At 39.4% G+C, this 144179-nt stretch overlaps 1 protein-coding gene, 1 long non-coding RNA gene and 1 other non-coding gene across 3 annotated transcripts; 1 reads left to right on the top strand and 2 right to left on the bottom strand.

The window, feature by feature from the left end:
- Positions 1 to 20383: 20383 nt before the first annotated feature.
- Positions 20384 to 28241, bottom strand: LOC138833750 (uncharacterized). Its single transcript, XR_011373956.1, has 4 exons — positions 28134 to 28241; positions 24479 to 25379; positions 23110 to 23232; positions 20384 to 21282 (listed from the first exon to the last, which is right to left on the bottom strand). It is a non-coding gene; the product is annotated as an uncharacterized lncRNA (long non-coding RNA).
- A 9809-nt stretch (positions 28242 to 38050) lies between these two features.
- On the top strand, positions 38051 to 142397 carry Trim44 (tripartite motif containing 44). The gene is made up of 5 exons (XM_070032588.1): positions 38051 to 39027; positions 57991 to 58068; positions 87142 to 87381; positions 94380 to 94399; positions 137720 to 142397. Exons 1-5 carry the CDS (start codon positions 38359 to 38361, stop codon positions 137745 to 137747), a joined length of 1035 nt encoding a protein of 344 aa, XP_069888689.1. The 5' UTR covers positions 38051 to 38358; the 3' UTR covers positions 137748 to 142397.
- LOC138834234 (U6 spliceosomal RNA) lies at positions 92161 to 92267 on the bottom strand. Its single transcript, XR_011374011.1, has one exon. It is a non-coding gene; the product is annotated as a U6 spliceosomal RNA (small nuclear RNA).
- Positions 142398 to 144179: the final 1782 nt, after the last annotated feature.

Genomic DNA, 144179 nt, shown 5'->3' with positions numbered 1-144179 from the left:
GATAGAAGAAAGTGTGACAGGATCCTATACTGAGATGTTTGAAGCTCATTTAGAGGGAGATCAAAAAAAGATAAGTTGGCTTTCTGTCCAACTTTGAGTTTCAGGGATGTCTTGAAAACAAGGAGGAATTATAGGCTCACAGCTATAATCCTAGCTACTTAGAAGGCTGAGATCTGAGGATCATAGTTCAAAGCCAGACTGGGCAGGAAAATGCAGGATACTCTTGTCTCCAGTTAAGCACCAAAAAGCCAGAAGTTGAGTTGTGATTCAAGTGGAAGAACACCAGCCTTGAACATAAAGCCAGGCAAGAATGCAAGACTCTGAGTTCAAACCCTAGTACTGGGGCATGTGCATATGTGTGCACATGTGTGCACGTGTGTACACACACACACACACACACACAATGGAATTTTCATAGAAATTCCTCTAATAACCTGTGCTTCTCTGGAAACAACACTGCTGGGAGATGTCATCTCTACAGTTTGTCTTGGAAGGTTGAAGGAGCCCAATTTGTATTCTTTAAGGTTTGTTTTTTTTTTTTTTAAGAAGGGATGCTATTTGCTATGACATCCCTATTTGCTACGACATCCTCTTAAATATTAAGCATCCTTAGGTAGGGACATAGGGGAGGGTATAGTAGAAATGAATGAGGAAATTAGTTCTAGCAATAATATTATTACCTACTTTTTGCTGAATTTATACTAACCAACAAGGCTTTGTGTTAGGCATTTTGTAGTTATAAGCATTAGTATTGACTGAATATTTCTTTTATGGATATGGAACCCAAGCTGAGAAGTTAAGTCAACTGCCCAAATGGCAGTCTATGACCTGAAGACAGATCTCTCTAGTACCAAAGAACAAGTTATAATTCTCTCTTATATTTTTTATATTATATATTTGGTGTGTATTTCCCCCTCCTTTAATTTATATTAGTCTTTCTAATTGTTTTTTTTTTCTTTCCCAGATCTTTTCTTTGCTGCAGTGTCCTGATGTTTCATTATGAAGAGTTTATACATTTTGTTGGGTTTTTTTTCTTTTCTGTAGGAAAATGAGGTGGTATGATAGCCATCTAAGAATACCTTCTGTTTTTCAGTCTAGAAAATTCTTAGTCATTATTCTTAGTCATCTTTGGTTATTTTCTTTTTCTTAAGCTTTCTATTCCCTTCCTTCCTCCATAAATATGGTTAGACATATGTTAAGTAATCTTTCTATTCTTCAGTGCCCAGCCTCTCTCAAATATCTTATTTCTCTACCTCTTTGTGCTACTTTCTGGGTACTAAGTTCTGTCACCTAGTTGATAGATTATTTCTCCAAATGTCTAAGCTACTGTGTCATCTAACCTTGAACTTTGCTTTGTTTAGATTTGATGTCTTTGACATTTCTTTTTTTCCCCCCAAAGTCTTTTTCCAAGGCTTCTTGGTCCTTTATTGTATCTAATCATTTTCAAATGTTCATCTGATTATTCTGGAAGGTGATGTTCTAGAGTGGTCTAATACATTTACACATGTGCAATTGCCACACAAAATGTGGTACATTCAGTCAACTCTAAATTTCATATAGGCAATGAACATATTTTAGAACATTCATATTGCATTCAATATTCGGGATATACTTATATTAAAAATGATGCATTATTTACCTGAAATTCAGAGACATCTGGGTGTTATGCTGTGTTTTGTTTTCCTAAATATCAAGATCTAACCTGTGGAAGCTTTGTATTTTGCAATTTGGGATCATAAACTCATGCTCATGCAAGATTTCATCTGTAAGATTCTCATTTTGTTTAGATGGAACATACGTTTTTATTTCTTGTGTGAGGTAGTCCAGGGTTAAAGCCAAGAGGAGCTCACTCCTCTTTTATATTAATGCTTTTTTCTTAGAATTTGAAGTCCTAGCAGGTAATATAAATTTAAATAGTAAATAGGAGTAATCACAAAAGAGGATTCTTCCCAGAGACTTTAATTTTTTCCCAGCCGGAGTCTGGACTAAGAGAAGTAATAAGCAATCTACACTTACATCTTCTTTTCCTGGAGGGGAGCATTTTCTTTGAGGGTCTTGGCTGTATAGAGTCCTTAGAACGGTCTAAGTTTCCTTCCATCTGGGGTACATTAAACCTAATCTGTTTACTAAAACCAGGCATGCACACACACACACACACACACACGCACACACACACACACGGATAAGATGAGCAAGGCAGTCCCAGTTTTAGTTCACACCTATCATTCTGCTTTTGGTTCTTTCTTTATTTGGGGCCCTTGGGGATTCTGCTACATTTTTATGAGCTCAGCTATGCATTTAAAAAGATGTTTGTTATATTTTATAAAACATTTATAGGTGTTTTACAGAGGGAAAGGTTTTTAGGTCATGTTGTTTGCCTTATTGCTAGAAACAAAGTCCACCTGAGTGCCTTCTAAACCCCACTATGAAATCCTGCTTGCAATAAGCTGGCCCTTACTTGAGGATTAGATGTCCTATTTGGTTATTCGGAGATTTCCCCGCAGTGGAGACATTTACTTTAATAGGATTTGACCTGAGGTAATCCATGAACAAGTGACCCAGGAGTCAATAGCAAATTCTGTTCTGTTTGCCACCAGCAAGTTTTGAGATATAAGCCAGGGAAATGATTAAAAGGAAAGAAGAAAGGAAAAGGTTGGGAAGGAGAGGGGAGGGAAATGATTGTTTAAAAAAGAATCACATGCAGTTGAGTAGCAATTGAGCAGCCTTTGCCTCTGGGACATAAAGCCCTCCAGTTGACCTTCAGTCAGCATCAGAGCCCACAAAATGGAGCCACATTGTAGAGGAAAGAGCTCTCTCCTCTGCAGGTTACATTTAGGATTAAAGGAAGGTCAAGAAACTCCAGGGGAAAATTACTTTTCTTTAACAGTCAGCTCCCGGCCTCTGCCACGGCTCCCAGCTATGCAAAGTCCAGCCATCGCTACTTGATCTTTGGCCTCTTGACACTGAAGACCACACTACAACAGCCTTTAAAGAAAACAAAGTCTTTGCCATCATACATGGGATCTCAACCTTGCATGTCCAGAGGCAGCATATATTCAGTTTTTATCATTTAATGAGCCCATCTCTAGTGACCTATTATCCAAATCAAAAAGAAATTGCTAATGAAAGAAGAGATTAAACATCTTTGACTTCTCAAGGCATTGAGCTAGTGAAAGAACAGAAAGAGATCCAAAATTTGTTTTTTGTGTATCCAGCCCCTTTTCTTCTCTACCTGTTTGTAGTTGGGACTCATCTAAAGTTTCCCTGTGATACAATATTCATGACCCACCTTTCATGACACTGATACAGGAGGCTTGACTCAACGCCATAAAAAATTACTGTAATGATTCTGATTTAGCAACTCAGAAGTTGGTGTTCCATATGAAATCTCTGGTGGGATTTCAAGTGATTATTTTCAAGTGATTACTCATGGCTCAAGTATGTGCTACAAATATCAGTACAGTTGGCTCTGAGGCTATTGAAATACTTGCTGTACCGTTGATAAATGTCTACTTCCCTGAGTCACCAAAGAATCTCTTTGATATTACTAACCACTCCAGCCCCATTCTGAACAATCCCTCCACCCTACTGTCCCATGCAATTAACAGGTAAATCTGACAGCAGGAATCAGAACCTTGCATTAACACCAAAACCAGTTAAGTTCTGCTTTCTCTTATATGATTTGAATAACATCTACATAATATAAGTTATAATGGTACAAATTCATTAAAAAGGCAGGCTATCATCCCAAGCCCTATTTTTTTGGGGGGGGGATTGTGTGTGTGTGTGTGTGTGTGTGTGTGTGTGTGTGTGTGTGTGTGTGTGTGTGTGTTGGTATTAGGGCTTGAACTCAGAACCTTTGTCCCTTAGCTATTTTGTTCAAGGCTGGCACTCTGCCACTTGACAAAGAGCTCCATATAGACAAAGAGCTCCATATAGAGCTCTTTGGTGGTTAATTGGAGATTGAGAATCTTATGGACTTTCCTTCCCCAGGCTGGCTTTGAACTGTGATCCCCGGTTCTCAGCCCCCTAAACCCTATTTTTGTTACTGTTTTATGTATTGGGCAAACCAACAATGGCATACCTACCATCACCCTGATATTTCCTGGCTTCTTACTTTAGGTAGGGCACTGTGCTAGGTAGTAGGGACAAGTTAGTTAGCTTGAAAGACATTGTTTCTGATCTTCTGGAGTATGGAATCTAATAGAGGAGACAGACATTAAGCAAATCATTACCATCATAAAGGGAATGACAGGAAAATACATGGACTTATAAGAGTGTTAATAAGAGACAACCTCACATTGGAGGTTGAAGGATATGGCATTTAAACAAAGACCAGAGCATTGAGCAAAAGTCAGCCATCATAGAGAGGAAAGAGGGAGTGGAAAGCATTTCAATCAGAACAGCTTACATGTTTGAAAGCCTGCCAGAAGGAGCCTGCTGTTTAGAAATGAAAGAAATCCAGTATGACTGGAGAGTGGGGTCCAAAAGGGGAATGATAGGATTTAAGGTTGCACATGTAAGCAGGCACTTCCCAAGTACCTTACAAAGAGGGCAAGAGGAGACACAGCATGCTCATTCCTTAAGAAAGCACTAAAACCAAGTGCCCATGGCTCACACCTGTAGTCCTAACTACTCAGGAGGCTGAGATCTGAGGAATGTGGTTTGAAGCCAGCAAGTCCAGGAGACTCTTATCTCCAAATAACCAGCAAAAAGCCAGAGGTGGAGCTGTGATTCAAGTGACAGTGTTAGCCTTGAGCGAAAAGGCTCAGAGACAACATGCAAGCTCACAGTTCAAGCCCCAGGACTGACATTAAAAAAAAAAAAGTATTAAGGATAATGATAAAGGGCTGAGCTGTAGAAGAAATTTGAACCTCCCTGGGTTCAAATCTTGGCTCTTCCATTTTCTATTTTTTGTTTAATTTTATTGTTATTGTAAAGGTGATGCACAGAGGAGTTACAGTTACATAAGTCAGGCAATACACATATTTCTTTTTGAACAGTGTCATCTCTTCCCTCGTTTTCTCCCAGGTTTTCCCTTCCAACCCCCATCCCCCACAAGTTGTATGGTTCATTTTCAATATAATGTCTAATGAGTACTATTGCTGCATTTGTTCACCTTTTGTCCCACCATTTCTATGCTCCTCTTTACCCTCCCCCAAACAGATAAATTGACCTACAAGAGAAAAGGTACAGAAATCGAAAGCAGTGACAAAGGAGGGAAAAAAGCAAAATAACAACAACAACAAAAAAATCCTCTTGTTTCCATTTCTTGGATTTCATTTTGATAAACACCATTTTATATGATTGTATGCCATAGCCATTAAGCCTTTGTGATTCCCTCCTAAGAATATCCTGTGTGAATGTTTAGAGTCTTGTATAATTTATCATGTCCAAGTGTATTTTTTGTCTTATAGCATCTAGTGTGTTTACTTCTAGATTTATAGGTACTTTCTAGTTACAACAAATGTGGGAAATAATGCAACCTATGTTTCTTTGGGTCTGGCTTACTTCTCATATAATTTTTTCCAAGTCTTTCCATTTCCTTACTAATGGTACAATATCATTCTTTCTGATGGAAACATAGAATTCCATTGTGTATCTATAGTACATTTTCTTGCTCCATTCATCTGCTGAAGGGTTGATTTCATATCTTGGCTATGGTAAACAATGCTGCAATGAACATAGTTATGCTAATAGCTTTAGTGTGGCCTGGTGTGTTGTCTATTAGATAAATGGTCGAGTAGAATTGCTGGGTCATAGGGAAGCTCCATGTTTAATCTTTTGAGGAACCTCCATACTGCTTTCCAGAGTGGTTTAACAAGTTTACATTCCCACCAACAGTGTTGTAGTGTTCCTTTTGGCCACATGCCTGCCAGCATCTGTTGTTAGTTTTCTTGATTATCAGTATTCTAAGTGGGGTGAGGTGAAATCTCAATGTTGTTTTGATTTGCATTTCTTTTATGGCCAGAGATGCTGAAATTTCTTCATGTGTCAATTATTGGCCATTCTTACTTCTGAGAAGTCTCTTTTTAAGTCTTTAGTCCATCTATTAATTGGGTTGTTGTTTTTTTGCGGGTCTATTTGGGGAGGTTAACTTTTTGAGCTGTAAGTGTATTTTAGATATAAGGCTCTTATCTGATGCATAGCTAGTAAAAAAAAAAAAACTTTTTCCATTCTGTGTAATTTCTATTTATCTTTCTAGTTATATCCTTTTCCATGCAGAAACTCTTCAGTTTGATGCAATTCCAACAACATTGTTCAATGAGAAAGTAACCCACAAATTCATATAGAATAATAAAGACCCCAAATAGCAAAAACAGTCCTTAGTAGGAAGAACAGTGTTAGGGGAATATCAATACCAAACTTCATACTTCATTACAAAGCCATAGTAATAAAAGCATCTTGGTACTAACACAAGAATAGGCCTAAGGACCAATGGAACAGAATGGAAGAACCAGAAATAAATCCACAGACCTATAGCCACCCAACATTTGATAAAGTAGTCAAAAACACAGGCTGGAAGAAAGACAACCTCTTCAATAATGTAGCAGAATTGGCTACATACACGCAGAAAACCGAAGCTAGATCCTTATATATCATCCTGCACCAGAATCAATTCTAAATGGATCAAAGGCCTCAATGTGAGGCCCAATACCATGAAAAGATCATAGGAAGGGGGAGGGGAAAGACTAAGGCTCCTAGGCACAGGTCAAAAATTTCTAACTAAAGATCTAGAATCACAACAAATCAAATAAAGACTGGATAAATGGGATTGGCTCTTCCATTTTCCATCTCTGGGACATTGTGCATGTTATTTATGCTCTCTATCAGTTTACTTATCTGAAAACAGGGATAATAATAAAACCTACATTTTAAAAATCAACATATACAAAGCAGTTAGAATAGGATCTAGCACGTAGGAAGAACACAGTAAATATTAGGAGATGATCACAACAGCATAAGACACACTAAGTGGCTTGTTTCCACCTATGTTCACCCAGTGAAAAGCTGGTTCTATGATACAACATTCTGTGTTTAATAATCCCCTTTAAAGCTGAGCACCAGTGACTTATACTTGTAATCCTTGTTATTCAAGAGGCTAAGATCTGAGGATCATGGTTTGAAGCCAGCCAGGGCTGACAATTCTGAGAAACTTTTACCCCTAATTAACCAGCAAAAAAAGCCAGAAGTGGAGATGTGTTTCAAGTGATGGCCTACTAGCCTTGAGCGGAAAAAAAGCTAAGCAAGAGTGCAAGGCCCTGAGTTCAAACCCCAGTTCCAACACAACATAATAATGATAAGAAGGAGGAGGAGGAGGAGGAGGAGGAGGAGGAGGAGGAGGAGGAGGAGGAGGAGAAGGAAGCACCAACCTTATGTCCACTATTCCCACATCAGTTGTCAAGAGAATCTTACTTGTTGATCCCTCCATCCATGATCCCTTCTGTCAAATATAGATTTCATGTCTTTGATTCTATATGATTCTTCACTATAGCAGTCTCTTAATGGATTTCTCAAAAGATGCCTGAGACAAGCAAAGGTCAGATAAGTTGATATTAGGCGAAATGAACGCCAAGATAAGGACTCAAATGTTTTTTCTTTCTTGCTATTCTTTCTAACATACTTAAAGATATTTCTTTGTTGCTTTGAATGTTCCTCCCCCACAGTATAACCCCTGTTTTTACTGTATTTGATATTGGTATAATTTGTGGAGGGGAAGGGAAAAAACAAATTGTTTAACTAGGAATACAGGTGGACCCATTGCAATAATGAGATGTATAAGGGGTTATGTCAAAAAACGAACTTTACAACTTTTTCAGGGGAGGGGAAGATGGGGGGAGGGGGAGATGGGAAGGGATAGGAAGGGGAAACAAAGGAGGAGGCAACAATGCTTGATAAGATTTGTACTCATGGGCTGGGAAGGTGGCTCAGTGGTAGAGTGCTTGCCTTGCATACCTGAGGCCCTGGGTTCGATTCCTCAGCACCACATAAGCAAAAAGAAAAAAGCCGGAAGTGGTGCTGTGGCTCAAGTGGTAGAGCACTAGCCTTGAGCTGAAGAGCTGAGGGACAGCGCCCAGGCCCAGAGTTCAGGCCCCATGACCGGACCCCCCCGCCAAAAAAAAAAAGATTTGTACTCATTACCTTGCCCATGTAATGTACAGTATTTTCACAAAAAGAAGGAAAGAAGGAAAGAAAGAAAGAAAGAAAGAAAGAAAGAAAGAAAGGCCACAGAAAATGTCGGATCAGTGTGATCAGATCAACAGAGCTGTTAAACATGAGATAAAACAAACAATGAACGCGAGAAGTTAAAACCACCCAAACTGCTCACTATGTAGACTAGAAGGAAAAAGAAACAAACTAGAAAAGGCATTCCCAGGCCAGCAGTGCTTCTGACAGATTTACAAAAGACTTTCCTTGTGCTTAGTTGATGCCTGGAGAAATGTGCAGGGGTCTGGGAGGAAACAAATTGTCCTATGATGCCATCCTAAGATTATAGATCCCTGGGGATTCTGCAAGCTGTCATCAAAGCTGTCCTTGAATTAATCACCCTGGGTGGGAATAGGATAAATTGGAGGTGAAAAGGGCCAATTAAGTCCTTAAGACTTTCCCCAGAGAATGCCACAGGGAGATCACTCTATGAAGCGCACTCCCATGCACTCATAAACTTGGGGATTATTCAAACAAAAAGCCTGGCATCCTCCCTAGAGGTCATTCTTTCCTGCAATGGGAACACAATATATTTCCCACTGTGGAGACCAAGAAAGCAGAGCAAACATTTGTTTATCCCTTCAAGAACATCTGGTTTGTCTTGGGAGTTTACCCAGTTGTGGGTTATTCTGTTGCGTCCTGAATCCAATTACTTCTTTATCATAACGTAGTTGTAAACTAACCTGTGTCAGCTGGATGCACCTTCTTAACAGTTTGTTTCTTGAATCGTTATTTCAACAGAGAAGACAGATGTGGGAGCAAGGAGGTCCCTACTACCAAAGTTTCTGCAGCTGCCTGGGACCTGTCAGTGGTTTCAAGCCACTTACCGCAAACTTCCTTCCAGGCCTGTGAGTGCTTCTATTTCCTGCTATTAAATTCCCATTTTGCTTATGAGTGCCAGATTTTGTTTTTGTTGCTACAATGAAAGACCCTTCACCAAAAGAACGCCTTCAAAGAGTAGGAGGAGTGAAAGTGCTGTCTGGAAAGATGGTTCCACGATGATAGACATTTTTATCTAATGCAATCATCTTCACTGGGCAAAAAGTACAGTGCCAGGAGTGAAGTTGTCTCTGCTTCTCCCCACTTGCTGGGTGAGGGTAGCAGCCTTTGGCCTAGTCAGGAGCTCTGTGTTTACCTCTCTTCTCCTAAGGCAAGCTAAATGATGCTACAAATTCTCTTGCACAAAGCCATGTGTTAGTGAATGTTCAGCAATTGGCATTTGTGGTAGGGAGAGGTGAAAGGGCCTAGTTTGTAATGTTTTCCAATTTCCCTGGTGTAAGCACTCCGACTGTGGCTCCTTTCAAGTTATTAGTATGCAGCCACAGAAGGCAAAGTTGAGAAGGGATGCACATGACCAGCTCCTCTGAGCCATAAGAGCTAGCTGCCATACACCATTACCTCTTCTCCTCTACCTGGGCAAATGCACAGGGAAGACTGGCTAGGAGTAATGACTAACTCTTTTTTTTTTTTTTTTTTAGATTTTTCACCTTGTGCCAAGTATTAGCTCATCTAATTTAATCATGACCTTTGTGGAAAGATAGAATTCTTGCCCCTGTTCTACAGATCAGGATATAAGAAGCATGAAGAAAATAAGAAATTATTCAAAATATGAAGGCGTGGAAGTTGAGGTGTTCTGATTTGATCCTTAGTAATTGATTTCAGGGGTGACTCACTTCATCGTGACCTTATGTTGATAGATAGAATCAAATTATGAAAGAATCTGCCTTCTAGAATGTGGAAGGTGATGTGGGACTCAAATATCCTGGCAGAAATGATAGCAATATTGTCCCCAGGAAAACTTAACATGAATATATTCTATTTGAGTGTACATTTTATTTTCTGCATGTACATTCTAGTTATATCTCATCTAACATCAAAAGAATAGAAGGTAGTTTAGAACAATAAAGTACCTGCTATATAACATTTCAAGTATCTTTTTAAGAGAAGGCCTACCTATGTAGCCTGGGCTGGCCCCAAACTTTAATCCTCTTCCCTCAGGCTCCCAAATGCTAGGATGATAGGTATGTGTCACCATGCATGGTTTACATTGCATCTCATCCTTAGTTTAGAGGTAGGAATTGGTCTTTGCATTTTACATATCAGTAACTAAAGCTTATTAAAAGTCAGCCTAAACTGGGCCCTGGTGGCTCACCTCTGTAATCCTACCGACTCAGGAAGCTGAGATCTAAGGACCCAGGTTGAAAACAGCCTAGACAGGAAAGTCTGTAAAACTCTTATCTCCAGTTAACCAACAGAAAACCGGATGTGACACTAGAGTGGTAGAGCACTAGCTTTGAGGGAAAAAGCTCAGGGACAGTGCCCAGGCCCTGAGTTCAAGCTCCACAACTGAACAACAACAACAAAGTTAACCTACCAAAACTCATATAACCAGTAAGTAACCAAAGGAAGGCATGTTTAATTTTTTTTCATTTAATTTATGGCAAATCAGGCACAAAAGAGGCAAATAAATTAGGCTGGAATTGTAGTACTTACCTAGCCTGTTATATGGCCTTGGATTCTATAATCAAAACAAGAGAAAGGAAGGAAGGAAGGGAGGAAGGAAGGAAGGAAGGAAGGAAGGAAGGAAGGGAGGGAGGGAGGGAGGGAGGGAGGGAGGGAGGGAGGGAGGGAAAAGGAAGGAAGGAAGTAAAAAGGAAGAAAGAAAAAAGAAAGAAAGAAAAAGAAAGAAAGAGAGAGAGAGAAAGCAGGGAAGGAGGAGGAGAGAGGGTTAAGTAATTTTAGCTTGCTCTCGTGTGATACAATTATTCAGTGCTCATGCAAACCCTCATTCATCTACTGCCATAGTGAATGCTGCCCAGTGACTTCTTATGAAAGCTGGTTTCCTGATACCACAGCCAAAAGTGATTTTCTTAGAATTCCTTGACTGGACAATTCAGAAAGGTGTCTCTGCTAAGGGACTATCAAAGAGCCCACTGCAATTGTGCAGCTCAAAGGACTTTGAACAAGCCTCCTGACATTAACGGATGATCCCCAACATTAACACCTTTCTCTGAACAGCTAAGAGAAGCAACAGGTTAAAAGTAACATCAAAAGCATGCCTTTGGTTTCCAGATAGTGGTTATTTCTGATCTTCTGCAACTTCCCTCTGGGAACAGGTCTGGATTGGGTGATGTATATCACCAGAGTTCAGGCTTCTCCTTGTCTGCAACGCTAGACCCAGCTTTTGCCAGATATATTCTCGACCCAACCTGACTGCCTTGACAGGTATGATATGGATGAGTCGCTCTCCTTATTGGTGATAATGAGACTTTTCAGTGTCTGTCAGTTAGGGGAACAATTGATGTGAGCAAGTGACTGGCAGCTTCTAGGCTAACTTACTGTTCAGATTCAGGGCTGTTGAAACAGCAAGCACTTTGAGAGCTTCCATGAGGCTGGGTCTAGAAGGGTTAACACACCTCAAATGTGCCTGCCTTCACTCTGCCAGCAGAGCGAGGGAGGAGGTGGGCTGGGGGTGGGATCCGTGTCACAGGCAGACACATATCCATAGCAAAATAGTGGAGAAGCGCTTTAAACCCTCTTGCTCCCTGTTCTGGCTTGCATACTAATATCTTTGGGATTTCTTCCCCTGCTCTGGCAATCTGTCATGTGGAACTGAGGAGGAGAGGCAGGTGTCAGAGAGCCTAAATGACTAAGTAGCATACTCTAGATTTTACAGCACTGCCTTGTAGATTCTTGACCTAATCAGCAGAGTGAGGGAAGGGCAGTTCCATAGGAGTGCTAAAGAAATCCCCCACAGGGTAGCTCCCCATATTTTAATATGCTAAAATGTACATACCAAAGGCATGCAGCCTCAAAAAGTTAAACCTAAACAAATATAGAATTACCATATGATCAGCGATCCTCCATTTAGATCTATACCCCCAAAGCAGCGAGAGCAGGAAGTAGAACAGCAGTTTGCACACCAATGTTCATGGCAGCATTCTTCACAACTCGCATTCACGTAATTATTCACATTCACCTAAATGCTCACAGAACCAAATACCTTAGATACATGTAGATAACACAGAAGGCTTTCTACCTTAAGAAGGAGCTCTCTGTCTCTGTCTCCCTCTATATCTCTGTGTCTCTGTCTCTGTGAATCTCTCTCTCTTCTCTGTGGGATTAAACTCAGGGCCTTGAGCTTGCTAGACAGGCATTCTACTTCTTTAGCCTCTCTCCCTGCACTTTTTGCTTCAGTCATTTTTCTGATAGGGTCTCACATTTTCATCTGAGGCTTACCTGGACTGTGATTTTCTTTGTACTTTCTGATGAAAGCACGCACTACCATCCTCCATGCCATTTATTGGTTGAGATGGGTTCCGAGCCTCCTCTTGCCCTCAAATCTCTATGCCTTCTTTATTAGCTGGGATTACAGGCATGTCCCACTGGGCCTGGCCAAGAAGGAGTGAATTTCTGACACATACTACTATGAAGGTGAATCTTCTTGACATGATACTAAGTAAAATAAGCTAGACACAAAAAGACAAATATAGGTTCATTGTGCCTATCCAGTCCTTTTGATAGGGCTTGGGACCAACAATAATTCTGGAATATTTGCATAGACATAATGATAGATCGTGGGGGTAGGGCTGAAATCTAAAAGTAAAATTCCTTTATGTATCATATAAACTTATAGTTTGGATGTAATTTTATTCAAAATTTTGTGATTTTTGAGCATGATATGAAGTTCTTTAGTGTGGACTTTTTTTTTTTGTCAGTCATGGGGCTTGAACCCTGGGCCAGGGCATTGTCCCTTAGCTCTTCAGCTCAAGGCGAGCGCTCTACCACTTGAGCCACGGTGCCACTTCTGGTTTTCTGGAGATAAGAGTCTTACAAACTTTCCTGCCCGGGCTGGCTTTGAACCTCGATCCTCAGATCTTAGCCTCCTGAGTAGCTAGGATTACAGGGGTGAGCCAGCGGCACCCAGCTGGTGTGGATTTTACTTGTGCCATCATGCTGGGACTCCAAAGATTTCAGATTTCAGATCATTTTGGATTAGAAATATTCAGCCCATATGTGTCATCCCACTTATGTGAGGTACCTAGAGTAGTCAGATTCATCAAGACAGAAAATAGGATAGCTGTTTCTGGGGGGTGTGAAGGAGGGAGTAGAGAGTTATTATTTAATGCATACAGAGTTTCAGTTTGGGATGATGAAAAAGTTCTAGAGACTGATGTTTGGTGATGATTGCACAACAGAGTGAGTTCATTTAATGCCACCACAGTGTGCACTTAAAAATGGTTTCAGTAGTAAAGTTTATGTTCTGTATATTTTGCTACAATATAAAAATACCTAGCAGAGAGTATGTAGTGTTTTCATTCCTGCAAAGCATGAGTCAAGTGAAAGGCAGCATTGGCATTCATTGTCCTAACCTACAATGTGGTCGACAGTTGTTAGCTAAATGTGCATATGTATTTTGCTTTATTCTGGTGTGTGTGTGTGTATGTGTTTGTGTGTGTGCGTGTGTGTGTACTAGGACTTGAACTCAGGCCCTTGAGCTCAGCTTTCACCTTCATGGCTGAGGCTCTACCACATGAGCCAAACTTTACTTCAGCTTTTTGCTAATTAACTGGAGATAAGAATTGCACAGATTTGAGTGCCTCGGCTCCCTTCAAGCTGAGATCCTCAGATCTCAGCCTCTTGAGTGACTAGAATTATGGATGTGAGCCACTGTCTCTTAATGTAGGGTTCATCAGTTTTCTTTTGACTGAGGAGGAGAGGTAAAGTAATCCAAGTTCAGAGAGGTAAAGTAAGTTGGCCAAGTTCTACCAGAGGAAAGAGAAAAGATTTAAATCTTTATCCTTTTGTTATCAAATGCTGTACCATTTACATGCACCTAAATGCCAACAACTGTGTCACTTTTTCATGGTGTTCATATGCCAGACAATCAGGTAAAGTCAAGTTGACCTGACCCTGAAACATAGGAAATGCAGGCTCAGAAATACGCTAAAATTCATTAAGAGAAGTCAAACTCATAACTCACAGGACTAAAATATACAGTCTACTCCAATAATAGCTAAATGTAGAAAATTTACATAGTGAAGTGAGGTGTTGGTTAGCTTATAGAAACGAATCACAGGAGTCAAAGCATTCTGTTGTAATCAAGGGAGTCAAGTCCTGACTGCATTGGCCACAACCACAGGCCACTGGTTATTTTTCTAAACCCTATAGGAATAACTTGTTTATCCCTAGCTAAGTCTCTCTCTCTTTCTCTCTTTCTCCTCTCTCTCTTTCCCCCCTCTCGTTGTGTGTGTGTGTGTGTGTGTGTGTGTGTGTGTGTGTGTGTGTGTGTGTGTGCATGTGCGTGTACTCGCATACCAGTATTAGGGTTTGAACTAACTCCAGGCCTCTTGTTTGGTTTTATTGCTCATGGCTGATATTCTACCATTTGAGCCATACCTTCCCTTATGGCTTTTTGCTCATTAATTAGAGATAAGAGTCTTGAGGATTCGTCTGCCTGGGGTGGCTTCAAACAGTGATCCGTAGATCTCAGCCTCCTGAGTGGCTAGGATTATAAGTGTGAGCCACAGTGCCCAGCAGATTTGAAGGCCTTGAGAATATATAGTCTCAGATACAGGACTGAGCCATAATATTTATATTAGCATATACATTACTGTCTAAGCCAAGTAGTTCAATATAGCATTTAAAATTGAGGGCTCTGGGGATCTTCCCTCCTGGGTACAAATACTGGTGCCATTATTAACTGACTAAATGACCTTAGACAAGTTCCTTTACTTTTCTGTGCCTCAGTTTCTTCTTGTGTGATAAGGAGATAATAATAGTATATAACTTCCTTTATTATTATGAAGTTAAGTGCACTAATAAGAAAAACTACTCAGCATGATGCCTGCCTTAAAGAAAAACATATGTGTACATTAGTTATTCTTGTTAATTTCTTTGAATGCAGCTCATTACCCTAAATTCCAATGATGTGGGAAAGATATAGAACCCCTTATCTTTAGAATTCCACCCACTACTATCTCAGGAGAGGGGGTAAAGGGGATTGAGAGGTGAGGAAAGGTGGCTTTGAACTAAGTATTAGCATCACACATTCTCCTCTGGTACCAATTACTGTGATAAATTGGAGGTGACAAGTTATTTTATGACATAAATGCAAATCAGTATTCACTTCACTGTTATTTTCCAAAGCCCTGGCACTTTAATGGTCCCCATAAGTTTGCCTCACTTGCAGCAAGTATCGGTATGTTCACAGTCAGCTGGAGAATTTATTTTTAGGTGGGGAGTGCAATGAACTGAGCCCACCGGCTGACTTAGAAAAATGATCACATTCCCATCCACAAATTATTCACAAAAGCTAGTTAGCATTTCAGCCTTTGTTGGCGAAATAACACAATAAATAGAGATGTGTCAAAGGGGCTCATTTCCACCTGCCAGATTTGACTCTCTAAGTAGTAGGCATTCATTCACACATTTGTAGTTGTGTATATGTTTATGTGTGTCCATTAGATAAACAAAAAACTATCCCTTACTGTAAAGTGCCTTGCAAGTGACAAGGAGTCAAGACCTTCCACTCTTCAGCCAAATGCTGCTTAGAGAGAAGAGTATGGTTCCCTATCTGTTGCACCAATCAAGCTGTCACCATGTACCTGCAACTCTCATGGGTGACTTCAACTTGAAAGGAGAGAGCATATTATTTGTTTACTTTACACCATTGAAGTTAATTTCTTGTCCTGACTGTTTCCACAGGCTTGTCATCCCTTCTCTTTTGATGTTGAAAAGTAAAGAAAATAAAAATACATTAAAAAAAAAGAGTGAGAGGCATCAGTTGTCACTAGAAACGGGGCTCTATATACCCACCTGCTGCTCTTGTACATGTTGGCATTAATAGACACTGGGAGCTGTTAAAAACACTGCCTAATTAATTTAAAATATAACTTCAGAGAGACAACCCCTAATTGTTAAAAAGCACTTTCATTAGGGCATAAAGATTGAGTCATTAAGAGACATAATAAGGTTCAAAGCCAGCCCATGAGATTCTTTCTATTTTGGGGGATTTTATTTATTTTTTAATGTTTATTTATTGTTATTGTAAAGGTGATATACAGAAGGGTTTCAGTTACATAAGTCAGGTAAACAGTACATTTCATTTTGGAGAATGTTACCCCTTCCCTTGCTCTCTCTCAGTTTTTTTCTATCATCCCCACCTACAAGTTATATAGTTAATTTTCAACATAGTGTCTTGTGAGTATCACTGCTGCATTTGTCCCACTATTTCTGTGCCCCTTACCTTCCCAAAGACAGATAAATTAACAAACAAGATAAAAGGAAAAGAAAACAAAAACACTCTTATTTCCATTTCTTGGAGTTCAGTTTGATAATTACTATTTTATATGATCAGATGCAAATAGCTATTATGCCTTTGTGATCCTCTCTTAAGAATATCCTCCTTTGGTCTCACTCTGTGTGAGACCTATATAATAGATCATGAGATTTTTTTTTTTTTTTTGGTGGGTCATGGGGCCTGAACTCTGGACCTCGGCACTGTCCCTCAGCTCTTCAGCTCAAGGCTAGCGCTCTACCACTTGAGCCACAGCACCACTTCTGGCTTTTTCTGCTTATGTGGTGCTAAGGAATTGAACCCAGGGCTTCCTGCATGCAAGGTAAGCACTCTACCACTGAGCCACCTTCCCAGTCCTATCATGAGATTCTTATCTGCAATTAACCACCAAAACAAAACAAAACAAACCAGAAATAGAATTATGGCTGAAGTGGTAGAGTGTTAGCCTAGAATGAAAAAGCTAAGGGATAGTGCCCAAGCCCTGAGTTCAAGCCCCAGTACTGGCATCAGAGACAGAGACAGAGACAGACAGAGAAAAACACAAAGAGAGACAGACAGACAGACAGAGATAGAGAGACAGACAGACAGAGACAGAGAGAGCAAAGAGAGAAAGAGAGGAAACTGGGCAAATAGAAGCACAATCACCAATGTCACCTTTCCTCTATTGAGTTTGTTTTCATTAACAAAATATTTAGAGAGCCAGGTGTCAGTGGCACACACCTGTAATCTTAGCTACTCAGGAGGCTGAGATCTGAAGATTGTGGTTCAAAGCCAGCCCAGGTAGGAAAGTCTTATCTCCAATTAACCAATTATTATGTTCATTCATTCTCATTGTGCTGTAGTATTCCAGCGTATGTTTATTACTTGTACCCTTTTGGCTACTGTGAATATAGAGACCTTATGATGAATATTACAACACCTGTCTTTTCTGAAGTTATTACACATTCATGTTGGGTATAGCCCAATCAGAGGAATAGACCATGTATCCAGCTTTAGTAACTATTATCTAGCTTTTAAGTGTCTGGCACACAAGAGGCTACCTTACTTTCGTCTTTCAGAGATCACAACAGCATTGCTCAAGAACCTCTTCCAAAAAGCTTCTGGATACAATTTCAGCCCAGGAAATATTCTATGGAGAAGAAACTGACTGGAGCAGGCATATGCTCTCCAGGCAGAAGAAAGAGTTTGGACTCCAATTAACCACCAGAAAACCAGACGTGGCACTGTGGCTCAAGTGGTAAAGTGGTCGTCTTGAGCTGAAGAACTGAGGGACAGCACCTAGGACCAAAGTTCAAGCCCATGACTGAACAAAAAAAAAATTAGGGAGTGCCAGGCACCTCAATCCTGCCAGTGAGAAAGTAAAAGAAAGATCTTATATTCTAAAGACAGGTGGCTTGTTTTTAAAAATATTTCTGCTTCATTCTTAGAATTGCTGCTCATATATGTGAGAGTAGTGTGTGGTACACGCACACACCACATTCAACTTTGCATTCTGAGACATAATCAACCTGCAAGGGCAGGAATGCTGAGAGGAACAGGCAATGAGAAACATTTCTATTCATACCACAGAACAAGGAGATTTTCTATCAACACCTTTCCTTAAGTACATTGCATTAGGCATTCCATCTGACAAGTTGCCACTTGGAGAGGTAGAATTACCCTCTTCCTCCACCACCCTCCAACTTGAAACCTAATATTGCTTCACATCAAATATTTAATTCTCCTTTGTTTGAAATGAAATGGTATGTAAAACATGTGTTGCCATGGCTGCAAAAATCCAATGGTGAATATAGAGGCTGCTGTAGCCATTGCCTTTGGGTCTGTCCAGGAAAAGCAAAGGAAGAAGGAAACTTGCAGTAGAAAGTTTTTCCAACATGACTGAACAGTAGTATGGTCACTAGCTCCAAACTTTTTCTTCTGCCTGAAGAGCATATGCCTGCTCCAGTCAGTTTCTTCTCCACAGAATATTTCCTGAAAACATATCCAGAAGCTTTTTGGAAGAGGTTCTTGAGCAATGCTGTTATGATCTCTGAAAGATGAAAGTAAGGTAGCCTCTTGTGTGCCAGACACTTAAAAGCTAGATAATAGTTAGTAAAGCTGGATATATGGTATGTTCCTCTGGTAGGGCTATACCCAACATAAATGTGTGATAGCTTCACAAAAGACAGGTGCTGTAGTGTTCATCATGGCTTTCTATTCATAGTAGCCAAAAGAGTCCAAATAATAAACATATGCTGGAATACTACAGTACAATGAGAATGAATGAACAATAATGATCGAACATGAATGAGTCAGTCTTTGTTTTCCCTACTGGATTCTGATGGAGCAGAATAATATAAACACCACCACCCCCCCACACACACAGACACACAGACACACAGACACACACACACACACACACACAGACACACAGACACACACACACACACACACACACACACACTCAGAGTTCTACCATTTTGGGGGCTTAAGGTCTAGACCATTAATAGCATCAACTGAACTGTAAAAACCTCTAGTTCTTCCTCTGACTTGCCACAACACCAGTGATTGTGGCTCTCTGGGCTCCACACCAGCAGATCCATCTTTGCTCCCAGTTCTCTCACTTGTCTCTCTCTGCACAGACCCTAAGGTCTCACATCAGCTTTCCCATCACTTTTGGGGCCCTCTTGCTTCCAATCACCTGACGTTAATGAGCCTGTTTCTTATTCAGGGAAGCATTTTCTAGTCTCCCACAAGACATTAGATCCCTGCCAGACACAGTCTTGTTGCATCCTCCATTGCTCTTGTCCAGTTATTATTTCCAATGCCCCACTCCCATTGGACTAGAAACTGCCCAAGGCCCAAAGAGCATATCCTAAGTCCAAGCAGGTAGCATCTCACCTAGGACATGGCAAGTGCTCCAAAAAATTTGTTCACTGAGCACTGTTGGCTCACAGTTATATTCCTACCTACTCCTGAGGCTGAGATCTGAGGACTGCAGCTCAAAGCTAACCTGGGCAGGAAAGTCTGAGAGACTCTCCAGTTAATCACCAAAAATAAAAATAAAAAATAAAAAAATACAGAAGTAAAACAGCGGCTAAGTGGTAAACAGTAACCTGAGCACAAAAGCTCAGGGACAGAGATCAAGCCCTAGGACTAGCACCAAAAAATAAAAATTGTTAGATAATTAGTATTTAAAGTCTCTTTTTATGAGTAAGTATTTACCTTAAAACAAATAGATTCAGTTTTAGGACAGATAGAACTGAAGGAGATTGAAAAGGAGAATTAATCTATGTAGAATCAATCTATATCTGTAAATGGTGTATAGTGTCAAGCACTTTGTCTACACTGTTACCATTTAATCCTTGCAAAAACAAGAGAGGTGATATTAAGCTTTTTCATTTTTCAAATGGAGTAACTGAGGCTCAGAGAAGGGTAAATTGCTCCAAGTCTCAATTCTTCATCTTCTTTTTCATCAATAATTGTCCACAATGTCATATGTCCCTCACACAGCTGACCAGAATGTCTCAGAAATAGCAAGCTAATTTCCATAATAATTGTGGTGAGGTTGTTTTGAAAGTGTCTTGATATTCTATTTTGTCATGTTAGGAGTGACAGGCTTATATTTCTACATCTCTTAGCTATGGTGGCTTAGTCTTGACCTCTAACCTTCCCAACTCTTTGAAATTGCTCCATTTCTTTCCCATCAAAGCCAGCCAGCCCTGGTTCAGTTAGGTGGCCCCACAACAATTTCCTTCCAAATCCTTTTTTTTTCTCAAGCTGCATTGAAATTACTGATTCTCTGAGAGGCTCCTTATCCAGCCAAGAGCCTGGCCTGCTAGCAAAAAGCACATGGATATTTAGCCACTTAAGAGCATGGATTCTGGAGTTAAAATAAGGGTTTAAATCATGGCTCCACCACTGTAAACAGGTGAGTTACCTTTTTTTGCTCATTTCTCCATCTGTAAAATGCAAATAAAAATATCATCTACTTTCTGGGATTGTTCCAAGAATAAAATAATACAAGAAATAGACTATGTACTGTAGAGCAGCACCTGGCCCATTGTAAATGCTTGACAGATGTGAGCAAGCATCATTAGCAATGCTTCAGAGAAACACAACATAAGCAAGCTTTATGCCCTGTCCACACTGCAACCCAAGATTCCTCCTCCCTTTGTTTTGTTTATGTTTTTCCAAACAGACTGCCAGCTAAGTACCCCTCGGCTGTTTAGCAGTGAATTCAAGAAAGCTTATCTCCTAGAGAGAAGAAGAAAATACCCCAGCGGGTGAGCTGCTGATGTCAGTCCTGTATCTGCAGAAGGTTTGCTTTCCCCAAGCAGCATGACCCTCTTTTCTCATCACTCACCCAGTGTTCCTGTGGCAGAAAAATTCATTCCCCTTTCTAACTGAATCACAGCTTTAATAAAGCTATTGTATTTGACCACAGGCTTAGGAAACAGTAATATAACATAATAAGAGAAGATCATTAAAGTTCTATAAAGCGAGCAAGCATTCAGCTTCTTCATTTCCAGTGTCCCCAAGCCTTAGATAAGGGATAAACATTTTTTAATCAAAATCTAAATAACAGTAAATCTCACTTTTCATTTCATTTCAAGTATTTTCCCAGTTAAGTGTGTGTGTATTCTAATTTCCGGTATAGATCAGATAAACTATAGAAGTTGGAGGTTGGGGAACGGGTAGTTTCAGGATACTTTTCTGACTGTAGTTCCAGTACATGTTTCTGGTTAGGTTGTCAAAGAAGTGAGCCAAGAATGATTAACATTCTGGAGACGAATCTGTGAAAAGAATAAGAACAAATAAGTACTGGGAGGTAAAAAGAACTTTGGGGAGGCAGATATCTGGATAAGTAGCTCAGAAATGCTGAGAGCAACACAGACATTAATTATATGATCCAAAGAACTATGGTCTAGGGGAAAAAAAAGAAAAGTTTTAAAGGAAAATAGAGCCTTCCTTTTCTCCTTCCTTTTCCTGTTTTTGCTTGAAATGGTGATTAAGGGCACAAGGACCAAAAAAATCCAAGAAGAGACTCCAAGTGTTATGTCTGCCATTTGCTGACTGTGTAGTTGAACAACTAGTGACATTTCTGTGAGTTTTAATTGCATTGTCTATAAATAGTAATGACAAAAATCTAATTATTCATAAGGGGGAAAAAATCAAAAAATACATTGAATATACTTAGCAGTGCCCAGTGTGTAATAAATGGCATAGCTCATTGTTAAAACTTGTGGAGATACTTCATGCTGTATTTTGGACAATAAAGAAGATTCCAAAGAAATTGATCAGCTGGGTGTTTGTGGCTCATGTTTATAATCCTAGCTACTCAGAAGTCTGAGATCTGAAGATTGAGGCTCAAAACCAGCCTCAGCAGAAAAAGCATGTGCGACTCTTACCACCAAAAAAAAAAAAAAAGCTGGAAGTAGAACTGTGGCTCAAGTAGTAGAGCACTTGAAATAAAAAGTCAAGGGAACAGAGCCTAGCTCCTGAGTTCAAAGTTTAAGTCCCAGGACTGGCACACACAAAAGAAATAGGCTTGAGCCGGGCGCTGGTGGCTCACGCCTGTAATCCTAGCTACTCAGGAGGCTGAGATCTGAGGATCGAGGTTCAAAGCCAGCCCGGGCAGGAGAGACCGTGAGACTCCTATCTCCAATAAACCACCAGAAAACCAGAAGTGGTGCTGTAGCTCAAGTGGTAGAGCGCTCGCCTTGAGCTGAAGAGCTGAGGGACAGCGCCCAGGCCCAGAGTTCAAGCCCCACAGCCGACAAAAAAAAAAAAAAAAAAAAGAAATAGGCTTGAACTAAGTCAACTTACTTGAGACATTTTAAAACTATTGGGGCTAAAGTATAAGAAAACCCAATCATCTAAGGAGGCCTAGAAGTACACCAGAAAACAGGATTTTCACATCTCATCATCAAAGAAAAAAATTTTACACTATTTTATGGACTCTAAGATATATCATTTTCCACATTTAGACATATCTAAGATCAGGAAGTCTTACAATATCTTACATTTTTCCTTTCTTGGTGCTATATAGAATGCTGGTGTCTATTCTACTGGATTGCATCTAAGATTCAGTGAAATAATAGCATTAAGCATTAAGTTTGTCAGTGCACTGTTCCAAGTAAATGAGCCCAAACATTTCTCATCCCTGAATAATTTATAATGTGCAGCAGACAATATAAAAAGAACAGTGAAACAACTAAGTCAACACTGTCCAGACATAGTGTGGATTTGTGGTTATTTGTTGGCAAAATATTAAATTTAATTAGTTAATTAAAAATTCCATTTCACCACTTACGGTATAAACATTTCCAACTTATTTAATTTTCATAAACCTTATTTCTTCCTAATGACACCTCTTGGAATATTATGTTAAGAATAGAAGGCATCACAGCATATGATTAGGAAGAGCCCGCCGTGGCTCTTATTTTGGAACATAGAAGATGAGACTTCCATCCTACGTATTCCTTTATCATAGTCCTATTTCTAAAACTGACATCTCTGTCCTCCCTGAACTGCTCACACAGAGGAGCCAAACCATTCTAACCTCAAAACATTCATTGTAGACAGTGTTTTAGTTAGTTTGGGCTACTATAATAAATTACCAGATTGGGTGGATGACAACAGACATTTTATTGAGTTCTGGAGCCTGGGAAATCCAAGATCAAGGCACCGGCAGGCCTGGTACTTGCTGAGAACTTACTTCCTAATTGGTAGACGGCTTCCTTCTTGTGTGTTCACATGGAAAAGAAGAAACAAACTCCTGAGTCTCTTTTCTTATATGACCACTAATCCTGTTATTGAGGGTTCCACCTTTTGTGACCCAATTACCTCCCAAAGTTTCTACCTTCTAATATCATCATATTAACAGTAAAATTTTTGACATGAGTTTTCTTTGTTAGGGGGCACCAACATTCAGTCCCCCAGCACTATTTAGAGTTGGAAATAGCTACTGCATTAGCTTTTGTTCCAATTAACTACCTAAATGCCACTGCTACCTTCTTCTTTATGGTCTGTGTCCCACATCTACTACAGTGCTGTTTTGACTTGTATTTTCTAACTGTCCCAGATAAAGTACATGCTCTTCACCACATATGAATTCATTGAGTCCTGGCTCCACAGAACACATATTTTATAAGCTCCATGAGGGTAGGGTGAGGACTGCTGCACTCGTGGCTGAGATCACAATGGTAGTTATAAGATGGAGTTGAGGTGCTCAGCAGGTGCACTGGACTGAAGTCAGGATGTCAATGAGGCTACATTCTTTTTGAAAGCTCCAGGGGAGAATTTGCTTCCTTGCCATTCTTTAACTCATAGTCTCCATCCTCCAAGCCAAAAGGGCAGATTTGAATCCTTCTTATATGGAATCACTCTCCTCTGCTTCCTTCTCCCATTTTAAACAATTCTTGTAATAACATTGAATCCAGTGGATAATCTAGAATAATCTTCCTATTATAGGGTCAACTGATTAGTAACTTTAATTCCATCTCCAACCTTAATTCCCCTTTGCCCTGTAATATAGCATACCCACAGTTCTGAGGATTGGAATGTGGATATATTTTGCAGGGCCATTAGTCTGCCAATCATACTAAGTTTTTATATGGATAATATCAAGCATTTGTAAGAGACTAATATGTGTCAGACCCTTTGCTGGCTAAGCACTTTGCATCCATTCTATGCTTTTATCTATACAGTAACCCAATGAAGCAGGAGCCATTACAGCTCTAATGACACATATGCCAAAGCTAAAAGAACTCAGAGGTTTAACAGACCTGCCCAAGGTCAATGATCTAATAATTGGCAGAATTGGGATTTGAACCTAGGACCATTCCCAAGGCCTCTTAATGACTAGTCTACATAATGATAGGTGTCATGTGGATGAACTTGAATAAGGAGCATAGATTCTAAAGAAAACTTTCAAAGAGTAGTTTGAAATCAAATTGGCTGTTTACTGGATGATTTTATAATACATACCTTCACAAGTTCAGCTGTGATTATTTTCTTGCAAGTAACAGAAAGTCTCATGAGGACAGCTGATTCCAAAAAAATAAGGTAGGCCAAGTAAACTAAACAATGCAGAATTCGAATTTCAGGCATCATTGGATTCAGTAGTCAACAATATTATCAGGCTTGTCTTCTTTCCTTCTTTCTTTCTTTCGTTCTTTCTTTCTTTCTTCCTTTTTTTTCTTTCTTTCTTTTTCTTTCTTTTTTTGAGTTCTCCTTCCTCTGAGTTGACTCTTCAAGTAAAAAAGATGGCAGCAAAATAATCACAGAAGTAAGAACTGCTATCTTCTCTCAGCTTTTAGGTCTAGCAGGAAAATGCAATTAAAAAGTGAATGCCCTTTTCCTAGGAAAATCATATTGCCTCTCATTGACTCTGCCACAATTTCTGCCCCATCTTTGAAATAATCACTGTGCTCAGATGAATGCATGTGATGATTCCTAGCACTGGATTATACATTCTTTCCTGGTATCAGTTTGCATTAGTAGAACCACAAAGACTCTGAGGAGAGGGAGAGAGATGCTTTTGATTGCAGGTAACACATTTGCTAATATACAAATTTATTATCTCTCATGATAGAAAGCCCAGAGTTTTGGCAGTTCTAACCTGAGTATATCTGAAGTTTAGGCATGTCAGTGGTCTGGTTGTGCCTCTGTGTTCCCGTAGGCTTACCCCCACATGATCACATAATGGCTTCCACAGCTTTTTCTACACAGCAAGATCCTAAAGAAGGAAGGAAGGGGAGTGGCTTTCTTCTCACATGTTCCTTTCTTTTGTTCAGGAAAGAAAATATTTCTTCCAGACACTCCCCAGGAGACTTGCCTTGATGCTTCATTAGCAGAGCTCTTCATACGTGCACCTCAAAAGCAATTACTGGAAAAAAAAAAACACAGGATGAGAATCTCATGATGGATGGTGCCCAGGGCTAAGAACATGAAGATCTAAATAATTGGACAAATCAGAGATGACATTTGTAAAAATGAATGGGGGTTAGAGGTGGCAGTGGGGTTGTCAACAGCTGAGTCTGGAGGGAAATTGGGAGTTTGGTTTCCAGGAACAGGCTGGGAGGATAATGGTTATCTATTGGACAAGGATGTCTATTGGAGCTAAATAGAATGCAGGAAGTTTCAGGACCTGTGACATCCTAGGTATTTATTGAGGGAATTCAGGGTCCATAAACCAACTTGATCAGAAGTGGCATGATCTCAGAGCTTTAGGATCAAATGAGGATCACCAAAGCCAGCCTGTACCATATGGACTGTGGTAATTGCTTTGAGAAGTGTTCACAACAATCCCTCCCATCCTGTGTGCCCTAAGTAATGAATCTTTGAGTGGCTTCTGGAGATGAGCCTTTACTCTCTCCCAATCATGGTTGGCTTCTGACTTGTTTGATGAAATTCTACAGTGAAAGTGATACTGTATGACGTCTGGCATGGATATTAAGGAAATCTGAAGCGTCCATTTGTGCCCTCTAGGAAGCCAGCTGCCATGGAAGGAAGTCTAAGGTTATCCATCTGGAAGGGATGGGCAGACAGAGAATAGCCCTCGAGTATGAGACTGTACACAGAGAAAACTGAAGCTGCCAAACATGAGAGAGACACCATTTCAAATGTTCCTGCTGTCCACTGCGCATAAGCTCAAATCATCTGCCTAAGTGTCCCTGGCCAATACCATATAAACCAGAATAATTACCTCGTTGAACCCACATGATTTACAAAGTCTCGAGCCATTGTTCTAAACCTCAAAGCTTTGGAGAGGTGTATGGCATAGAAATAGCTAGCAGACCTGGGTATGATGGATGGTACACACCTCTCAGTGCCTCAGTACTGAGAGGCTGAGGCCATGAAGACTGTGAGTTTAAGGCCAGTCTGGACTACACAGTAAGTTTCATGTTAGCCTTAGCTACATAGAAAGACCCAGTGTCAAAAGGGGGAAAAAAAAAAAAACAGAGTAGGAAAGGCAGGACTTCCTATGGAGCTTAGTGGAAGAGTGCTTGTCTATCACGAGCAAGGCCCAAAATTTAATCCTTGGCACCACATTAAAACAAATAAACACCTAAAATAAGAACCATCCCTGAAATCAGAACTATTTCAGCTCACTGATTTCTCAGACTAAAAAGCTGGTGAGTTAAAGACTTGCTTAGAGATAGAATTTAGTAGAGACAGAAGCTGGTCAAGAACTCAGATTTCCGCATATTCAGTTTTACCACTAACTTGGGGGAACTATTTTCATGTAGACAAAAATGGGTGCAATTGTCACTTTTGTTGATGTGAATATAAATTGTGGCACAATTCTAAATATATTACCACAACCCTAACAATGAGCTTATTTGTAAATCTGATGTACTCCCAGATAACTGAGATTAAAGCGTTTAAACAATGTGGTTCAAGTCTTCTGGCTAACTAACAGTGGGCCCAGGATTCAAATCCAGATATATCAGACTCTGAAATGTTTGTGCTTTAGCCACCAAGTCAAACAGCTCCCACTAACTCGTAAGAGCTTCTTTCCAGCAGATTCAACCTTTTCTTTCCTGTGTGATGCAATGATTCCAAATGTGCCTTTGGGTGGATATGGATTTTTTTTTGATATGGATTTTTAGAACATACCCCAAGTAGATAAGTTTGGCTTGTTCAAAGAGTTTTTCCTCTATTGAACATTTGCTCGGAGTCACTAGGACTTAAAAAGTCTTGAGATGCTAATCCCTCATAAAAGCTTTCTGTTCACGAGACTGCCCCTGCCTCAAACTGGATGCTTTTTCCATTTTAAGATTCATGGACTCTCTTCATCCTTCAATTACCCATGAAGTTCAGGGTAAGAATTGCAGGATTGTAGCTCAGACATTTTGTACAGTCTTGTCAAACAAGGAAAGAGGAAAATAGAAGGGAAGAGACATCGGAAAGAAGGGGTCTTCAGGAAGGAAGATGAAAATCAAAGGAAGAAAAGGAATCAAAAGGAAGAAATAGTCTAGAAGGAATTCTTGGGGACTAGAAATCTAAGGCTACCTCTACTTGTCACCATACCGGATATATATGACTGTTTATTCAAGACATTCCCGATAGCATGATTAGTAATACACTGCTCCATTTTGCTCCCAGTTTGCACACTGAATCCTGTGGAGATTCTGTCAATCATATTTCACCCTTAGCTTGCCACACCAGGTCTTAACGAGTAGAGCTAGGCAGTAGATACTATCATAGGTATTAGAGACTGGAGTCAATATGCCAGCTTTGTCTTTGTGTGTTCACCACACAGAGTGGGAAGACTTTACAGCTTTCTGCTTTACAAAACACAATAAGACACTGAGAGATACAGTGGCAGCCGAGGAAAGCAATGGAACAGGTATTTCAGAAGAATGTACTGTAAGTGCAAAGGATGGAAAAGGGCAAGGCTCTGTATGCCTCAGAGAACACGGTAACTGGCCACTTCCAATGGTCAAATATAACACATGATTCCTCCATCAAGTTCATCTTATAGTTTATTTTTGCCAAAGAACCTGAGGTTTATGAAGTGATTTTTCTTAGTTACTTTATTTTCAATAAGATAAATTATCATATGAGGAGGAAGGTAAAATTAGGGCATGAATGTTGGGAGGAGAGAAAGAGACAGCACTCAGCACTTAATATTAACCTTGCCTATGGCTGTATCATTCACAGTTTCCAAAAATTTTTGTGCTACAAGCCTTGTAGAAATCCATGAAGATGATATCCTCCGAAAAACTGCATTTTGTGACACAAAACGTGGCTCTGGGAATGTTGAAGACAGAAAGAGCTACTAATGAGCTGCAATAAAGTTATTTCATAAAATATGAGAGACAAAAACAATGTATGGCTTGGAAATGTAGGTGAGTGGTAGCATACATGATTCGTATGTTCAATGCCCTGAATTCAAGACCCAACATCCCCCCGCAAAAAAAATTCCCAAAGCAACAAGAACAACAAAAATAATGCGTTTTTCATTAATATTTTATACATGTTAACTTTAAACTGCTCCATACTTTTATTCATTTAAACTGGTCAGTAAAGATTTTTTGAGGGTCCTTATGAGGAAAAGTGGAACTGATATATATATATATATATATGAAGTCACCTGGTATTCAGCACATACAATAGCTTGATTTCTGAAGATTAACAAGAGATGAAATTGGGGAAAAGGCAAGTGATCCTAGAGGTGATGGAAATTACAAGTATATACAAGTAGATGTTCAGAAGGCAAGTATATCTTGAGCCACACACAATGGTGCAAGCCTATAATCCTGGTATTCAGGAGGACTGAGATTCAAGACCAGACTGGGAGAAAAGTTGGCAAGACCTCATCTTAACAAATAAGTTGGGTGTGGTGATTGGCACCTATTTAATCCTACCCCAGAAATACACAAATCGTGGATAAGAGGATTATGGTCCCTAAGCAGCTAGGACAAAAGCAAGACCCTATCTGAAAAATAATGCAAGGGGTAGAGTACTTGCGGTGGAAGCAGGAGATTTTGAGTTCAAACCTCAGTACCACTGACACTTCTCATTACCCTGAAAGAAAGAACAGATCTTAATTAAATTTGCATTTTGGAAGAATTAGCCTGATCTGGGGATGTAGAATAATAAGACACTCAAATTTAGCTTCTATACTCTCATAGTGCAGGTCATGCCAAACACCAAATGTACGGGGGGAGGGTTCCCCACACATTAAGAAAGCAATTAATTCTGCGGTGAATATTTGCTTGGTGTCCTCCAATCCAATTCTGACGCTGTCTACCTGGAGATAGCATCCAATCCCACGGGCTGAGGTCTCAGCCTCAGTACTGCCCTTCTCTTTCAAGTGCCAATCATAAACCCCAGGTTGTTTTATCTGTGCTTCTGACCAGCTGGTTGTAAATCCAGGTTCTCACCACCTTCTCTTCAGGTTTGATTAATTTGCTTGAGTGGTTCATAGAACTCAAGCAAAGACCTAATTTACAGCTTTATTGTAAAGGATAATACAGAGGATACAGACGAAAAGATATAGGCAAAGCATGTGGGAAGGTATAAAGAGCTCCTATGCCCTGTCTAGGTATATCCCTCTCCAGGAACCTTCCTGTTTTAATGAATTGGTGATACAGAAACTCTCTGAACTGTGGCCTTGGGTTTTATGGAGACTTGATTTCATAGGCATGACTTAGGCAAGGCCAACCCTGTGAAAATGCAATTGCACAGAAAGGGTATGATCAAATGATAACAGACAGACTGAGTCTCTCTCTCTCTCTCTCTCTCTCTCTCTCTCTCTCTCTCTCTCTCTCTCTCTCTCTCTCTCTCCTTTCATCTCCCTATGAGAGTACCCACACTTTATTAGAATGTGCCCCTAACCTTCTGCTTATCTGCTTGTCTGCTTTTTGTCTGTTTGTCTGCTTGCCTGCTTGTTTACTTACTCAATAAACCTTCATCAAGTGTTCTTACAAAAAATATAGACAGGGCTGGGAAGGTGGCTCAGTGGTAGAGCGCTTGCCTTGCATGCATGAGGCCCTGGGTTTGATTCCTCAGCACCACATGAGCAGAAAAAAAAAAAAAAAAGCCAGAAGTGGCACTGTGACTCTAGTGGTAGAGCCTTGAACTCTTCAGCCTTGAGCTGAAGAGCTGAGGGACAGCTCCCAGGCCAAGACTTCAGGCCCCAAGACCAACCAAAAAAAAAAATCACACACACACACACACACACACACACACACACACACACACACACACACACACACACACACACACACACACACACACACACACACACACACACACACACACACACACACACACACACACTGCAAGAACCCAGCAAGCCCTATCAGCTCATATTCATCTTGGCATCTCTATGCTATATTCCTTTGTCCCAGTATAAGGTAAGAGCCCCTCTGAATGAATATAGGTCCTATGATCAAATAAGTTAGGTCAAAGAATTTCTTTATTGCCAGCTTTAAGACAGAGAAGCAAGGGGAGGACTAAAGTATATTTTTGGTTTCTCTGACCTGCCTTAAAAACTGAAATTCTTCTAAGAAAAGGAGCAGGTGAAAGGAGGTAGGAGAAGATCAGAGAGAGAGATTTTGCTTTCTGAGGCCTAAAGGACCCTGACATTACAGCAAAAGGCTGCCGCTCACCTTTATTGCTCAGAAGTTATTCCAAAGCAGCTTCAGAAACCCAGGACAAAAAGCAATATCTTTAACCTTATGGTTATAGTCATTTAGGGAAGGGTTCTGGGAGTGTTGAGCTAGGAACTATAGATGAAAACAAAAATACATGCAATTTTCACAGGAAAAACCCAGAATATCAACTTCTATGCAAAATATGAATGTGCTAGCATGTAAGTATTATCAGAACCTAGAGGAGTACCTGGCTCTTAGAAAGCAATCAAATATAATTAAATGAATGAATGAGTAATGAATTAATAGCCCACACTGAAACTCCTTGCTCTGAATTCTTATCCTTACTTATCAGAAAGATGCTGACTCAAGGACTTTCTGGGTGGTTCTTCTTTTCTATGAAGCCTTTCTAGTTTATATGTATTTCCTAAATTAGCCACTATCTTTTTTAGTTTCCCCCCTGTAATGTCTTGTCATTGTAGATTAAATAAGTGAAGCAATATAACTTCTTTTTGGGGGGACGGGAAAGCAACATTTTAAAGGGTATACTAGAGGGACCTATATACACCCATGCTCACTATATTTTCTTTTTAGCTATGTCATCCCAAAGAAACTTTTCTATTCATGGTTAGGATTATAAATTGATACAGGCTGTTGAGAAAACAATTTCACTCTACACAGAAAAGTAAAGTTTGATCCTTATATTAAACCATATACAAGGATGACCTGAAAATGGACTTGAATATGAAAATTAAAGCCACAAAGATAAAAGAAGATTTTGGAGTATATACTGAGAATCTTGAATAGAAATAGATTTCTTAAATAGAATAGATTTGACTACATCAATTCAGAGCTACCTTTTCAAAATAGAACCTATTTGCTAAGTGCTAGTGGTTTATGCCTGTAATTGTAGTTACTCAGTAGGAAGAGATCTAAAGATCAGTTTGAAGCCAGCTTGAGCAAGAAAGTGTGTGAGACTCTTATGTCTAATTAACCAGCAAAAAGCCAAAAGTGGTAGAGCACTAGCGTTGAACAAAAAAAGCAGAGGGACAGCACTAGGACTTGAGTTCAAGCCCCAGTACCAGCACAAAAACATCACCACCAACAACAGAGACCCTATTATAGACAATGCTTTTTGGTAGGGCATAGATTGGTAGAAAATAAATAGGCAAGAGTTACGATATGACTATGTGTATAAGAAGAGTATTAAAGAGATATTCTTCTTTGCTAATAGTGCAGGACACAACAAAAATAATACTACAAAGAATTATCACTGTATCCTTTATTGCAAAAAGTTGGTAAGTTAGATAATACCAAATGTGGTCAAGGAATAGATATCCAAGGTTTTAAGAATTCACCATATTTTGTGCATGTGAAGCAGAAATTATTTTTCAGTTATTTTTATGTAAAATTTAATACCTACATGAACTAAATAATAAAACACTTTGGAAAGATAAATATATGCACAAGGACATTTATCAAATATATTAGAGTTTTTGTAGAAAAAAATTGGAAGTAGAATTTGGAAAATAGGAGTAGAATTTGGAGACAAGGAAGAAATAAAATGAAATAAAATAAGAAAGATGTCTTGCATGGACTAAGAACAGTTTGGGATCTGAGTAGTATGATTAACCGGTCTATCTGCACCAAAGTTCCAAAATAAATAAATAAACAGAGAGAACATGCCTCAGGGAGATTTCCCCTCATAATCCCTGATTTACAAGGACAGTGCACTAACCGCTAGTATACAAAGTCTATAATTAGTTCCAGTCCAGAGGAATCTGCTTTCCCAACTGGAGAAATGGAAGGCAAATTTACGGACTTTTCTCATTCCCAAAGAGTGCTGATCTTACAGATGATTAACTACCTTCATTTTTTGCAGCCCCCTCAGATAAAAGCCAAGTAAGACCACCCCTAAGAAAGTATGTCCAAACAGAAGAGTTTGAAAAAAAAATCATTTTAACAAAAAGAATTACCATCACCCAGGGGTTAGGGAGCTGGCTTGAAGACTAGGGAGGAAATCAGAGATTAACCCACAATTAGCTGGATGTTCTTATAGATAATTCTCTCAGCCAGTAGTTTACACACAGTTAAAATGGAGGCCCCCTTTAGCAGAGAATGTCTGAAGAATGCCAAAACAAATACCAGGGGAATCCTTTCAATTCTTGCAGTGAATGAAATGATGGTTACAAAAACAGTGTATCGTTTAGGAAATAACATTATAAATGAATGCTGAGAAATCATCTTGATCATGGCTCCTCTGGAGTTATCTTTGCAGATGTTTATTTTGCATGGAGAAAGTGTTTAGAACATTGTAATATCACCAAGCAATGAACCATTCACTTGTAAGCATTGAATGAAGTGAAAACATTCCAAAGAATGTTGAATCAAGGATTTATTTTGTATGTCTTGCTACAATTTCTGTGGAACAGCAGGCCCAGTCTTACAGATTTCATCCTTTATATTCTGGCAGGGCTAGGATGGGCTAGCGTATTTCACCACACTGACATAATATGTTCAGATGTTAGCTAATATAATAACAGCATGAGATGAGATGTAGGTAATCTTGGGCTCATTGGGGAAAATGAAATCAATCACTGGAGTGACAGCCTAATTACTAAAGAATAGGACCAGCTTAGGGGTTTATATACCTTCCCTAAAGCAGTGAACTTTGAAATTCCATTCTGTTCTCTTACTGAATTCTAAAGGGTTTTCTGAAATTAATTGTACTAAGTTAGGAAATGGTAGGAAAGAGAAATGGATTTCACAATTAGAGGAAACAACTTGGAAATTTGGAGTATCACTTACATGTTCCACAGCAGAACATGATATGACAGAGTTAGATATGAATCTGAGTCCCATCTCAGCTACATTCTGGCTGGGTAAACTATAATTAAATTTCATCACCTCTCTGAGTCTCTGAACTTAGTTTCTTTATTTATATAAAGAGTTCAAATGTTTAAAGACTTAAGAGCTAACTGTCATATAAAAGGAGACACATGGTATTTAAGACTACACCATTTGTTTCTGAGAGTCCCAAGGGCATTCACAAGACAGTCATGGCTGCAAATTATCCTGTTATACCTATCTATTGTCTGCTGAGCATCTTCAAGATGCCTCACAGTTGTTGCTAACCAATGAGAACAATGCCAACACCAAACACAGTGATCACTGTCAAGGTGACTCAAGGTTTTAGAGTAATTTGTTATGCAGCAATAGGCCACTAATACAGATTTTATTATGGAGTGAAATTCTTCCATAACAAAAATCTGAAATGCTGGAATGGCTTTGGAACTGGGCAGTAAGCAGAAGCTAGAAGTTCAAGATCATGGTAATAGAAGATTGGAGTCATGAAGAAACTGTAGAATCCTGGTGGTCTTCAAAAAGGTATATGTGAGAAAAAATGTAATGGGGAAGTGGAAGAAAAGGGTAATTTTTATGTAGAGGCAGATATGTGGAAAGTAGAAAACAGGCCCAGTCAGTTGGGTGTTGTAGCTAAAGGTACTTTCTGGTACAGTTTTTAAGGTTCTAGCTGGTATTTTCTTGCTGGTTATAGCAAAAATATAAAAAACAAAACAAAACCATCTAAATGAAGAACTCTAAAAAAAGAGCTTGCTAGTTTTGAAAATTCCCAGGCAGGAAATATTATTAGCATAAACAATTATTTATTTCTTCATCAAATGATGAAGTAACAATTATATGTAAGACTGTGTTTTTAGACTTTCAAAAAAGGTCTGAAGTAGTGATTTCAGAGAATCATTCTGACAAACATCAGAGCTTTAAGGATACTTTAGGATGTTATACCTCATCAGATTTAGCAGAAGGACTCTCCACAGAAGAGAAGGGCTTAACTTCAAGAGATTTGTAGGTATGAATTTTTTTCCAACATAGAGAGAACAATTAGATTTACAAGGACAGTTGCATTGGCAAAAGTACTGCCAACTTGAACTGAGGGAGTACAAAATGAAAAGTGGCCTTTGTAGCCCCTAAATTCTACTGGAAGAAGCAAACCGGCAAAATTTAGAGCTACAAACACGTGCTACTTTTAATGGAGAATGAAAGTTGACTTAGAGAATGTAATCAAGAGTCTAACAGGTAAAGCCAAGAACCACAGAGAGTCATTCTCAGGCAGGAGTATATATGAGTCCCAATAAAAGAAATTTCCAATATGGATGCAACGAGATTTAAAAATTCTATAACCTAGTAACTCTCCTGAGTCTCCTCTTTCCTCCTTTCTGAACAAGAATGTCTGTTCCTAAGTCTGTCTCATCACTGTAATTTGGGAGAATGAGAAACACAGATGTTAAGATGAAGAGCGTTTACAGCTGAGAAGCTATGCTTAAATTTTATATCTAGGATACTCATACATAGCTGGACTCAACTTAGGTGATGAGATTCTGGATTGATGATGCCATGAGTTAACATTTTTTTTGGGGGGGGGGAGGGCAAGGAAGAAATGAGAATATTTTGCATTTGAATCATGACACCAAAGTGTAGACAGAAGTAGTCAGCTTCCAAGACCATTCCAATGACTCCCCCTTCTGTTGATAAGTGCATATATGTAGTACCTTCCATATTGAATAGATTTGATTTCTGTAATCAATGGGTCTGTGTTGTTAATGATGATTCATGATTTCTGAGCTTCAGTCAAGTTGTATCTTCCATCTTACCCTCTCTTAGATTTCTTGTTCTGGCAGAATGCAACTGTTAACTATATTTACTAGAATAATCAAGCAGCTCTATAGAAAGTAATGAGGCCTCCAACTAATAGTCATCAGAGTGAACCATCTTGGAAGCAAATTCTACATTTGTTCGTTAATCTTGAAATGACTGAAGTCTCTGGACAGACTCTAAACCAGACTCACCCAGTTAAGCCACTCCCAGGTCTCCAGTTTACAGAAACTATATGAGATAACAGATGTCCATTATTTTAAGATGCTATATATTTGAGGTAATAAGTCTACCCAGAGTACTATAACAATGGTGCATCCAAAGTCTTTGACTCATGGAAAATCAGATGACTCTGATTGTTCAGAAGAAAAATATAGAAGATCGCCTTATTATATCTGCCATACTATATTAAGAGAACTTCATGAAGTCCACTTTAAATATTTTCATTTGGTTCTGTTTGTAAGACTCTGTCTCCACAGAAGGCTCAAGGAAGAATACTATCAGATATTGAACTGATATTGATATTAAAATTACATTTCAATTTTACTAGGTTAAAATAAAGAAGAAACAGTAACAATGATAATACCATCAATACCCTGTCCCCTTGCCCCCACTGGAGGCCCTGGACCTAAAATGTTCTTTTTATTTTTTTGAGGTACTGAGAATTGAACCCTAGAACCAGGCATTATTCACGATAGGCAAGTGATCTATTACTGAACTGCATTCCCAGCTGTTTCTCAATTTTACTTTGAGACAAGGTCTGTTTAACTTGTTCAGGTTGAACTCAAACTCCTATGTAGCTCAATTTATGATATTTCTACCTCAGCTTCCTAAGTAACTGGGATTACAGGCACTCACAACTATGTCTGGACAAAAATGTTCTTTCAAGACATTAGAACATGTTTTCTTAAAAAAAAAAAAACAAGATTCCCTAGATGTGATAACATTATGTTTGTAAAGAGTAAGTTGTTTTCCTTCTAAGCCTGGTGAAGAAAATGGAAATAACAAAACAAGGAACACTATTTACTAGATACTGTATGCTAATGTTGGCACTTGAGATTGGTTGGTTTTCTTTTTTCTTTCCAGAATGGTGCATCAATGGCTGTTTCACATGAAGACTCAGAAATAACAGAAATGTGTGTGGATCAGAATAACAAAACCTAAGTTCTGGAGTTAATAAACAAAAGGTTTCTAAAATAAATAAATAACAAAAGCTGAGCAAAGATTAAGCACATATTATCCACGGAAATCCTAGCTTAAAGTTATCTAAAGAAATCAATAGGCACCATTCATTCCCTTCCATTCTTCCTAACCACACCTGAGCTTCTCCCCTTTCTAGATCAAAATGTCCTTTTTTCCTCTACTAATATTAAACAAAAGCTTTTCTGTGAATGGACAGTCCTCTATATTCCATACAGATTGGAAGATGTGTACATTATCAACAAAGAGCCCAAATGTCCTATGTGTTTAACAGTTTTCTTCAAAGGGTCATTACGAACACTAAATATAATTTGTGCAAAAATGGAAAAGCTTACTGAACACTCTATAGTGTAAGCAGTTTTCATTTAATCCACAAAACAACCCCATGATGTAGGTATTATTACCTCCACTTAGCTTATGGGTTTTTTTTTTTAAGTGGAAAATAGAATGGTGAATTTACTAATCCATGCAGCACTTGGCACTTTAGTACTATTTAATATATAATATCCTCTTCTTGTCTGTTGGAGCCCAATCTGAGTCTAAAGGACTGGAACTCTCACTGAACAAATAACTTTCTCTCCACTTAGTTTCAGCTGACATCGGGTTCATCCAAGGCAAGCTTTCAGAAAAAGGCCATGGCCCCAGAGGTTCTGAGCCCCTAGAAGTCAGGAAATACAGACATAGAAAACAAAGCATAGTATTGCTCCAGAAAGGAAAGATTTGCTTGCTCCATCAGACTCAGATTCCCTGAGCCTAGAAGAACAGACAGCCCTTCAGGGGGCCCTGCAGAAGTCCTAAGAGGTCAGGGTCAGCCTGGTTACGACTAGGTCTTGGCACCTTGCAGAATGTCGAGGATGGTGGTGGGAAGTTTTAGACTGTCATGAGAAAGACTGAAGTCTGCAGGGACTCCAGACTACAGATTTTACTGTCAGGATGACATCGGCAGGGAGGGAGCCAGGGAGGCGGGGCTCCAGGCATGCATGTTGCATACACGCACGCATGCACGTTGCATACATGCACACATGCATGTTGCATACATGCACGCATGTTGCACACATACACACATGTTGCATGCACGCACACATGTTGCATGCACGCACACATGTTGCATGCACGCACACATGTTGCATGCATGCGTGCATGTTGCCTACATGCATGCGTGCATCCATCAGACTGTCGCGAGGAAGACTTTACAAGGACTCCAGACTACAGATTGTAGTAAGTCGGGTTGACACCTGCCGGGAGGGAGCCAGGGAGGCGGGGCTCCATGCATCCTCGCATCCATCCATCTCCTCCTCCTTCCAGGAAGGCTGGCAGGGCCGTGGCCCTCCACCTCCTCGCAGGGATGCTCAGGCTTGGGATAGGAGCTCAGTCCCGCAGGGCACCTAGAAATGGGCCCTTGCCACTTTAAATGACTCAGGAAGTGAAAAGAGGTCGTCTGACGGTGAAGGGAAAGTGGAACCGGGGCGGCGCCGGGCCAGCCGCAGCGGCCGCGGCCACGATCTAGCCGGGCAGGCGGGAGGCCGAGCAGCGCGCGCGGGGCGCGGGGGCCGACGGGGCGCGCGGGGCGGCCGCACCGGAAGTGAGCGGCGGGGGCGGCAACCCAGCGCTGCGTCGCTCGTCGCAGGCCGAGCGGGCGGAAGTCTTGCGCTCGGGGCTCCGTCCGGGGCGGCCGCGGGCCCCGAAGGCCGTGCTTTTGAGTCGCGGCAGCGGCCGCAGTGAGTGCGAACCCGCCCAGTCGGGTGTCGATTCCCCGAGAGGACGGAAGCCGGGAGCGGGGTGTGAGGTCGTGTGGAGGCCGCCGCGAGGCCCGGGAAGGCGGCGCGCTCGCGTTCCTCCCCTCCCCGCCCCCTCCCCCCCCCAGGCCTCGGCCGGGATCCCGGCGCCCACATGGCCTCCGGAGTGGGCGCGGCCTTGGAGGAGCTGCCTCACGACGGCACGTGTGACGAGTGCGAGCCCGACGAGGCTCCCGGGGCCGAGGAAGTGTGCCGGGAATGCGGCTTCTGCTACTGCCACCGCCACGCCGAGGCGCACAAGCAGAAGTTCCTCTCTCACCACCTGGCCGAGTACGTCCATGGCGCCCCGGCCTGGACCTCGCGGGCCCCCGGGGAGGTTGCAGGGAAGGAAGACCTCGAGGCCCAGGGGGAGCCCGACAGGGAGATAGAGAGTGAGGCCGGGGAGGAAGAGAGCGAGTCTGAGGGAGACAGTGAGTCGGAGGAAGAGAGCGAGACGGAGGAAGAGAGCGAAGAGGAGAGCGACGAGGAGAGCGAAGAAGACAGCGAGGAAGAAATGGAGGACGAGCAGGAAAGCGAAGCCGAGGAAGACAACCAAGAGGGAGAATCAGAGGCTGAAGGGGAAACTGAGGCCGAAAGCGAATTTGACCCCGAAATAGAAATGGAAGCAGAGAGAGTGGCCAAGAGGAAGTGTCCGGACCATGGGCTCGATTTGAGCACCTATTGCCAGGAGGATAGGCAGCTCATCTGTGTCCTGTGTCCAGTCATTGGGGCCCACCAGGGCCACCAGCTCTCCACCCTAGATGAAGCCTTCGAAGAGCTAAGAGTAAGTATCTGGCAACCTGAGCTGAGGTCTAGGAGTCAGACACCTGGGTTTCAACTCACATACCCTTAGCTTGGGTCCAGATTCATGTTCACCATGTCCATCAAAAGCTAGGCTACTCATCTGGTTGGGATCAATGTTCATTTATTCTTTTGGTTGGATCCCCTTTGACAATCACGTGAAAGTTTTGGACTCTGATCTGAGCCAACACAGAGTACACACAGAACCTAGAGTATAATTTCTGTGCAAGCATCTGAACTTTGGATACCCCGCTAAAGCATTCCTTGAAGTCTTCACCCCACTTGAGTTAGTTTCCACATCAGCGCTATTGCTAAGACGGGCCTTGACTCGGGGATCTTGATAAAAAGTCTCTTCCACAAAGACAGGGAAAGCTATGATTTTTGCTAAAGGAACTCAAACAGGTACCTCTGGAGTGAAGACTTCCTAAAGTGGTGATTTTGATCATGACTGGCTGTGTGCCTTGAGTTGCTTTTAGATTTTTCATGTTTGAAACTTGGTAGGAAAGGAGGGTTAAGAGAGAAAGGCCAAGTGGTATGGTGGTTCTCATGCTTTGCCTCTGGCTTTGTCTATTCTGGACTTGGCTAGTCCCCTAGAACTTGCTTGACAAGTAGTAGACATAAATTATTATTCTTTTAAATAAATGAGTTTGTAAGTGATTTGCTCTTCTATAAATGTTTACAGTAAGTAAGAGAAGCTTTTGGTGTTAACCTGGTCAAGGAAAGTTTATGTGATCTGTTCATTAAGTAATGAATATTAGTGAATGTTGTCATAGTAGGATGACTTTCACTTCTTTAAGCAACCATACAATTGCTGGTATTGGAATAACAGATACTGTAATAAATCCCTTGTATTGATATTTTCACTTTGTTATTCTTTTTTTTTTCTTCTAATTTTGGAAATACACATTCAAAACCAAGTACCAGTGGCTTATGCCTCTAATTCTAGATTATTAGGAGGCTGAGATCTGAGGATTGCCGTTCAAAGCCCACCCAAGCAGGAAATTCGTGAGACTCTTCCTCCAGTTCAACACCAAAAAGCTCAAAAGGGAGCTGTGGCTCAAGTAGTAGAGTACTAGCCTTGAGCAAAGCAGCTTTAGAGACAGCATCCAGGTCCTGAGTTGAAGCCCCAGGACTGGTGTGAGCACACACCAGACAGACACACACACACACACAAAACCCTACATCCAGAAAGCATGTAAAAAACATGGACTGACAATTATAAAATAAATGCTGATGTAACCTCCATTCAGATCAAGAAATAGAGCTTAATTGGCAGTATTATCCCTTGCACACCCTTTTCCAGTTATAACCATCTCTCTTCCCCATAGATAACCATGATCAGGACTTCTGGGCTGAGAGATTTTTGCTTATCTTTATACTTCATAGTACACATAATGTATGCATCCCTAAACTTTCCTGAACTTGACACTATTGGATTCATAATTTTTAAATCATGTGTTTTCTTTGGTTTAGCCTCTTTTTTCTTTAACTTTTTGTTTTATTTTTTTAAATTTGCACCACGCACATGGTATTCAGGTAAGGGGTAGGTTTATTCGGTAGACCTGCTGGGACCAGGCAAGGTTTTGGCACTCCATGTGGCTGGGAAAGGCCTGGGAATGAGAGAGCTGGGAAAGAGAGGAAAGAGCTAGAAAAGAGCAGAGAGAGCAGAGAGGAACAGAGAGAGCTAGAATAGAACAGCGAGAGAGCGGTTTAGCCTCTTTTTAAGAACATTTTTGATATTGGTCCTTCGGCTGTGGTTTATTTTTACTGCTATATTGTATTCTGTTGTATGGATATCCCACAGATACTCTGTTATAGATGAAAATTTGATTTGTTCTCAGGTTCTGGAGTTTCTGGCTGTTAAAAATAACATACAAACATTTCAGGGCATGTTTTCTGGTACGTGTACCTATAGTTAAGTGGAATGTAAAAATAGGAGTGAAATTATTGTATTGCATATTATGAATTTCTTCAATAGTGTTAGATATTGCCAACTGTTTTTCGAAGTGGTTGTACCAGTTGTTCACATCATGAAGAGTAGGAGAGTTCTTGTTGCTCTGTGTCTTCACCACTGTTTGCTGTTACAGTACTTTTAATTTTTGTCACTCTTGTTATGTATTGTATTAGTGTCTTACTGTGATTTTAATTTTCACTGCTCTAGTGACTATGTATCTTTTATATTTCCTCTTGTGAAGTACTGTTAGGTCTTTGGTTCATTTTTCTGTTTAGGTTGTCACTTTTTCTTATTAAGTTTTGCAATTTTTAAAAATATATTTGCTTCTGATTTCTTGGTGTTTATGTGGGTTTTAAGTATTTTCTACTTCTTAAACAATATTAGAAATTACGCCTTAAGTAGAAGTTCTTAGTTTTAATGTGACAAAATTTATCAAAACTTTTCTTTATGTTTTAATACTTTGTCATGCATCGGAAGTAGTGACTCCATTTCTTTTTTACCCCATACAGATAACCAGTTCTCCCAGCATTTATTGGTATGTCACCTGTGATCTCTCCAGTGCCTATATGTGCAGGATTGTGGTTTTTGGCCCTTCTATTCTGCAATGTTAATCTTGTAATATGTTTCTGTGCAAGCAACATGCTTTCTCAGTTGGGTGCTAGTGGCTCACTTCTGTAAACCTAGCTACTCAGGAGATTGAGATCTGAGGATTGAGGTAAAAAGCTAGCTCATGCAGAAAAGTCCCCATGAGACTTCAGAAGTGAAGCTATGGCTCAAAGTGGTAGAGGCACTAGCCTTGAGCAAAAGAGCTCAGGGACATTGCCCTGGCCTGAGTTCAAGTTTCACGGCCAGAAAAAAAAAAGTGCTTTCTTATAACACATAGTAGAGCAGATACTGTTTCTTTTATAAGAGTGTTTCTAGCCAGGTGTTGGAGGCTCATGCCTGTAATCCTAGTCAGGAGTTTGAGAATTGAGAATTGTGGTTTGAAGCCAGCCTGGGCAGGAAAATCCATGAGATACTTATCTCCAGTAAACTACTCAGAAAAAGCCAGAAGTGGTGTTGTGGCTCAAGTGGTAGAGCGTTAGCCTTGAGCAAAAGAAGTTCAGGGACAGCACTCAGGCCCAGAGTTCACGCCCTAGGACCTGGAAAAAAAAATGTTTCTGCCAATCTGATTCTTACATTTCTTAGAATCATTTTATAGAAAGCATTTACATGGAAATTTTTAAGGTATATTTTGGGCATTGTACTGAATTTTTAAATTCATAGACAGAATTCATACCATTACAATAGACATTAGATCTATTTATTTAGGCTTTTTTATTTCTGCACAATAAAATTTTATTCTGAAAAATTCTATATATCATTGTGAAATTTACTTTTAGATACTTTATGATTTCATAGTTTTATAAAATGTTTTACATATTTGTTTTTTGATTGTATATAGGAATGATCTGCTAAATTCTCTTACATATTCTAATAACTCATTTGTAGATTCAGTCTACATAAGTGATGTATTTATCTGGGAAGAGGAGCAAATCTTTTTTCTAACCTTGTACTTGTTATTTGCTTTTTCTTGACTGGATAGGACCTTTTGTATAATGCTGCATACGTGTCCTAGTGGATATTTTAGGCTTTTCCTAAGCTTTGAATAATTTACCACATTTCACAAATAAGAGATATGTTTTATAGCCTTTATTTATTTGGTGGTACTAGCAGGGTCTTCTATTTGCTTGGCAAATGCTCTATCACTTGAGTCACTCCAGTAACCTTTTTTTGTATTGATTACTTTCAAGATAAAATCTTAATTTATGTTTTGAGGTTAGAGTCTGCTTATTTTGATCCAGTAAAGATTTCAACTTGAAGGGAATTTCATTGAAGTCTAATTTCAGGCTTCCTCTGGTTTAAAATGTTGTGAGTATAGTGTACCTTTGCTGTTGGCAAGAAAGTGTTTTGGATTATTAAAAGTGACTCAGTGTGCTGATAACCAAGAGAACATCATTGTACTGCATTCATTCATTTGTTCAGCAAGTATTGAGCCCAAGCTGAGAGTAGGTGGTTTCTAGTCACCGTGAATAGAACAGTGAAGAAAACAGAAGTCCTTGTAAGTTCTCCTGGAGCTTACATTTTAATAGAGAGAAATAGAGAATAAATAAGCAAATAAACATATAATAACCTGGGTGTCAGTGGCTCAACCTGTAATCCTTATGCTACTCAGGTGGCTGAGATCTGAGGATCTGCAGTCAGCTCAAGCAGACAAATCTACAAGATGCTTACTTCTAAATAACTAGCAAAAAGCTGGAAGTGGAGATGTTCAATCTGTAGAGTGCCAGCCATGAGTGAAAAAGTCATTGACAGCGCAAGGCCCCCAGTTCAAGCCCCAATAACACACATACACAAACACATGTATTAAAGATTTACAAAATTAAGCAAACGAGTGGGATTAGAAAGAAGACAAGAAGTACCCTAGCTCTGCAATTTTTTGGCCTTGGAAAAGTTTTGTTACCACTTGATCATGTTTCCATATTTTCAAAATGGATGGTATTATAAGAAATGGAATAAAGGCAAGATGCCAATGTCTCATGCCTATAATCCTGGTTACATGGGAGTCTTAGATAAAGAAGATTTCAGATCAGGGCCAGCCTGAGCAGGAAAATCCATGAAACTCCCATCTCAACAGAAGAAGTTGGATGTGGTGGCACGTGGGTATCATCCTTGCTATAATGGGAAGCCTAATTTGTGTATTGTGGTCCAGGCACATGCCTCTCTCCCTTGCCTCAAACCTAAATAGCATAGTAAAGGATTGAAGTTATGGCTCAGTGGTAGAGTACTTGCCTAGTATTGTAGTCCTTGACTTCAAACCCTGGTATCTGCCCTCAAAAAGAAATGAAATAGAATTTTTGTGAAAATAAAATGGCTTAGTGATTACTTAGTTGATAATCTAACAGTACTTAACACATTGTTAGTACTCTGTTGTTTTTATTATTTAGTATGAAGAGTCTGATTAGATAAGCTTAGAATTGAGAATTTATACAGTTTTTGTTTCACTATTCCAAGGCCAACCCAGTCTGTAATGCCTGGTATAGGTGGTAGAAGGCCAAGTTGTTGCCAGGGTCTACTAACAGATAAAAGGGACTGGTCTCAATACTTAGTTACTAAAGTTTTTTTGTTTTTTGTTTTTTGTTTTTTTTTTTAATGCTGTTCTCTGCTTTTTCTCCTAGACTGCAATCCAACATCATTGGAGTTGGTCTCTAGAGGGTTTTGTGGGTTCAGAATTGATTTGAGCCTGGGCTCTAGATTTACCATAGAAAAGTAATTACACAGCAAATTTAAGGCCTTTCATCTGGGTCATGACTTCTCATTGCAATATATGGGTTTCTTTTGCTCTAATTCTTGGCCTTGAGAATGGGTCATTTGGTCTGATAATGAATCTTTATCTGGTTTTATCTGATAATGGATTCTTATCTTGGTTTTTTTTTTAAGATTTATTCATATGAAAGTATGTTGTCAAAGGGATTTATATTCAGACTTACAATTACTGACTTTTTGTTGACTAGTAAAAGTACGGTTTGATATAATCAGTATTCTTGACAAGTAGTTCATAAAATTATTTTGAATATAATCTGCTATAGGGGAAATATTTTTTAATTTTTACTTTATGCACACTCCTGTACCCCTTCATATAACTCAAAGAATTCAGTTTACTTGTCTGCATATGTCACTTATGTTCTATTTTGGTTTCTTAAAAAAAGTACTAAATTGATTTTGTGACACATTATGGTCATATACAGTGGTTTAAAACACTTATATAGTTCACCTAAAAGAAAAGTTCTAGTCTTGCTGGCAGCATGGCTCAAGTGGTAGAGTATCTGCCTAACATGCATGAGGTCTTGAGTTCAAATTCCATTACCATTAATATTATCTATAGCATTTTAGAAGTTCATAAAATGGCCATTCTATGGATAGATATATTGACAGAGAAGAATTTTTGTTTAAATGATACTTGAAATAACTACATGCAGAGGGGGGTCAGGGAGGAGATACTTGCTGACATGATTGTGGAAAGATAGAAGCCTCTACTCAGAACAGCTGTGTGTGACTCTAGAAGAGCTAGCTGTAGAGGTATGCTACGGTGGCTCCATAGTAGTTGGTGACTCTGGCTCTTTAGCTAATACATAGCAGCTCTGGTAAGAAGATAGAAAGTGGAGTGTGCCATAATGTGTTCATATTTTTATTATTTTCTAAAAGGATATAAGACATATAAAACATGATGAAGAACATAAAGCATTGGTTACATAGTAGTTCTATATAGTTTGTTTATTTTATTTATTTTTGCTTGTCTGGGCTTAAATTCAGGGCTTGGGTGCTGATCCTGAGCCTTTTTTGTGCTCAAGGCTCGTGCTCTACCATTGAACCTCACCACCAGTCACAGCTTTTTCTGAGTAGTTTATTGGAGATAAGACTTTTTCTGCTGGGGCTGGCTTCAAACTGTGATCTAAGATCTCAGCCTCTTGAGTAGCTAGGATTACAAGGCATGGGCCACCAGCACCTAGCTTGTTTTAAATAAATAATAATTAACTGAGGTAAAAGGGAGGCTTGTATTATCAGTTGGATCTACCCCTAAATGTTTCTCTGAAAAGGCTATGATAGGCATGCAGTTTTGAGATACCCAATCTTCAAAATGAACTTTCTTAACCTGTACTGTCCTGATGAAAAGGACAGTGCCCTAGTTTTCTGGAGTCAGCCCTCTTAGAGAGAGTAGAATTGTTTTTTGGATGGTGATATTTACTATGAAAACAGTAAGTCTTGGTAATGAAGTGAGTACCTGGCTGCATATTGAAGTCTTTACCTCAATTGACTTTGAAGTTTATGAAGGTGAGTCCTGGTTCTTATACCTCCCACCCAATGTCATGGTAATTCAGTCATTATCTCTGAATCTTGGGTTTCTTAACATGGATGTAATAATTTTCTCCTGAATGGGTTGTGGTAAGGAGAAGCAGGATCATATATGTAAAAAGTTTATTAGCACAGTGCCTGAAATATAAGTAGCCCTCAGCAATTGGTAGTTCTTATTCAGATTACTGGTTGAGAGCCATCTAAGGTTCTATTCTGAGTTCAATTCCAGACAAGTTAGTCTGGCAGCAGTTGATGTTCTGGACACCAAGTTATCTTTGGGGTGAAAACTGTTCAGCCCCCTCTCCTTCTGTTCCTTCTGTCTGCTTTAATCTGTCGAGTTGATAGGCTGGTGAAAATTAGTCTTCAGAGAAGAGGCTTCTGTATATTTTAGTGTCCTGCTGGTGTCTTATGCATTAGCTAACCAAAACACAGCTGGTAAGTCTAATTTTAGGTTCCACAAGTCTAGTTGTCTTGTTTAGATTTTGTTTTACATTATGAACTATGGTATATTTTTATAGAAGCCAAGGGACTGTGGGGCAACTTACCCTTATATTTCTGTTTAGAAAACCTCAAGTAGGCAGTCATGGAGAGAGATATAAGGGCAAATTCATATAGTTCTCTCGTTCTCTTTTCTGCACTTTGGGTCTTTGTGAACCTGTATTAACTGGTAGATTCTGATCTACTAGTTTTGTGTATAAGTAATTAAAAATGCTAACCTTTGTCTGAGGGTAATAAAATTAGTAGAGACTAGGAATTTTTGGTCTGTTGTTAAATTTTCAGACTCTTTGAGATAAGAAGATCCTGTCATTTATTGAGTTGTTTGAGGCCAGGTGCTCTGTGTGTGTGTGTGTGTGTGTGTGTGTGTGTGTGTGTGTGTGTGTGTGTGTGTGTGTGTGTGTGTGTGTGTGTGTGTGTGTCTGTGTGTGTCTGTGTGTGTGTGTCTGTGTATGTCTGTGTGTGTCTGTGTGTGTCTGTGTCTGTGTGTGTCTGTGTGTGTCTGTGTGTGATTTCATTTGATCCTCAGTACAATTCACTATTAAGTTTCAAAACCAATATCAAAGGGGTTGGGTTTTGCTGAGGGTCACCCAGCAAGTAAGTAAAAGTATTGGGATTTGAATTTAGGTCTGACATCAAAGCAGTCTTTCTATCATACCATTTTACTTGTACTCTTAATTATTTCCACTCACATTTAAGCTTTGTGAGTTGCACTAACATATCTTCTGACACTTATTCTCTATTAAGGTATTTTAAAAATAAGTATTTCAAAATATTCCTGCACCAAGTATTCCTATTTCTTTGAAGAATTCTTCCTAGACTGTCTATAGACTGGTTTTTTTTTTTGTTATTTTGTTTTGTTTTGTTTTGTTTTTTGGTCAGTTGTAGGGCTTAGGGTTTGAACTCAGGGCATGAGCTTTTTCACTCAAGGCTAGTACCCTACCACTTTGAACCACAGCGCTACTTCTGGTTTTCTGGTGGTTAATTGGAGATAAGAGTCTTAGGGACTTTCCTGCCTGGACTGGCTTTGAACTGTGATCCTTAGATCTCAGCCTCCTGAGTAGCTAGGATTACAGGTGTGAGCCACCAGTACCCACCTTATAGACTAGTTTTATAATTAACAAATGGCTTTTTTCAATTCTATTCAGCACTTCTCTAGCCTAGAACTTGATATTTATTACTCACGCTGTACTTAACAATGATAATAACATTGTTAACTAAAATTTAATGAGAAAAAATTAAATTTGCTACCTTCTGTGCTATATACTTTCTGTACATTATTTCATTTAGTTTTTACACAGTCTTGAGGTAGAATATTAAGATATAAATTATTTGAAGTTAATGGAAGTTACTTTTTATCTTCATTCAATATATATTTAATGAAAGGTTGAAATTAATCAAGAGGAATATTCTTGACAATATGGAACCTAACATTGTTCTTTCAACAAAACAATAGTAAGCAAGTTAAATAATAATATGTCAAATAATGGTAGAGGCTGTAAATAAACACGCTAAGGAGGGAGATAGGGAGTGACTATGAAGAAGGAATGAGAGGAAGATTGTTCAAGCATATTAGAAGGACTGTTTTGAGATAATGACCTGGCTGTTAGAGGCACCAGCATAGAGATCTAGGGACATAGTAGTTCAAGTGGGGAGAGTAATGAGTGTCAAAGCCCTAAAATGAGATGAACTTAACAACATAGTAGATAGTACCTCCTGGAAATAACAACTGAGAGCAAGGTTGGGAGGTATTGAGGAATAGCTGAGGTCAAGTTACAAGTATGCCATGATATGGATTTTGGATTTTTAGTGGCCTTACACCAATTAAACAAGACAATGAATGATCTGATTTGTATTTCCTAGGACCTCACAAAGTGTCTTTGTGGTGACTGGACAATAGAATAGCAAGAATGGGAGTAGTACTGGTATTTGCTGTCCTTGAGGAGTAGTGGAAATAGTGAAGAACAGTTGGTTATGGCATATATTTTACTTTGATTCAAAAGACCTGATAGTTTTCTCAGACCTAAGAATGATTTTGGTCTTGAGCAAGGTTGCTAGCATAGGGACTGGGTTTGAGTTGGCAGTTGAAGTAATATGAAGAAGTTGGTAAAATCTTTCATTTGTTAGGTGGTGCTATTAAAATGTAGTTGTATTTCCTTTGCCAAAATGATTTTATTCTTTATGAAGATATCTATATTCTATCCTCAGGTTCTTTCCCACTCTGAACCTCCTGCCTCAACCTCCCAACTAACTGTTGAGATTATAGGCATGCACCACTATGCCTAGCTTGAGCTGATGTTTTTGTTTTTATTTTTGAGTCATGGTCTCAATACAAGGCCAGTGGGATAGGGAAAAACAAGCAAAACTACAAACAACCAGTATTATTCTGCACTCAGCATTTTTTTATTCTTTATTTTTATAAAATTCATTATTTAGGAGCCAGTTTAGAGTATTTATGTGGCTTACATTTACTTTCCTGTTAACTCATGAGTTTTCTTTTGTTATTACTGATATTAGACTAGAATGATGTATAAAAACAAAGTGACTGGTTGTCAAGAAAAGTTTCCTGTTCTGATGCTTCTTTAGGGTAGTAACATCCTACATATTTTCAGGGCCCATTTTCAAAGGATATTTACAATTGAATAAATTATTTCCTGTTTGGGGGTAGCTGGAATAACATAAAATTTTTCTTTATTTTTTAGTTTGGGTCTGTTCTTGGGGCTTGAACTCAGGGCCTGCCTGAGCACTGTCTCTAAGCTTCTTTTGCTCAAGGCTGGTACTCTACCACTCCACAGACACACTTCCACTTCTGGCTTTTTGGTGGTTAATTGGAGATAAGAATCTCACAGATTTTCCTGTCCAGGCTGGTTTTAAACCATGATTCTTAGATCTCAGTCTCCTGAGTTGCTAGGATTACAGCCATGAGCCATTAGTGCCTGGTTTTATTACTGGTATCTTATGCCCTTTTGAAGAAAGATACTCTTACTTTCTTGATATTCTAGAATATGGAACTGTTGAAATAGGAAACTTAGAAAACATTTGAGAGTTGCTCCTCAGAGTAGGGACTTCAGTTGTCTACAAGGTAGGTAGGTAACATAAATGAGAAAAGCAAGACTATGTAACTGGAAAGAAAGGGAGAGGGAACGAGAGCTTGTTTTGTATAGAATGGGTAACTTCCATCTAATCAGCTGATTTCTGCTATGTGGGAATGTGAGCTTATCCTTCAAATTTTCAAAAAATAAACTAAAATATTTATTATGGTATCACATCTCCTGGTTTTTAAATGTTGGCAGCTCATTTAAAATTCCCAGTGTGTGGGCTGGGAAGGTGGCTCAGTGGTAGAGCGCTTGCCTTGCATGCCTGAGGCCCTGGGTTCGATTCCTCAGCACCACATAAGCAAAAAAAAAACCGGAAGTGGCGCTGTGGCTCAAGTGGTAGAGTGCTAGCCTTGAGCTGAAGGGCTCAGGGACAGCGCCCAGGCCCAGAGTTCAGGCCCCACGACCGGACCCCAAAAAAAAAAAAATTCCCAGTGTGATGTGTGGGATAACACTAGAAGCAAAAGAAAAGAGTTCTATAGGCTATAGACTGAATTTGTAGCTTGTGACCTGGCTAGTTGTCTTCATGTAGATAGAGAGGAATAGAAACACACACACTTCATGTAAATAGAGAGGAATAGAAACACACGCGCGCGCGAGCACACATACACACACACATACACACACAGAGTGGGGTGATAAGAAGAACTAAGCATACCACAATAGTTAGTGCATATTACAGTAGGAAAGTTGAGCTTTTTAGGCAGTCTGAGGAAAGGTAATGTCTATCTAGAAAATATCATGTGCATTGGAAGTTTTGTATATATTTGAGGATTTCAATTCATCTGAAATCTACAGAATACCAGATAAAGAACCCTCTGTCAGACTTGCTGACTCATATTTGCAATATAAACAACCCCCACCTCCCTGCTCCACAGTATTCATAGGTAGGCAGACTGGTAGGAAAAGATATTTGAGCAGGAAGCCTAAGTTCTTTCCTACATATGTTTTTCCCTCTGCTTATCTTTCTGCCTGACTTTTTTAAATTCTAAATCCTAGTTATGAAAGTAATGAGTTCATTGAACTAAATTTAAAGTCTTTCTACTGTTATCTTTAATACTAGTTCCAGCAGTGATTGCTGATAGCTTTTGTAGTCTTTTACATACTATATATATATGTATGTGTGTGTGTATATATGTATATATGTATATATATATATACACACATACATATCTCACCTATGGGAAATATGTACTGTATGTACCATTTTGCAAGATTAAAAAAAATCTACAATATATCTTGGCATATATCAAGCCATATACAAATGTACTTTTTGTGTCATATTCTAGTCTGTTAATTCTCTATTCATCCTACTATTGATAAATGCTTAGGGCATTTCCAGTTTTTCAGTATTATAAACAGTGTTATAAGTAGTATACATTTGCTTTTGACACATGTCTTTTTAGGCTGTAATGAATGAATGGAGTTTGAGTTAGCAGTCGCATGCTCGCAAGTCATACTTTCTACCACTAACCTACACTTTGAGCTCTTTGTTGAATCTGGTTATTTTGAGGAAGATCTTTGTTTTTTCTATGGGTGTATGCCTGGGGTGTGATTCTCTTATTTTATACTTCCTATCATAGCTGGGGTGACAGGAATATGCGATTGTACCCAATTTCTTCTATAAATACATAGTTTTTTTAAACCAGTTTTGCTAGCGCTGCCTGGAATCATAATTCTGTTAATCTCAGCCTCTTGAATAGTTTGAATTATATATATGAGTCACCATGCCTGAGTCCTAGAGTTTCTTTATTTTATTTTATTTTTTTACATCACACAATATTAGCATTCATTAGTAATAAAAGGGGGAGTACAGTTTTCTGTGCCCATATATGCGTACAGTATATCTTGATCAGATTGAGCCCTCCATCATTCCTCATCACCCATTTTCCCAGAACAATCTCAACGAGCTTCCAAATTCTATTTTTACCCAAGTACATAAAAGATTTTGACCACATTCACCCTCTGTTTTGATTTCTTTTTTTCTTTTATTATTATTATCTTTAGGTAGTTGTATACCAAGTTCCCATTCTACAAAACAGTATATGAGTACAAAGTGTCTGACAACATTGTCACCCATCTCTCCTAACCATCCCTTCTCTCACTTTTTTCTTTAGTTGAGATTAGGTGATTACATAAATTTCACATATTTCACAGTATTGTGGAATAGTGATACTTAGTTAAAGTCACAAACCATTTTAACCTTCACAAAGCAAATTGTCATCATCATGGTGTATACAGTTTGTGAATTCTATGAGCTTTGACAATACAAGTTATTTTTTCCACATCAGGTGATGTTTACATATCTTTCCTTTTGCTTAGTGTAGACTGTTCCCACTTATTCTGTTCCTCCTCCTGGCTTCCCTCCATTGTGTTCATATATCTACCATGTATATGGTCAAGAACATGGAGTCATTTAGCAATGATATGACAAAATGGGTGGGTGTCCTTTGTTTCTTGAGTCCTGTTACTTTGTCATATCTTCATGTATTTTGGCTTTAGCATCCACACATCAGGGAGACCATGTGCCATTTGTCTCTTTGTTCTTGGCTTACTTCACTTAAAATAATCTGCTCTAGTTCCATCCATTTCCCTGCAAATGCCATAATTTTGTCCTTTCTTATGGCTGCATAATATTTCATTGTATATAGGTACCACAATTTTTTGATCCACTCATCAGTAGTGGGTTCTAGAGTTTCTTAAGAGGAAACTAGATTTAGTTAGGTATGTGATTTCAAAATAGCATTTACATTTTATGTTTCCATTAGCAAGTAACATATTAAAATCCCTAATTCCTCAAGGCATTTGTTAATACTTGGTATTATCATGTTAAATTGTTTTTTCAGTCTGATGGTTAAGGAATGACTTTTAAAAAATGACTTTTATTTTATACTTTTATTATGTTCCTATCCTTTGCTAGGACTTTTTTTGGGGGGAGGGGATTAATTGACTTTTTTGTTCTGATTTATAGGAATTACATATGTATTTTTTTTTTTCATGTCCTTGTGTGTGTATCTGTATGTATGCCAATCCTGGGTCTTGAACTCAGGGCCTGGGTGCTGTCTCTGAGCTTTTTTGCTCAAGGATAGAACTCTTACCACTTGAGTCACATCTCTACATCTAGATTTGGGTTGGTTAATTGGAGGTAAGTATCTCATGGACTTTCCTGCCCCAACTAGCTTTGAACCTCAATCCTCAAGATTGCAGCCTCCTAAGAGTTAGGATTACAGGCATGCACCACTAGCGCCTAGCTCACATATATTCTTTTTTTTTTGGGGGGGGGGGGGTTCTGGTCGTGGGGCCTAAACTCTGGGCCTGGGCGCTGTCCCTCAGCTCTTCAGCTCAAGGCTAGTGCTCTACCACTTGAGCCACAGCGCCACTTCCAGCTTTTTTCTTTTTGCTTATGTGGTGCTGAGGAATTGAACCCAGGGCCTTATGCATGCAAGGCAAAGGCTCTACCACTGAGCCACCTTCCCAGCTCATATTCTTGATGTTAATATATTGTTCAAATTATAAATTACTGCTGGGACTTGTATTATGGCTAGAAATATGAAGGTTTTAGACTTAGTTCATAATACTCCTATTAGTTTCACAATTAAGATTGAGCATATAAAAATCATTTTTATTTAGATCTTTCTAATGCCGGTTTTTCCACTGACTAGCCCTATGATTTGGTCGACATCATTTGTCTTTCACGAAGCCATTTTTTCGATGGTAAGAACTCATTTTCTTTTTCTTTTTTTTTTTTAACACTGTCTCTTATTATTGTGTTAATGTGAAATGCTAGTGAATGGGTGAATGCTGTGATATTTGGTTCCTCATTTGATTTCCACCAGCTGTTTTTTTCTTAGCTTTAACGTGAGAATACACTACTTTTAAATATTTTGATACTGCAAAATTTCAATGAAAGAGCATATTTAAGTGCTTTGGTGAGCACCTTCAGCTATAAGACATAGTATCCCTTTCCTTGGTTTTATTATGATTCATCCCTAGGACTGGCTATTGCAAAGCATTCTGCACTTCAGCAGATTGATCAAATTGTGAGGGGTGGGTATAACAACAATGTGCATTTCTTTATTCTGTGTTCTCTTAGGGGAGGAAAGATATCTATATAAACAAGGAATGCCTGTTTAAGCTGTGTTCTTGGGACATAGTAGTGCCAGGAGGTGACATACAGATATTAGTAGACTTCCCTTCTCCACTGGTCATGGTGCTTGCCCCAAGATTGGATCAAGATGTGTATAAGGTTAGAATTCCACTTCTCTGGAAGCTCTTCTTTCCCACAAATAAAGGAACATGAGAGAGTTCAGTCTCCTGTGCTGACTACCTTTTGATTAAAGATTCCCTTAGTAAACAAATAATTAATTGAAATAGGATAGATATTACCTTGTAGTTTGGGGATACTGCGATACCACCCTTATACCCAAACAACTCCATGCCATCTAATCCTGTGCTATACTTCCAGAGCCTGTAGACCCTCTTCTTGAGTTTGTCTGCCTGGTTCAATGGATGAAGTCATTGAATTCTTCCCCTGATATAATCCTAATCCCAGGAATGGTCAAAAGGAGGGTTTTAGAGTGGTTTTCTCTGAGTTGGGACACTTGCTTGAACACCTATATACAAGGACCCTTAGGCTCAGGACTTGAGTGTGGGAAAAAGCAGGAATTGAGGCTGAATTTGGGCTAGGATCCTCCACTTGGATTCTTGTAAGAGCTCTATAGCTGGCAGAGTCAGCTGACCTTTTGTCAAGCAAAGGTTCTTCTGGGAAGAAGTTTTGTTTACAAAAGCATTAGAGAATTTTCTTTTATTCACCACCCATTTGGAGGCTTAGGATAGCAGGTTCAATTATCCCAATTATTCTTCGAAAATAATTCTCAGGGAGTCAGGTGGGGAGGTAGAATGGGTGAATTTCCTGAGGGGAAGCTAAAATGCATCTATCTCCCTGTCTCTCCTGTGGGTAGTGATGCTTCTGATGCTTTGTGAAAAGGAGGAAGGATTCTGCTGATGATGCATTTTTATGAAGGAAGGCAAAGGGTTCCTTATCTGTCTGTATAAGGCACATCTGCCTGCATGCAGGCTGTCTGCTGCTTAGGAATTCCTTCTGTGTTTTTGTTTCTTGACTGAAGATTTTAAGGCACAGTTTGTGCATTCCTTCCTGTTCTCTAGAGCCAAGGGGAAAGTCATAATACATGAGGGCTCTTGCTGAAGAGCTTAAAATGGGTGCTGGCAGCTGGGCTGTGGGGGAAGAGAGCTTTCCAGGGACAAATGACCTGATTGTTCAGCCAATGAGCAGCGGGTTAGAAGAATGATATCACCAGACGGGCTTTATTGTCTGATCATCTTGTAAAAAGCAGGATTGTGTCTGGCAGCTTAACCCTTTTGTAGATACTTGAGGTCTTACCCACACCCTAGTATGTGCCCTTTAGATTACTTTTTCCAACCTCTGCTATGAAACTACAGACTTAAATGAGTTCAGAAATTAAAAAATTATTATAATTTAGAACTACAGCTAGAATGGTAATGTAATCTAAGCTGTGTTCAGAGAGCATATTTAAAGCAGATGTTAGTCATATGATATCAAACTTTTACCATATAGATTGGAGGAAAGAAAGGTTAGAAGGAAAAAGAATTTAACTTTAATCCATATAATGGGATCTTACAAAACATTTCCTGTTTGGAGAAATTCAAAAATGGTTCTGCAAATTGTGAAACTATGTTATCACTGATCTAGAGGCTAAGTTTGAATTAGAGCTATATATGGCATTTATTCTTATGCTAAGAATGGCAGTACTTTTTTATGCTTCCTTTTCCTCTGGTGAAATGAATGGTTCTATCTATCCATACAATTGTTGAGATGAGAAAATAAACTAGCTCCGTGGCTTTAGAATACACATAGTATATTATCTCATTAGGGAAATCATGTCTTAAAATTCTGTGTTCAAGTTGTTTGTTCAATAGAGTTTTTACATGGTCTTGATAATGAGTGAAAGATACACAGATCCAAAAATGTAACTCTTACCTTGGAATGTAAAACATCAAGAAGGAAACAGACAATAAAATTTTCTTAAATTTCTCTGCCTTGTGGTATAGGCCTTTGTTCTAAACATCTTGACATTTATTAACTTAGTTTTACTACAACCCCATGACATAGGTACTATTAATGTTAGCTCCATATAAATTAAAGAAATAAATAGATAAGGGGATTAATAGACTTGTCTAAAGTCACACAACTAATGATAAATATTTGAATCCAAGTAGCAGAACTCTGCAGTCTACTATAAGTCTGTGCTGATCTGTACAGTGTCACTAGCTACATGTGGCTTTGGAGTACTTGAAATCTGGAGTGAATTGGGCTGAAAGTATAAAAATACTAGATTTCAAGCTAGGCACTGGTGGCTTAGCCTGTAATCTAGCTACTAAGGAGGCTGAGATCTGAGGATCATGGTTCAAAACAAAGCCAGCCCAGGCAGGAAAGTCCATGAGACTCTTAGCTCCAATAAACCACCAGAAAACTGGAAGTGGTGCTGTGGCTCAAGGTAGAGCTGAAGAGCTGAGAGACAGCACTTAGGCCTAGAGTTCAAACCCCACAACTGACAAAACTAAAAAATACTAGATTTCAAAGACCTAGTATGAAAACCACACACACATAGAAACACACATACATACACAGACACATAGTTTTCAGGTATATACATATATACATACGAATATACACTGTATACATATGTATATATATATAAAACACTATTGAAACTGTGGGAAATAATGTTTTAGATTTACTATAAAATACATTAAAATTGAATTCACTTTTATTGTAGCTAGTATAATAAAAGTTAAAATTAATTGTAGGCTTGTTATTGGAGGGCTTGTTATTTTTGGACTGTACTGTACTGAATCATTACACTGCAATAATAACAACAATAGATGACATTTGGAACACTTGTGTGCCAGATACTGTATTGCTACTTCTACAAAGACTATTTCAATTAAGCCTTTATAATAACCTGTGTATTATCCCTGTTTTGTAGAAGAGATTTTGAGAAGTTTTGTAATTTTCTCTTAGTTATTAGTTAATAATGACAGACTCAAATTTGAAATGTTATCTTAATCAAAAACCTAGTGCTTTTATCTGGGCATAGTGGCACACACTTGTAGTAGTTCTAGCACTAAGGCAGGAGTATCAGGAGTTCAAGATCACCATGCACTACAGTGTGAGTTCAGCCTAGAAGATATATAGCAAGACCCTGCTTTAACACACAGACACACAGACAGATAAGACACACACACACACACAAATACACATACATATACACACACGCGTGGGCTAAGGGTGGGAGGGAGGAGAGGAGAAAAAAAGACATGGTGATTCATGCCTGTGAATTCCAGCCATACGTGTGTGTGTGTGTGTGTGTGTGTGTGTGTGTGTGTGTGTGTGTGTGTGTGTGTGTGTGTGTGTGTGTGTGTGTGTGTGTGTGTGTGTGTGTGTGTGTGTGTGTGTGTGTGTGTGTGTGTGTGTGTGATGGCTATCAGAGACCATACTACCCAAGCCAGAGCACAAGACTATCTGAAAAATAAACTAAAAGCATAAGGACTGAGGCAGAGCACTAGCAAGTGTGAGGCCCTGAGTTCAATTGCTAGCACTGCCAACAAACAACAGAAAACACTGTGCTTACCAGCACGCTGTAATTCCATCTTTATTTAAATGTAAGGATGTTTTGTTTTTACTTTTATAAGAAAATTTAATATTGCATATTTCTGTGTTGGACACGTAAAACTTCAAAATAAAAATCAGTAGGCCATATGATGGAAATCTCTCTTGTAGGGCCTCAGCCCTCAGTGAACAGCAGCAGGAGCAATGTTGAGTCTGGAATGAAATAGTGAAACAGCCTTTACAAATTGCATTTAATTTTCATTCCAGTAGTTCTCTCAGGTCACTTGGCAATTTATGCCCTGACCCTCTTTGTCCATAGAGAAGGAAAGGAGTAGCAGAGCAGCTCTCTTTAGTGGTTAAGATCTCTTGGCTGGTAAGAAGGAAAAATTGCTTTTCGTCCCACTGTTCTCTCAAATACAAACATAAACAGTATTTTTTTTATTGTGAAAATACCATACAGAGGGGTTACAATTACATGGGCAACATAATGAGTGAATTTCTTATCAAGCATTGTTGCCTCCTCCGTTGTTTCCCCTTCCCATCCCTTTCCAGCCTTCCCCCCTCCTACACCCCCCCCCCGCCAAAGTTGTAAAGTTCGTTTTTCGATATAACATCTTGTACATCTCATTGTTGTAATGGGTCTACCTGTATCCCTATTTAAACAATTTGTATTTTCCTTTTCCCTCCACAAATTAAACCAGCATCAAATACAGTGAAAACAGGGGTTATACCATGGGGGAGGGACATACAAAGCAACAAAGAAATCTCTTATAAATATGTTAGAAAGAAAAGACATAAACAGTATTTGAGAGAGCAACAATATGCTATCTAGTGACCCTTGACTTTTCTTTCTCCTAGAGCAAAGACTCTGGCGGACTGAAGGCGGCTATGATAGAGTTGGTGGAAAGGTTAAAGTTCAAGAGCTCAGACCCTAAAGTAAGTATTGCTTGGGAATTGATTGGGTCTTGGCACCCAAATGTTTTGTTCTACTTGAGCTAAGTTTGAGGAGTGTTAATGCTCATCTCTCTGAACTTTGCATTAAGATCTAATAGCCTGCCCATTAAAAATGTTCTAATATGCCTGGAGATAAGTCATTTATTTTTCCCTCTTCTCTGTTTTATGACTTACAACTCATAATCAGTAATTGTTTTCCCTGAACTGCAGAGAAGTACATTTTTAATCTGTCTTTACCAGGCCTTTGAGACTTCTGTCCTCTGTCCCTATTAAATATAGCCAAAGGCATCTGGATACTGATCAGCATAATACTAGACACTAAACCTGGATCTAGATCCATCCAGTTGGTGTTCATTACTAATGTCTTGCTTCTCCCCCATCTTGTAAGAGCCAGCTGCTCCTGAATATTATTTTGTCCTCATCACCTGGGACCGGGAATCTGTTCTAGGAAGTGGTTTGGCTTCTTTATTTTACAGGATGTTGGGGCTGGAGGGTGGATATTCTGGGAGGTGCCATACCCGGGTGGAGGTAGACTGGGTAACTGCCAGAGGAGTCATGACTAATTTGTTTCTCCTTCCTACAGTGGCATTTATCATGTCACTACTGGTATTGAGACCAACAAGCTCTGCTTGAAATGCAAAGCCTCTTAAAATTAAGGTGGGAAAATAACATAATTTTATTTTACTTTGTTTTTTTCCCCTTTGCCAAATTTGTATAGGGGAATAGGGAATAGCATTTCTTGAGTACCTTAGAGCCAAGGCCTGTACATAATTATGATAAATACAAAATAATAAACTATGAGCTATAAATATAAAATAAAATATAAAATAATAAAATTTTAGCCATTTTGTATATTAAAATTTTTTTGTTGTAAAGGTATGTGTAGAGGGTTACAGTTACATAAGTCAGATAATAAGTACATTTCTTTTTAAATAGTATGACCTCTTTACTCATTTTCTCCCAACTTTTTCCTTCCCCATCCTCCTCCCCCACACGTTGTATAGTTTATTTTCAACATAGTGTCTGTCACTGCTGTCTTAGTTAACTCTTTGTCCCACCATTTCAGTGCTCACCCTTATCCTCCCCAAAACAGATAACTTACATATGAGAAAATAAGTACAGAAATAAAAAGCAGCCTCCTTTGGTCTCACTGTGTGAATGTTTAGGGTCCTGTTTAATTTATCATGTCCAAGTATAATTTTTTGTCTTTTGCCATCCATTGTGTTTATTTGTAGATTTATAGGTACTTTCTAGTTACAATAAATGAGGGAAACCATGCAACCTGAGTTTCTTTGAGTCTGGCTTACTTAATATAGTTTTTTCTTTCACTTTCTTTACAAATGGTACAGTATTATTGTTTCTGATGGAATTCCATTGTGTATATATACCACATTTTCTTGATCTGTTCGTCCACGGTGGGGCATCTGGGTTGATTCCATATTGTGGCTATGGCAAACAATACTGTAGTGAAAATGGTTGTATTGGTAGCTTTAGTGTGGCCCTGATTCATGGTCAATTGGATAAATGCCCAGGAATGGAATTACTGGGTCATAGGGACGCTCTATATTTAGTCTTTTGAGGATCCTACATACCGCTTTCCAGAATGATTGAACAATTTAACATTCTCACCAACAGTGTAGTAGTGTTCCCCTTTGGCCACATCCCTACCAGCATCTGTTATTGTTAGTTTTCTTAATAATGGCCATTCTAACTGGTGGAATCTCATTGTTTTGATTTACATTTCTTTTATGGATAGAGATGTTGGACATTTCTTCATGTGTCTATTAATTTCAGCCATTTTAAATGTATAGTTAGACAGTCATCAACACTATGTCTAGTATGTTTTCATTATCCCAGACTAAAGCTCTACCTGTTAAACATGAATTCTTCATTCTTCCTTCTCTTAACATGCACAAACCTTATAGTTTATTATTTCTGTTTTTGCTAATCAGAAGTTATTTACTCCAAATTTGATATATTGTGGAGATGGGGTTCAAACACTGACTCCTTACTCTTTGTTTGGTGTCATTCTGTAAACCAAGAACTGGGTAGCATCTTCTTTCTACTATGTAATCCAACTGTGCCTTGGTTTCTGGTGCTGAAACACTACCTGAAGCTGAGCCATAGATAGTGACAGGCTTCTCCAAAGTTAGCTTTAGCCACTAATCTACAAAATAATTTTTGTTTTGAATGACATTGATAATATTTCTCTTTCCTCTCAGATAATTAGGGTTTCAGCTAGAGTATCTTGACTAAGAGAAAAAATAATGTAAACTTTATCAACTCTCTTAGCTCACAGTAGGAGGATCCCTGGTAAAATTTTAAGTAGTTTTTCCTTTAGTGAAGATGAACCAGTGATTATCAAAGGTTATTGAAATCTTTCTTAGAAGTTTCTTTCATTTCTGGGGTAATAGCTAAGCCAAAGCAAACAACTGTTTCCAGTTTTGCCACACCTGTGGTTATAATTGTTATAGTAAGGAGGGAGCCATGATACAGGTAAAGTGCTTTTGGCTTCCTTTGTAAACACAAATAGTGCTTTTTGATGACAAATAAGGATTGAGTGGAACCAGGAGAAAAAGAAAAAATCCATGGAAGGCTCATGGTTCCCCTGATGTACCAGAAACTAAAAGATAGTTGTAGAACCTGATGTGAGCATGAGTATTGTATGCACACACTCAGCACCTTTTATCTTTTAAGACCCTTCATAGCCACATGAATTTGCTGTGGATACTTGGAGCCAGCTTCAAAAAAGGTGAACATAATTGCAGAATGACTGTCAGGTCAGGACTATGAAAATTAGGCCACTTAAATATATGATTTCTGTTATAAAATTTTCTGGTGTCCTCCAGAAGAACACTTTTCATTCTGTTCTGTTTTTCTGCAGTACCCTACCATCCCCTTTTGAGTTGGCCTATTTAAGAAGGGCAGAATCTCCCAGACTTTATTACCTATTATTTCCTGGCACAGCTACTTTACATAGGAACACTGATTGAGTCATGGAGGACTGAACACTATCTGTGCCTCACTTCCTCTCGAGTTCCCTAAAGCAACACAAAGCTTGATTAGTGTGGACACGAAGACTACTAGAGACTTTGTTAATTTTTAACTGTGAGTTTTGTCAAAGAACAGTGGAAGACGACTATATTAACTTTTTTTCTTTTCTTTTTTTTTTTGGGTCTGGTCGTGGGGCTTGAACTCTGGGCCTGGGCGCTATCCCTCAGCTCTTCAGCTCAAGGCTAGCGCTCTACCACTTGAGCCACAGCGCCACTTCCGGCATTTTTTCTTTTTGCTTATGTGGTGCTGGGGAATCGAACCCAGGGCCTTAGGCATGCAAGGCAAGCGCTCTACCACTGAGCCACCTTCCCAGCCCTATATTAACTTTTTACAATTGTATAATAATATATGTTTAGATTAAAAATACAGATTATCATAAGAAAACATTAAATTCCCCCAGTTAAACATTAGTAGTTTGATGTGTAGTCCTGTAGAAATTTTTCTATTTTTAAAATTTTGTACAAAAACTTAGGCATGCTTTTAATTTTGAAATTTCTCTTTTTGTTATGTAGAATATTCTAGATATTCTTCTGCTTTGAAAAGAGAGTTAATTCTTCTAATGCTTCATTTTATCCATAACATTTGTTGGATGTCTTTCCTTCTGGACCAGTGGTTCTTAAAATTTCGAGTGTATTAAAATCACCCAGAGGATGATCCCATTCCTGGAGTTTTTATTCACTTTATCTGGATTGACAAGAAAATATTCATTTCTGTCCTAGTCTTAGGCAGTGCTGGTCATGGTTCAGGGGATGTACTTTGAGAAGTACTGTGCTGGACTGTGGCTGCTTTCCTCTATTCTTGTTTTGATGTTTTTACTCCTTTCAGTAAATAGAAGAACACCTAGAATTAAGACTAAATGATTTCAACTTTAAAAAGAAAATGAGATGCATAGAAATCTAGGCTTAGGAAATGAATAATTTGAACAGAGGTGATAGATTAGAAAATCAGCTTAATCTGCCCAACAGGATAGGATTGCTTTAAACTGTTAGTTCCAAAAGATATACATACACACACATGTGTGTGTATGTGTGTGTGTGTGTGTGTGTGTGTGTATGTATATATATATATATATATATATATATATATATATATAGCCTGTCATATATGCAAATGTACAATAGCCTGTCATTCCTTGCAGTGCTATCCTTCATGGATTATTTATCCCTTATACTGTTCTTTCGTATCCCTTCTCTGGGATTCTTCAGCCACAACTGCTAGGACTAGGGATTGAATAGCCTTTTCTAACCGAAATGTAAGGAGATGGCAAAGGCATCATAACTCCCAAGAGCATTTAGCTATGGGTAAAATTTAAAACTTAAGTAAGTATTTTAGCAGTTGGACCTCATTGTAGAAGATAGTAATTGGGGAAAATATTCATGCTTTCACTAGTCTTCTGTAAGATCTGAGGTGAAAACAACCCTAGGATCAAATGTGGTCCCTTTTGTCCTTAGAGAAGATACTTAAGCAACACGAGGAAGAGAAATAAGCTCTTTTCCCTTCTTCCTCATTCATTTGCCTTTATCAGCACAGAACAATACAGCTTTACTCTTCCTCCTCTCAAGTGTAATAGTAATAATGTGCTTTTGTAATTTTCTTCAGTAGCCTTCAGAGTGCTTAGTGTGTTTGATGTATATGCATTTGTGCTAGTACAGGGGCTTGAACCTAAGACTTTGTGCTCGCAGCTTGTTTGCTCATAGTTGGCGCTCTACCACTTGAGCTATACCTCCAGTCCAGCCTTTTTGCTATTATATTGGAGGTAGAGTCTTGTGGATTTTGCTGTCTGATCTGGCTTTAAACTATGATCCTCAGCCTTTTAGGATTGCAGTGATTACACTGATGACCACCTGAATAAACACAAACCAATAAGAGTAACCCAAACAAGTTTATTTTCATATATCACCCAGTTGTCCAGGGAAAAGTGAATAAGTCCCAAAGAGGTGGCTTGAATCCAATACCATTATAGGAGATGCTCACAACAGCTTGATAAACAAATATATTATGCATATTTACATGATACCTTCTGCAAGTATCTAGAAATTTTGAGTTATTCTTCTCTTTTTGTATAGAGAGGAAGATACCCTTGCAGGTAGCGATTTCCTTTGTAGATTGTAAATTTCTCTTAGAAAAGGATTATTTTCTTGCTTAAAGTAACTAGATCATCAAGTGTTTGAACACTAGCATTGCAAATGCTATGCCCTGAGTTCAAACCCCAGTACTGCCAAATCCAAACAATCCCCCAATGAAGTGTATCTTGAGGTAGCATATTTTGGTCTCTTTATAATCATATTGTGATATTACATCTTGAATCCCATAAATCAGTGAAAGAATTTATGTGTGTTCTGATTCCACTTACATGAAATGCCCAGAGTAGACAAATTTATAGATATAAAAGTAGACTCAAGGCTGTCTAGTACTGAGGGGAAAGGCATGGCACTTCTTTTGGAGATGATGAAAATACTCCAAAATTGATGATAGTGATGGTTATATCACTCTGTGAGTATACTAACCACAAAATTGTACACTTTAAATGGATGAATTATAAGATATGTGAATTACATCTCAATAAAGCTCTTGAGAAAAAGAAAGAAATTACTGCCTGAATCACTTTTCTTCACCCTTCATTTGATATGTCAGTAGTGAATAATGATTCTTTTTTTTCTTTTCCCCTTCTAAATGGGGGTCAGAAATCTGACATTCCGTCAGAAATCTCTAGTAGGAAGAGGCAGTGCATAGCAGATTTTAAGAAGCTCAGGCTCTAGAATTCATTCCCTTGCCCAGCATTGATTGCTGTGCAACTGTAGGCAAATCCTGTGTCAGGTGCCTTCATTTCTCAGGTGTTTTGTTGTTTCACCTTTAAAATAGGGGTTTAGAGTACATATTTCATAGGTTTTACGGGAAATTATATCAGATAATTCATTTTGCATGATTATAAGAACTTAGTATAATATCCTGTAAGTGATGATTATGGTTAGCCTTCTCCTGAGAACCCCAGTACTTTCAGCGAGACCATCCAAGCCTTACTGTTAAAAAAAGAACCACTTATTACAAAAAAAGCTATATTCTATACTTTTTATACTTTTATATTTTTAACACTTTTTCAGGATTAGTACCAAAGATTGCAGGTTTTAAAGGGCCATTGATACTTCTTTCAGTGATAAGGACATGAAAATAAATGAAGTTTAAGCCTCACCATTAGAATTTCAAGCAGGCTTGTCCTGTGGGCCTGGCCTAGGTGCAAAGTTACTGACTTTAGGTCAGCATAGTTCTGTTTCTTATGCAAGTTAAGGCATATATATCTACCTTGGGAATGTGCAGCTGATATCTGTGTATTCCCAATAGAAGCAAGAAATCATTGCATAGAAGCAATCAGGCTTATTGTTTTGTTGTTGTTGTTGTTGTTGTTGTTTTTGGTCTGGTCGTGGGGCCTTGAACTCTGGGCCTGGGCGCTGTCCCTCAGCTCTTCAGCTCAAGGCTAGCACTCTACCACTCGAGCCACAGCACCACTTCCGGCTTTTTCCTTATGTGGTGCTGAGGAATCGAACCCAGGGCCTCAAGCATGCAAGGCAAGCGCTCTACCACTGAGCCACCTTCCCAGCCCCAATCAGGCTTATTGTTATAGAGCAAATCTCTAGTTAACAAAACTGCCTAATACCAAATAAAAAGAAAAAGAAGACAGATTTAAGAGACACATTATGAGATAGATACCTACTCTAAGTAAATGTCACTGCAATTCTTTATTTTCTTCATACTATTTCTTTTCCTTTCCCTTTCCCTTCCAACTTTACCCTTTGACTCTTCTCTTATTGGAGTTCCAAATTCCTAACTGAACCACTACAAGTATTTTCTATAGTCATTAAAGCTAAGGAGACAAAGCTTTTGAGTCACCTAGAACATTGTTAGAAAGAAAAAGGATTGAGTATTGAATAGCTTAATAAAATTAACCCATTGTGATGCCTTTTTCCTTCTGCTCCAGCTCTTCCCTGCACTGGCAGGGAGTTTGATAATGTACTCTACGGAAAGGTTCCAAAGTTGATTATGTGTCTAACTTAGAAAGCTGGGTAGAGATGTCAGGACTCCCTCATAGCAACCATGCTTCATGTTTTCAGTGCTGAATTGTATTTGACATTTAATTTAGGAGCCTAGACATAAAACTTTACTGTGATAATGGTGATAAAACCAGCTAGATTTCTAAGGGCCTAACTTCCCTCCTGCTATCCCTCTCTATACTCTTTACTCTTAAACCTCCCATTCAGCTAGGAAATAAAAGCTAAAGTACTCAACAAAGAAGCATTTTCTTTAATATTTTAAGGATAAATCTTCATAATGCAACTCTTACTCTACTATAGGGTGCCACATAGATGTTTATATGAAAATGGAAACTTTGAAAATGGACGTTTCTCTCTTGAATTTAGCCAAAGGGCAGAATTAAACAGATTTCTGTAGCTTGAAGAAATAGCCTTGAACCCAAGGATCCAATTGATGATCATCCCTTGTTGTATGGCTTTTATTTCTGAAACGCATGAAATCTATTCTGTAATACCTCTTCAATTCCTGATTCAGCCCAATTAGTTTGACATTTTAACCCTCAATTTTCAGGGGAATAAACAGAAATTGAAGTGACTTGTGCAAGGTCACAGTTTATATGTTTCCTTTTTATGATTTCTATATAGAATATTAGTAGCTGTAAAATATTATTAGTTTTTACGTATTGAAGATGGATTGGGAACAACACACCATTAGGGTAGAGCTTGTTCTGACTCTCAAGGCAAATATGTTGAGCATGACATGCTTTCCTTTGTTTTAATGGTGAAGGGAACAAATATTGGAGTTTGAGGAGACAAAAAAAAGATTATTTGGCATCACAGCCTTTGTGAGCCTGAGAAGTTGGTTTTTTGTTTGTTTGTTTGTTTGTTTGTTTGTTCAGTTGTTATTTTTGATGCTGTTCCTGAGACTTGAATTCAGGGCCTGGGTACTATATCTGAGCTTCTTTTGCTCAAGGCCAGTGCTGTACCACTAAGCTACAGCTCCACTTTTGGCTTTTTTTTTGGTATTTAATGGAGATAAGAGTTTCACAGACTTTCCTCTCCAGGCTGACTTCGAACTGTGATCCTCAGATCTCAGCCTCCTGAGTAGCTAGGATTGAAGGCATGAGCCACCAGTGCCTAGCTTAATGTGAAAAGTTTGCTTTTTTTTAAGCAACTAAACAAGTAAACACTGTGGTTCTTGGATAAGCAAGCTGCTAGGTTCCCCAAGAGGAAAGAGTTAGGTTTTTGGCTGCCCAGGAAAGAAAATATTAATTAAGTTGTGTGTTTGAGGAGACTGCTGTGCTCATATGCTATGTGTAGGTAGTAAGGAATAGAATGTTAATTGTCATGTAAACTCAGTCTCTGTTATTGAAGTAGTAAGCTGTATCTAAGATGATGCTCACTGCCATTTTATCAAACTGGAAGAGGTGGCTAATGCTACCTGACAGCCTCTCACTGTTTATTGGAACTGAGAAAGGAGCTTCTCTATTGAAATCCTCACTTTCAATGCCTGGGGTATATAAGAAAGGCTTTCCTGATACTTTTTGGAAATTAGAAGCTGAACTTTTTAAGAGGCTTGTTAGGAGCTCTTTGTGAGAACTCAATAAGTACTGTATGGTAGCACACAATAGTGGTTCACTTACTACTATCTCTCATCAGCAGAACAGTTCACCTGATACTCCTGTGTGCTTGAAGAGTACATACAGTTTTTTCCCATATATTTTATGTAAATAGTACCATTATTTTATATAAAGTTCATATTGCTATTTTACAAATGAAGAAACTTTGACATATACTTCAGAAGTATAGCGTTAGCAGGGCCAGTCCAGAACATTCCTTCTACCACATCTAGTTCCATAAGTTTTGCCATTATTTGCTCTTTTCAAAGAAGATCCTGAAACGAGGTAAGGGTTCCCTCACAGCATCTTTTGTATGCAGTCCTGATGGCATACACCTGTTTTGGTGTTACAGTATACAGATAACAGTAATTTCACGGGGAAAGCATTCAGGAAAAGAACTGGAATGGAACTTGAGAGGTGAGTATTGTTTTAAATTTTTCTTTGTCTTCAGCAGATTGAATAGGCCTCCTTTGAGGTTCAAATGTACCAGGCTTAAAAATAGTATAAATTCTGTATTTTTCCTCCTCAAACTTTCTGTGTCACCTTCCACCTCCTACTTCCTACACAGTATCTCCTGAAGCAGAAGCCATCTTTCTAGTTTATGCCTTGTTCCTTGTTCACATTGAAAAGAAGTAGAAAAACAAGATGGATAGAAGCTTACACTTTTGTTCTTGGTTATTATAGAGATACAGTTATTGAATGTCTCTGGGGACTCATTCTTACACTTTTACACTTCTGTACTGCAGGTCACTTAGAATTTTTTTCTGTTTACTCAGAAGTAGTACTCAGGAATTTGTGATTGCTTTCTTTATTGCTACCTTATAGTCAGGCAAAGAGCAAAGTATCTTAAGAACAAGCAGTAGTACCAAGTCATAGTGAACCCAACTGGCACATCCAGTTTGTACTATGTCACTGGGTTACATATCATGTCAGGGCATGAAAGTCAGAGTAGCTGACAGCTTGAACAAGCAGCCTTGGGAGCAGGAAGGAAGGGTGCTGGCAGCAGTGTCACAACCATAGTGGTTGAAACTTCCATCTCACTCATCAGACAGTTGTGACTGTCTTCAGGTAACTGGAGTACACACTTGCTATTCACCTCACAACTGATTAACAGACTCAATTCAAGTGCTTATCAGATCCTTTCAAGTACAAAGCCTCTAAGAAGTACGATCCTATGTGTGAATACAGATGTATATATATGGGCATATATTTTTATATTTGTATGTTTAGAAGAGAAAGTTGTAAAGGGAAGGAAATTCAAAAGAAGCATAAGGTCATATGATGAAGCTGTTAAAGAATATAATATTGGGGTTCAAGTACTGAAATTTATAGTCTCGGGGAGGAATATTCAGGCAGAAATAGAGGAAGAATGGACTTGTCTGACTGAAACTTGGGGTACGTATCTGACTAATAATCCTGTGGGTCAAAGTACAAGCCAAAGCCAGACACTGATCGCTTACAGTTATAATCCTGCCTACTCTAAATGCTGAGATCTGAGGATTGAGGTTTGAAGCTAGCCTGGACAGGAAAGTCCTGAGATCCTTATCTCCAATTAACCATCAAAAAGCAGTAAGTAGAAATGTGGTATTCTACCTCAAGTGGTAGCCTTGAGCAAAAAACCTCAGAGTCAGCACTGAGGCTGAGTTCAAGTCCCAGGACTGGGACACGCATATGCATGTGCATGTGTATGCATGCACACACACACACACACACACACACACACACACACACACACACACAAGTGCAAACCAGATAAAAGCTAAGGTATAACTGCTAAAGAGGAGGGCTTAAAGGGGGTGTGCAGCCACTGTGTGAAAGGCCAAAGGTAGGATTTGATATCAAGATCAAACAGCCAAGAATTCAGGACCAAGTAGAGAGAAGGTAGGGGGAAAAAAACCTCAGAAAAATCTCCCCAAATTAGTTAGATACTATAACATGATCCTAACCAATTTCTTCAAATCACTCAGAATCTCTTTGTGATTTAGACTTTTTTCAGCACTTTAGTGGTGTAGGAGAGAGTATGACCAGCTTAAAGGGCCTAGACAGGGTAGGCAGTAAGGCTAAAATGTAGCATTGAATAATGATTCTAGATGTTGAATAGGGAATAATAATAGAAGAATGTGAAGAAAATAATGGATTTCATAGATATAGAAGAACATTTCTTCATCAGTCAGATTAGTAGGGGGTTAGATGTGGCATAGCTTGTGCCTTTTACTTAGAATATGTTGCCTGCTGTTATATGCAAGGCCCCAGGCAACCTCTGTCTACATAGCAAATCAAGAGATACGAAAGGAGAAAATAAAATTGATTATAGAGTTTGTAGCCTGGATGACCGTGAATGTCATTAATTGGAGCAAGGGAAGCATGCCAACGTTTGGAGGGAAAATGTAGGAAAATATTACATTTAGAAAGCAGACTATATAATCAAACTATGCAAGTTCAGACTCTAGTCTGCTACTTAGTATGTGGGAGCAAATTTCATCCCTAATTTCAGTTTTTTCACCAGTAAAATGAAGAATAGTATCTAATATGAGAGGCACTGAAAAAGGCAATAAGCAGGAGGGGATGAAGATTCATTTTGATATTTGATGGCTTAGACAGTAAGAAAGTACCCAGGTGGAGATGTGCATAAGCAGAGAGAAACTTCAGACTGGTTTTCTGGAGAGAAAAATCAGGCAAAAGGGCTATTACCCAAGAAGTATAATAGTTACATTCCAAGATGGATAAAATTGCTAAGAAAGATAGTGTAGAGCAGTGTTTCTTAGAGGAAAGTGATTTTGTGCCCAGTAATGTCTGTCTTGCTGGGACTTGGTTATCACAACTGAGGAGGAGAGATTGCTACTGTTAAAGGCCAGAGATGCTGCTGGACCTCATACAGTAGTACACTGATATTCCCTCACAACAAAGAATTCTTGGTTCCAATGTTAATAGTGTCAGGGTTGAAAAACAAATGTTGAGGATTTTCTCAATCTAGAGTTACCTGGGGAGTGTTATAGAATTACAGCAAGAAAGTTGTTAACCAGGGATCTAAAGAAGTCAAGCAACCATAGGAAGAGGGAATTGAAAGAATTAAGGGTATCAGCAGCGCTGTTACAGATGAGTCAGAAGTAAAATGAGATGGAGTTAGTAACTACTACATTCCTTAGTGGTGGAGGTGCCTGGGCAGCAGGCATATGGGACTTGATAAAAGCTTAAAGGTATGAGGAACGATGACCACTTCAAAGTGCAACATTGTCTAAGGAATAAGGTAGGGGATATTCCATGTTTTTCTTTATTCTTTATTTTTTGTTTTTATGGGGGGGCTGATAAATACAGATTATTTTCGACATTAAAGATATATATTTTTAAATTTTAATTTTTTTAACTTTGAAAAGGTTGTACAAGGGGATTACAATTTAGCATGTCCATTTAAGTGTCCAGAGCTTCTTATTTAGAGTTATTCTTTCCATCACTATCCTTCATCCTGCCTGTTTCCTCCCTTCTAAATTCCCATTTCCCATTTCCTCTTTCACATGTGTACATGGAGTCTTCTTGGTGTATTTGTCCCCCATTCCCATTTTCATTCTTGCTATTATTTATTATTACTAAGTATTACCCTTTCCTATTTTTTATTTTTGTCATAGCACTCTAACATCTGCTGTTAGATTCTAGACCCTTGATTCCTCCCTCTTGTTTTGGCAACAAATGTAACTATAGGCAAATCTAGATTGGTGAACTATTGCTTTGTCTTAGAATTTATGCAGTTGCCAGGTACACATGGCTCACGCTTGTAATCCTAGCTACCCAAGAAGCTGAAGTCTGAGAATAGTGGTTTGAAGAAAGTCCATGAGATTCTTATCTTTAATTAACTGCAAGGTGTCACTGTGACTCAAAGTGGTGGAATGCTAGCCTTGAGTGAAAAATCTCAGGGATGAGGCCTAGGCCCTGAGCTCAAGCCCTATGACTGACCACCCCCCCCAAAAAAAAAAGAATTTATACAGTTATATTTTTTGGGGGGGAAAGGGATCCAAGTTTGGTTTTCATGTTTTTCCCCCTAATAATGAGCAAATAAATGAAACCCTGAAAAATTCATTGTCTTACCCAAAGTCAGGTAGCATATCATTTGCAAAAGTCAAAACTAGTTGACTTTCAGGGTCTCTGATATCCCGTCCTGAGTACTTTCCTCTGTGCCGAGTGGCTTATCATTATCATTGGTTTGATCCTGGTTCTCAGAGGCTCAGTTTCCTTTTGAGAAGCAGGATGTGATAAAGAGTGGTCGTCAGAGGACTGCCTGAGTTTAATCTTTGCTTATTGCTGACCAGCTGTATAACACTGGGCAGTAACATAACCACCATATTTTTGTTTTCTCCTAACATAAAATGAACTGTTCTTGCCTGCCTGAGCATTAAATGAGAACATACCCTAACCATGGTAGATCTTACTATTGTTTTCATTTTTCATTATTCCTAATGCTATTCTACTTAGCTTCCCATTTGCAGGCTTGGGCCTTGGTCATACTGTACCTTAGAGATACAGTAGTGTCTGTGGCAAACATCTTTACCTATTTAGTAAGTGACTTGAATTGTAAAGTCACCTACTTTTGAGAAATATGTGGCTCATCAGCATTACTTACACTTCAGGATCTTCTGTAAACATAGTAGCACTAAATTTCATGCTATTGTTCATACAATACAATGGGTGATGGTCTTAGGAGCAATGCTGGGTGAATCTGAAAGCATATCTAACTTAGGCCCTCCATTGCTAATTTGCTGAGTGTTGTTATCATGATGGGTGTTGGATTTTGTCAGATACTTTTTGTGCACCTACTGACTGATTTGATCATGGGATTTTTCTTCTTCAACTGACTTTAAAATGTTTAACCAGCCTTATATACCTAGAATAATTTCCTCATTTATATTTTGGTATATAATTATTTTTAGATATTAATGGACTTGATTTGCTCTTACTTGAGAACTTTACTTGTAACCCATGTTTCTTTTTTTTTTTTTTTTCTTTTTGTCAGTCATGGGGCTTGAACTCTGGGCTTTGGGCGCTGTCCCTGCACTCTTCAGCTCAAGGCAAGCACTCTACGGCTTGAGCCACAGCACCACTTCTGGTTTTCTAGTGATTTATTGGAGATACGAGTCTCATGGACTTTCCTGCCCAGGCTGGCTTTGAATCATGATCCTCAGATCTCGGCCTCCTGAGTAGCTAGGGTTACAGGCATGAGCCACTGGAGCCCGGCTCCATGTTTCTTCTTAAAATGGTTTAAAAATGGATATTGCAATATAATTGCAGAAAATTTTTGTTGAAGGGATGGGTTTGTAGGTTATTACTCAAGAGTGTATGCTTACCATGCATGCTTGCTGTGCACAAAGCTTTACATTCACCCCTGCCTTACCCAATTGAAATGAAAAGCAAATCTCATTCTTCTAAGATAGCCACTCTGCTTATCTTCCTGTTTTTATTATTGTCTTTTACAATAGAAATAACTACCAATCGCATCAATAAATGCTATCATTGAGTGGACACTTGAAGTAACTAATTGGATAACTGAGTTAGAGATCGCATGATACTCTTAACAAAATGGGGCTTATGAAAGTGAAGAACATACAAATGGCAACTGAGGCTTCTAATGAAGATGAGAAAGATAATTTAAGGAAGAGATGAGTGTTCATTTTAATGTATGTTTTTCTCTACCATTCTCAAAATCCCCTTGTTAAACTAAAGCAAATCAGGTTTCTAAATAGGTCATAAGAATGACATCACTGAGAATGTTGGTGATAAGATGTTCAAAGTTTGTGGCTGCTTTGTTTCCAGGGTGCATAATAATTTTCTTAGTCTGGAAAATAATCAGTTTAGTTCACTAATAATGGCTATTTATTTCATACCTAAACCATGGTGCCTTCTAGTAATTAGGCTTGTTGTTTTTATGCCTCTAATTTTAATAAAGGAAAATAACCTTGGTTTCCAATAGGCCAGATAACTAGGAGTTAATAGCTTTCAGCTCATGTCAAGTACATCAAGTGAGTGTTGTTTTTAAGTACAAGCTTAATTCAAAGTTTTATGTGTTAAATTAATTATTCATATGTAAAGTACCAGTCTGCATGTCTCTTGGGTTTGGTCTAGCTTGGAAATAGTAAATACAAGTAAAATTTAACTCTTCCAAGGGGGGACCAAGATGGCGACGGGGCAGTAGGGAAACGCCACAGCTCTCTCCAACCAAAAAGAGAGTTCGAGTTCCAACGCTTAATCTCCCCAAGAGACCGACAACAACAAAAAGACGAACACTCAGAGAAAAACCAGAGGCGGAGAATAACAAAAAAGAAAGAGGAAAAGAATTTCAAAACAGAGAAAAGCGAAGACCCCTCCCCCAACCTTTACTGGCCGCGCGGCAGCGCGCCAAGCCGCCGGCCAGCCGGCCCGGCGGGGGCTGTGGGAGCCCCAGAGAAACAGCAGAGACACAGGGGGCCACTTTCAGAACATCTGGTACTGATTTGCAGAACAGCAGATCACCAGGAACAGAGAAACCTACCAGCCGGGAGTCTCCACGAGGATCCCACCCCCACCCCTCACTCTCCACCCGAGCAGAGAGGCTCCATCCCGCCAAAGTCGCTCGGCATCAGCAGAGTGACAAAAGGACCTGCGGCAGACCACCCGGCCCGCCGGATCGCGATCGCAACGATCCAGCACTCTCCACCCGAGCAGAGAGGTTCCATCCCGCCAAAGCGGCTCGGCGCGACAAAGGGTCCTGTCTGCAGACCACCCACCCGCCCGATCACGATCGCAACAACCCGGCGGGGTCACTTGGGCCCCAGAGGTACCGAGAAGAAGCTGCCTGAGCGTGGACACTCTTGACCCAACAGCTTCGACAGAGGCAGAGACAGAAAAGAATCACACAGAGCCACCACCGCCCAACCCAGCCCGGATTGCAACAACAACTGACGACCTACACCACACAGAAACAACCAGCTCCAGGGTGAGTACCCCACAGGGGAAGTGTATCCCTCAAGGGAGACCAGAGCTGGAGGGAATCCCCAGACCCTGACCTAGACTCCCTACCCCAGCACCCGGACCACAGGACCCACTAAAACTGGGAACTGTTTGAGAGCTCCACCAGCCCGTGGAGCACACTCAGCTGGCCAGGCTAGAGCAAGAGCACCCCTGGAAGGGAGCTTAAATGCCCAAGCCAGGAACAGCGCCCCTGGGTCAAGACTACCAACAGTAGAAGAAATTTGAACTGTGTCCCCCAGGCTGTATAACCTAGGGGGTATACACATCAGCACAGGCCTAACAAGCGCGCTCCAGGCTGGGGCCGGAACCAAGCCCGGGGATCCGGCACCTGAACAACACAACCAACTCCTCCCAATTGAAGTAAAAAGCTGAGCATACGCCTCAACAGAGGGGAGAAAACCAGGAAACAACACTCCCCCGGGAAGCACGCCTGTGACAACAAAAGACCTGGAGGCCCAGGACAAGAGAAGCCCAAACCCCACCAAAACTCCACCCATATACCCTAGACTGGGAATTGGGCAACACAGGCTGCCAGCACCTGATAGTAAGCAGGAGCTCAGACTGTTAAGGCGGCTCAGCAATAGAGTGATAGTCTTGGATGTATGAGGCCCTGCATCTGATTCCTCAGCATCACAAAAGCAAAAAGGGTCAGAAGTGGTGCTGTGGCTCAAACGGTAGGGTGCCAGCCTTGAGCTGAAAAGCTGAGGGACAGCACCCAAACCTAGAGTTCAAGCCCACAACCAGCCCAAAACAAATAAACAAAAACACATCAGGAGCCCATAGCAGACTCCAGCATTTGGGAGAGTGCATCCAGAGCATCTGTTCTTCACAAGAGCACCCGTAGGAGCAAACACAAGCAGTCTAGGCTGCTCAACCCTTCCAAAGGCGGGAACTGTCAGCAATCTACAGCAGAGAGCTGAGAATCCTAAGTAAGTCAGAATAGCAGCTGGAAATAGGCTCCCAACAGAACCCAGATCAGGCACAGACTCTCTCTACCAATACAGAATCAGCAACCAAGCAAAGACAGACACACCAAAACAAAATTGAAGAGCAGTCTCCTGAACCTCCATGCGAAAATCACAGAGAAAAATCACAAGGTTTACTACCACCCAGGACAGCAAGCTCACCTCAAAAGCCAGCAGCCACACAGGGGAGAGCCCCAGTGGGAGCAAAGCAGGAATGGAAGACAAAGGCTACTTCCAAGGGTTGCTGGAGGCAATGACTCAAGAAATAAAGCGAGAAATTTATCAGAAATTGAAAGAGCACAAGGATGAACTATCCAAAGAGATACAGGGTATCAAACAAGAGATGCATGCAAAAATAGAAGCTGCACAAACCTCAATAAGAAGTGAGATAAACGCCAAATTAGAGGTAATGCATACCTCATTGAGAGGTGAGATCAGTACTCTGAGAACCAACATTGAATCCATAAAGGGATCCATTTCCTCCATGCAAACCACAATAGACGCCACTGTCAACAGAGTGAATGAAATGGAAGGTCGAGTGTCAGATACAGAAGACAGAATACACCAACTGGACCAAAAAGTGACAGATATGGAAAAATTACTCAAATTAAACCAAAGGGATATTCAAGAGCAAGCAGATAATGCTAAAAAATTTAACCTTCGCATAATTGGAGTGGACGAAGGTGAGGAATTCCAGAGCAAGGGAATGCAACACCTATTTAACAAGATAATCAATGAAAATTTTCCCCACCTCAAAAACGACCATCTTAACTACATCACAAAAGCTTATCGAACACCCAACAAGCAAGACCCCAGGAGAAACACTTCTAGACACATTATAGTAAAAATGATAGATCTGAATAATAAGGAAACAATCCTGCATGCAGCAAAAATGAAGAAGGAGCTATACTACAATGGGAAAAAAATAAGAATTACTGCAGATCTCTCCACACAAACAATGAATGCAAGAAAAGCCTGGGAAAGCACCATACGAGCCCTGAGAGCCAATAACTGCCAACCCAGACTGATCTACCCGGCAAAGCTAGCATTCACATTTGATGGAGAACTGAAAACTTTTAATAGCAAAGAAAAACTAAATGAATACATAAACATTAAGCCAGCATTACAAAGAATTCTAAGAGGGGGGACACAACCTGAAGAAAGCAGCCAGGAACTGGGGCCTGCCCCAAACAGGCATTACTCAAAGTCTAACTGAGCAAGCACAGGAGGAAAGGAAAAAAGAAAAACTTAGGAAAACGGAATGGCAGGGACAACAATGCATCTCTCTATACTTTCTCTTAATATAAATGGGCTGAATTCGCCAATTAAAAGAAAACGAACTGAGGACTGGATAAGAAAACAAGACCCATCCATCTGTTGCCTTCAGGAGACCCACCTCTCAGCCAAACATACAAACAAACTCAGAGTGAAGGGGTGGAAAAGGATCTACCAATCAAACGCCCCCAGTAAGAAAGCAGGTGTAGCTATCCTGATATCTGACAAAATAAACTTTTCATTAAAATCAGTACAGAAAGACAAGGACGGACACTACATATTAATAAAGGGAACAATCCAAGAGGAGGATATAACCATCATCAACTTATATGCCCCAAATATTGGTGCACCCAGATATGTCAAACAAATGCTCTCAAACTTACAGAATAAAATAGATCCCAATACGATAATACTAGGAGACTTTAACACACCACTCTCACCAAAGGACAGGTCTACCAACCAGAGGATTGGCAAAGAAGCTACCGAATTAAGAGAGGCCATACTTCAAGCGGAATTAACTGACATCTACCGAGTATTTCACCCTAAAACAACACAGTACACATTCTTCTCAGCAGCTCACGGAACTTTCTCCAAAATAGACCATATCATAGTTCATGCAAGGAACTTAAGCAAATACAAAGGGATCGACATAATCCCCTGTATCCTATCTGACCACAGTGGAATCAAGCTAGCTCTCAATAACAAAGCATACCGCAGAAATTTCTCCAATACATGGAAATTGAACAGCACACTCCTTAACAATGCCTGGATAACAGAAGAGATCAGAGAAGAAATAAAGCACTTCCTACAACTCAATGAAAATGAAAACACCTCACAAAGAAACTTGTGGGACACAGCAAAAGCAGTCCTGAGGGGCAAATTTATTGCCCTCAGTGCCCACATCAAGAGAATGGAGACAGACCAAGTAAATAACCTCATGTTGCAATTAAAACAGCTAGAAAAACAGGAAAAAATGGAACCTAAAGCTACTAGAAGAAGCCAGATAACCAAATTAAAAGCAGAGATTAACCAATTAGAAAATCAGAAAACCATAACCAAAATAAACCAAACAAAAAGCTGGTTCTTTGAAAAAATAAACAAAATTGATGGCCCATTGGCTAGATTAATTAAAAAAAGAAGAGAGGAAACCCATATTAATAGGATTAGGGATGCCACGGGAAACATCACCACACGTACCCAAGATATCCAAACAATTCTAACAGACTACTTTCAAAAGCTATACTCTCTAAAGGAAGAAAATCGGGCAGAAATGGATGCATTTTTAGAGAAATACAAGTTGCCCAAACTGAGCAAAGAAGAAGTTAACCAATTAAATAAGCCAATATCCTATAATGAGATACAGGAAGCTATCAAAAGTCTTCCAACAAAAAAAAGCCCAGGACCAGATGGATTCACAGCAGAATTCTATAAGACCTTTAAACAAGAACTAATACCCATACTCCTCAAGCTCTTCGGAGAAACAGAGAAGGAAGGAGCTATCCCAAACTCATTCTACGAAGCCAATATCACACTCATCCCCAAACCAGGCAAAGACCCAACCAAAAAGGAGAATTACAGGCCAATCTCCTTGATGAACACAGATGCAAAGATCCTTAACAAGATTCTAGCTAACAGAATCCAGAAACACATAAAAAAAAATAATTCACTATGACCAGGTAGGCTTCATCCCAGAGACACAGGGATGGTTTAACATACGTAAGTCAATAAATGTAATCCAACATATCAACAGAGCCAAGGTCAAGAATCACATGATTATCGCTACAGATGCAGAAAAGGCCTTTGACAAAATTCAACATTCATTCATGCTAAAAGCTCTGGAGAAAATAGGAATAGAAGGAACATTTCTAAAAACAATAAAAGCCATTTATGACAGACCAATAGCCAATATTATACTTAATGGGGAAAAGCTACAACCAATTCTCCTAAAATCAGGAACAAGGCAAGGATGCCCACTGTCTCCACTCCTCTTCAATATAGTCCTAGAACCCTTAGCCAGGGCAATAAGGCAAGAAAAAGATATTAAAGGGATCCTCATAGGAAAAGAAGAAGTTAAACTATCCCTTTTTGCAGACGACATGATACTATACCTCCACGATCCCAAAAACTCCATCCCCAAACTCTTAGAAATCATAAATCACTTTGGCAAAATAGCAGGATACAAAATAAACCCACAAAAATCAGTTGCCTTCCTATACACTGATAATGTACAGGAAGAGAGGGAAATAAAGGGAGCAACCCCATTCACAATAACCTCCCGAAAAATAAAATATTTAGGAATTAACCTAACCAAAGATGTAAAAGAACTATTTAATGAGAACTATAAAAAGTTAAAGAAAGAAATTGCAGAAGACACTAGGAAATGGAAAGACCTCCCATGCTCCTGGATAGGCCGACTTAATATAGTAAAGATGGTAATACTTCCAAAACTAATATACAAATTCAACGCAATTCCTATTAAAATCCCAATGACGTACATCACTGAAATACAGAAAACAGTCCAAAAATTCATATGGAACAACAAAAGACCTAGAATAGCCAAAACAATTCTAGGGGATAAAGACAATATGGGAGGGCTATCCATGCCGAACTTCAAACTCTACTACAGAGCTATAATAACAAAGACAGCATGGTACTGGCACAAAAACAGACCCGAAGACCAATGGAACAGAATAGAAGATCCAGAAATAAATCCACAGGCCTACAGCCAGCTGATATTCGACAAAGGAGCCAAAGACATACAATGGAAGAAACACAGCCTCTTCAACCGCTGGTGCTGGGAAAACTGGGCAGCCACATGCAGAAAACTAAAAGTGGACCCCAGCCTATCACCATGCACCAACATCAACTCAAAATGGATTAAAGACCTTAACATTAAACCTGAATCTCTGAAACTACTGCAGGACAGAGTAGGAGAGACACTTGAACTAATAGGCACAGGAAGGAACTTCCTGAACAGAGTCCCAGGGTCACAACAAATTGGAGAGAGACTCGACAAATGGGACTACCTTAAAATAAAAAGCTTCTGCACAGATAAAGCTATCGCAACCAAGCTAGAAAGACAACCAACTAATTGGGAAAAAATATTTACCAGCAATATATCAGACAAGGGGTTAACATCCTGTATATACAGGGAACTCAAGAAACTAATCCCTCCCAAACCCAACACACCAATTACTAAATGGGCAAGGGAACTAAAGAGGGACTTCTCAAATGAAGAAATAAAAATGGCAAAGAAACACATGAGGAAATGTTCATCATCCCTGGTGGTGAAGGAAATGCAAATAAAGACAACCCTGAGATACCACCTTACCCCAGTCAGAATGTCCCACATCCACAAATCAGCCAACGACAAATGCTGGAGGGGATGTGGAGAACGAGGAACGCTATTACACTGCTGGTGGGAATGTACACTCATACAACCACTTTGGAAAGCAGTCTGGAGGGTCCTTAGAAAGCTAAAGATTGACCTCCCTTACGACCCAGTCATACCACTTCTAGGCATCTACCCTGAACAACAGGAACCAATATACAAGGACACGTGCACCTCCATGTTTATTGCAGCACTGTTCGCAATAGCTAGGATATGGAAACAACCTAGATGCCCCACCACAGATGAATGGATCCAAAAATTGTGGTATCTATACACAATGGAATATTATGCAGCCATTAGAAATGACAAAATAATGGCATTTGCAGGGAAATGGATGGAGCTAGAAGGAATCATGTTGAGCGAGGTAAGCCAAGAACGAAGAGACAAACAGTACATGGTCTCCCTGATAAGTGGATGATGAATCCAAAATGTTAGGTGATATGACAAAACTAACAGGACTTAAGAAACAAAGAACTCCCACTCATCTGGTTGAACCACTACTAAATATCCCCATGCTGCTGATCACATATATGGTATATAACATATGAGCACCGTTATATATTACAGACTGTGATAGACAATTTGCTCCAGGAAAGTTAGAATGAACTTGTGACTTTAAATGAGCATCATTATTCCACAATACTGTGAATTTCCGGAAATTAAGTAATCACTTAATCACGATCAAAAAAAAAAAAAAAAAAAGAACCTTGGGGAAGGGAGGGAGGGAGGGGATGGTAGGGGGAAAACAATGGAGGGGGTAACAATGTTCAAGAGGAAGTGGAAGTGTACTCATTACCTCACTCATGTAACTGTAACCCTCTGTATAGTATCTCTACAATAAAAAAAATTAAAAAAAAAAAAAAAAAAAAACCTAAAAAAAAAAAAAAATAAAAAAAAAAATAAAAAAATAAAAAGTGCTTGCTATGTGCTAATAAACGAGTTCCTGCTTGAAAAAAAAAAAAAAAAAAAATTTAACTCTTCCGTTGTAAATTCCTCTATCCTAAGATTTCACCTGGGAATAACATTCAAGTAGAACAAGAAAAGTGTATTGTTAAGTGCAGAAGCATCTCTATTAGGAAGAAGTGAATGCAAAGAACCTGAAGCCATCAGAAAGGGATCCTTGAATTAGGCCCCACTCTTACAGTTCTCATCACCTCCCAAAATAGCACCACCAGTTGGGGACTAAGCATTCAACCCTAGAGCCTGTGGGACAAACTTCATACTCAAACCCTGTCACTGCCCTACTACTTGAAAGATGAAGGGCAGATTTTTCTTTTAATCGGAATAGTTCTGTTTTGGGTTTTACTATATTTTGAAGTCCCACATTAAAGTCTTTGCCTTTAAAACAGCTTGACAATTACTAGTTAACATTGTATGAAAAGAAAATTTCTCATCAGTAGCCTCGCCATTCGGTTGTACTTTGAGCTTCCTCTGTTCTCAGAGTATGTAGAATTTTCTCCTTTATATAAAATCATGTGTAGTCAGGAATATAAGATATTACACTTACTTTTGAGGATTTGTAGAGCAAATGGAAGAAATCCCAAGAAACCTACTTGAAAATGATGTCAGAGGTTTCTAGATAGCAGCAACATGAAGAAAGAGCTTTTGGAGAACTGTAAAGTTTTCAATCAGAATGGAATTCTGATGACAAGATAAATTGACCCTGAAAGTGGATTTTTAAAGCAGGAGTCCTGTTCCAGAAAATTCATCCTTCCACATACCCCATCTCCGAGGGAATTTTTTTTCCTAGATTTGAATTTAAATGAATGCTATGACCCAGAAGCTCTTACAGTTTTGAACTAGATTGGAAAATATCCATTTGTTAATTAATAGAGAATGAGAGTAGGTGTAAAGGGTTTATAGAGTAAATTATTCTGCCTTCAAGTCTTTTTTGCAGTCTTCTCTGTATAAAATATGTGTCATGTTGAAAAACATATGGAAAGCAGTAGGAAATAGAAATTTTATTTTTTAAAGCCTAGTATTAATTCACCTACTGCCCTCTGGTCCACAGTTTTCCTGACTGAGATGTAGCTTCCTAATATTTAACTGCATGTGTATGCAATATCTAATAAAATAGACTGTAGTCAGTTTTAATTATGATCTCCATTTTTGCTCACTAGGAGCCATTAACAATATTTAGAGAGATTCCCAGGCACTCAGAAAAGTTCATCTCTTGCTGAACACTTTCTAGTTAGTATTTTCAAGGGTAGATAGAGGTGTGTCAATAAATGATAAACAATAAAGCATAACAGCCCTGAAATACATACACTAAAAATAAAAAGGAATTATGTGGACACAAGTTATAGTTCTCCATCTGATACAGAACTTGCCAGGACAATAATATCTATTACTCCCCCTTCCCTCATCTGTAGCACCAGGGAGAGTACCTGTAGAGACATGACTCCTAAGGGCTTATGCTACCTCATACTTGCCATATCAGTGGATATATGTCATAGAGGCCTTCTTTTGTGTTGGCATTCTTATGGCGGTATTAAAAGCTGCTTAATCAAGCTACTTTACAATGGTCTCCCTCCACCTCCAGCCTTTCTCTTTCTCAGTTTTATTGCCTAAGTTTTCCTGACAGACTATATATAATATGAACAGAGAACAATAAGGTTAGAATCTTTTCCTTTCCTGTACATTCACTGCTGTGTCCCTTACCTTATCTATAAAGGAAGGGATAATAAATATGTGGTCTTCTATGTCTCAAGTTGTTTTTGTCCTCTTCTGACTTTTCTCCTTCTATCTATAGTTCTGCCTCTTCCTTGCCTCTATCTGTCTCAGTTATATAGGTATAGGTGTTTAAAACTCATAAAATGGGGCTGGGAAGGTGGCTCAGTGGTAGAGCGCTTGCCTTACATGCCTGAGGCTCTGGGTTTGATTCCTCAGCACCACATAAACAAAAAGAAAAAAGTCGGAAGTGGCGCTGTGGCTCAAGTGGTAGAGCACTAGCCTTGAGCTGAGGGACAGCACCCAGGCCCAGTGTTCAGGCCCCACGACCAGACCCCCCCCCCAAAAAAAAAACTCATAAAACTCCCCAGCACTGGTGGCTCAGACCTATAATATAATAAGGAGACTGAGATTTGAGGATTGTGGTTCAAAGCTAGCCCAGGCAGAAAAGTATATGAGACTCTTCTTATCTCCAGTTAACCAGCAAACAATCTGGAAGTGGTAGAACCCCAGCCTTGTGTGGAAAAGCTAAGCAAAAACATGCCCCCAGGGCCAGTGGAATAAAATTGAAGACCTTGAAATGAACCCACTGACCTATGGCCACCTAATCTTTGGGAACCAAAGAAAACCAGGATAGAAGAAAGACAGCCTCTTCAGAAAATGGTGCTGGCAGAATTGACTGTATATGTGTAGAAAATTGAAATTGGATCCTGATACATCACCCTGTACCAGAATCAGCTCCAAATGGATCGAAGACCTCAATGTAAAATCAGATACCCTGAAAATATTATAGGAAGGAATAGGGGAAATACTAGAGCTCCTTGGCACAGGTCTAAACTTTCTCAGTAAAGACCCAGAAACACAACAAATCAAAGACAGGCTGGATATATGGGATTGCATTGAACTGCAGAGCTTCTGCATGGCAAAGGACATAGCTAGCAAGACAAATAGAAAGCACATAGATTGAGAGAAGATCTTTACTATTTATGCAACTGACAAGGACCTCATATCAAAAATACTAGAGCTCAAAAAATTAACCCTCCCAAAAAAATAAATCCTGAAAGAAACAACCACTCCATTAATAAGTGGGCTAAACACTTAAAGAGAGACTTCTCTGAAGAGGAAATAAGAATGGCTAATAGACACATGTAGAAATGTTCAATACCTCTCTCTGGCTATAAAAGAAATGCAAATCAAAACAACATTGAGATTCCACCTCACCTCAGTTAGAATGGCTATAATCAAGAAAATTAATAACAAATGCTGGTGGGATATGGCCAAAAGGGAACGCTACTACAGTGTTGGTGGGAATATAAACTTGTTCATCCATTCTAGAAAGCAGCATGGAGGTTCCTCAAATGGCTAAACATAGAGCTCCCCTGTGATCCAACAAGTCCACTCCTGGGCATTTACCCAAATGACTACAGACCGGGCCACACTAAAACTACCAGCACAACTATGTTCACTGCAGCGTTATTTCTTGTAGCCAAGATATGGAATCAGTCCAGCTGCCCCTCAGTGGATGAATGGATCAAGAAAATGTGGTATATATACACAATGGAATTCTATGCTTCCATCCAAAAGAATGACATTGCCCCATTCATAAGGAAATGGAAAAACTTGGAAAAAATTAAATTAAGGGAAGTAAACCAGACCCAAAGAAACTTAGGCTGACTGGTTTACCTCATATGTAATAATTACTATATGTTTAGGATAGTCCTAGCAGAGGATCACAATAGCTCAATAGTCATGTACATATAATATGACCTTATAAACTTATGCTAATTGAAATGAACTATAAGATATGGAGACAAGGGTGTTTTGGGGTCTTAGTATACTGTATGAAGTTATTTCTTTTTTCTTTCATTTTTTATTTTCCCATTAGTTTACTCTCTATTGTCACTGTTTTTTATTTTGGTACCCTTTGTATTGTATATAACTTTATCTGATTTGGGAATGGGAAGGGGAATCACAGAAATGATGAGACAAAGGGCAAAGGGTGAACAATGCAACAGTGATACTCACAAGACACTATGTTGGAAATGAACTTTACAACTTGAGAGGGAAGGGATTCTGGTGGGAAGGATAGCAGGAGAAAACAAGAGAGGGGATAACAATGTTTGACAAGAATTGTACATATTTCCTTACTTATGTAAGGAAACTGTAACCGTCCCCCCCCCCACATCACCTTTACAATAAAAGAAAGAATGAATTTGTCTTAGAAAGAATTGTCTTAATTGTTTGCTCAGAAGGGAGAAATGAAGACAAACTACAGAATGTTCAAGGAAATAGCAGATGGTATAAGTGGAGGATGTTGTCAGTATTATGTTAAGTTTTATAAGACAGAACTTACAAAACAGTATAAAGAAAGGTTTTGGAAAGAGAGTTGAGGAAACAGATAAATGGTTTCCTTTAGAGACAAAAGGATTTAGGAAGTAAGAATTGTCTGCAATGTTTGTTCCAAATGGAAAAAAAGGGAGAGATGAAGACAAACCACAGAATGTTCATTTAAAGTAGTAGATAGTGTCAGTAGAGGCTGATATATGTGTTGAATTTTATAAGACAAATTATAAAATGGTAAAATTGGCATGTGATTGTTTGTAATTTAAAACTGATCTAAGATTTTTTTCCTAAGATCAAAATTAATACACTGATGTAAAACTATTGTTAGTACTATCTGTACTCCCCAAATATATAAGCTACCTTGGATACAAAGCTGGGAAAAACAACAAGCCTACATCCATGTGTTCCTCTTTGTAAAAGACCTAGTGGCATTTACAATGCTGTCAGTCTTAATTAGTAAATAACTAAATTGTATAAAAAGTTGTTATTTCAAACTTGGATCATTACTACTCTTAATTTCTTTTGTTACTACAGATTTAATCCTCTGTAGCATTCAAGTCAGACCCACAGAGAAGTTCCTGACCAATTAAATAACACTTGTTTCTGGGGTAGCAACGGAGCATCATGTCAAAGCCATCTTTTCTGCTCAAAAGTTTAAGTCCTGACTCTGAAAGCATGAGACTCCTGTTTGCCTCCTTGTCCACATCAGCAGGAAGTAGCCAGATAAAAACAACAGCACCCCCTTCCCCTTGTTTGATGGAAGTACTCACCACGGACCACCCCACCCCCCTATAGCTTAGAATTGTCCATGCTGCAGACCCTGATGAACATCTTCCCTCCCCATCCCCCTGAACAAATTAGCCTGCACTTTTGCTGATGCCCCTGACTAACAGGCTGTTGAGACCTTGAAACTCCTCAGTCAAAATAACATTTCTCATCCACCCACTTCCATCATCCCCCCTGACTTCACCCTTTCTTCCTAACATTTAAAGAGCCCTAGTTTTATAAGGGTGTGGCATTTCTCCCTACAGCCATGCTGAAGGAGACTTGGTTGCACTTCTCAGCCTTCAATCCCAAATAAAGCTTGTTAGTCTGTTTTTTTAAAAAAAAGAATATCCTCCTTTGGTCTTAACTACAGTTGTGTATTAGTTGGTTTGCCATCTTATCTATCAGATAGTAAAAATTTTAAAGCTTATGCTATCCAGTATTGGTGAGTATATATGGAAATGTTTGCTTGTATACATTTTTGTAGGAATGCTACTGTACTGGTACACCCTTTTTAGAGGGCAGTTTGATGGTATCGGTATTTTCAGAATATTTTTGTAAATTGACTCCATAATTTCAGAGTTCTCTAAGAAAATGCATATGTAAATATTAAGAATTATATTTATGGGTGTTTATTACTGGGTTTTTGTAAGAGTAAAAATCAGGAAAGGTCCTGCATTTCCATTAATAGAGAAATGGTTGCTGGGCGCTGGTGGCTCACACCCACTCAGGAGGCTGAGATCTGAAGATCATAGTTTGAAATCAGCTGGGACAGAAAAGTCTGAGGCTCATCTCCAATAAACTACTCAGAAAAAGCCAGAAATGGTGCTGTGGCTCAAGTGGAAGAGCACTCTCCTCAACAAAAGAGGCTTATGGACAGTGCCTAAGCCCTGAGTTCAAGCCCCAGTACTGGAGAGAGATTGAGACAGAGAGAGAGGGGAGAGAAGAGAAATGGTTAAATAATGTGTGTGTTAGTATGTGTGCTTACATATAATGCATATAGTAAAAAAAATTGAAAAATGAAGCTTGTCTGTATGTATTAACAATATTTTGAGTAGAAAAGCATAACAGATCATATTGTTCTCTGTGATCCATTTATGTAAAAACTATAATACACATACATGTTTTTAATCATACAGAAAAGTGCGGGAGAGTATGTACCAAAACGTTAATGAGAGAGACAAGAATTATTATTATTATTATTATTATTATTATTTTGTCAGTTGTGGGGCTTGAACTCTGGGCCTAGGTGCTGTCCCTCAGCTCTTTAGCTCAAGATGAGCGCTCTACCGCTTGAGCCACAGCACCACTTCTGGTTTTCTAGTGGTTTATTGGAGATAAGAGTCTCACAGACTTTCCTGCCTGGGCTGGCTATGAACCACGATCCTCAGATCTCAGCCTCCTGAGTAGCTAGGATTATAGGTGTGAGCCACTGGCACCCGGCATAATTATTATTTTTACTATACATTCTCATCTGTTACCATTAAAAGTAGCTAGCACCAGTTGCTCACACCTGTAATCCCACGTACTCCAGAGGCTGAGATCTGAGGATTATAGTTCGAAGCCAGCCCAGGTAGGAAAGTCTGAGACTCTTATCTCTAATTAACCACCAAAAAAGCTTAGGGACAGCACCCAGGTCCTGAGTTCAAGCCCCAGGACAACACACACACACACACGCACGCACGCATGCACGCACGCACGCACGCGTTAAAAGTAGGAATGTAGTTATTACTGGTGTAAAAATAAAAGCAATGAAAACAACAAAAGACTATCAGGAAATTTATCAAAGGTATTGGGGAAGATTGTTCAAGAATATACTCAAGACTTCAGGATCAGATAGAAACTTTAATTTATATTTTGGCCAGGGCTACTAGCACTATATGGCAATAATTTTGCACTTCCTTTTGTATATTCATCTTATTATTTTTACTTATTCTTTTCACTGTATTCTGTAGGTAACTCGGGACCAGATGAAAATATTTATACAGCAAGAGTTTAAGAAAGTTCAAAAGGTGATTGCTGATGAAGAGCAGAAGGCCCTTCATCTAGTGGACATCCAGGAAGCAATGGCCACAGCTCATGTGACTGAGATACTGGCAGATATCCAGTCCCACATGGATAGGTTGATGACTCAGATGGCCCAGGCCAAGGAACAACTTGATACCTCTAATGAATCAGCTGAGCCAAAGGCAGAGGTAAATGGAAATATCCATTATTATTGTAATAAGAGAAATGGAAGGAACCTGGCTGTCATGTATTTGTTAGTTTAGGAATTCCCCTGTGACCCTCATCATGAATGAATTAAAAGCTTATACAGGCTATAAGCATTTCAGTTGTATGTACAGCTAGTATGGGAATATTATTGATCACTAGCGTTGGCTTGGCAAACTATATGTTCATCATAGTTCAGGAGAGAAACCAGAAATAAGAACCAGATGAGAGTTCAGTTGACACACCCTAATCTATGAAGTGAATGCGTAAAGTCATTATAGAGGTGAGAACTTGGCTGAATGAGAACAAGACAGAAGTGAAGCAGAAAGCAGGGCAGAATGAAAGATTTTGGATTTATTCTGCATAGTGAAAGGATATTTCGGATTGGATTTTTATGGAGAGCCAGCTATCTAAATTGAGGGCATAATTGTTGGATTAAGAGTGGCATATGGCCAAGTATATAGCTAAATTCTATAATCGGTAGCTATTAGGAGGCTAGGATTATGAAGATTTTTGTTTGAAGATTTTAGTTTAGTCCAAAAGTAGTTTAGCAAAAGTCAGTAAAGCCCCTTATCAACCAATAAAAAGCTTGGTGTGGTAGTGTAGACCTGTTATCATAAATATAAGACTGGAAGTGGCGCTGTAGCTCAAGTGGTAGAGCGCTAGCCTTGAGCTGAAGAGCTGAGGGACAGCACTCAGGCCCAGAGTTCAAACCCCACAACCGGGAAAAAAAAAAAAAAAAAACAGTTTGAAAAATAAAGTAAAAAGGAATGAAGTATGGCTGGAATGGTGATGTGTGTTCATTCAAACCCCATACTGGTGGGGGAGGGAGGAAGAAAGAAAAAGTGGCTTATGGAACTATGCATTGTGGCACAGCTGAACTGCTTGGGAGGCTGAAGAAGGAAAATCACTTGAGTGAGTTCATGATTTGGGACCAGTCTTGGAAGCATAGTGAGAACCCCCATCTCACTTTAAAATAAAAAAGGAAAACTAAAAAGAATAGCACATGGGCAAGGATATTGTGAGAATCAAAAAAAAGGAGGGCACCAGTAGTATATGTCTATAATCCTAATTACTCAAGGGGCTGAGAGGATCCCAGCCTAGGCAGCAAAGTCTGTGAGACTGTTACTGCAATTAACCATCCAAAAGCAAAAGCTGGATTTAGCTGAGGTGCAAGTAGCAAAGAGCCAGCCTTGAGCAAGAAAGTTTAGGGACAACACTCAGGACCTGAGTTCAAGTCTCAGTATCAATAAACAATAGATTTCTTGATTGATTTATGAATTAATAGGCCAATGTAAGTGAAAGCCACATACACGTGTATACAACGCAGTGTACAAATGTTGTTAATATATTACTAAATTAATTTTTATTTTATAATAGAATAAAAATGCCCTAATTATTAGCAACATATTTAGACCTTCAAAATATGTTTCTAAAAAATTAAGTCCAGTCACTTTTCATAAATCAAAATGGATATTTTAGCCACTAGAAAGATATTATTATTCATCAGATTTCATAGTGTTAAGGTGAAAAATTGTGGTGAAATATTCTTCTAGGAAAAAGCCTAAGAGAAACCTGTGAGCTTTCTGATAGTTGCTGACTCATTGAGCTTAACCTCTACTGGCAATCTTTTTTTCTGGCGACAGAATACACTGGGCAACAGAAGAGTCACAGTGTAATCTAAGCCAGCCTGACAAGAATAGAAGAGACTATTGAGCCATATTGAGAGCAGGTTGAAGCATTGCACCCAGCTAGGATTCTTGATTAATTTTCATTAGTGTGTGAAAAGAGTAGCTCCAATTTTTTTTTTCATTTTGACTCTCTAGAATTAAGAAAGTATGCACTAAATGTCTTTGTAAGTAGCCAGGAAAGTACTTGGCATTCATCATTTAGTCTTAATTTCAACTCCACTTTACAGGAGGTATAGCAAGATGCAGAGAATTTCAGAGACAATGTCCAAGTGCCATTTAGTTAGTAAGTAGAGTCAGGAATTAGGTTTAAATGTGTCCTACTTCAGGACCTTACTATGTGTTGCATGCTAAGCATCCTATTGTGTTTTGTGGGAAAAGTGTTTTTGCATATGTAGGACCTTAAAATAAAAGGTGGGCACTTTGTGTCTTCATAAACAAAACATTCAGAGTTAACTCAAGAGGTCAATAGCCTGTCTTAAATTCCCCTCAAATTGAACACTCACAGTTGTGTTAATTAGTTGTTCTTTCATGAAAAAAAAAAAAAAAGATTTAGGTTGCAACATAGCCTACTCTCTAAACAATGAATTTAGGCCCTCTCCCAACATTGAATCTTCTTTAAGCATTTCAGTGGATGGAATTGCTCTTGTGGGGAAGGGGGGGAAGAGATACAAGAGTTGACAAGGCTCAAGGATCAGGCTGTGGACAAAACAAACTACTAAAAATAAGTAGCATTCTGTTGGCCAGAGCATTTTCAAAGAGCTTTATCATCTAATAGCTTCTCATTTTAGTTAATCTGTTGACTATTTAGAGAACAGTTAATGTTTCTCTTTCATTCAGAGGAAGTTTTTCATTTTCTTTACATAGTATGGATTTTTTTTTAAATCACCTGCATTTTTAATTTAGCTAAAAGATTTTCTTTTTCCAACATTTTCTTATGAAAAATTTCAAACACTATAGTTGAAAGGATTTTACAGGTGACATATATATACCTCCCCTCTAGATTCCAATGCTTTAACACTCTACCATACTTGCTTTGTTATATTTCTACCCATTTTTCTAACCTTTCACTTACCAGTCTGTTTTATCTTTGATGCTAACAAAATGGAACTTCTTGTTCTGAACAAAAACTAGTATACATTCCATTTTACTTCTTCCCCTAATTACAGCAAAAATCCTTAGACAAAAGTCATCACCAGAAGACTCTTAAAGGTGGGAAAAGATGGCATACTGAATGGGACCTTTGGTTGTAAAGAACTGTAAAACAAAATCCTGGAGTTTTCATTACTTCCTGTATATCTTAACCTGGGTGTTCTGAAAACTGGAACACCAATGGATACAGAAAAACCTCAAGAAAAATCTACTGTCTGTAGCCAAATGACTAGAAAGGGTAATCCAGCCACAGAGAAGCCTTTTGAAGAAAAAGCAATACTCCTCCACAGACCAAACTGGCACTGTTGCAATGGAACCAGTAGCTTTGAATCTTTTTTTATATACTCACTGCAGCATCAAGGTGTCTTTGTTTCCCCATGGAGCCTGTGGGTGAAACTGATTTCTGCCTTTACCCTAACCCCTCAATAGTAAGTAATGCCTACCTTCCATAAACCTGTAAGTGGAACTCTTGACTTTACTCCTGCCTGTCTAACTGTAAGGGAGTTGTATCTCTCCCTCCCTTGTGGAGATTGTAGCTACAACTCTTAACTCCTTCCTCTTATCCTACAGTGATTAGTTGTTGCCCCTCCCAAGTTGAGTCAGTAAGATTTTACCTGACACCCTGTAGTAATACCCTAACTCCAGAGAGACTGTAGGTTTAGTCATGACTTATGAACAGGGCAAACTAAAATATCACTGCAGAGGTTTTATATTCCAGATTGGACCACAGCCTGTGAAAGTGATCCAAGACATACATATATATTCTGATCCTAAACAGGTTGACTATGCACTTACAATACAAGAGTTAAATAGGAGACCGACTCTTGCAACACCACTCAGTATATCTAGGATATAACCCCAAATTACACATAATTCCAATACTTTGTTAAGGATTTTTATATCTTTGTTCAAGAAGATTATTTACAGTTTTATGTTTTCATAATGTTATTGTCAGATTTTATATTAGGTTTCTGTTTGCCCTTTGTTCCCCCTCCAAGACACACACATGCACATTCCCATTCTCCAGTTCCCTAGGACTCAGAAGTTTCTTAATCAGTATTGCATGTTTGTTAATTGTGCCTTTGCTTCTGATAGTTCAGTGCTCTGTTGTCAATGTTCCTCTGTTGTCACCCTGAGAAAATCCTTCAAGGAACACTGTAAATGTCACCTTCTCCGTGTAGTCTTCCTTGCTACTCCAGGAGAGGCAGTGTTTACCCCTTGTTTTTTCTCTTTTCTGACTTCTTTTCTTTTTTGCTGGTTCTGGGGCTTAAACTCAGAGCCTGGGCACTGTCTGTGAGCTTTTATGCTCAAGGCTAGTACTGTACCACTTGAGCTTTAGGTCCACTTCCAGCTTTTTAGTGATTAATTGGAGATAAAAGTCTCATAGACTCCAGGCACTGGTAGGTCATGTCTGTAATCCTAGCTACTCAGGAGGCTGAGAACTGAGGATTGCTTTGCCCGGGAAGCAAAGTACTAAGACTCCTATCTCCAATAAACTACGCAGAAAAAGTGGTACTGTAGCCTAAGTGGTAGAGCACTAGCCTTGAGCACAAAGAGGCTTGGGGACAACACCCAGGCCCCCTGAGTTCAAGCCCCAGGAATAGCACCAGAAAAAAAAAAAAGCTCACAGGCTTTCCTGCTCAGACTGGCTCCAAACTGCAATCTTCGGATCTCAGCCTCCTGAGTAGTTAGGATTTAAGGCATGAGCCACCAATGCCTGACTTACCCCTTCTCTTTTGACTCTCAGTGCATTCTAACTTTGTCTTTTGGAGAACTTGTAACACATTTCCTCCCTCTTCTCTCTCTCTCTCTCTCTCTCTCTCTCTCTCTCTCTCTCTCTCTCTCTCTCTCTCTCTCATCCTTCCTTCCTTCCTTCCTTCCTTCCTTCCTTCCTTCCTTCCTTCCTTCCTCTCTTTCCTTCTTCTTTATATGGGACACTTCACAAATCTGTGTATCATCCTTGTGCAGGGGCCATGCTAATCTTCTCTGTATTGTTCCAATTTTAGTATATGTGCTGCTGGAACAAGTACACATTTCCTTTATTTTCTGTCTTCCTACTTTTCCCGTTTCTGACTGGGAACTGTTAGAAGATTAGATTATTATGAATTGCCTATTTCTTTCTCCTTAGCACATACATATAGTAGCTTCTTAATTATACAGAATTGCTACTGATATTAGTAAATAACCTTTATTAAAACATATCCTGGGACTAGGGATGTGACTTAGTGGTAGAGTGCTTGCCTAACATGCATGAAGCCCTGGGTTCAGTTCCTTAGTACCACATAAACAGAAAAAGCTGGAAGTGGTGCTGTGGCTCAAGTAGTAGAGTGCTACCCATGCACAAAAGACGCTCAGAGACAGTGCCCAGGCCCTGAATTCAAGCCCCAAGACTGGCAAAAATAAACAAAGTGTCTCAGGCACAGTATCTGGCTATAAGTATTATTCAATCCTTATAAAAAATGAGGAGATTGAAGTTAAGAGAGGCAAAATAATTGGACTAGGGTAACATGGCAAATACACAGTGAAGTATAGGTTTTGTTTTTTCAGTACTGGAGATTGAACTCAGGACTTTGAGCTTGTTTATAAAGTGCTCTAGCATTTACATTCCCCAGTCTTTTTGACTTTTTTTTTTCCCAGATAGTCTCAGGCTTTCTTCCCCTGGCCAGCCTCAGACTATGACCTTTCTACTTTTACTTCTTGTATAGTTAGCTGTTCTTTCAGGGGGATGTCTCCCTAAATGTTTATCCAGCCTTGCATCAAACTTGAACCCTTCTGATCTGCCTCCCAAGTAGCTGGGATTACATACATTACCAGGCCTGGCTCCTGGAGTTAAGATTTCCACACACAGTGTCTGGCTCCAGATTTTTATTCTATTTACCAGTAGAAATCATTCACTCATTTATTCACTAACCAAAAGTTACATTTTATATTGAGACTACCCCTAAATAATTGAAGAGGACAATGCAAAAGATACTTTGTCACCAAAAGGATGAATGATGTTCCTTGAAAAGGCTTCAGAGTCATTTGAAATATCTCATTTGGTCACAAAGGAACCTGCTGTTATCATTATTGATAAAGTTAGGGCAAGACAGTATAATATGTAGAAAAAACATAAACTTTGTTTTTGCAAAAGAGACAAGAATAAGAGAAGAATACTGTGGATCATAAATTGCCCATATTACCCACTTATAAAGGAGAGGATCGCCAGGGTGGTTCACGCCTGTAATCCTAGCTACTAAGGAGGCTGACATCTGAGGATTGAGGTTCAGAGCCAGCCCAGGCAGGAAAGTCCATGAGATTTTTTTTTTGGGGGGGGTCTGGTTGTGGGGCCTGAACTCTGGGCCTGGTTGCTGTCCCTCAGCTCTTCAGCTCAAGGCTAGCGCTCTACCACTTGAGCCACAGCGCCACTTCCGGCTTTTTTTTTTTTTTTTTTTTTTTGCTTATGTGGTGCTGAGGAATCGAACTCAGGGCCTCAGGCATGCAAGGCAAGGGCTCTACCACTGAGCCACCTTCCCAGCCCTCCATGAGATTCTTATCTCCAATAAACCACCAGAAAACCGAAAGTGGGGCTGTGGATCAAGTGGAAGAGCTCAGTTCAAGGCCCATGACCAAAAAAAAAGGATCAAGGTCTAAATTAGCTATCCTACAAACATATAGTTAATAACTTTCTGAAGGAGAGATTGGACTAGAATCCTAATTTTCTGAGTCCAATTCGGTTCTTTTCCCATTTAAATATGCTGTATATTTGTGTTCATATTTGGAGAAAAAAATGCTAGACCAAGGAAGAAATGTGTCTTTGAAGGACACAGCTTGATGCTTTTGGAGCTGGTCAGTTTTTGCCTAGGACCTGCTATTTTAGGGCTCTGAACTAAATACTGCCAGCCATACAAATAATAAGGCAAGGCTGTATTTAGGCCTCCTAAGTCTGTGCATTCACATCTCTGTTTGCAGGGTAAAATGATCAGTTTATCTCTGCTGGGCAGTTTGAATATAGGATTATACTAGTCCATCTCTTACCTATTAGACATAGCTTTTTGGCCATAAACAAAGCAGTCTCTGCTTTATGGTTGAGAGTGAAAAGAAAGATGATTAAATTGATTTCTGCTGATGGTTTCTAATACTGTTTTTCTGTTGTCTTTCAGGGTGACGAGGAAGGACCCAGGTAAGATCAAACTGTTGCTGCTTGTCTGATCTCAGAATTGAAGTAGAGTGATGTTTATGGCTTTTAATGCCCCATGAAATATGGGCAGTGAAGAAACAGCACAGAAAAGGGATCTCCAGCTTAAGCCAGGGCTTTGAAGTTCTTATTTTATAAGACTCCTACCTCCCTCCTCATCTATGTCATTTCCTGCCTGTAACCTTCAGATAAAAGTAGACTTGAAAAGTACATAATGACAGTGACTGCTTTATTCTATATCACATTTAGAATACCTTGCTAAGAAGAGCAGGCACTACATTTAAATGGTAATTAGGTTATCTGGTGCACCCAGTAAATAAACTATTCTTTATTGAAATTTTGTTTAACATGTTCTTAATCAAATAGTCTTTATTTCTGATCTATTATAACATCTTTGTGTCTGACATAAGATACTAGTCAATGAATTCTAGGTCATAGATATGCCAGGCCTTGTTTAGAAAGGGGGATAAAGTCTTTGTGCTTCTCAGTATTAGCATTTGGATGAAAATTTAAAATACATTTATTTAATTTTTGCCTCTCTCATACAGTGAATCAGTGAATCTGGACTTTGGATTGCTTAGCTTTCCAGTCATTCTGCTCAAGCCATTGAGAACAGATTCTAGGATATATTGCAGCTGAGCCATCACCACAATCAAGGGGTGCTTGTGCTGAATAAAATGTCTACATGGACTTCATATGTCATACGGGCTTATGTACTCAATACTGGGAGGTATCAGAAAGATCATTCAGGCTACTGGTATTTGAACTTTATTTTTGGTAGAAGTGCCTTTTTTCCCCCAAACTAAGTAGAACTTCAATATATAGAAAACTTTTTTCCTCTCTCTATTTAGATTGAGGGTTAAATCTATTGTTGAACCTTCTTACTTCATCCCAGTAGACCCTGAAAGGCTTCTGCAAAGTGTAGGAATCCTCAAAATTCAGTTTGTAAGTTACTGATCTAGTTTGAATTCCTCAAGCAAAGATACTAAATGAACTGTTCCGTGTTTCCTTGCTGAACTGGGGCTTGACTCTTCTTTGGTTTTATTTCAAATCAATAGATACAGTTCTTTTTTTCCTCCTTACAGCTTGAGCCTCTTTTTTAGAAGTAATATGCATTATTTTGTATCTACATCCTGCTGCTTCTTGCTGTTGACAACAAGTGTTCCTCACTCTTTAACCCTATACTTTAAGAACCTTTCTAGCTGTTTGTCTGCTATAGCTAGAATCACAGGCACCTTGCTTAAAAACCTATAGAACTTCAGAGACTCACTTCTGGTTCTGTCCCAGCTGTGCTCAGGAATAAGCTTTTTGGTCTTCTTTTCCTTTCTCTTATCCATTTAGAAGATATTTATGACCCTGGTTTGGGTCTGGCACTGAGTACACGCTGGGCATATAATGGTGACAAAGGCAGACATGGCATTACTTTTTTGGATCCCAAGTCTAGAGAGAAAGGGGAGCACATAATGAGCACTTACCCTATGGGGAAGTGCTGTGATTAGGGAAGTACAGACAGCTTGAAGAAGGACTCCCCTAGGCAGTCTTGGAGGCCTAGCAGAAAAGTTTATATATAAAGGTCTGGACAGTAAGACAGGCAGTCAAAGGAGGAGCAGGGTAGGTAGAAGAAAAAAAAAATGTTAAAAGCTGCACATAAAAGAAGAATAGAAGAAAGTAGAGCCCATTCAGGGCCTTGAAAACCTTCTTGAGGCATTTAAGGTTTATTTTGAGGGCAAAGAAGGCCATGAGAGAATTATAAACAGGAATTAACCCAAGAAATTTGGTAGTTCAGAAATTTTGGCTACCTACAGAAAGGAAATGGCAGGTTAAGAGCTTGGAGACTAGGTATCTTTGTTTGTTTTGTATTTTATAACAATACCTAGGGCCAGGTACTTTCTAAAGAAAAAAATATTTAGCTAACAGTCCTGATATCTGATTGGCTGGGATGAGGGCCTCATGTTGGATGAGATCACAAAGGCTTGATCATGTGTACAAGATTCAGGTGCCAGGCTCCCTCTGTCTTGGAATGAACCAGTTCTCTAAAACCTGAATTAATGTCTTCTAAAGGTTTTGTTCTCATGATATAATTGGGTTACATGAGGCCCCATCCAGGTTCTAACACCAGCTATTCAGCACATGAACCTTTGGGTGGACAGATCACTTCCAAACTATGACACTGTGCTAGCAGTGATGGAAGCCAGGCTTAACAGGTCCTTGGTATAGACATCGAATTCCCCTTGGCACTTCATCTTGTCTATTCTCAAAAGTTGCTATGGCTCCTTAGAATACAGATTAAGCCTAGCTCTAAACCCTTGTTTCCAGAAAGAGAGTTTCCAGAAAACATCCTAACCATAATATGCAGATTCCACAGGATAGCAGTGGTATATCTGTGTTGAGGAGAGCCTGATTAGACTGAACACTTCCATCTAGTCTTTATGGCTGCATGCCAGAGTCACACTGATTAGAATACAAGGACCTTATGAAGAAATTAACCTCCTCCCCTTCAAAGATACCGTGCAGTGTGAGAAACTGGCTTTAGAGTTTAATTGCAGATACCTTCATGTCATTTTGACAAGGCAGTGGTGAGGCATAGAGTTTCTTTACTAGCAACTAAGATGTCAAGCTGTCTCCCTCAAGCCGGGATGCCATGGATGTAAGCAGCATTCTCTTGGACTGAAGCTTGACAGAACCCTTTTGGTACAATGAGCACTTGAAGAGTACATTGGAAGAAAGGGAAGAGGAGACAGACTTTCTTTTTAACCTTTAAATTCATACTTGTTAGTTCTATTCAGCTTATTTGTGTGGAACTACTATTTGGCTCAATTTATTTCAATTAACACTCAGAGAAGATTGTCTTTTATCTGAAATTGTTCTCATTTATGATATATTCTTTACCATTCCATCAAGCCAAACAGGATTTGTTCCAAAGGCTCTGTACTGCTGACAGATTAAATGAGGGTTTGATGTGCAAGGGAGGCAGAAAGGAAATACAGGTCTCCCTGTACAGAGGCTGGATGAGAAATGAATCTGGAAACTCTTGAGTGCCAATTCTACTTGGATAATAATAGCTTTTATCTTCTTTGCTAGCATTCTTTGCACACAGCCCCCCCCCCCCACTGTCTATGTAAAAGTCAAAGGAGAAATAGATTCCATCGACAGTGGAAGAAACAAAGAAAAGTCCCTGTCCTGTGGAAATGTATTTATCTGTAATAGATCCTCTTTGTGTTCTACTAGCTAGAAGCTCCTTACCTTCTCTCTTTATTGACTTCCCAATTGGTTAGATAGGAGATGGCCAGCTGCTGTGCTTTTGGTCATGTCTGTTCTTTACCCTAAGGTTTTGGGTATAGTTCTGCTAATTAATAATAATGATCATAGCTCTTGTGTATTAAATGTTTATTTTGTGAAAATTGCTTTATATATATTCTCATCCTCATACAAAGTTCTGTGATGTAATAAGTATCCCACTTGTTAAACAAAGGAATAAATGCTTAGATTAAATTGCCACGGATTTATCATGGCTAGGCAGAGCTATGGCTTGAATTTGGTCTGGTTACAGGGATCATGCTCTCAACCATGGACTGTCTCCAAGAGGCCAACTCCTCTCTGACACTGTATAAAAGCCAAGAGGATTCACACACACAGTCTTCAAAGGACACTTTGGTCTGCTTCCTCTAACATGGGGTTCTTACTTGCTTTGATTGAACTTCTGTGGTTTGTTTCCTGCAAGCTACTGTTCTTCTCCTTGGCTTCTGTCATTATACAGAGATATTTCTTTGTTTCAAACTCACACAACATCCTCTGAGCATCAGTAGCAAAAGGAGGTCCTGTCTGGGGACCAGCCAACCAAGCCTTTCCTTTGACCCCACGGCACAGCTGCCTGATGCTACCCGTGTGGTAGTTTACTCCTCAAGTCCATAGTTCATAGTCACATAGCTGGCAGGGATTCTCAGAAGGTGCGGAGGAGCAAAAGTCCTAATATAGTGAACATGGATATTAACTACTGTGGAGTCATCTTGTAAGAGGGTGTCTTTGAAGCCCAGAAATATTCCCTTCCCCCCCCCAGCAAAAAAGCAATTTACACTTTTGGCAGCAATTTTCTGTCTTCACTATGCTATTATGGGAGATCTTGTGTTCGCTCCCTCACAGATTGGCTGCTTCTCTACTCCTGCCGAAGCCTGCTGAGAAGTAATATATATTTGAGGAGAGGGGGTGGCATATGATCTGCTGGTGTGAAAGCAATTGTGAGCAAATCAGAGAAAAAGACACTTAAGTTCTTGTGCTCGAAGAAGAAATAAAATCAGGATTAAATTTTGATTTGCTGTTGAGGTTTCCTGTAATTTTCTTTTTAAACTAAGAGGAAAATGGCTTTTTAATAGTATCAGCCATATTTGGAACTTCTGTAGAATTTTTCATCTTCAAAGCTGGCTGTTATTTAGGCAAAAAGCTCCAGCAGAGATCAGTGTGAATGTGACCCATGCTGATTCTGTGATCAAACAGGATGCATGTTCCGAGGGAGAAGGAGCTAACAGAGTTAGCCCAACTCACTTTTATTTTTGGTTGTGTTTGTGGCTGACTGCGTAACCTTGGGTAAGTTATTTAACCTTTGGGTACTCTTATTTCCATGTAAGTACTAGCCACATCCTTCACCATTTCCACCTCTTACCTAATTTGGGGGATTCTGTTAGTTACCTTTTGTTGCTCAACAAAGTACTTGAGACAGACAATGAAAGGAGGAAAGATTTTTTTGGCTCATGGTTTCGGAAATGTCTGTCCAGGGTCACTTGGTCCTGTTGCTCTGGGCCTATGGTAGGGAGCACATGATGGATGAAACTGCTCACCTCATCGTAGCTAGGTAGCAAAGAGTGGGAGGGGATATGGTTCCAATATCCCCAGACTAACTTATCTCCTCTACCAATACCTACTCCTAAGATTGTACAACCTCCAAAGCACCAAAAGCTGGTGATTAAGCCTTTATTTAGCATGTAGTCTTTGGGAGAATGTCATATGCAATCCTTTCAAAGTACAGTCATACATAGAATTGCATCAATATGTTATGCATCAAATATGGAGTGGAAGGTATCTACATATACATTAAGTAACTTGGTAGATATTTTTAAATTTTCAGTTTGTTATTATCTGTGCCTACATATTAGGTATTCTTTACCCCTTCTAAATAATCATTTGTTTTAGATAGTATTTATCACTTCCTAGTGATAGTAGAAATAGATTGTCAGTAATGTAGTTAGATTTCTTTTATCCTCTAATAGTAAATTCATGGTTTGGTTGTTGCATTATCTTGATTTCAGGAGTCCTGTCTGGAAGCTGAAGAAAATAGTAGAAATAGATTGTCAGTAATGTAGTTAGATTTCTTTTATCCTCTAATAGTATATTCATGGTTTGGTTGTTGCATTATCTTGATTTCAGGAGGCCTGTCTGGAAGCTGAAGAAAATAGATCTGGTACTTGTGACATGAAGTAGAACTATCTGGGCTCTTTTTATGCAGAGTAGGATTCCAACATACAAGTTTTTGTTTAGTGTAGACATCATGTTACAGAGCCTGGGCCTACTTTGCTTTTCCATACTAAGGTGGATTGTATATTCCCTGCTTTATGCTTTATATACATTGTTTGCCTGTCTATATCACAAATAAGCCTCTTTGCTAAAATAATTGATTTTCAGAAATCTGCCTGAAAGAGTCACGACTTTATTTTGTGCATGTTGGCTTATTAACCAGAGAATCCATTCACAGCTGGAAAATTCAGCTGAGGTTTTTATAATACTGCATTTGCCTCCAATTGAAATGCTATCCAGGAGCAGCCTATATTCTATCATACATCTGCCTGCTTTTTGTCGCTTTATAGTGCTAGAGACAAGACTCAGTAGGAGGGAGCCTGTTGTCACTTTTTGTGCTGTGGTTCTACTCTGACCAGCTTTTGTTTGCCATCCACTGTAGTAGCTCTGCTTGTTAGGCCTATGTTGTTTATGTATTTGACCTCAGCTTATCAGGAAAATAACTTGGTACCAGGAGCTCTATTCCTTTTGCTCTCAGACAAGGAGAGACTACAGAGAAGTTCTTTCATTCATTTGTTCAGCAAACATCATAAGAGTGCCTGATGTGTTCCAGGCCTTATGCTAGGCCCCAGAGATATGAGAATGATTAAGATTTTTGTCCCTGCATTAAAAGATTTCAAAGGCTAAGCTGAGTATTATGGCTCATGCCTGTAATTCTAGATACTCAGGAGGCTGAGATCCAGGGAATCACAGTTTGCGATCAGCTCTTGCAGAAAAGTTTGTGAGACTCCATTCTAAAATAACCAGCAAGAAGCCTAAGTGGATGAGTAGTTCAAGTGGTAGAGCACCAGTCAAGAAAACAGGCTTAGCAGCTGTAAGGCCATTCAAGCTCCAGCACTATCAGTCAGTCAATATTTTGAAGCTAGTTTGAAGGGGAGAGCTAAATGAACTATTTTAATTCAGATTTGCTTAAGCATAATTTGTGAAATACCAACTGTCTGAGGAACTATTTTAAGTATTTACATAGATAATTTATTAAAATAGTCCTAATAAGTAGTTTGCATGTTATTTTTATTATTTGAGATGAAATACCTGATCTGCAAAGAGACTGATTATACATGCATGAGGTCAACATAGGTTTAAAAAAAAATGGTAGAATCAGCATCTAAACTCAGTCTGACTCCAGAGTACAAAGTTTTAACCCACTCATTGGCTGGGAGAACTAACTTAGAAAAAGGAATCAGAAAAAATACAGCATTTTTTCTGGAACTTAGCAGATGGGTTGGCTAGGTATTTTAAGATAGAAAGGATAGGAAGTCAATCTAAGCAGAGTCATCAATAAGTATAAAGGCTCAAAGGAGTGAAAATGCTTGTGCTGTGTAGAACTAATGAATAACTATGTCTCAGCTGCAAGAGATAAGAATGAAAGATGGATTGGGTCTGGGATGCCATTTGGAGGTACTTTACCTCGACTACAGCATTGCCCAAAGAATTGAAGAGACTTCTGAATCTTAGGTTTTTTTTTTTTTTCCTTTAGTTGTGATGTGCTATAGATAGATTGGTTTTTTAATGCCTCAGTTTCCCCATCAAATTTGACACATTATTGTACATCAAGTACAACTATGCTGTGAAACATTAAAAGTATTATCCGTTTTTCGATTTGTTGTTTTAGATGGAAAAATAATAACTGGGATAAAGCAGTTGCAAAAGGAAATTGTTCATTTGATTATATTCTCTTTCTATACCTGTTTTGACAGTTCCTACTTTCCTCTGCTTTAAAATCAAGTTTGGGAAGTAGTTACCTATTTCTTTGTAAATTTGGAACAAAGTAAAATAATGGAACAAAGTTAAATAAAGCACTAATATACCCTAAGTAGAGGGTGTAGTTGTTTTATTTAAAAACTAGAGTTGGGGGCTGGGAAGTTGGCTCAGTGATAGAGCGCTTGCCTTGCATGCCTTAGACCCTGGGTTCGATTCCTCAGCACCACATAAGCAAAAAGAAAAAAGCCGGAAGTGGCGCTGTGGCTCAAGTGGTAGAGCACTAGCCTTGAGCTGAAGAGCTGAGGGACAGTGCTCAGGCCCAGAGTTCAGGCCCCACAACCGGACCAAAAAATAAAATAAAATAAAAAAATAAAAACTAGAGTTGGGGCTGGGAATGTGGCTTTGTGGTAGAGTGCTTGCCTAGCATGTATGAAGCCTTGAGTTGGATTCCTCAGTATCACATAAACAGAAAAAGCCAGAAGTGGCACTGTGGCTCAAGTGGTAGAGTGCTATCCTTGGACAAAAGAAGCTCAGGGACTGTGCCCAGGCCCTGAGTGTAAGCCCCAGGATTGGCAAAGAAAAAAAAAAAAAACAACAACTATTCAATTAAGTTGAAGTGAAAGATTGCATGTGAGTCCATGATTGTGATACTAAGGAGTCTTCCATAGACTAAATCTCTTCTTTCTTGCTTGCCTTTCATAGCCATTTTGGACTGCAATTAAGCAAAATAGATTTTAGGAATTCAAAACCTCCAATCTATGTTTTAAGAATAATTATAGTTGTTCAGAGTGCCTTTTATAAATGTGTGAAATATCACAATGAAACATCCTCATATTACAAATGTTTAGTCAATCAAAAATAACTAAAAGAGAAAAAGCACAACAAAATTAGATATCCTTGGTTATATTCTTCTGTTCACCTGTGGGCAGCCACAGAAAAATTGTGTTTTTTATTTGTCTGGTTTTTGCTAGTCCTAGGGCTTGAACTCAGGGTCTGGGCACTGTCTCTGAGCTTCTTTTGTTGAAGGCTAGCACTCTACCACTTGAGCCACAGAGCAATTTCCAGCTTTTTCTGTTTATGTGGTACTGAGGAATCAAACCCAGGGCTTCATGCATGCTTGGTAACACTCTACCACTACGCCACATTCCCAGCCCAATTATTGTTCTTTGTACTTTTTTCATTTTACTTATTTATTTTTTATTGTGAAAATACCGTATAGAGGGGTTACAATTACATGGGCAAGATAATGAGTACATTTCTAATCAAGCATTCCAAAGTTGTAAAGTTCGTTTTTTGACATAATGACTTGTACATCTCATTGCTGTAATGGGTCCACCTGTATCCCTATTTAAATGATTTGTTTTTTCCCTTCCCCTCCACAAATTATACCAACATCAAATACAGTGAAAGCAGGGGTTAGGAGAAATCTGCTGGTCTCAGGTATCTTGCTTTTCTGTCCAATGAAAGTCAGAGAAGAGGTTAATAATTTTCCTGAAAACCTCTAAGGATTCTTCATCTTTTTGAAAAACTATGTGACTGAACTGCATTCACTTTTCTTTCCCAGAAACCCTACAGTATGTGTCTAATGTAAAGTATGTGCTGGTAGTGGAATGTTGTGTTTGTTTCAATGAGTTTATTGGGGTTTTTTTTCAAGGTGATTTGAAGTACAATTTTCCTTAAAATTAGGACTATAGGGAGTTGACTTAAGAACTTTGGAAAAGGTAGATAGGAGATAACCCTGGAGTATCCTCTGTGATAAGATTTTTACCATAGATCAAAATATGCTTGTTTGTATCTACAACCTAAGCAGGAGTGGTGCAGTTAATGAAAGAAATGCTTTCTTATCCATAGCAGGGGCTCAGGGAAGAAAACCACTTTCTTTTATAAATGCCACACACTTCCTGTTCCTTATCTCGACTGCCATTTGTTCACTGTAAGTTACTATGTGGCTGTAAAACACCAAGCATTTTGTTTCCTTACTGAGTACATGTCTCCTTACATGCTGGTTCCATCAATTCTATTTAAAGGAAGAGTGAGATGGAGCATGAGAAAAACAGCGCAGGGAGGGAGGAGCTGACGGAGAAGAAGTAATTTTCAGTATTTCTCTGCTTCTGCTGTATAGATGCATCTTGGTATAAATGTTGTGGGGACAGTGTGCCATTTTATTCTTCCCAAAGTACTGTCACTTAAGACAGTGATTAAAACTGATCAAGAAAGGTGGCCACATCTGTAATCCTAGCTACTCAGGAGACAGATACCTCAGCATGCGATTCTTATCTCCAGTTAACCACCAGAAAACTGGAGGTGGAGTTGTGGCTCAAAGTGGTAGAGTGCTAGCTTTAAGAAAAACAGCTCAGGGACAGTTCCCACTGAGTTTAAGCTCGATGGTCAACAACCTCAAAAATACCTGACCAAGAAGCCAACTTTTCTCTGACTTCAGGGCTGTCCAGAATTGGTAGGTAACCAGCAATATCAGACCTACCCATATATGGAACGTTAAGTCGGACCTTTATATATGTCTCTATATTAATATGTAGTCTCAGACTTTGTTTAAAAACAATCCCGTGACATAGTTATTCTGGCCCCTATTTTCTGTGTGATGAAAATAACACTATGAGACGTTAAGTAATTAAGCCACAAACATCCAGTTAGGAAACTACACAACTAGGATTTGAATCCAGATCCATCAAGTTTAAAGTTCTATGCTTTCAACCATTATACTATACTGCTTGTCAGGAGATGGAAGATTTATACCTTCTAACTTGTTGGATGGGAATAAGTAAAACTGATATATAGGATTGTGACAAGCTAAAAGAGATTTAGCAATTTTTATCAGGTTTTTTTTTTTTCTTAGTTGAATACCAACAAGCAGTTTAAGAAGAAAGTTGAGATAGGGCTTGCCAGGAAAATGCCTGAGGTAGAATAAACAGGAACTTCTCTCCCTAGACAGGTAAACATTAGTTTACTCCCTGGCTTTTGTAAAGCCAGCAACTGCCATTGCCTCTTCTGAAAGAGCCACTGTTCACCCAGTGGCAGGTGCAGGCCAACTGTTGCTATGGCAACAGCAGGAGAAGCAAGCAGTTTTAATTCCAGAACTGATAATTAGCTGGGGGGGGTGGGGGGTGGGATGGTGATGGGAAGAGAGATGGGGGAATAATTGTTGCAGAAGGGAAAACTTCGCAATTACTGCCTGGCCGCATAGATGGAAAGGCCAGGCACAGATGCTCCAGCCTAGCATGCCCTTAGCATTCAAGCCCATCTACTCTGGTAAGGAATTTTTGATAAAACTAAAGTGAAGGGTCAGATTCTCCCAGTCAGTCAAGTCTTCAAGGAACCATATTCCTAAAGAAGAATGTAACATAGGCTGTAAAAAGAAATGCAAGGGCCAGATAAAAGATAACCCAAAGTGACACACCTAGCCAGAACAACTACCTCAACTTTTGAGGGAAAAAAAATGTGCTTGGGATAAAATAGGACACAGAAAGCATGCTTCTTGTTAGTTTCTACTAACAAGATTAAAATTACTTGTTAGAATTATTTGTTAGAAAATAAAATGACGACTTGTAGAGGTAAAAAACTTACTGAAATACTTAATGAGCGTGGCTGTTAGTCTATCAGTCCTTCAGAGATTGCATTAATGTAAGTAGCCACACACTCACATGATGAGTCTTAGTCTTTGCAATAACCTAGAAGAACTATTATTCCCTTAACAAAACCAGAGATTGCCAGTACTTTCACCATAGTCCCATGGCTGTAAGTTATTACTGAATCCTGTTATCCTATTGAGTTGATTTATAAAGTAGAGCAAAAGGAAATTGAGGTGGATATAAATAATTCATACTACAAAATAAAATATTTTTTTCTAAAAGAGTATTTTAGTTGTAGGTCACAAAATAAAAATCATTAAATGAAAAATATTGGAGAGTGTTCTTTAGTGCTTTGGAAATCTGTTAAGTTCATAGATTAGCCCTGTATCCAAGTCCTGGTCAGGGGAATAGGTAGATATGAGTCATGTTTTTTCCTAGTTGTTTCTGTGGCTCAGGCTGGGTTAAGAGTTGGAAGACAAGATGATTTGGTGACATTGTACAAGTCAGGTGGTCCAAACTTCTCTAAAGATCTGTTTTAACCAAACTTCCTAGGTGACTTAATGTGTGTGTACATGTATGTGTGTGTGCATGTGTATGTGAGCAGCAAAAAGGTGAGAAGATAGAAGAAAGGTTTTATTTTAAAACACTAGTGTTTTAGTGGGAAGAGAAACAATTCAGTAGTATTTCTGAATCACCTACTGGGAATACAGTTCTAAAAAATAAAAATTCAAAGGGCTTTATTCAGAATCTCAGGGGTTTAATAATGCAGCTAGTCTTTAAATTAAAAACGTTTTTAGGAAACCTGTTAGTCCTTATTTTAAGATCTATTACAGGAAATTAAAACTCAGTCCTTCTGACTGGGAGGAAAAATTGCAGAGAATAGAATAAAAAGATCAATATAGATCGAAAACAGGGTAGACTGAAAATCATTGCTGAATACTCTTTGAGCTTACCCATGGTTTTCCAGAGGTTTGACAAACTAATAAGCTAATGTGCAAGTGAAATAGTATCAAAATTTGGGAGTTTGACATAATAATTACTCTGGAAAAATATAATTTTGCCCGCATAATAGAGATGGTATTATTTCAAGGAGATGACATTAATGTGCTTTTCATCAATAGAAAAACTGTAACCTTTCTCTTATTAGCTTAGATCAGGGTCATGATACAAAAGACTGTTAGAATAATTCTCAGTCTTTTGTTCTAAGAAAATAAATTAAGCAACTGTCTGAAAGTCTAGGTATGGAAATTGTAATAATCGAAGCCAGAAAAACTGACCACTCATTTTAAAATCTCTAGGAGCCTTCTGTCACCTTCAGTCCTTTATGTATTTAACAGTTTTATCAGGTGTGCACTCTATGCCAGGCAGTACTATATATTGGAGTTGGAGTAGAAAGCAAAACTAGATATAATCCTTATAGTGATTGGGTTCCTAACCACATCACAAATGGTCTTCTCCACATTTCATTGGTATACAATGTTCTGTATATCCTCGGCTTCCTGCAAGCTTGAAGAATCAGTAGCTTCTAAAAAGATTTTATATATAATGTATATTATACAAAATATATATCACATGCATATCTATCTGTCTGCCTGTCTATCTGTCTGTCTGTCTGTCTGTCATCTGTCTATCTATCACATGCATCTATAGATGGAAATCTCCCAGTTCAAGGCTTCCAAGTATATTAGCCTGAACATGGATTGGATTTTTAATGTACTCTTCTAAACTGGAGTTCCATGTTCATATTAATCTGGCAAAGGTTGCTTACTTACCTGCCTCTTTGAATTCTAAAGTACTATAGCATAATTAAAAATTTGAGCAACCCTGTAGTAATGAATCAGTTTACTTTGTTTAAATTAAAATTCCCAAACTTGCCTGATGCTGGTGGCTTACTCCTATAATTCTAGGTACTCAGGAGATTGAGATCTGAGGAGCATGGTTCAAACCCAACCTGGACAGGAAAGTCTGTGAGACTCAATCACTAGAAAACTGGAAGTGGCACTGTGGTTCAAGTGGTAGAGTGCTAGCGTTGAGCAAAAAGAGCTCAGAGTCAACACCTAGGCCCCGAGTACAAGCCCTACAACCAACTTTTTTAACAAAAAAAATCCCAAACTTTTTGACACTTTTAACCTTTTAAGCCCAAATATCTTGTAGAAGCAGTGTTGCAAAAGATACAATAGTGGCTATTGCTTATTCTCCACTACATGTTGGATGTATTACTACTGATTTGCCTTCTAGAAAGAGGATATAAGAAAGACAAGAAGACTAGGTACTGTGATTCATCCCTATAATCAGAAGGTTCAGATCTGAATCAAAGTCAGATTGGGTAGGAAAGTCCCTCAGACTCATCCATTGAACCACCAAAAAAGCTAGAATGGCACTGTGGCTCAAGTGGTAGAGTATTAGCCTTGAGCAAAAAAGCTCAAGAACAGCACCCAGCCCTGAATTTAAGCCCCAGTACTAGCACACACACAAGATATAAAAGAGGTCAGATCTCCATAGGATTAAAGTCCTTCTTGTTGTATTTTGCTTCTAGATCTTCTACATATATCTCTACTGTTACTGCTGTCATTTATTTCTACCACAGTTGAAAGTATAAGTATAAGGGGATGGAGGCCTCCATAGGACTGATAGAGTATTTTTTTTAATCTGCATTAAAAAAAAACCTTGATTGTCCATAATTCCATCTAAAAATGTTAGTATCTTAAATATTCTTTTCATTTAAACACTACAATTCCTTTTTGTTTCATAACAATAGAGCCATGATAACACATCATCTAGCATAGAGAAGCCCTTCAAGTATTTGATAAATTATTGAAGGAACAGGAAACATTAAGTAGTACAAAACAATCCTAAACACATACTTTGAATTTTAAGTGTGTGTATGTGTGTGTGTAATTTGGGGGATATTACTGAGGGTTTGACCTCAAGCCTGCTAACCTTGCACAATACTGCTGAACCATGAGTCCAGCTCTGTTTTTCACTCACTTTTTTTTTTTTAAGAATTTGATCTCATTCCACTTGGATGTACTCCTGATCTGCCCACTTGTAGACTTTCCATCATTGCTGGGATCATATCCCTGTGGTACTAAACTGAGCTTCCTTTCTGGAGAAAATCTCATGGACTTTTCTGCCTAGGCTTTTCTGGCACCATAATCCTCCCAATCTTGGCCTCCTATGTAACTTTGGATGACAGGTACACACTACTGCACCCAGCTGGCCTTGTACTGAGATCCCCCTGACACAGTTTCTAAGTAGTTAGGAGTACAGATGTAAGCCAAAGGCACCTGGCTTTAAGTGAGGATGTTTAAAGTTGGTTTATCCTTTTTGTTTCACGGTAGTGCCTCTTACATTTGGGAGGTATCACATGTATATCACAAACTGGGATTGTGTCAGTCAGCAGCTGTTTAATGGTAACACAAAGAATTCTGACCAAACTGTACAGATAACAGCAAGGTAGAGTGAGTATGGAAAGGACATAGTGAAGTAGGCCCTGAGAGGAGAGACAAGCTGGTACAGCTTCTTTCCAGGCTTTGCCTTTGTTTTAGGGAATTTTAGGGGAAAAAAACAAAACAAAACAAAACAAAACAAAAAAAAAACCTTTAAACAAGGTTAACTAGATCTTGGCTCCAACCAGCCCAGTTCCTAGAATGGAAAGAATGCCCTAGGTCCCCCTCCCCTTAACAACTTAACCCACCTTGATTGTTCTGTTAAGGACTAACCAATAAAACAGAGGTTGTAATCTGGCTCAAACTGTCAATATCACAAGCTTTTTCACGTGCTTCCTATAAACTCCACTAAACAACTCCTTTTGCTTGGGCTTACCGGAAGCTCCGCCTTACCTGCTGAATTTGTGAGTCATTTAAACCAAAAGTGATAGGCTGGTTTAAACAGCCATTATGTGACAAACTGTAACCTCATTGGCCACCTGCGTGTGGTCTGGTATGACTGTGCAATCTTTTGTGTGTGTGACAATCTCATTGGTCACCTGCATGACCAGGCTTGACCTCGTGGATTTTGCCTTTAAAATCCAAAGTACATGGGCCACTCAGGGTCACAGTATCAGCTCCCAAGCCTGTGCTGTGGCCCTGACCGGTCAGTGTAGGAACCGTCTCAATAAAGTTGCTTCTTTACTAACAACTTTGTTGCAGTAGGCTCTGTCACTTCGGACGACTAGGTGGGCTTGCCTGCCTGAGTAGGGGTCTTCCTACTACAATGGTTCATTTTACAGGATCCAGGCAAAGTATGTCTGTGTTTGGTGGATATTGTGAGAATTGGTTAGAAGAAAAGATTTCTCTCTCAGTTCTTTCTTTTCTTTTATTTTTCTTTTGCTTCTTTCTTTTTCATACTTTACTCTCCTCCTTACAGAGTAGCCTTTTCTGTTTGTTGTATTTCTTCTCTTCAGCTTCTCCACTATTTGCTCAGCTCCTCAGGAGTTTTCCAATGCAAGATTTACTATCACCTTACCCCTGTCTTAGGAGAAAGCTCAGCCAGCTCATTTGTTTGGTAATTAGCTGCTCTTGAGTAAGGTGGCCCTAGTCAGCCACAATAAGAAATGGAAATGGGAAGGGAAATACCACAAGTTAAGGACATGGCAGAAAAGGAAATTGGAAAAGAGGCAAAATTGCATAATATTCTGCTTTGCTACCCTGGAGAGGCTGTCTAATGTATGCGGTCTAGTTTGGGTTTTCTTAGTGTCAGATAACAGAGTGCCCCTGATTGCCCACATCCAGAACCCATCCCAGCATGCCTAGTACTCCAAAGATAACAAATACTGTAACCTCACCAAACATGTGGCGCCTTCCTATTTCTCATTTGTTTTACAGGCTGGGGTATATGAGAAAAACTGAACTTGGAGTCACTAGATGGAATTCATCTCTTATACATTCATACTTTTTGTACCCCTTGCACTTTTGTCTATTGGTCCTTTTTTATATCCTTATTTTGTATTTATGTTCATTATGTTATTATAATATTGTTGTTATTATTTTAGGTCTTTCATGACTTTGAAAATGGAAGCCACACTCAATTCAGCAAACACTGATGGCATTGTTTTAGAGGCTGGGAATGCAAACAGTAAGATGATGCTCTCACTTCTGAGGAAAGTCAGTCTAGCCTTGTTTCTTTTTAATTTTAAAAGTACTATCACCCAGTAGGTACCTAGTGCATGATCAGAATCTACTTGTTAGAGTAAAGTCATTAACAGCATGGGGTTTGACCACAGAAAGACTGAGATTCGGCAGTTAAGTAGGCAGCCTAACTGTAAAATGGAGATAGTTCCAGTATTTATGGAATGACGTAAGGATTGAAGTACCTGATGGATGCTCATAGGGCTAGATGACAATGTGTAAACTTTAATAACTCCCCCTGTCTATGACTTTTATCACTAGGGCAGCAAGGTTGTCACTTACTTGGTGCTTATTGAATGAACAAGTGAATTAACAATGAATTTAATGAAAGGTGCTAGATATGCTCAAACAAATAGTTGTAATGGATGATGTTAATAGGAACCACTGATATATATATATATATATATATATATATATAAAATATTTATTTATTTATTTATTTATTTATTTATGGCATTGAAAACCTTGGCTGTGAATGAGACCAGAGGAAGAATATGTTGTGGTAAAATCAGCATCCAGTGTTCTTTATAATAGATTTAGGGGGTTCTGTAGAATAATACTAACCATTTAAATAAGTTGATACAAGATTGAGATGAAAGGAGTGGATCTCTACTTTTTTTTTTTTAATTGATCCACCAACTTCATTGTCTATCTTCAAAAAAATATTGTAAAAGTGATATACAAAGGGGTTAAGGTTACATAAGTCAGGTAATGAGTGCATTTCTTTTTGAACAGTGTCATCCCCTCCCTCATTTTTCCGTTTTTTTTTTTCCCTCCCTCCCAGCTCCTCTCCACCCCCCCTCCCCAAGTTGTTTAATTCATTTCCTGTTTTTTGTAAGGTAGAGTCATACTCAGTGTTTCAAGAATGTACTAAGAACTTCAAAACTGGCCTATGGGCTTCCTCTCTGACACAACAACTTGAGATTTTCTTTGAAGGATCATTGCAATTGTTACGAAGACTACTGGATGGGAAAAACCATGGGACCACTTTTCTGAGGCTCCCAGATTGTTTACTTTTCTTGTTTTAAAGGACAAACAGAGAGAAACGAACTAACTTAACTCTGTGCCACAACTGTCCCATTGAATTGTATACTGATCCTGTGAGCTATTTTATTCCGGTCATCAAACGGAAGTTCAGAGATAAAGATGGGATCCCTTCTCTGATGGAATTTATTTCTACTTGAAAGAGGAGAACAAAATAACAAGACTGGATGCTGGTGGCTTATACTATAATCCTTACTACTCAGGAAGCTGAGATCCAGAAGATCAGAATTCAAAGCCAGCCTGTGCAGAATAGCCCTAGGGACCCAGTCTCTCAAAATAATAGCAAGAATCTGGACTAGGAGTATGGCTCAAATTCTAGAGTTCCAGCTAAGTAAGCAAACTGAGCAAATGTGAGGCCCTGAGTTCAAACTTCAATTCAGGGGGTGGGGGAGTGGGGCAGGCAGTAAGAAAACCTAATAAGGATTTCCATGGTGGGACATAGCTCTACTCCCAGCATTCAGAACACTGAAACTGAGAGATCAGGAGTTCAAGGTCAGCCTGTGCTACATAATGATTCTCAAAAACAAAATCTAACAACCTACAGCAGTTGTAGAGAAAAATAAACAGGGAGAAATGTTAGGGAAGAACTAGGGAGAATAAGCTGTTGTAGATATGGTATGGAAAGTATTCAAAGGGGCAAAGGAGGTCATGTTTGAGCTGGGGTCTGACTGAATAAAGGAGCCAGACAAGTGGAATGGAAATGGAAGCTAACAGTAATGGCACAGAGTTCATACCCCATCATGCCACTTCACTGGTTAGTATTTCTGATTTATAATCTAAATGGCAATACAGCATGTAGTGCATCACTGAACACCAGGGACACATTGTGAAAAACTAAGGCATCTGTGATAAAACTAAACATCATAATAGGATCACTGTCATAGATGTGGTCTATCATTGAAAAAAATGATGTGTGGCAAACATTATTTGGTGTTAGTATTTTTCTGGATATTTTGAGAGGGAAGGGACTAGTAATTTTCTTTAAGAAGGCTTTGTACTTTGTAAGTCCCAGAGACTTGGTTTTATAGGAAGCAGAAGACATCTATTGTCCTGACAGAAAACCACATAACGGGTTTAGTCTGAGTTACTGCTGCTCCAGCAGCGATAGTCAGAATCCAGATGTGCTTGAGGCAGCAGGAAGCCCCCGGACCCTAAAACAGGTGAAGATCAGATACCTTGGAAAGTTACTGCTTGGATGATGCAAACAGTTGTTTTGGTGCCAAGTGAGAATAATCCCAAAATGTCATTGGTAAGCACAAAACAACAAAGAGGGAAAATAAAAGTTCTAAAAAAAGGAAAGAAGGAAATAGTTGTTTTTTTTTTTATAAATAGGTGTAAAGATATGGCAGAACATAATTTAGGGACTAAGAATAGGAATGTGGTGAACTCAAGAATTCGCTGTAGCCTGGCGCTAGTGGCTCACACCTGTAATCCTAGCTACTCAGGAGGCTAAGATCTGAGGATCGTGGTTCAAAGCCAGCCTGGGCAGGAAAGTCCGTGAGACTCTTATCTCCAATAAACCACTAGAAAACCGGAAGTGGTGCTGTGATTTAAGCAGTAGAGCGCTCACCTCGAGCTGAAGAGCTGAGATACAGCGCCCAAGTCCAGAGTTCAAGTCGCACAACCGACCAAAAAACAAAACAAAACAAAAAAAGAATTCGCTGTAATACCTTTGAAAATATAAAATTATTGCCTAGACCTGTGCTTCAACAGAGTCCCTGAAGGAAGCATAGCAAGTTGTTTGAGCCAGGCGTCAGTAATCCTAGCTGCTCAGAAGACTTAGACTTGAGGATTGTGGTTCAAAGCTAGCTTGGGAATAAAAGTTCATGAGACTATCTCCAATAAACTACTCAAAGCCAGCAGTGGCTCAAGTGGTAGAGTGCTAGCCTTGACCAAAAGAAACTCAAGGACAGCACCTAGGCCCTGAGTTCAAGCCCTGAGACTGGCACACGTGCGCGTGCGCGCGCACACACACACACACACACACACACACACAGCTGTTTTCAATATTTCAGAAATATAAATAATAAGGCAACACAGCTTGATCATTCATGCCCTTTCAGGTATTTCTTTTATTGGTTTATTCATTATTTCAGCAAGTATTTACTATACACCAGATTTTAGGCTAGATGCTAGAAAGTGTTTTAAATGGCTAAAATAAGGATTCCTCATGTTGAGACATTTTATCCTTCTATTGGGGCAAAATGTCAAATAAGTGGATAGTTACAAAACAATATAGCATACTCTTGGTAGGGGTGTTTTGGAGTGCTCTGAGATATCCCAGTGGTGGGGAGGATGCTGCTCCAGGGAAGTTACTTTCTGGAAGAGATACTGTTAAATCTTAGTCTTAGACATACATAATTAGCCCATTGAATCTAAGTGAATAGAATTCTTGGCAGAGGAATGTGGCCGGGTGCTGGTGGCTCATGCCTGTAATCCTAGCTACAGAGGAGGCTGAGATCTGAGGATCACGGTTCAAAGCCAGCCCGAGCAGAAAAGTCCGTGAGACTCTTATCTCCAATAAACCACTAGAAAACCGGAAGTGGCACTGTAGCTCAAGTGGTAGAACGCCTTGAGCTGAAGAGCTGAGGGACAGTGCCTAGGCTCAGAGTTCAAACCCAATGACTGACAAAAAAATAAATTTATTTATTTATGTTTAACTTTGAATAACAGAAAACACACCAGTAGCTTAAGTAAATAAAGGTATGTATATTTCATAGACTACATGTATATAAATTTTTCATAATAAATGTGCAGGAAGGTAATTGCTAGCTTTTGGTTCAGTGGCTGATTTCTCTGAGATTCCCTGGTCTTCTTCCTCATGCTTGTTGCTTTATGACTGAAAAAGGACTGCAGCTTGGGGTATTGAAGCCATAATCAAGAATGAAGGAAAGGGTCAGAAGAAGGGACATGTCTCTTGTTAACAGGAAAGTAAACATTTTCTCCAGAAGCACACCCCTTACCTACAGAAGGCTTCTCATTTTAGAAATGACCTCTGAGTCAGCCAGTCAGTATTATCTGCCAAAAATATAATTTTGTTTCTTGTAATAAGTTCATGAGGTGGAAGACTAGTTTTTATTAGTTTTACTTTGTAGAAGAAACAGAGTGGGGGCAGTAAGTGATGCCAGAGCCATACATATGTTTAGTGATGACAAAAATGTAGTTACTAGTGATTATATATATGCCTGTTACGCATTGGACTTCATACACTTTACATATGTTGTATCATTTCCTCTATCTGTAGTCCTAGGGATCAGCTTTCATTTTATGGATATATTATGTTGGATAATAGACCTGAGGTAGAGACAGGACAGCTATGGATAGAATTTGCCTAGCTTTGCAAAACTAGCTGTAGCAGAAACGGGATTCAAACCTTACTTCTGCACAGTGTCAGCCTGATCCCCATTTTTCTCCTTCTCCCTTTTTTATTTATATTTTTGCTGGTCCTGGGGCTTGAACTCCAGGCCTACGTACTGCCCCTAGCTTCTTTTGCTCAAGGATAGCACTCTGCCACTTGAGCCACAGCTCTACATCGGGCTTTCTTTGTGAGGGATGGGGGAGTAGTTATTGGAGATTGGAGTCTCACAGACTGTCCTGCTCAGGTTGATTTCAATTCATAATTCTCAGATCTCAGCCTTCTGAGTAGCTAGGATTACAGGCATAAGCTGCCAGAGCCTACACCCCTTTCTGCCTTTTAACTATCAACATTTTATTCCTGTGGATCCAGTAGCTGCTATCTCACTGACTTTGCCCGGAGCCCTTGAAGCTACCCCATGCCCCTGTTACTCCTTTTAATTTACGTGACTCATTCTTGTTTCTTCATTATTGCTTTTATGGACACAGAATCCAGCAACACATTATTTTAAATGTCCTCCTATTATGAATGCATTTCCTTTCATTGTAATAGTACCAACTATAATGAATACATTTGTTTCTGTGCAGATGTCAGTGGTGTTTTCTGTGCTTCATTCTAATTTATGTTAGAAAATGAATACTTAAAGTATTGCCGAGGCTCCCATTACTCCAGAGGAAATGAGGGGTGCCCTGTGTATGTGCATATGGTTTTGCATTCATGCAGCAGATAGAATGTTTTGGTCAGAATAAATTGTGTGCCTGAAATGAGTCTAGGCCTTTCCTGGAAGGGCACATTGAAGGTAATTTGCTTCAGCATATCAGCAAACCTGTGCAAGCAGGTTTCTTTGTGAATGAACGTTTGGTCTATTTATTAGTAGGCACAAATTGTACTCAGATTTTGTTAGGAGGATTCATGTTTGAGGTTGCCCCAATATCTTCTTACCCTCGTGCACAACCACCATAGGTTGCTAATCGGCTCAGGGCCAGCAGTCACCCTGTCAATCAGCCATTAGCTGACATAGCTTTCAGTATTCAGGGTGAAGAGTGAGACAAAAGTTCACTTGAAAGCAGAATGTGCTAGGATTATGTGAATTAATCTTTATGGTGAGAACTGTCCCAAGCTGTAGACCATGCAGCAGGCATTAAAGCTCTGGATTGTGCAGGTGGTAGCTTCATGTGAAAGGAGCTAGGGAACACATTTATCCAGGAATGACCTTCTTTGTGGAGGCTATAAAGCTGTAGACATTTAGCCTGTGTATAGCTCTGTAAGACATTCTTAGTGGAATACCGTAGAATCAGTGTGGTGTGTGTGCGTGTGCGTGTGTGTGTGTGTGTGTGTGTGTGTGTGTGTGTGTGTGTGTATTGTACACAAGTGTGCATGCCAAACATACTCTTTTGGAGGCTTAGAATCTCAGCACTTACTTATTTTTTGCTGGTCTTGGGGCTTCAGTGAGGCCTGAGTGCTATCTTTGAGCTTCTTTTGCTCAGGGAGAGGGCTCTACCACTTGAGCCACAATGTCACTTCTGGCTTTTTTGAGTAGTTTATTGCAGATAAGAATCTCATAGGCCGGGCGCCGGTGGCTCATGCCTGTAATCCTAGCTACAGAGAAGGCTGAGATCTGAGGATCACGGTTCAAAGCCAGCCCGAGCAGAAAAGTCCATGAGACTCTTATCTCTAATTAACCACTAGAAAACCGGAAGTGGTGCTGTGACTCAAGCAGTAGAGCGCTCACCTTGAGCTTAAGAGCGCAGGGACAGCGTCCAGGCCCAGAGTTCAAGCCCCATGACCGAAACAAAAAAAATCTCATGGATTTTCCTGCCTGGACAGGCTTCGAACCATGATCTTCAGATCTTAGCCTCCTTAGTAGCTAGGTTTACAGGCATGAGCAGCTTGTGCCTGGCTGAGGATCTCAGCATTTAAAGGGTACATGGAAGATAATTCAAAAGATACTGTTGTTTTGTGTTTTGTTGTATTTCTCGTTCAAAAGCTCTGGAAATTAGGGGCTGTAATGGTAGAGTGCTTAGCTAGCATGCATGAAGTCCTGAGTTCGATTCCTCAGTACCACATAAACAGAAAAGGCCAGAAGTAGCACTGTGGGGCAAGTGGTAGAGCACTAGCCTTGAGCAAAAATAAGCTCAGGGACAGTGCCCAAGCTCTTGAGTTCAAGTCCCAGGACTAGCAAAAAAAAAAAAGTTCTGGAAATTAAAAAGGCAGAGAGTTGGTGGTTTACAAAATGTAAGATGTAAGAACATTTTACGTTGTGTTACATGTTTATAGCATACCTTTCCAGAAAAATCTTTCAACTACACAAGAGTTGTCCCCAATAAAGCTGGCTTCTTCACTTAAGACTGCTGTCTCAGTAATTACAAGGCAAATCAATGATGAATAGTGGTTGAAAACCAAAAGTAGAATGTGTGTGTTTGTATATATAGATGCATGTGTGTATGTAAATTTGTATACACACATATTAAATCACTACACATATTAAGGGACCTGAAAATACTTATTCTGCCTTTACCAACAAAAAAATAAATACCTGTTCAAGGCCAAGACCTTTTTTAAAATTTGGCTTGAAGCAAAGTAAAATTCCTCTCTTGAACTTTGAAGTAATCTAAAATCTCACCAGATTTTTATTGCTGAAAATCTACTACCAAAAAACTAGATTGTAGATTTTTCATGTCTCACTTTGTCTTTCACAGAGAGTGCTCTCTTCTCTTTGAGTCTTTGAAGCCTTTAATTTTTATGTCACCTGACTCCATGTCAATAGCTGGAAGACAGGCTTGAAAGAACTGGTTTCCTCAATTCTATCTAGAGGTATAAGCCTAGATAAAACCAGTGTAGTCATCTTTTATGAAGTTGTTATTTTTTGCTTCTTTTATGCTAAGGAGCTACCGATACTTGTCCTCTACTGAAAAGCTTACTATTTTATAGAAATTCTGTAATATTAAATATACTGTTTGGGGGGAAGAGGGAAGGGATTAGTTAAGATGAAAATGACTAGCTGTGAATTGAAACTCTGAGTCCCACAATTTCCATTTTTGTGAATTTGAATAGTATTGCAGACTACATCCTTTGTAAGAAAAACAGCAAGAGGCAAAACCAATCAGAGCCCTGCATGTCTGGGCAGTCTGCTGCACCATTCATCATTTCCTTAGGGATAGTGATTTGAAGCACATTTTCTTTTTGCCCTGGGCAGGGTTAGTCTGGCTTCAGTCTAGAAAGCCTTTGAAAAGGATGCAGAAATGAGGACTCATGAAGCAGCTACCCCTTGCCCTGCAGCATGAGTTTCAGGGTTTTGTGGACAGAGCACAGAAGGCAGATGCAGTTTACCACCAGAACAGCTTTGTGTCAGAATTGCAGAAGACCAAAACCTGAAGAGAACTTCTGGTCCATATGCTTCTATTGGGATCAGACCTCATCATTTACAAAGAGGAGCAGGGACAACACAGTGACATCCTGATTTTCTTATTAGTTCATTGCTGTCTGCTCAGTTAAACTGGATCAGCCTGAATTTTACTCCTCAAGAGCTGCCCATCTTAAGAAGTCTTTGCAAGTGTGCCTGCAGGGGACTATATAACTAGAAACAAATCCATTGTGTGAGTTCATTCTACAGATATCCTTGCCACATTGAAATCATCAGGATTCCCTACCATCTATATAGGTAGTGTGGATCATGCTCTCTAAATAATGGTACTTACAGTCTCTGTAAAATGACTTATGACTGCATAAGATAACTGAACCATATGGAAGAGGAGCAGTCCCTGATACTATAGTATTCTGTTTCCTGAATCCAAGTTATCGTTACTTCCACTGATAGGTTTTGGTGGTGATGGTGGTGATGGTAGTTTTTAGCTATGAAGCAAACTCACAATTTTAGTGTTTTTCAGCTATAATAGCACCTTCTAAATGAGAACAAGTTGTACCCAATCTAAGAACTATGCAAAACTGTTACTCATAAATAACTATAAATTACAATGATAGCTGATGTTTATAAAATATTTATATTGTTCTAGATATGTAGTACTAGTAATGCTTTAATAGTTAGCTCTTTAGTGTTTAAAATTTTATAACGTAGCTTTTATTGGATCCTTCCTATGGATGAAGATACTAGAACTAAGGGGAAAGTGACCTTCGCAAATTTGCATTGGTTATATACCTTAGTTTCCAAACCCTTTAGATGGTATCAACAACAAGGAGATGCAAGAAAGATTCATCAGAGACTTCATTAGCTCACTTCAGATTGATAGGTTAACATTTGCTTTAATTAGATGGACAGGAAAAGCCACTAGAGACTCTTGCCACCCCTTCTACTTATTAACCTAGTCACGATGCAGACCTGGCAAGAATACAGTCAGCTCAAACCTTCTTTGTAGTGGAAAAAACACAGATTTTGCAGTTGGCCAAATACGTGTTCCACATTGTTTAAGTAACTGACCTCTCTGAACTGCAGTCTTTGCATCTGTGAAATACAATCATGGCATCTTCACAGAGATGCAATACTAATAGGATAAGAAAGGATATAGGAGTACTGATACAATACATGTTCATTGAATACATAGTTGCTTAAAATTTTACCTTACCATTTGTGTTGGCAAAAGCTTTCTCAGGTACCTTTTACTCCATAGCAGGAAAGTTGTTGGAAGATAACTGTTTTCTTCAGTTTCCCAAAGATCCATTCTTTTGAATCAGCTTTGTTTTTTAAGTTATGGGTTTCCCCTCCATGGTAGGAAGTAGGCAGATGCTTTCCCTTCTGCCCTCTCCATCCTCTCTCTTGAGTATTTTCTTACCTCCCTCTTGGGATTTTCTGAAATGCTTTTAATGGGTGCTTGACACTAGAAAGATATTCCCAGCAGGCATTCAATTTGTATTTTCTGCTTACTGACCTCTTAGAAAGCTATACTTGCAGGCAAAAAGATGGGAACAGAGAGCTAGGCTCTGCTCCAGCAAAGGGACACGCATCCCTGAGCTCTGGCAGGGAGCTGGAGGAGTGCGCTTTCCTCTCTTCTACCACCTTGGTCCAGTGTCTGCAGAAGTTTCTGGAAGTATTGTTGGCAGAGGATTGTGTTAAAGGCAAACTTGGATATTCTTAACACCAGCCAAAGCATAAAGCAAGACAAAAATAAAGGTAATAAACACAGGGAGTTAGCAGTATACTTTGTTAGTGTCACTGTTATTTGAGAGGAAATGGTCTGCCTTTAGGAACATACTACATACTGTTAGAAACAGCCACTCACAGTTCCATGGCTTGCTACTTGTGACCTATACTGCCACCCTTCTCTGCCTTCACCACAGGAAGGTGATTGAGATTCAGGAAATGAAGGAAAAACATGAATCCTTTGTATCTTCATTTCACAAATCTTAGACACACCACTGTCAGTCAGTGATAGAAGTGATGAATGGGGTATATACTCTCAAGCTGTAGCTTGCTGATTAGAGGAGGAAAAGCTAGATATCCATTCCAGGTTAATAAAAAATTGCTGCAAGAGATACCTGCAGCAATGGGCGGTCAGTGCCTAGGAAATGAATTTAACAGTGTTTCTTGCCCAGCCTTTAGTCTTTTTGCTTTATCCCAAAGCACTCAGCAAAGACTTTTTCAAAGAGTCTTCCAGTGTCCCATTATGATTCACAGCCTCCACTCTCAACCCCTCCAGAGAATTCATGTGGCATACTATATCTTGGCCTTTGTAATCAAATCATGCTAAGTACTGCCTACGCACATTCTTCTCAGGGCTCTGATGCCAGCCTTGTCTCTGCATTAGTAGTTCATGTATATGTCCTTGATTCAGGCTGCTTCCAGCTAGCTGATCTCACCAGTCCTTGATCCCGAATTTCTCTTGCAGGAGTTCTCCTTATTCTTAGAAAGAGGACCCCAGTTCAGTGAGCCTGAAGATGGTTGACCAACAAGTTAACTCTAGGCTGGAGTGGTTGGCACAATGTTCATAAAAATGCAAGAGTCAAAGGCTGGGGTATGATTTGGAAAGAGAAAAAGAATGTCAGTACTCTATGCTGGAACAGCAAAGGCCTTTGTTTTGAGCTGCTACTACAGCTGTTGAAACCGCCATTGTGATGGAGGAGTTTAGAACTGAAGCAGCCACAGAGATTGAAGGTTTACGTCTGAATTTCTTTAATATTGGAGAAGAGCAGAGTTTGAAGAGAAGAGGAAAAGAGAGGGAGATTTAATCATGGAATTCTACCACTCATGATGTTATAAAAGAAAGAAAGGGAGGGGGAAAAAGACTAGTATGAAATTCTGTTTTGGGGGCTTCTTTGCTCTCTTTCAGACACTTTACATTCCTGTACTGTTTACCCTGTGGGTAAGAGTACTACTTAGAATGATTTTGTGATGATTTGTGCCATTTAAAAGATACAAGACTTAAGAGTTAAGAACCACCTAGACCAGTGGTTCTCAGCCTTGTTTGCTAGGCCCTTAATTTGGCCCTATTTTCAAAGCCTGTTCTTCCCATCACCTTCACTGGGCAAGAAGAGACAAGTGATTAGCGCTGCCCAAGGCAGTAGGCCCATTAAGGCTCATAGCACTGTGAGAATTCAGACCCTGGCTGAAAAGCAGATTGGAAAGGAAAAACATCTTCTCTCTCCAGTCAGATATTAAACAAATAGTTCCACAGGCTGTGCTTTAATTTCTGTACACACGATTACTACTCTTTGTAACTTCTTTTTCCTTTCTTGCATATGTTTTAGCCAAGAGCCCTAGAAATAGATTTTACAGAAGAGTGGCTTTATTTCATCAAAGAGGATGTTTTTTAATTTTAAAACAACCCTCTCAAAAAATTCTCTCTTTTACCTAAGTGGTTGGCTGAAATATTTTTTTTTATTATAATACCTCTCCCTTGCTACCACTACCCTTCTCTGTTGGGCTGAGTGAAAAATTACAGTAGAATATTTGAAGTAGTGAGTAGGTGAATAGGCTAGAAAAGCTAAAGATATATGCAGTCTGTAAACTTCTTAGTGCTGATTAGAAGACCCATCTGATGTGTTAACTCTTCATTATTAAGCTTGAGTTTCGTTGAGACTTAAAATATAAAAGCATTAGGACTCGACTAATACAAGGAAGAATAAGAAAACAGAACAATTATGTGATGTAAGTCCAGTGGGTGCCAAGGCACTGTCTTCCAGATCATTTCATGAGAGAACCTGTCACTAGATAGCATTTCTCATGTATTAAATGCTTTTATGTTCAGGAAGAACCTGGGCTTATTGACTCCAGATAACAAAAAAAAGGAGACTGAAGCCTAGGGAAGTAAGGACTGGTTGGAAGTAATTGGAACTACATTCATCATCTCCTCCACTACTAAACCTATTGGCTGTATCTTGAACTTTTGGAATATTGGGGACAGGGGTGAAAGGGGCCTAGTTTTCTTACCTTTTTTCCTGGGGAGATACATGACAAGAATGACTTTTGCAAGGGGAGAAATAGCTGAGTAGGAAGCAGGAAATAGAATGAGGACCTTCTGTTCCCTTCATCAGATGTATATACTGTAGTCATCGTTGTCTTGCAAAGACATGCTGGAAGAGATTCCTGGCTAATATATAAGACACTTCCTCATGGTTTCTAGTTTCTCCATTTGAGACTTCTCTCACTGTCTCTTGGCCTGGGCCTCAGCCTGGACAAGTGAGTGGCGATTTGGCAAAGAGAACCCCCTTTACTCCAGACACCCATTATCATCACAGTATTGTCACAAAAGCTCCTGTGTGTCACTTCCAAGCTGAGTCTCAGATGTGTACTAATGATAAAATCACATTTGAGCGGCCTGATGTAGTCCCTCCTCCACTAAGGCTTTATATTGAGTTAACCACTGGGTGTTTTTTTTTTTTCCCTGAAACATCTGTTTGTGAGGCCTCAGGGAGTATTGTACAGAACACAGTTATAGTATTTTAAACATAGCCTTTGTTCTCGTTTTAGAGTGCTGGAGTAGAGTAGCTGCCATATGGAGTCCTGACCCCCTTCTATTCTTTCCCATCCATTTTCCTCCATTTTCTTGGGAGACCCTTTAGATATGACCCATGGAGGGAAGCACTAACAGCTGCTAATGAGTCACTCTTTCCTCTTAGTCTACTCAAGCATGCTTTATCTCTACTCATTCTGAACTTTTCACAGCTCTCTGACCATGCCAAGCTGTTTGACATCTTCAAAAATTTATTCAAGCTGTTCCTTCCACCTGTCATGCCCTCTTCCTAGCCCTGATATGTTACTGGAAAATACTAATCCATCTTCTAACATGGAGTAATAAAGCCACTTCATATTCTGTAGGTGGAATTCACTTTTTTTTTTTTCTCATAGCAAATAGGGTGCTTTCTTTGCAGACTGTGAAGTCTTGAGGGTAGAAACCCTAACAGATATACATACCTCTGTATTCTGTCACCTTCATGAAGTAGGGGCTCAGTCACCGTGAGACAAAGAGAAGTGATTGGCTTCCAGATACTAAGTTTTAAAACATAAAAGCATTTATAGGCTTATACCTATAAATCCTAGCTACTTAGTAGACTAAGATCTGAGCATCCCTGTTCAAAGCCAGCCAGGACAAAAAAGTCCATGAGACTTAGCACCATTTAACCAGCAAAGAAGCTGGACTAGCAGCATGGTTCAAATGATAGCGTGTCAGCCATGAATAAGAAAGCTGAACAAGAGTGAAGGTGCTGAGTTCAAGCTCTAGTACCAAATATCATAAAACAAAAAAGTTGACGGGGGGGGGGGGGGTTGGGGTAGGGGGGATGACGGACAGGATATGGGAAGGGATAGAAAGGGGAAACAAAGGAGGAAGCAACAATGCTTGATAAGAAATGTACTCAAGCCGGGCGCTGGTGGCTCACGCCTGTAATCCTAGCTACTCAGGAAGCTGAGATCTGAGGATCGCGGTTCAAAGCCAGCCCGGGCAGGAGAGACCGTGAGACTCCTATCTCCAATAAACCACCAGAAAACCGGAAATGGCGCTGTAGCTCAAGTGGTAGAGCGCTCGCCTTGAGCTGAAGAGCTGAGGGACAGCGCCCAGGCCCAGAGTTCAAGCCCCACGACCGACAAAAAAAAAAAAAAAGAAATGTACTCATTATCTTGCCCATGTAATTGTACGGTATTTTCATAATAATAATAAAAAAGTTGAATTTAGTTGAGTCTGATGACTTATTAGGAAATACATTAAACACATTAATATCTGTTATCTCATTCAGTATTAATTTTAAGTAGATGTTGGTATTTTCCCCTTCCTGAATTGTCCCTCCATGTGTCTATTATTCTTTATCCTACCATCCTGCATTTATTTATTTGTTTATTTGGCTAGTACTGGAATCTGAACTCAAGGCTTTGCACTTGCCAAGAAAGCACTCTACTATGTGAATCACATCTCCATCCCTAGCTTTATTTTCTCCATAGGATTTTTTAATATCTGAGATTATTTGCTTTACTCATTTATTGTCTTCTCATCAGAAATTACCTTCCATGAGAATAAGTACCATATCATTTTGTTTTACTGCTATAATGCCAGCACCTATTAAAGTATTTTAATACATATTGCATGTGCCCAATAAATTATTTTTTCACTAAATGAGCAAATGAACCTATGACTCCTTATTTACAGATAAAGCAGCGGAGACCACATAGCTTCCCAAAGTCACACCAACTCATTTAGAAGGACTTAATTAGGAGTCCTCGTCTTATTTCTAAGTACTAGACTTATGTCTAAATAGATGATCGTAACATATTACACTGTCTCTCTTAGGAGTTCTCCAGTAGACAGCTCAGTTCTCTTTGGAGAAGATCTGCTTCCTAATGAGAAGTACTTTTTGCCTTTCCCACCTTTTACCTCACCAAGCTAAATGACAAATACTGTGTGTCAGCCTCCAAGTGTGTCCTGAGTGCCAGGCGTGTTGCTAAACACTGTGTGAATAAGAATCTGGCTCAGCGTCCAAGGAGCACAAAAAAATGGCAGTGACTGGCACTTTAATTCTAACCATGCTGAGGCATGCTAAACACCTGAGCCCTGAAGGTGCGAGGGTATAGTGGGGATCTATCAGACTGCTTCAGTCACCAGTTCCCTGAAGGCAGGCAAGGCAACATCATCTCCACTCAGTTCAGATTCCATTCTCCAGTGGTGCAAAGTGAAAATCAGCTGAAGGCATTAAAGATATTCTCTGTGCAACCAAATAAAAAGACAGACTTTGATGCTTCTTGCTTCAAGGAAGACAAGGCTGAAATTGACCCAGAGAGACACTATCCTAAGTCTAGAGGAGTATGTCTTGGTGATAGGCCTTTTGCATAGCTATATTCGCTGGAGCCCACAAGAACCAAAATGAAAATCTGAAAGAAATGACCACCTTCTAGCTAGGTTACATCAGGAAGAATTTCTAACGTTGTAAAAACTGAATAAAATCTAACTGCAGTTTAAAAGAAACTGTTGGGCTGGGTGCCGGTAGCTCACACCTGTAATCCTAGCTACTCAGGAGGCTGAGTTCTGAGGATAATACTTCAAAGCCAGCCTGGGCAGGAAAGACCTGGAGACTGATCTGCAATTAATTACCAGAAAACTGGAAGTGGCACAGTGGTAGAACGCTACCCTTGAGCTGAAGAGTTTAGGCACAGCGCCCAGGCCCAGAGTTCAAGCCCCACAACTGACAGAGAAAGAGAGAGACAGACAGAGACAGAGAGAGAGAGATTGTTGGGATTTCCCCAACATGGAGTTAGTGGTCTCCAAACAATTTGAGTCTGTGACCTTGGAAAATCTTTAGTAACTGCAAAGTTTACTACCTCTGCTACTGGTATTGAGGCATTACCTAGAACCTGGCTAGATAAATGCAGTCAGGCTGACTTGACTCATCAGTCTCCTGTGATAGATAGGCTTTGATTGTAGTTTCAGCTCTGTGTAGTTGTGAAACCTTAAGATGTCATTTATCTGCTTTTTGTTTTCATCATCTGTAAAATGCAGTGTTAGTGCTGTTACACAAGATTATAATGAAAACTGAACGTAAATATGTTGATGAAGTGATTAGTTTGGTATCTAACGAATAGTAACTATCTATTTAGTATTTGTAATGTTTATCCTTTTTATGGACGTCTAAAGAGATACCGTATTCATAGCTAATGTATGCTGCAATGAGATGTTGAAGCTTAATTGTATGCATAGTCACTACAGTTTAACCCAGCTTTCCTACTTCTCGTGCTGTACTTCAGCTAGCACTGCCTCTGGAGGAAAGAGGCGGATCTCCATCTTGGCCTGGATGACTTGTTGCCATCCTCACCCCTCTCTTTCCAATTTCACACTTGTCTTGAGAACAGCTTACAGCTAGACTCTATAAAGCTTTAGAAGTTTCTAAACGTGTAACTCTTCTACGGGAGGCCACATGAGAACATTTCCTCATGGTGATGAACTGGTTCTTCTGTTTTTCTTGGTGGGGAGGTTGGACACAAGCTTGCTTCTTTTGTGTCCTCAATGACAACATTATTGCCTGTCTGCCAACCACATCTATCCCTTACTAGTAAGATTTGTTGTTTTCTTGTTTGTGATACAGCATTTTAATCCATATTGAATACCCTAGCAGTTATACATGCTTGGTCACTCCTAGGACAATTAGAAAAAATTTGGACTCTGTTTATATAGAAGCAAACTATGTAAAATCCTTGTGTAGTATCCCTACAACCAGTTGATGGCCAGTGGATTTGCTGAGCAAGTTTCTTAGACCACTAATACTTTGTGGCTCATTCACTTATTCATAACTACAAAAATGGATTTATTGCACTTCTATTATGTGACAGGTCTTATGCCAAGCTTTTTAAAAAATTATTATTTTTGGGTAATTGTACAAAGGAACTGCAATTTAAGATAATTGTCACCCCTTTCAACATTCTCACCCATCCTTCCCTTACCCAACTCTTCCCTCACTCTTTAATGTTGTAGAATATACATTGAATTCTTGTCTGTCTTTTTCACCCTTACTTCTCTTTATTCATCTACCACTTTCCCTTTGACCTCACTCAACCCCTTTTCACTACCAGCTTCCTGGTGTTTTATTTTGCTGAACTTTAATTTTGGCTTTCTGAGGAATTACCTTATTTGAGATCTCCCTTGAGTCTACTGTATTTCACTTAATACATTTGTCTACACTTGCATACCACCTAGTGTATTTACTTATGAGTTTATAAGCTAAATCTAGCTTCCACATGAGGGAAACCATGAATCCTTTGTTTCTTTGGGCCTGACTTACTTAACATAATTTTTCCAAGTCTTTCCATTTCTTTACAAATGATACAATATTCTTTCTAATGGATGAGTAAAAATCCATTGTGTATAGTTTGCTCATGGTTAGATCGTGGTTATGGGCTTTTGGAAGGAAAATGATGTTTAAAGTGCTGTGATCATTACCTAATATCAAGGGTTCCAGCTCAGTATAACAGCACAGTCGAGGCTGACTGCCTATGTCAGGTTTTGCCATGGTAAAGTTATTCTTTGTGTGTGTTGGGGGGGGGGGGGGATGGATGGATCTGGACTGATTCCATACCTTTGCTATAGTGAATAGTGCGCAATAAACACGGATACGCTGGTGGCTTTACTGTATCCTGGTTTGCTTTTTATATATACTCCAACCACTCTATATACATTAATCTCATTTAACACTCTCAACAACTTTGCCAAGTAGTTATTGTCTTCCATATTCAAAAAAAAAAAAAAAGCTAGGCACTCAAAATCCCATAGCTAGTAGGTGGTAGAGCTGTGACTCAAACATAGGTGTTTCTAACTCCTAAATCTATAATATTCATAACCCTTAGCCATATAAGTAGTCTGTCTTCCAGCTTTCTAAAGTTGCTGAACCTCATCGCACAGTCATCAAAGCTACTGAGGTACACATATGTGCATACTCATGCTAGTATACATACACACCACTGTTCATATAGAGACTAGTCAAAAGTGTGTATGTTAATCTTTTCTCATTCCTTGGTAACTTGTAGAGAGGCAGTAGCTTGAGGCAATTAGAAATTTGAAGTCCAACATTTTATTAAATCTTTTATTTAAGATACCTGTTAAGAAAACTGCTCAAGAGAGATTCAGTTTCCATTTGGTTTCTATTATTCATATACCAAAAGAAGATGAGGAAAATGGGTCAATTTCCTGAAGATCAGGAAGAATAGAAGGTAAAAACCTCAAGGCTATTTTCTTCTTTTCACCCCTTACCCCTTTGAGATGCCTGGAACCTAATAGAGGGTATGGGAAACAGAAGATCATCATCAGGATCAGCAGTGCTTGGGGAGGAAAGGGAGCTTGAGAACAAAGGGCCAACTTAAAGGCAGAGAAAAAGGAAACTTATTACCCCTAAGACATTCTGCTCTTAAGTTCAACAGGAAACCATGTACATGGAGGTTATTTCCAAGAGGAAAAGCAGACAGATATGTGTTTGTATATGTACACATACGTGGTCACACACGATTCCCATGATTGGTTAGCTTCCAACAGGTTTTGAAGCTGACCATTGTAATTAACACACGGAGATTTCTGGAGGAGGACATTTTAACAATATTGTATCAACTACCCTTAAAAAATATGTCTTCCCTGATGCTGGTGGCTCACACTATAATCCTAGCTACTCAGATCTGCTAAGGATTGCAGTTCAGAGCCAGCCTGGGCAGGAAAGTCATAGAAACTTATTAGCAACCAAAAAGCTGGGATTGAAGTTGCGGCTTTAGTGGCAGACAACCAGCCTTCAGTGAAATAGCCAAAAGATAGAGCCCATGTCCTGAGTTCAAGCCTCAGTCCTAGAATCAAATGCTTCTCCAAGGAGCAAAATATATAAATGTAAGGTAAGGCTGGAGAATCTTGTATGTCCGGCAAAAAAAAAAAAAAAAAAAAAAGAATATGTCAAGAAGCAACATAGGAGCTAAACAGTTTCACCAAAATAAGTTTTAGGGTATAAAACAAAGTATAAAATAAATACCCACAAGTCTATACTGACATAGTCAAGTAAGCGAAGAAATGAATTTCTTTTAAAAGTTTTTCAAGTATTGTCACCTCACCCTCAAGAACAGGGAGCATGGCTCATTGTAACTTCCTTCCAAAGAGTACACTGTGGTAAGGGAGAAAGAATATCTTTATTGCCAAGCACCAGTGGCTCATGGCCTGTAATCCCAGCTACCCAGGAAATTGAGTTCTGAGGATCACAGTTCCAAAGCCAGCCAGGCAGGAAAGTCTGTAAGACTCCTGTCTCTAGTTAAGCACCAGAAAAGCCAGAACTAGAACTCTGGCTCAAGTGGTAGAGTGCTACACACACACACACACACACACACACACACACACACACACACACCTTACACACACACACACAGAAAGAATACACACACACACACACACACACACACACACCTTACACACACACACAGAAAGAATAACCTTACCATGGCAAAACCTGACATAAGCAGTCAACCTCAACCATGCTCACACACACACACACACAGAAAGAATAGCCTTACACACACACACACACAGAAAGAATAGCCTTACACACACACACACACACACACACACAGAGAGAAAGAATAGCCTTACACACACACACACACACACACAGAAAGAATAACCTTACCATGGCAAAACCTGACATAAGCAGTCAACCTCAACCATGCTATGTTATATTGAACTGGAGCCCTTGATATTAGGTAACGATGACAGCACTTTAAACATCATTTTCCTCCCCAAAGCCCTTAACCATGATCTAACCATAAGCAAACTATCAGACAAATCCCATTTGAGGGACATTCTACATAATGCCTGACCCTTGCAACTGTCATAGTCATCATAAGAAAAATCGGAGAAACTGTTTAAGTAGTAAGAAGCCTTAGGAGTTCTCATAATTTCCTATTTCTTGCTCTCATTTCTCTGTATTTTTTCTACATTTGTATTCGCATCAATTACTTGTGCAAGGGGTTTCATAATTTTTATTTTTATTTTTAAAGATGATGTACAGGTGGTTACACTTACATAAGTCAGGTATTGAGTACATTTCTTTTTGAGCAGTGTCACTTCCTCCCTCATTTAAATGTGATGTTAATACAAAAATTAAAGTCTTAAAAAATACAAACATTCCTTATACAAAGAGCTTCTGTTCTGGAATTTTTCTTTTGAAATAATTATGGATGATTTACTCACAGAGTTGTGTGTCACAGAGATATGGGTAATAGTGACAAGCTAGAAATAATTTAAGCGTCCATTATTAGGTATGGTATATCCCTATAATTCAGTCATGAATCAATCTTGTAAGAATGTAGTTCATGATTGATAGTTGAGTTGAAAAAGCAAGTTATAAACGAGCCTATGAAAGATGAGCCAGTTTTATAAAAGATAATTATAATGTATGTATAGAAGGGATACTAATTTTATTATATTAATGATGATTATTTCTGGTAGATAGTGTTATGAATAGTTTTTCCTTTTATAGATATAATACTTGTTTGGTATAGAAAGTAGAAGACAGCAAAAAGGAAAAGGTTACTTTATAGAAAAAATAAAGAAAGCTGGAAACAGTTCTGTTCTAAATCCAGCAGCCTTAAAGGATTCAGTCCTAGAGGGTGATCTGAGAGTGGGTGGGACATTGGCCTGCTTGTTAGTGGGTACTTCTTCACAGCAGAAGGCTGGGTTGGCCTGTCCTCTTCCATAGAAGCACCACATAAGTCTGAGAAAATGGTAAATGGAAGTGCAAGGTTCATGGAGATCAGAGGCCATGCTACAGACCCAAGACTCTCTTAGAGACCTCTAAATAAGTGTGTAAAGTCAAAGTCAGCTGTGAGGGCCAAGAGACCAACTCAGATCTGTATTTTCTTCTCCCATAGGCACAGATCACTTATTTGGTGTTTTTTATGAGTTGTTGTTGATTGGTTGGCTGGCTGGTTGATTATCTGTTTTGTTTGGCTTTGTTTTTTTTCATCTTCTATTTCATTAAATGTTTTTCTTGATGGCTTTTGTTTAAGTAAAGAAAGTATTATCCTATGTTTCAGATTTTTAAAAAAATGAATCTCAGTAAACTTAACTAGTTGTTAATTATATACTGGGGAGCTAGGGATCAGGCTCATTTCCTAACCAAGTCCAGTTTCATTACAATAGACTATTTAACCTCAATATACCATTTATAGACTCTTTAAGTCTTGAGTAAATCATGTAGCCTCTCTGAACCTCAACTTTTTCTTCTATAGAATGGAAATAATAGACAGCACCCAAGCCCAGAGTTCAAGCCCCATGACCCAAAAAAGAATGGAAATAATAATGCGTACCAGAAGCAATAATAGTACCTCAGTTTCTCATATGTAAATTGGAGATAATATGAGAAGCTGTTGTTATGGTTCATTGAGATTATGCAAGTCAGTTGTTTAGCACAGTTCAGGGTCATTAAGTAAGCCCTTAGAATAATGGCAATTATTGAAGGAGAGAAAGCTCATTGGGTAAAATCTAATACAGTCTGAAGAAAGAAGAGACCTTCTCCCTGTCTTTCTCTTGAGAAGGAAGATATAATGAGACTTTTTGAAGAACCATGAAGAAATGAGGTCCCATGAGACTTTTGCTCATGCCAAAGGTTACTGTTTAGTCTGCACTGGGTATTGATGACTTGAAACATTGTCAGTCAGTCTTTGGTTGAATAGAGAAGGAATGAAGCAAGAGGCACAGGGAGCAGAGAAAGAACACTGTATAAGCAAGAGCACGTTAATGGGCTGGGAATGTGACTTTGTGGTAGAGTGCTTGCCTAGCATGCATGAAGCCCTGGGTTCAATTCCTCACTACCACATAAACGGAAAAAGCTGTGTCGCTGTGGCTTCAGAGGTAGAGTGCTGACCTTGAGCACAAAAACTCCTGAAAGCTTCTAAGCCCTGAGTTCAAGCCCCAATACTGACACACTTGCAAGAACAAGTTAATTAGGAATGTAAGTGAGATGCTTAGCCTTTGCCTGGTTTGGAGCTTTCCTAAATTTCACTTAACAATGCAAGGTATCCTAATTTTGCAATTGAGGAAACAGGGTTCCAGAGTTGTATTGAAGAGCTGGGACAAGAACATTAGTCTTCTCATGTTTTTCTTAGCCAGAAAACTGAGAGCAATTTATCTATATTTATACTTCACAAGTTGTAACTTACAAGGTCTGATGTCTTATTGTGTAATAATCTGCTTACTTTCCACCCAGGCTATTGGGGTAGGAATGCCTCAGAGGAAGGTCTCTGTGTGGTCCATCTCCCTGGTGACACCAGTCTCATACTTGCTGAAACTACACAGCTGCTTCTTCCAATACTAAAAGCTCAAGATCTGCTAATTAACTCCTTGTGCAATGCCTGTGTGGCCTAATTTTCAAGAATACTAAATCTATTCTTTAATCCTGACTGGATCTAGCCTTCCATCCTTGTCAGTACCTCTTAATTTTTGTATTCTCTTGAGTTGAATAATCCTTTTATAATAATAATTAATTAATAGCTAAGAAATCAGACAAGAGTGATGCCAGATCAAATTAAGTTGTATTATATGCTTAGGAAAAGAAACTATTAACCTTGGAATTCAGATTACCTTCCATCTTGTTCATTTATTAACTTCCTTTAAACCTCTGCTGCTCTGAAGCTAAAAAGCTGAACTGCTTGCCTGTATGGACTCAGTAAAACCTTGTTATGTAGTGAAGCTTTTGTCCATCAAAATCACTTTATCAGCAGGTGTGTAGGTGCCAAGTGTGACTGAGGCTTGTGGCAGGCTTGTGACAACTCTTCAGTGTCACAGCTATCACACACTGCAAGGCAGAAAAGGATTCCTCAGCCAGTCTACTGACTCCTTAGTCCCATTTTATAGCCCCAACCAGGGAGGTGTTAAATCTTACACCATCAGACTAGTCAGAAGGTAGGAATTTCCAGATCCTTTAGATAAATATTTTGGTTTTATGTTCCTGAAAAGAATTTAGAAAATAGGATGTATCTTTGTCCATTTTTTACTCCTGAGGTTATATATCAAGTTTAGATAGTTACAGAAGATGTCATTGCTAACAAATTGTGTAGTTTGTTTGAGATTTGGCACTTCAGACTTAGCTTATTAAATTTACAGGCAAAAATTCATTGTATATAATAATCTAATTGGCAAAGCTAGTTCTTTTGGTCAGACCTATCCACCCTGTCAGATCGAGCCTGATTTCATTTTCTTCAATTCAGTAAGCATATTAGGACATACCTCAAGACAGCTTTTTCCTTCTGAATTAAAATCTTAGATCCATTGACAGATTGATAAAGCACACAATCTTGCCAAGAGTGTTTGTTGCCTGAATGAAATTAGGAATGTTTCTCACCCTGCTCTCTCATAAGATTCGTTTTAGAAGTGAGACAGTCTAAAATTGTTGCATGTAAGATTCAGGAGAGTGAGAAGTATTTCATTCTCTTTCTTTCTTTCTTTCTTTTCCTTTCTTTCTTTCTTTCTTTCTTTCTTTCTTTCTTTCTTTCTTTCTTTCTTTCTTTCTTTTCCTTCCTTCCTTCCTTTCTTTCTTTCTTTCTTTTCCTTCCTTCCTTCCTTCCTTCCTTCCTTCCTTCCTTCCTTCCTTCCTTCCTTCCTTCCTTTCTTTCTTTCTTTCTTTCTTTCTTTCTTTCTTTCTTTCTTTCTTTCTTCCTTCCTTCCTTCCTTCCTTTCATTTGGTCCTGGGGCTTGAACTCAGCCTGGGTGCTGTCCCTGAGCTCTTCAGCTCAAGGTAAGCGCTCTACAACTTGAGCCACCGTGCCACTTCCGGTTTTCTGGTGGTTAATTGGAGGTAAGAGTTTCACGGATTTTCCTACCCAGGCTGCCTTTGAACTGTGATCCTCAGATCTCAGCCTTCTGGATGATAAGTGTGAGCCACCAGAGCCCAGCTTATTTCTTTTCTAAAGTGGTAGTGAGGTGATTGTGAAAGTGGGAGTAGCAAAAAGAGAACCTATAGAACACAGACATGTTTTTGGAACAGAATTAGTATATACAGAAGGATCTGTATGTTTTTCTTAGTCTTAAATCCAAGCACTTTCTAGGAAATCATTATATGCACAGGAAATGTGTGCTGCAGTTTTAAGACCACCACTTGTAGATAGAACATACCCACAAACTAGATTAGTCAGTGACCTAGCAGAGGCCAAGAAACAACTGCATTCTTGTCTGTCCTTGCCAGGGGATGGACTTTCTAGAGACCTGCACATAGAAGGGTCAGAGTCAGCCGGCTGCCGGTGGTTCATGCCTGTAATCCTAGCTACTCAGGAGGCTGAGATCTGAGGATCGAGATTCAAAGCCAGCCCGGGCAGGAAAGTCCATGAGACTTTTATCTCCAATAAACCACTAGAAAACCAGAAGTGACGCTGTGGCTTAAGCAGTAGAGCACTAGCTTGAGCTTGAGCTGGAGCGCCCAAGCTCAGAGTTCAAGCCCCACGACTGACCAAAAAAAAAAAGAAGGGTCAGAGCTATGGAACTCCTAGCCTTTCTATCCAATACTTGAATTTCATTAGACTCAATTGTCACTTAAAAAAAAAATCTGCCAGCCAGGCGCTAATGGCTCACACCTACTCAGGAGGCTGACATCTGAGGATCACAGTTCAAAGCCAGCCCAGGCAAAAAAATTCTCATGAGACTCTTAACTCCAATTAACCACCCAAAACCTGAAGTAGTACTGTGGCTCAAAGTAGGAGAGTGCCACCATTGGGCAAAAGAGCCCTGGGACAGCACCCAGGCTCTGAGTTAAAGCTCTATGACCAAAAAAAAAAAAAAAAAACTATCTCACACTAAGCAAAATAGTATACTATTGTATTCAGGCAATTGAAGGGAATTGGGAATAGGCACATACATGTTCTGGAATGTAATGTTTCAGATTAGAACATTGGGCATTGAGGGAAAGTTAGTGGAGGTAGATTTTGATTCAGGATAAGGAGGAGGCTCACATTCCTTATCATGTGTATTTCATAAACTACATAAAGCTTTTATAATAACACTGTAAGAAAGTATTGCCATGAAGAAACTGAGATTTAAATACATTTAGGAATATACTCAAGAATTTGAATCTACTCAATCTGATGACCCCAGAATCATTCCATCATGCTGCCCATTCTATAGAATACACTATTGGCCTGTCACTCTAGTTCATTAGAAGAAAATACATTGAACGTATGCTACAAAGAATCTCAATAACCTCCAGATCTCTACTTGTAAGTTTACACAGGCTGTTGGATGTTTCAGAGGAGGAGGAATACCGGAGGAGGAAGGCTGTGCTTACTTCACTTGGAGCAAGTGAAGTTTTTTTATATGATATTATAGATAAAAATCTTGTGAACACGGACTAGCTCATGTACCAGACAAGAAGGAGAGTCCAGCAGAGGTGATAATGCCTCTCCCTCCAGAGTGTCCTCACACAAGGTGAGGTAAGCTCTGTTAAAGTCTTGGTTAAAATCATTTTTCCTCATTATTGTGAAAAATAGATTATTATAAAAATATGATATTATCTTTGAAGATTCTAGTCTGATAAAATTTCCTTTCTCAGCCAGGTGCTGGTAGCTCATGTCTATAATCCTATCTACTCAGGGGGCTAAGATCTGAGGATTGTGGTTCAAAGCCAACCCCGGACAGGAACATCCATAAGACTCATCTCCAGTTAACCACCAGAAAACTGGAAATGGTGCTGTGGCTCAAGTGGTAGAGCACTCGCCTTGAGCTGAAGAGCTCAGGGACAGCACGCAGGCCCAGCGTTCAAGCCCCACAACAGACACACACACACACACACACACACACAATCCTTTTGCTTTCTTTATCCTCCCCCCCCCCCTTCCACCACACACACTCTCCATTCTCACCTGCCTTGCCCAGTCTCCTGGGCCTGTTACATGTCCACGAGGGCAGCTGCTTTTGTGCCTAACACAGAATAGTCAGTCAATAAATATTTAATTAGTTGAAGGAATCAATAAATGATATATCATAGTTTCAAAATCACGTTTTAAACTGTGAGATAAAGTTTATCTTTCAGGCCCAGGAATAGGTCTCCTTAAGGGTAATGAGAACAGATGTTATCAGTTAAGACATCTAACTGCTTCTCTAAGCTGCGTTCTATATCTTATACTAAAGAACCTGACAACTGGAAAAGAATTTGTTCATTAATTTGATAATTCGTGACTGTTTTGGAGTAGAGATTGTTGATCTCTTTGAGATGATGTAAATGGTGGCCTTTCTCAGACAAAGAGCCACACAAACAAAATTACACGGTTTCAGTAGGTTCATGAACCTTTTAAACTGTATCTCAAGAACTAAAAAGTGATCTGAGCTTAGGGAAAGGGCACAGTCACCATGCAGCTCTCTCCCATATGAGAAGGGAAATTGACAAAGGAACAATGCAGGCCTGCTCTGGACGGAATGCCAAAGGGGAGGGCATGGCGCTGGTTCCAGCTCTGCCTTGATTCTGTAGAGAAACTTTCATAAAAGACCCTCTGTTCCCTTTGGGGTGAGTGCCACCAAATACTGCTATAAGGACAGTTCACTGAGCCAGCACTTCCTAAATGCATCTACATCCCGTGATTGGACAAGCAGCAGGAAATGGGGTGGAAACAGGCCAGAATTTCCCATGGTAGAGGTTATTGAGTTCTTGCTTCTGACTTCTAGAGTCAGCTCACTTATCTTGTCTTAAGTGGTGGTGTTGTTTTTGTTGTTGTTGTTGTTTTTACCCTCAATGGAAGTGCTAGAAGTCTCTTGCCTAAGTTATTTTCCCAGATGGATGCAGCAGAGGACAGATCTTATTCCAGACACAGAGAAATCCTTGTAAGAGGAGGAGATTCCAAGTGATAGCAGGGAACTCATGTACTGCAGTCCTTTTCTTTCTTCACCAGCTTGACCACTGTTCCAATCAAAACCAAGCCTTCAGTTTTAAGAACTCTTGAATTTTACATCTTTTAGAGCTTCACCCTTTGGGTAAAGAACAGTAGATTTTTTTTCCTCTGCTCCACAGCAAGGATTAGATCAAATTGGCCTTTGTTACCATTTTTAAAGACAGTGACCTTTGGAAGTGGATGAGAAGAATCTAAGGAAATATGCTACTTTTGCCTCCTCTAAATGTGCATAGATTCACGTAGAGATGACACTGCTATCCCCTTGAGCATGTCCCACTGCATGGACAGTCTTTTCCCTGGCACCAGACATGGTCTAACTGCCTAGCTGAGGTAATAGTCATGCCACTGGGAATCTACAACTCAGTTTTGATCAATGACATCCACAGGACTCTGATTAGGGCAGTACTGAGTGACCATTCTAGCTCTGTCCCTGCCTCCCTTTCTGCTTCTTATAGCTACCACATGGCACTATTATTACATAGATAGTAGTGTTGCTACTCTTGTAGCAACAAAAAGACGGAGGAAGAGTAAATAACCACCAAACCACAGACTGTGATAAGAGCTATGAAGGAAATAAGAAAGAGGAAGAGAATAACCAGGGAATGCTGCTCAGGTAGAGAACCTTCTCTGAAAATAAAACATCCAAATCCAAGGCACTGACCCATGGCAGGAGTTGAAACCTTGGCTTTTATTCCACATGTGAAGTGCCATTAATAGTGTCTCATTGTTTTTCTCTCCTAATGAGGGATGGTTTAAGGCTTGGAGGAAATCAAATTTGACTTTCACTAGCAGTTTCTTTTATAGTATTAAAAAAAAATATTCCCTGCTCTTTTAAATATTCACTTGCTATCTACCAGGCCCCATGCATTTTACCAGTGTTTTTTATTTAGTAATTTAATAACCTAAGAAAGCTAAGTTTATTATCACCCTTCTTACTGTAGTCAGATGTACATTTAGAACCCAGAGAAATTAAGTCACTTGTCTATGGCCATACCACTCACTCTCAGTGGTTAGAATCTGAATCCAGATGTATCCGGTACCCTCAGATTGTACTGCCTCCTTTCCTGACATCTTAACTCATCTGGTTTTCCTTTTCCTTTGTAGTGGTGCCAGTGAAGAAGAGGACACATGAAGACTCATTGCTCCCTGTGGAAAATCATCCCTCCCCTGTGTGTGTGTGACAGCGTGTATGTAACAGCTTCTGATGTCTGTGAAAGCTGCCCAGCAACAAACGTCCTTTTACTGGATATGTTCCCAGATCCACAGCAGGCACACATCTCTCCAAGGAACAGCGAGTTTATGCTTACTGACTGTGTGCTGCTCATTCTCTTGTAATGGTAGGTCAAGGAAAGAGTCCCTTTGATCAACCTGGAGCAATTAAGAAGGGTTCTTCAAGGAACCTCTCAGTGGCTGCTTTGCACTTACTCAGGAAAGCCAGCCCCAGTAATACTGTGTAAGTCAACAGTATCACTTCATTAGGAAGGATCTGGAATACTCTTGAAAGCAAGAGGAGGTTTTTTTGCCTACCTGCAAACAAAAACCCTATTTTGTTTATATCGAAGCATGAAACAAATGAGGGCAAATGACTCATGTTGACAGTCTTTCATAGTCCCGTTCTACAAGGTCATGCTATGAATTAGGCTGAGTGACTTGAAAATGGGGTTGGAGAAAGAGTTAAAAGCTAGAAAGATACAGATATTTTTAGTATGTGAGGTTATCCAGGACTTTAGATTCATAATTCAGTGATGTGGAAATGAAAAAAAAAAATGATTGAAGAGCTAGAAAGGAAATGACCTTGAATAGGTGGGGACAGGAGAAGAGGACCAAAGAAAGCTGATTAAAAGTTGAAATCAGAATACTTCTGACTTCAAATTGCTTGAGTTTCAAAAATATTCATTTAAGACAAGTTATTTGGGTGAATTCTGTAGGTTTTATGGGCTTGTCACATCACAAAAGGCTGGAATGTATATATTTATTGCCAGATGTAGGTTTTGCCAATTCCACCCCCAGGTTAGCTTAATATGGCTTACATGCAGTATAATGGATGTCTCACCACTCTGTGGCAAACTTGCTCAGTTCAGTACCAGCTCCCAGCAGAGTCTCTCATTTTATGATGACTGGAATCTTTACTTGGCACTACCCACCCACAGACCTTCAGATCATCTCTCATACCCTGGCTCTCCCATCTTTAAGTAACAGGAAGGGAGACACTGTAGAGCTGGATTTCCTGGCATTGCCCCACTCCCAAATCACAATTCCTTACAACTAAGCCTTTTAGCCCTGAAGGAAGCAGCAGGTGTGACAGGAGAATACAGAGCTAAGTTCACAACATCTTCCTGTCAACATCAGTTTCTCCTGACAAGTGGTTTGAAGTCAGGTGATAACCTTATTTTTATATAAAACAGCTATGTTATGGACTAGAATATTCGTACATAAATACTATTAAGATAAAATGAAAAATTTGGAAAGCAGCTTTTACTTGAAAATAATGTGATGTGTTCGCTCGCTTCTGAGGAATACAGGAACTACATCCAGGCAGCGTTGGAGTTGCTGGTAACCAAGGGTCTAGACTTCTAGTGCCTCTGAAGCAGAACCCAGTAGCTTGCTTTGAGGGGAATACCTCTCTCTTCCCGCCGCTTGCCTGCCTTTGACTTGTGCACTTATCACAAAGCTTTAGGGCCAGCTGGTATGTGTCTGAGGCAGAAACAACACATGCTTTATGTAGGAGTGCTGCTTAGATCATTGTTCAAATCTGTGCATGCTATGGAATGACATTCCGTTGATCTGGAAAGCATATGCTTCTAGGTTATTCTAGGTTAGTATTACCTAGCTCACTACACATATAGAGATATTGTAACAGAGGAGCTTGAGCTGCTGAAAAGAAAAATGCTTTTATTTTTATCTGGTGTCCAGCAAAGGCTGAGATAGTTTTGGTGCTTTATCTATCTGTCCACAAAAGCTGGAGACACAAGTTAAAAACCTCCAACTATATCCTACCCTAAAAGAAGGACCAACAGCCACTCTTGAGAGTTTAGGCTATCAGAAGAATGAAAAGACTTTAGTATTTGGAAGTTCATGTTGTCTTTCCCCCATAATCATTGTTTAATCTCCAAATGGTAACCTTGTATTAACAATGAACAGATCATTGACTCTCCATACTTGATCATCTGTTATTACTTTAAGTCAGTGTTTAGAAAATCCGAGCATTTATGTGGTAGATATAAACAAAAATATAAAAATATGTGCCAACCTGTCTCAATAAATTATCTGATGTCTGTAATCCTCAAGGAAAGCACTTTTGCTTTAGCTAGAAAAGGTTTCAGATTTGCCTTGTGGGCTCCTGCTGTCTTCAGCACCTGATAAAACTTTAACCAGGGAAGCATTAAACACCACACAGCAGCTTCTGCCCAGGCTCCAAAGTTCCTGCTGGCAGCATTTGTCAGTGTAAGAACTAGGAAGCTTCCTGCAGTGGGACTAGCTTCCCGCCAGAACTTGAGCATGGTGCTTGGCCTTAAGCCCCAACACAATGAGGCTTCCCTCCAGCCAGGTCAGTGAGTTAGAGTACTTAGAGTTGTGTGCTCATTGGTCATAGGCAGCAGGGCTTGCAGAAATCACTAGGGGAAAGTCATTAAGAATTACAGGTAATGAATGTCCCCAGAATGAATCGGGTACTTACAGGAATACCTGGTTCACTTCCCAATGTGGGTTTCTTCATGCTCAGAGAGACTTGTCCTTTGATATAATATCACTAAATTTGGAGCAATCCTAAAAAGTACTTGAAGTCTTAGCTCTGACAGCCCAGGAAGACAATAACCTGTATCGAGGACTGCATGTGAGCCCAGGCCCTGTGTTACCCTCCATTTCTTAGGTGATAAAACAATGCAGAAAGGAAATTACCTGTCTTGAGTTGCCCAGCTAGGAAAGACTGGAGCCAGTGTGGATAGTCCTTTGTCCCACGACAGAGTCCAATTAAAATATGGAGAACAAGAAAGGCTCAGATTTCCCCCACTATCAATTCTTTTTCAAGAGGACATTTTGTGGCTATGGTGTGGGCTCCAAAATACATCCAAGATTGCCTTGGTCCTCAGCTTTAGCAAATGCTTAAAATAGATCTGGAGCCTGCCTGCCCGAGTTGGGGAACCTTTGTCCTTAGTGCCAACTTCCATGAATTAGCTTCTTCTTGGCCTTCATAGTGTAGAACTTTTCAGAAATTTCAGTATAAATAAAGGTGTTCTGCTCTATTATTTTAAACTTTTCTGCTGTTTCATTTTTGTGGAAACAGAAATTTCATGTTTTAGTAAACCGAGCCACAAGATCTATGTTCTGTGAGGGTGTGCCAATTCAGAGTCTTGTGAACCTGGACTCCCCTACTAATATGTGTGCACGTGCATATGTCTGTACGTACACCTATATGTGAAATGACAGAGGTGATGTGTAGCAATATGCATATATGCACACATGAACACACTCACCAACTGTTTCAGTACAAGAAACAAGGCAGCCCCTCCTTACCTTGCATACCATCCTTTGCAGAGGCTTCTTCCAATCTGATTGCCACTAAATAATTAGAGGCTAGGTGTTTACTTAAAAGTGTAATCCTAGCTACTCAGGAGGCTGAGATCTGAGGATCACGGTTCAAAGCCAGCCCAGGCAGGAAAGACCGTGAGACTCCCATCTCCAATAAACCACCAGAAAACCGGAAGTGGCGCTGTAGCTCAAGTGGTAGAGCGCTCGCCTTGAGCTGAAGAGCTGAGGGACAGCGCCCAGGCCCAGAGTTCAAGCCCCACGACCGACAAAAAAAAAAGAAGAGTAACTCAGTGGTTATCAGCTCCTGAAGCAACAAGCAAGGTGACAGCCATGAAGTAAATTGCACTCTGGCCCTCTTCTCAGATGGCAAGTCACATGGAAAATTTGGGTGCCCCGCCATTTTTATGACATTTCGGGCCCTCCAAGTGAGCTGGAGGGTACACCTCTAGAATTCACAATCTGTAGTAATGGCAGCACGTCCTCCCCCACCTAGAAAATACCCTCCTGCTGATTCCTGACATTTTACCCTCACATAATAGCTCTTCAATGTGTGCTTTTCTGTAAGAAAATATGTTCTGTGTTTTCCGTGTGCTGAACGTATTCAGATTTTTCTGTTTAAAAACAAAAATCTCATTACAGATAAAGTCCAGCCCTTCCCTGTGAGAAAAAGCCCATAGGGAAAAGTCTACATCTCACTGATCTGCCTTTTCTGAAGCTCCCAACCCTAGTCCATTCCAAAAGCCACAGACCTGGGCAGTTTGTGGTAAAAAAAAAAAAAAAAAAAAAAAGATCATTTAGAATACTGGGCACCTGCCTGCGAAGACAGAAACAGAGCATGTCAGAAAGAGCAGGAAAGTGAAGATAAACAAAGACATTTGTGTATACACTGGTGCTAAAAGCACCAGTGAGCCCAGGCTGGGCTTGGTAGGACCTCGAGGGGACAGCAGATTTATACTTGATGGGAGTTAAACTTGACCAGCTTCTTACAGTGACAGAGCACACTGCATGAGTGGATAGAACCAACCCATCCCTTGTCTTCTGCATCATCACATTCCCTCTGTAGTCATTTCCCCTTCCTCTCTTTATACCAGACTAGGGAACACTCAATCTTTCAAGGGAATTACACGTTTGAGTTAATGTTTCAGGTTATCATTTTCATACTGTAAATTATTTTGTAAGAGATTTACTGCATATCCCAGGATGTTCGGACTTGGCTCCCCTGTATATTTGGAAATCAATAAACTATTACTGGAAATACCATTTGTCTCTCTGAGTTGTGCACCAAGGACCCTCTAGGTGTAAATATTCATGACGACCTGCATACTTAGCTGTGGTAATGCTGGAGATGAGATTGTTTGGATTATTAGGTATAGGAACCTAATTTACTCCTGACTTCTCCAGAGTGCTTTAGGAAATCTCTGGCAGAAGGCAGATTAAAGTCCACTATTATATATACACATGTTTTCTCTTCCATATAGAACTAGTCTTGCCTAGATTACATTTGTGAGTGGAGTAGATTATAATGTGAAGACTATCTGGTCCAGCGTGATGTTTAAAATAACAGTTGAAACTTTATAACTTTAGGAGAAAAATCAATTTCTAATCTTCACCCTACTTTTTCAGGGGAAAACAAGTCTGTTTAGTACAGTTAAGTCACAAAAATCATCTTTGTAGAACTTTAGAAGTACATATTTTCATATAATTGATGAAGAATGGAACTAAATTGTAAGTAACTAGGTTTCGAGTATTAGGCCAGGTTTCATGGAACCAGGAGCCATTTTCCCACAGACCTTCAGGAGCCAAATGTGAAGATGATCAGACTGTGTGAACTAGAAAGTGCAAGCCCTGCCTAGAAGCATCAGACTGAATGTTTAGAATCCCCAAAGCCACCAGGAGGGTCTGGAAGAGATGTAATTTGTGAAGCCTGCACTAAATGTCTTTCTATCAAATTTTATCTTCATTGAACCTTTGCAGCTGGAGACTTTAAGGACTTTGAGGAATTTTTCCAAGATGAGTGGAAAAAGTCAGGCCAGCCCAGAAAGCAGACTGCCTTCTATAGCGATCATTAGGCCCCACTTCTTCCTCTTCTTTTGCTGAGGACATTACTTCCACCAGAGACAAGGCATTGTAGCTCTTGGGAGTCTTCAGTGTTTCAGCAAACCACAGTGGGTTTGAAGGCTTCTGCCTTTACTTCCTGGTGTCAGTGCCTCAAAACTGCATCCTTCAGCCCCAGTCCTTCTCATTTTATTACCTTTTCCTCGGAAAGCTACAGCTCTTTTTTTTTTATTTTTATTGATCTTTTTCTTGATCCAACTTAACACATGGTCTCATTTCCTTTACTCATAAAAAGATAAAATTGCAGCTTGTCTGGAATATCTCCCAGCCTTCACAATGCACCAGAGAAAGGTACACCCAACAGAAAAGCAGGCTACCAGCTCTCAATAGGAGAGGAAGACGTCACAGCAAAGAAAACAGAAACAAAGAAGTCATTAACAGGCAGCACTGACTTTCACTGCTTATTAAATATTGCAATTTGCAGTTTTTAACACATTCATTTTTCTTAACAATAATAGCTACCATTTAGTGGGCTCTGTCTGGGCTAGGCACTCTCCTGGATGCTTTTCACATCTTATTTAATTCTCATAGCACTAATACCATCATCCCTCATTTTACTGCTTGGGAATCATATTCAGACAATTAAGTGCTATGATCAAGGTACTTTAATAAGCGGAAACTAGGATTTAAACTTAAGTCTTCAATTTCTGTTTATCTCTCCTAGCCATGCTGATCCTACCTTGAACTGACGTGGCATCTCTCCCCAACTTTACTCCCCAAGCAGTATGTCCTTGGAACAGATGAGTACAGTATACAGTGAAGGAAGGAAAGCTAAAGATAGCAATGAAATCCTCATCTAGCCTGGAACTGTACTTACAGGAGAGAACTATTTGACTTGCTTTACCATCTTTATTCCAAGGCCATAAATAATGTGGCTTCTTTTGCTATGGTCTTAGAATTTCAAGTTAGCCAGCTTTGACAC

Source organism: Dipodomys merriami, unplaced genomic scaffold, assembly GCF_024711535.1.
Source record: "Dipodomys merriami isolate MVZ:Mamm:240054 unplaced genomic scaffold, mDipMer1.0.p SCAF_21, whole genome shotgun sequence".
NCBI lineage: Eukaryota > Metazoa > Chordata > Mammalia > Rodentia > Heteromyidae > Dipodomys > Dipodomys merriami.
Note: the sequence above shows the minus strand (reverse complement) of the source record. Positions and strands in the feature narration are given on the sequence as shown.

Coding starts and splice junctions, on each gene's coding strand:
- Trim44 (XM_070032588.1), top strand. CDS start 38,359: ATGGCCTCCGGAGTGGGCGCGGCCTTGGAGGAGCTGCCTCACGACGGC. Junction 39,028..57,990: donor AAGCCTTCGAAGAGCTAAGA/GTAAGTATCTGG, acceptor TCTTTCTCCTAG/AGCAAAGACTCTGGCGGACT. Junction 94,400..137,719: donor GGTGACGAGGAAGGACCCAG/GTAAGATCAAAC, acceptor TTTCCTTTGTAG/TGGTGCCAGTGAAGAAGAGG.